Source organism: Taudactylus pleione, unplaced genomic scaffold, assembly GCF_031769625.1.
Source record: "Taudactylus pleione unplaced genomic scaffold, aTauple2 ptg000556l, whole genome shotgun sequence".
Classification (NCBI taxonomy): domain Eukaryota; kingdom Metazoa; phylum Chordata; class Amphibia; order Anura; family Myobatrachidae; genus Taudactylus; species Taudactylus pleione.
The window spans coordinates 24,891,189-25,002,803 of NW_028284958.1; the positions used below are offsets into that span (position 1 = coordinate 24,891,189).

General features: G+C 43.8%; 1 protein-coding gene across 1 annotated transcript; it reads left to right on the forward strand.

The window, feature by feature from the left end:
* Positions 1-30,978: 30,978 nt before the first annotated feature.
* On the forward strand, positions 30,979-89,209 carry NOX5 (NADPH oxidase 5). Its single transcript, XM_088452896.1, has 16 exons — positions 30,979-31,098; positions 54,817-54,967; positions 61,275-61,485; positions 61,607-61,841; positions 66,250-66,403; positions 67,246-67,421; positions 71,226-71,408; positions 71,527-71,659; positions 71,761-71,897; positions 72,265-72,408; positions 73,406-73,438; positions 74,429-74,553; positions 81,716-81,800; positions 84,436-84,535; positions 87,442-87,608; positions 87,727-89,209. Exons 1-16 carry the CDS (start codon positions 30,979-30,981, stop codon positions 87,856-87,858), a joined length of 2,286 nt encoding a protein of 761 aa, XP_088309022.1. The 3' UTR covers positions 87,859-89,209.
* Positions 89,210-111,615: the final 22,406 nt, after the last annotated feature.

The following is a 111,615-nucleotide window of genomic DNA, read 5'->3' on the forward strand; positions in this document are numbered from 1 at the left end:
CAAGCTGGCTGAAATAGTGCTTATTTTTAATTGAAATCACTCAGGCAGGAGTTGGGGAACAAATGTGCAGTCCCCATTTCCCTAGAGAGAACTAGGCTGTGGGTACCAGGGTAATTCTGCGTATACAAGAAAAAATGAGAGCGCTTGATCAAATACAGGTGATGAAAAGACAGTTTATTCACAATAAAATATATGAATCTATAAGCATAAAATTACAATTGTCAATCTTCATATGAATTCCTCTGATTCTACACTTCAATCAATAGGAAATCAAGAGTATCAAATTCACCCAGGTTAGAATATCCACTGTTGGCAACAATATTCTAAGTTCAAAATAGACACAATGTAGCTCCTGTCTAATTGAAGTGTGTAGAGCAGTGGTTCCCAAACTTTTTTTGAACCACGGAACCGTAGAGTATCAGCATTGTTTTCACGGCACCCCTAAGTTTAAGTTTGTTATTGAGAAATTCTGAAAAAACTGAAGTAAAGTAGTAAAGTGAAGTTATTGTGCTTACCTGTCATCCTTAGGTTCAGTTATGTGGTGGCGGACAGGTTTGTGCTTCTGTTTGGCCACATATTTACATTACATTGACCATAAATAATTTGATTTGGTGCTGGACCACCAACCTGAGGCACCCCTGCAAGTGTTCCGAGGAACCCCAAGGTGCCACGGCGCACCATTTGGGAACCACTGGTGTAGAGCCAGTCCGCAGCGTTTTTATCTTTTGACACACTGCCATAGATGGCTAATCAACTATCCTAGCTCAGGTCACAAAACAGTCTCCTAGATAGCGCCGTCCATTCAGGAAAATCTTTATAACCGACAATGCTGTAGTGTCAATGATAGGTATTGCATCAACTGTTTTGGTTATAAATTTTCCAGTGGAGTTAGGAATAAAAGGTCTTAAATGGCCCATGAGCCCACAATAATATACTCACAGTCGAATCACTAAAGTCCTGAATGTTCCTGTTAATATCACCCATTGGTGAACATAAGGGATGCATCCCTGAACCTCCGTGTGCACTTGGCTGGGGTCTCCCGCAGGGACCCTCTGGTATTGCCGATTAGGAGTATGGATATCAGTTGATGAGCACACAGGCTGGAACCACGTACCTCCATGGATTAACGGCTAGGATCTCCTACAGATGCCCGCTGGTGTTGCCGAAGGGGTACGGATGTCCACACCTTATGCAGCAATGTAACAGGGAAGCAAGACTGTGATATCTGGATTCAGAGCCAACATGTGACAGTGTCAGAAAGATGGTAATATAGCAGTAAAATCCATACAATGCCGCAGTGAGTATTAGGATTCTGGCACCTTGGAAATATATATTGAAGAAGCCAAATAGAAATGTCCAGCAAAACCTTGACGCGTTTCTCCGGGTGCACAGACTACCGGTTTCCTCAGAAGGTGAAGTGAATGACAGGTAGTAGAGGGTCTTTAAATAACAGGTTGATTCCTAATTATTCAAAGTTAATTATTATGCACCTGATTTCTACTATACCTGGTTTTATCACATGACTTGCTAGCGGTATACAGGTATCACAAAATACGATTAGTTGCCTCAATGGATAGAAACAACATTAAAAGAAAATATTATTTAACTAACTAAATATAGAACTGATGCACATGGGCATTGAATATTTGACAGAATAAAAACAAATGGATAAAATGACCCCTAATCTTACATTCAAAGTAAAAAACAATGCACATAACGTATTAAAAAATAAGTATAAACTCACTGTTGACGAAGAATGAGAAATATGGAATTTAATATCACAAATACTAACATACAGGCATAATACTAATAAATCAGTATACAGATATTTAAATAAAATTAAAAATCCAATTTCTCATTCAAACCTGGATATAATTCTGTGTGGATAATTTGATAATCTGACACAATTTTAAGCAATTAGTGGTGCCCTTGCAATATTATTTATAAGAAACCATTGCTTCCTTTAAAAACATTGATAAAATTAAAATGCTGCCCCCATTTTATTTTAATAAAATTTGACACCAGAAAAAAAAAATCCTAATTTAATATTTATCGTGGTTTGTTCCTATGTAGTCCAATGTGAACTGGAAAAGAAAATAGAGCCCAAGATGCTCAATGAGGACGAGTCGATTGTTTTTTTGTGTCTCAGTAATGGGCGCCCAATTTTGCAATTCATTTGTTTTGGGGCGCCCCTTATTTCGCTCTTAGCAGATAAATAGACCGGGTTTAGCCGTTTTACGTGGGTAAACCTGGTTATGTACCAGCGATGGGCAAAATAATAAAAACTACTAAACCCGTCTAAAGTCCAGGTTAGGTTTGGGCACCCATAACCAGGATTTATCGCACATTTCTGCTTCCCTCCTCAGAAGAGGGCAAGCAGAAATGCTGGCAGCTGTTCACTCCCTTTCAGAGCAACAATTGAATTGCTCTGTTCGGCTCCCGGCAGTACCAGGCCACCAACAAAAACAATTGGACCACCCTCAATAAGTTAAAATAAGGCTGCCTGGCTAGTTAATAGCTCTAAAGCCAATCACGAGCTATGGCTTCTCTTCATTCAGGAGGCCCTTATTTTAAATACAGGGTGTCACTAAAGTCTGGACACATAGGCAAAAAAGCATATTTAAAAAAAATGAAATGACGTGCATTAAATTCATCTGCTATCTTTCGATATGACCATGTTTCACGTCCACTGAGAAGTACCACTTCAATTCTTTCTTCTTTCGACAAAGCCATATTAAATGTGTGTTGGTAAAAAAAATATTGTTAATGAGATTTCCTATGTGTCCAGACTTTAGGGACACCCTGTATAATAAATACACTGCTACCCACAGCCTCTCTAATCTCAAATTAGGGTGGTGTTCATGTTTATTTGCCACTTCCCTATAGGACGTTAGCTGATGCTGAATAGCACAGGCTCACTGGAGGGTGGAAGTTTCAATGCTTATTAAAATATTGGGACTGCAATTTGTGTTGACTAGTGTTTGAAAACAGCGGTCTTTGTTTTCTAGCAATTCAGCTGTCTACATACAGCTAAGCTGCATCTAATGCAATTGTGGCAGGGTGCATGGAGGAGTAAGTAGTGTAATCTAATGTTGTGGTTTTTTGTTTTTTTTCTTACCATTCCAAGAATTGTGGATGCCTACATGGAACAATAACTACCTCCCCAGATCCATGGACTATATTTATATATATATACAGTCACACACACACACATACTGGAGACCCACCCCAGCTTCGCAAGGGAGCAATTTTGAATTTATGCGATAGTCTTTTTTTTTTTAACTGAGGTCTAATAAGATTGCCTTGTAGATGACAGTCGTTTTTCCAACTGACGTCAACATTAAAAGATTTTGTTTTGACGTGTCAAGCAAAAGGGCCATGTAAAGTTGTCCATGACAAAACCAGTCTCCACTTCGGTCATCTCAAACCACGTTAAGTGTCTGTCCCTGTGCTTTATTTATGGTCATGATAAAACAGACTCTTACCGGAATTGGACTCTTGAAATTAAAGAATCGTTTTTCACATAAATGAAATAGGAACGGTAAAAAAAGGGCTTACTTAAATTTTTCTGGAGATACTGGATAATAAATATCTCTACATGGTATAAAATAAAGTCCATCATTGTGATATATCTTTAACTGTTTAGGCAGTATAAGCCAGGAAAATGCTTGGATGTCTGTTTTCTCATTGACTTCACTAATATTGTCACTGCTCGCTCCCTTTTGTCTTACATTATTGTTTTATACACCTAAACCTTCCTCGACAAATGCTCTATAGCAGGGATGGGGAACCTCAGGCCCGGAGGCCGTATAAGGCCCCTGGAATCATTTGGTCTGGCCCTCAGAGCTCTTTTCTGCTAGCCTCATCTGGCTTAGAATGGTACCCTGTAGCCAGAATCTATGCAGCAGTGCCGCCTGGAGCATCCTTAGGACACTTCAGATGATCACACCGCTGACCTTACAGCTCCACGGAGCATCCTCAGGATACTCCCGGCATTACTGTAATCACTGGCGATTGTGGCCCCACCCCTATGTGACATCACACGGAGCGGGCATGGCCTACACCAGGCCCGCAAATAATATATATCAAAATGGGCCTCGGCAGAAAAAAGGTTCCTCACCCCTGCTGTATAGAATAGTGAAAACTCCATCAATATCCATCCAGTGGTTCTCGAGATTAGCCCGAACAAACAGATGCCTATCAGGGACTTTATTTTATACTATGTATAAATAAAGAGGTTTTCTCTGCAAAAAATCACGCCCAATTGTGGAATACCGCGGGTGTGCACGCTCCTGATACCCGCAGTAGTCAATTTAAACAATAAAATGCATGCAGGGTTTTCAGCACTGCTGCAGCTTTCCCTGCTATAGTGCCACCAGACCTGACTGGGAAAGCCTAGTTATGGTAGTGGCATATTCGGTGGGGACCCAATCTCTTTGTCCAGCCAATTTTATCAGGAAAGCAAGGCGGGTTTGTGATTTCTTTAACTCTGCATTGAGTGTAAGTACCGTTAACACACCCTTATGGTACTCCAGCTACAGCAGCACCCATGTCTAAAAGAGTCAAACATAACATTATAGAGAGACAGAAATCTGGGTAGGGATACATGATCATTGCAATAGCATTGGCCGTACTTTATAACTCAGCCTGATTCCAGAGGTGGACGCAATGCAGGGTTGAGCGATTTCTTTTGCACTGCGTATGGGTTGCGCTGCAGTGAGTGACATCATTTATGGCAGATAGCGGAGGGGCTAGACGAGCATAGGCATGTCTTGACTGTTTCGTGAGCATGTCTTTTCCAGTGACTGCGTGTGTCTACATAATTGCATTGGCTCCAGTGGCTTCTGCCATACATGTTTTCAGTAGCCATAAGGTTGCTAAGATGTTCTATGCTGCGTCTTTGTGGGCTGAATCAGAGACTCCATCGGCAGCTGCGGCGTTTGCATATTTTCGCAGTACCCCTGCGTCCTGATAAGCAGTGGCAACGGGATTAGCGTCTTCTGAATCAGGCCCACAGTGCAGTCTACAGAAATGGAAGAAGCATCAAACTACAGTTGTACCTCCCTGCTAACTGTGACACTGAGCAACTTACAGAGAAGTCAGTAATGTAGACATGTTAGCAATCTTCAAGGCATTCTATATATTGGGCTTTTATGGGAAGGTCCATGTAGAAATGTCTAGTTCTGCCATACTGCTCATGGGGAAGATCAGGGAGCCACCTGAGGCCCTCATTTCTGTTATTCATCTGTGAGAGGGTCAGGCCCTACCACCTTTGCTTTGTCAGACCAAATAGCAGAGTCAGAACCTCTGTTGTAGTACTTCAGAGGAGACTGACCTCCTTACCTGCCCAGCATCACATTTCTGTCTGGTGCACCTGGCCTCTCATGTAGGGACACTACTATTGCTCCTCCACAGTTGCTATCTCCAATAATCTATAGATTGTAAGCTTGCGAGCAGGGCCTTCCTACCTATATATCTGTTATTACCCAGTTTTGCTCTATTAATGTTGACAATTGTAAAGCGCAACGGAATATGCTGCACTATATAAGAAACTGTTAATAATATGGAGAACAGAGGAATAGGAAGCAGCAGTAGGGGGACAATACGGTTACATGCCAACTTGCCCAATCTCGCCCTATGGGGCTGCAAACAAAAATGATTGCGTCCGGAGCTACCGTAAGTGCGGCATACAGCCGCCCTTCTAATGGGGGAGAGTTAATTGAATCAACCTCTACGTGTCAGAAGGAGACCAATTCACTTGTCCTGGATGGACTAATGCAGTGTTGGCTAACCTTGACCCTCCAGCTGTTATGGAACTACATAACCCAGCATGCACCCTCTACAGTTTTGCTATTAGGGCATGCTAAAACTGTGGCAGGGCATGCTGGGATATATAGTTCCACAACAGCTGGAGTGTCAAGGTTAGCCAACACTGGACTAATGCATGATGTGGAAAATCCCCTGGCAGTTGCAAGTGGTTACATTTATGTTGAAGTGTTGTCCAAGGTTAGCAGAATCCGAACACGCAGCACTCTGTCCATTACCAGCAACTGTGCGTGTACTACCCTGACAAACCCCTCTGTGACAGTGCAGCATCTACTCGAGAGGCCTGAAATTTACAGCGTGGGGTTGAGCAAAATCGTTTGTATTGTGACCTGACATTTCTCATGGTGGCCCTGCAGCTTCGATGACATTAGCTTTTACGGGTTTATATGACTGTGGTGTGATAAAGCGTCATTATATTATAAATAATGTGCTAGAATAATTCATTTGAATTCAGTTATCTTTGTGTCAGCTTCTGTTTATTCCCCATAACATTTGGTTCTAACTACAGTAGTTTTAATATTTACACCAAATCAAATCAAGTTCTAGATTTACATGCTGCATAGATACTTAAACGTTTTTATTTGTGGTTTACTATTCATTTTCTATTTGGGAGGACCTGGTTAAGATGAATGTCTGTCTACAGAAATATAAAGTCCAGATTATTAAACACTATCAGACAATCATGCAGTCTGGACATTATAGAGCTCTATGCAAACATCGCGTCTGACTACAATGACTCACTGGAATATTTAATCCTCAACAGCATTGTGGGAGCCATTCTATGATGGGTGAGATTGTTACAGTGATAAATTGTTGCTCATGATTAAGCAGGGAGAAGTCCGGATTACAATGCATTCATTCTATGTCTGGGCAAAATAATATAGGCCCTGTGTATACAAGCAGTATTTCGCCGTCTTTCAAACACCAAATTCACCCATGTGTGAATGCAGCGCTAACTGGGCACAGGGCACATCTAAGGAATCATTGATGACAGAACATTAATGCATAATTGGTCTATTGTGCATTTTCTTAAAATCCCATCTGTTTCTGGGTAGGCATCAATAATTCCTAAGTTATACATGGGTGAATGTGCATCTTACACAACTGCTAAATTGCGCTTGTGTACAAATGGCCTTACAGTTCTTTTAGGGGTAATACACAGTGGGTCTACAATAGGCTTTTTACCCATGGTGCCTAAGGAAGTGATAAATATGTTAAAAGCCTTATAGCTTTACTAATTCTCAAAGGGAGGACTTACCTATACTTTGTGTATAACTTGCACTGCACTTACCCTATATTATGCTCCAGGCTTTTTAAAAAATGAATGCATGGCTAAGGCTTGGGTGTTAAGCTTGTAAAATAATGCTTCCAAATGAAGGTGGTTTGAGAAAAGGGAAATACCAAACAGGCTCACTGGTGGGGATGGGACAACATCAGAGGCTGCATGCAGGCAGAGACTATGGGGTGTTGCTTTGTTAACATTAGGCATTGCACATTAATATTATTATTATTGTTTATTTATATGGCACCACAAGTGTTCCGCAGTGCCTAACAAAGTATATAAACAAATAGGTTGATTTACAGTACAGTACAATACAATACAGGACATGGATAATATACATTGCTACATTCGCGACCATAACACCCAGATAAGCAACAGAGCAAAGCAACCAAGTGTTAGCTGCCCTGGTAGAGAGTAAGAAGTAGATGAAGGTAGAGTAAGGAGAAGCACAAGAGGGTAGAGGGCCCTCCTCATAGGAGCTTACATTCTAAAGGGGAGGGACAGACAAACGGGTGACACAGATGGGATAGGCAGGGAGGAAGGAATATGTAGCAGCAAGTTAAGATGAGAGCTGGAAGGCTTTGATGAAATAGTGGGTCTTGAGAGCCTGTTTGAAGGATTGAAGAGAGGTGGAGAGTCTGCTATATAATATATAGACACAGAATGATGGGCTCTATACATCACATACACTATATTATATATAGGCACAGAGAGATGGGCTCTATACATCACATACACTATATAATATATAGGCACAGAGTGATGGGCTCTATACATCACATACACTATAATATATATGCAGAGTGATGGGCTCTATACATCACATACACTATATAATATATAGACACAGAGTGATGGGCTCTATAGATTACATACACTATAATATATAGACACAGAGTGATGGGCTCTAAACATCACATACACTATATAATATATAGGCACAGAGTGATGGGCTCTATACATTACATATAAATGCAAACAAAATAGTGTATATGCGCTAAACAATGTTAGGATTCCATCCAAGTTCACCAATGGTGTCCACAGCCACAGGATGTATTCACCACTCCATACAAGACGACCATCTCTGCACATCTGATGGGGCTGAATCTAATTCACTTTGTTGATAGAGGAGTGCACTACTTTTCAGACTCCAGGCTTCCTACCCCTCCAGGAAGGCTTCATGACCTGTCCTAGATGTCCCTAGCGTGATAGCAATATATATATAGGTGTCAAGGGAACTCAGGCATATAGGTTAGCCAAGTTCCCTTGACACCTATATAGATATATATTGCTATAACGCTTTACCCCCTTAGTATTATATAAGCCTGTAATGATATTAGTACTTACTATATATGGCTAACATGGAAGTGATTAGATTAGTAAGTTGATATAAAGTGCCATTTTCTTTGATATATATATATTTGGAAGTAATACACATGGCTGTTGGTTGTCTTCAAGTAAGATTTTATTATAATGAACATTGTTGCAATCAAATATAATATACTGTAGATTATAAACCCTAGTGTGGATTTGAGGCTTAGCCATGATAATAAAGCAGTTTCAGGTATTCCAGCCTGTAAATTAATTTTGTACATGAATATATTATCTATCATATTTGTTACTATATTGCTTAGTATTTGCTATTTTGTATAAACCATTCAGTGTAAATTATTTAGTGTAAAGTGTTCTAAATGTTACTATGGTGATGGGATCTTGTAGATGACATTCTGAGAGCGATGTACTGGTCGCTTTTGCAATGACGTCACATATTCAGCGCCGCCGACCAGGTGGGAGGTCCCGTGTTTGGCTGATGGTGTCCACATGGTGTATTTAAGGTGAGATTTTGTTTTTGTGTATTAGATCTGATGAAAGTGCCACAAATTATAATAAAAAGGCACTGAAACGTTGTCTATCATGTTGATGAGTATGTGATTATTCTGAGCCAGGAGTGCCGCTACAACCGGTGTAGTATATATATATAAATACATAGTACCACAACTCCGCACTCTCAGACAATAAAAATAACTTTTTGGGTGCTTGATTAAACGGTTAACAATAATCTGAGGTCAAGGAAGACAATCCGCACTCCATAATTGTATATCAAAAAATTATTTTAGTGTACATCACACACTCCTAATAGCCATCAAATCAAAAGCAATTAAAATAAAGTGACTTAGTGCAAAAAAGTGCATAATGAGAGAACCAGAGTACTTATCATGGTAAGCAGATCTGTGGCAGAGGACCGGCAGCACAGAGCCCGACAGCCTTTTTAGTGCTAACAAGCACCTTCTTCCAGGGGCAGCGCCCGGGATTCAAATATCTGTCCAGTCACCTGTCACCACCCCTCTCAATCATCACCCACCAATCCGGTGCACTCGCCTGAACTAAATCACAATCCTGGCTCCAGCATTGTCTCCTACGTGCTTGCGGCTTCCCCAGCTCTCCACTAAGTGAAAGTGAAATATATATAAGATAACGGATAATAACCAAAACTGAAGTCCTTATTAATTTTAATGTTCCCTCAGTGATATTTTCACAGCTGAAAACAAATATATTATTAAGTTAAAACTATTAAATATCTAGGAGTTGCACTTCATAATATTTTTTTGACAATCCAGGACCTATATTAACTCAAATATGCCCCTACCTTTGTGCTCCAATCCTCATTTGACAAAAGGCACCTACATAAAACCTCAGGTCTATGGACACCATCTGTGATTAAAATGATAGCAAAAACAAACAGACTTAAGCTGCATACACACACAACGATTGAGTTAATGAACGATTTTAATAAACGATTTTCTACCATGAAAAAATAAACTAAAATCGTTTACTAAAGTTGTTCATTTGCTATGTTCATTTAAATGTAATGAACGATTTTTATGAACTACAAACGATTTTTGCATATTAACTTAATGAAAATTGTTGAGTTGACAAGTCTGACTGAACTACAAACGTGAACGCGCATGAACAATAATCGTTCATCGTTTGACTCAGAAAGTGAACGAGTTTTTCAAACGATTATCATTAAACGATATCGTTCAAAAAATCGTTGTGTGTGTATGCACCTTTATGCTTAGCTAAAACTTTCTCCGACATTGGAACATTATCTTATGCCTTTCATGAATATTTAAGACACTAATGGAATGCAGGAGAAAAGAGAACGGTGTGATCCATGTCAGATACAAATGTACAAATAAAATACTCCATGCATTACATATAGGTAACAAGAAAATGTGCATGTGTTGTAAGGCCTTTAGCTGCATTTGACAAATTACCCGTCAGACTAGAATCTTGTTAAACATATTGTAGAAATTATTGACACTATACCGACCAATGATGCAGAATATATAATGAATATGTGTGTATAGATATGTATAGATATGTTCAAGATAATGGGCCTGATTCAGATTTGGGAATATAGTATGACAGAGCAAATAACTATGTACCTGGACAAACCATGTTGCAATGCAAGGGGTGCAAATACATACATTTGTTTGCATGTGGGGTAAATACTGGCTGTGTTCGCCTGTAGCCCACAAATACTGGACAGATTTATTTTTACACTGCAATTTAGATTTCTGTTTGAATATACCCCTCCCAAACAAGGCCGGTGCTAGGGTGTTCCGCGCCTCCATGAACACTATAAATGTGTGCCCTCCTACAAATATGTCCTCTTGGAATGTCTCTTTACAATGTTTCATATTTTGAAATGTAATATGCAATATGTTGTTAAATAAGTGATTTGACTCCTGTATCTGTACTCACCTTGTTTATTGCTCCAATAAAAAGATGTTAAAAAAATTGCACCCCCCCTGTTATATTTTACCATTTTATACACTTTATGTTTGTATGCACGGTGTGCGCTCGTGGTGTGACATCGCATGTGTAACTGCTGGTCTACATTCTATTGCTGGCAGTGGCTCCGCTTATAACAACTTAACAAGGCAGGCTACTCTGGACTACCCATTAGCCAGATCGCCAATTCACCTGAATTTAAATGTAATTTATGTCCGCAGCTGCCTGGGCTACCCCTTAGTTTTGCTCTGACAGGCCGCCTATGATACTGCTGTACTGGCTATCTCAGCCTACCTGTCACATGTGCAGCAGCGCAGCTGTAAAGGCGCTCAAAAAACAACCATCGGAGGGAGCGCCTCTCCAGCCCAGCGCTCCCCTGCAATGCTTACCCCACGGACTGCATTGTGCCGGCTCTGCTCCCAAATCTAAATCTCTCTGCACATCTTGGGGTGAGTATTTGTATCAAATTAACTATTATATTCAGTGGCAAACGCAGGATTAGCTACAATCAGTTCTAGTTTTCAGCAGGAACAAGCAAGAACTCACTCAGTTCCTGAACCTCTCATTAACTATGATATAATACCCTGGGCCAAAATGTATTTTCCATAAGATAAGTATTATTTTAAAGTGCATTCTGGCAAAATTAGCCCTGGCTACAATATACTCTAGGCAGCGGTCTATACTGGTGGATATTTATTATGTGGTCCTGGAAATCATAGTTTTAGTAAGACCCCTTTCGCACTACCAGCAATAACCTGGGTTATTGCACGTGAACGCGCAGCAACCCTGGTTACTGTGCAGAGTGAACGGGCCAGGTTGAAATAACCCACCATTTCAGCTCTGGTAACTAGCAGGGTTGAACACAGGTTCAACCTGGCTAACTGTGCAGTGTGAACGGGTAACCCAGGTCGATGCAACCCGGGACCCGTTCACAGCAAAGGAAGAGCCAACACTTGTTGATAAGAGTCGGCACTTGGCGGCGGCCCTACCCAGCAATAAGTAGTCCAGTCTGGAGGGGATCTCAGCCGGATCGCACTCTGGATTGACGTGTAAACAAAATCCCGGGTGCGACCTGGCATTTGATGTGAAAGGGGTATAACATAAATATTGGCTGAGGGTTATTCTTGGCATTCTAGTTTCCATGATAACATGGGCTCTGGGTACATGATGATGCAGTCTTTAACCGATTAATTATTATTTTCAACTCCTTCATCAACTTGTCATCCTCATGATCAGTACATTATACACATAATGACACTGACAGAGCTGACTGCATTGGATGCCTCGAATAAAAAGAGACCAGACACCTTCCAGTTTGTTACCAAGACTCAGTCAGGCTTTTGGAACGAAGAAGGTACTACAGTACTTCACACTGTCATGTAAGTGGGCCTTACATTTTATTTTAATGTTATCTGTGCCATAAAGTGTAAAGTTTTTCATGTTGATTAACAATGGATAAAATCTATTATAGTGTTACTAAAGTACCATTGCTTTATACCTTCTATGAAGAAGAGTCTACTGTGTTGCGATTTCTTCATGCACAATATATACTTGTATACAAAACATCATTTTATTACTAATAAGGGAGTATTAAGTATGGCAATACTAAACCAAAACTATTGTTATATTTTCACAACATTATAGAACAATGATTTTAAAGTGAGTAACTATATTCTTACAGTCAGGTAAAGCCATGGCAGGTACGCATAAAGATAAATATTAATTCTTTAAAGTTGTCTTTCCGATACTTTAAAATCCATGCTGGTCAAATTATTAGGTTAGTGAGTGTCTCTTTATAGTTCTATTATTTTCATGTTCTTTTTGCTTAGCCAAATGATCCAGATTTCTACATTTATCATGATAGCTGCAATGAGAGGCAATTTAAATTCACGGTCTGGAAAATCAGCATTTCATTTACACTATAATGATGGGCACAGGGGAAAAATAAAAGTGGATTTTCCCTGGCAATCAGGTTGTACAGTTATTCTGATAAATATGACCATCTGATGAATTGCAGCAGCTTGTGTACTGCTAGGACCCCTGTAACTCAGCTTTCATCCCAGCTACCGAATGACCAGGATCTAGTTGTTAGACAAATAGGTCGAACATCAAGACCTGTCAGTAGTGTTGCCAGTATAAATGTTTTAAATAGGCTGTAAGAGCTCTGAGTCAGGCTTCTCAGATAATATACTGTAGGCTCCCCTTCCCATTCTCATATTCTCCCGGGGGCCACTCCTAACCTCTGGAATGCCCTCTCTTGCTCCATTAGACTTTCATTCAGCCTTCAAGCATGCCCATAATACTATTTTTTATCATTCCAGCTTACCACCTAACTCTGCAGTCTCTGCCCTCTATAGATTGTCAGCTCTTATGAGCAGAGCCTTCCTCCCTTTGTCAACTCTACATAATTATACTAACTGCTCAAAGTATTTAGGTATCTATGTAAATTTATATACTGTCTGTATTTGTCTCTACTGGTGTGTCCTGTTGTCAATTTTACTGCGCTACAGAACCCTTTTCACTCCTTATAAATAACAGATAATATGCAGCCAGCCTATGTTGTTACAGGCAATGTAAAGAGATCAGACTTGCAATTTACAGGGACCGGGGGTGGCGGGGGAAATAATCTCCCAAACGGCAGCAGATAACCAGCTATTAGTTACGGGAAGGGACTTTCTAACATTAAAATGTTATGCTTTGAACTCCACTGCATGTTTGCTATTGTAGGCAATTGTGCTCTAGATAACGCTCTCCTTTTGAACCAACTCCACTGTCCTTATTTTTTCCTAAATCAAAACTTTTGGTATTTTGATGCCTTCTGCTGAGTGAAAAGCTTCCACCATTAATACCCACTGCTTGGTTCCTAAATACTACAGTGTAATCCACTGTGTTCTTATTGTGGGGTTTAGTGCTTCTTGATGTTTGTGATTGTTTATACTGTGCCTTTTTTATGTTCATTTGTATGTGACTATCTGCAGTGGTTGAGATTGCCAGTAAGTGTGTCTAATTGAACAGATCCCTTAGAATGTAAGCTCTCATGAGCAGGGACCTCTTCCCTCATGTGCTTCTCTTTACATTTTCTTCTACTCCTTACTCCCCATAAGGGCACCTAACACGGGACTGCCAACTCCCGGCAGCTTATTGTGAGTGCTTTAATCACTATTTCAGCAATGTATATAAGTTGTGTCCTTGTCCTGCACTGTAATGTACTGTAAGTTACTTGTTTCTTGTTCACCTATTAGTTCTATGTGCTATGTAAGGCGCTGCGGAACACTTGTGGTGCCATATAAATAAAGGATAATAATAAAAACAGATGCCGAAGAGTCTCTGTTTGGCCATTTGAGGTGTCGGGAGGTATGGCTTACAAGTGGGATGGGATTGTACTCACACAGCCAAGCATGCTGTAAGTAACAGGGTGACCTCATTCTTTAGAGCAGCTGTCTCTATTAGGAGCACACATGACTGGCTGCTTTGTTCTCTGCTCATCTCCCTCTCCTGGGGAAGCAGGACTGTCACAACCAGAGGACACTTATTAGTCTGAGCTACTGGTGCATCTGATAGCTACAAACAAGAAACTGTCACAGAATCTCTTGGGTCCAGCATATGTTTCTTAACTGTGTACATGTCCTTCTATTGAAAATGTAATTCCATCTATATATACATGTGTCAGTTCTTTGTTACCTTTTAAATATTGTTACACAGCAGACATAACAGATGTTCTGTTCCTGGGGCTTTTCTCTGTCTCCTCAGTCAAACTTAAGGGGGTGGGAGGATTACTGTCACCGGGGTCTGGAAAAGGTTATAGTTACAGTACAACTAATCAAGCGGCTTAAAAACGGTGTAATCGTCGACAGATAATTTAGGGCTAGCAATTGTAACAATTGGTGACATAATAATAATAAACTGATAAGTGAGTGTCTGGGAAATAATTTTATTTTCATTGTTGCAGCCGTATTGTTAGTTGGTCATAGTAATTACCAATAACCTTACAGATATTAATGCACACGTTATTTAATTTCTATATTAAATTACTGTAGCTCCCTTTTCACAGGTTTTTTTTTTAATTATTGAAAGCTCGTAATGGTGCTCTTGAAACAGAAACATGTAGTCAAAAAAGTTCAAGGATTAAAAAACAAAAGCGCTCAAATGGTTTGGGGAGCGTCAAGCCCTCCTCAAAAGAGACCATAAGGTTCTTTATGGGGCAAAGGTTATCAAACTCCCCTTGAGTCAGGGTTCAACATCTTCGTCCTTCCTGGAGAAGATAGACTTCAGGAGTTTCAGGTGGGTGAGGAACCTGATGACCACACCATCCCCCTTAGCTCTTGGGAATTACTTATTTATTTATTACCAGTATTTATATAGCGCACACATATTCCGCAGCGCTTTACAGAGAATATTTGGCCATTCACATCAGTCCCTGCCCCAGTGGAGCTTACATTCTATGGGCACGATTCTATTCAACGCGATGTAAATAGCCCTGGGAGATAGCTTCCGGAGCTATTCAAGTCATCGCGATGTTAGGTCGGGGAAGGCTCGTTCTCGCGCCGGTGTTTAGGCGCGGTAACGGGCATTCCCCGACCTAACTTCCCGGCACATAGCTGTTTTCCAGGCGCGAAGGGCAGCAAACAGCCTCGCGCCGGGACTTTTGTCGGATTTCTTCTCTCATCCCCGGAGGGATGAGAGAAGAAATCAGTAGTCGGACTTGGCAGCGCGGTGTATTGAATAGCTCCGGGAGCTCACTCCCGGCGCTACTTACAACGCATTGAATAGAATCATGCCCTATGTTCCCTACCACAGACATACACACTGCGAAAGGGTCATTTGCCTATGCAAGCTTAAAAAAATATGTATAGTGGAACATTATAAGTGCATCAAACAGTTCACAGTGTGGTGTAATCATGAACTCCAGAACATCTCTCAATAAAATCCAGTGTTTATTGAGCATTCTTGCACAAGCTTGTCAGTTGTAATACATTTCAGTGTTGTTACCCAAGAGCTAACACTTCTTGTCTTGTGGGAAATCACCTTCACTTTTGTCCAGATATGCCACCTCAGTGTTCCCAGCTACTGCGGCAGCCATTGGCTGTTTGTGCAGGCGAAAGATTGTGGAACTACAAGCACCAGCATGCTTCCATTGGCTGTTGCGGGCCATGTAGTTACACAGTAGCTGTAATACAAAATAAATAGAAACACTCCCATGGCAGCAGGCTTATTGTGGCACACCTCTTTCCATCTCGCATACATGTGGCCTCATTCACCACATTCTTACATTTTGAAACTGGCATTAGATTCAAGAGTGGGCAATAAGCAGCCCTCCAGCTGTTGTTGAACCACAAATCCCAGCATGCCTTGCAACAGATTTAGCATGGCCAAATAACAAAACTGTGGCAGGGCATGCTGTGATGTGTAGTTCTACAACAGCTGGGGGGCCGCTTATTGCCCACCCCGCTTGGTGGGTCACCAGGAGATGGACAAGACAAATGCCCTGAAAGATGCTGCAGTGACTAGGGAACATTATACCCATTGTTTATGAGCCATAACCCCACTTTAAGGTGCTCACATACTCACATTGGGTAAATTATAGCCGTGCACAACAGGGCTCTTCAAGTTGAGGGTTCTTGCCTTATGTTGGGTGCCGCCGCCCCCATTTGTAGTGGAATAGGAATGGAGGCCAGCCAATCCTTCAGTTAGTTTCAGAGTGGAGAGAGGAATTTAATGTACTCATTGGAGTATTGGGTATGCTGAGGAAACAGAGATCCATGCTGATTGACAATGATCTAACTTCAAGTAGCATAACTATTGTGATAGGATCACTGGTAAAGTGGTCTGTGACAGGGACATTTATCCCAGATTCCTATCTTATGTGTTTTAAATCCCCAGGAGAAAGTCTGCAGTGCAGCAGGCTTGAGTCTCGGCTTTTTGAAAAGCCGGTTTGGGACCTGGGGGTTGTGGGTGAGAGGAGAGGGAGGGCTCCACCCACGGCCACTCCAGGTTTTGGTTCTCGCAGCCTGGTAACAGGCTTGATTGGGTTCCCACCTGAGGGTGGCCAATATAGCCTAGTGTGTTGAGGGCTGATTGTCTCACCTGGGAGAGCAGACAGGGAGTTTGCTCAGAGACACTTGAAAACCTATCTGTAAGTGTTGTGCTGTGCCTTGGTTGCTGGTGAGGGCATTAGGCCCTGCCAGGTTCTGGTTGTGAGGGAACTACCTGTGAAGTTAGTGCCCCGACAGGGCTAGGATTTATGTTTATGTTTTCTTTATGTTGTTTCTGACATTGTACAATAAAGACTGGCGCCGACCAGCTTGTACTTGCATCCAGACTGGTGTGCTGTTTCCCAGCTGCTGTGTGTGAAAGGAAGGAGTCCTCTACCCAGGAGAGGGACCCCCTAACCTAACTGTGTCACAATATGGTGGAGAATGCGGGCACCCACACAAACTGAAGTTGCAGCAAGAGGAAAACTTTCCATTTAAAAATTAAAGGGACAGACACCCAATTTGTGAGTGTGGAAATAACACTGTGTCCTTGGAGTTCCATAGAGGAGGCGTCAGCCAATGCTCAGAGAGGCAAGGTTCAGCTTCCAACCTACACCCCAGGACAAAATGGAGGAAATTATTAAGGCCTTGCTCCAAGCTACAGCAGCTCAGCAGGAGACTAACAAACTTCAACAGGTCTCCATCGAGGAAAACAGACAGGCTATAAGAGAGGTGTTACAGCACCTGGTCACCCGACCCAGAGATATTAATACTGGTCCTCCCACCACCACTCACTCCGTACGAGCCAGTCACTTCCTCCAAAAGATGACTTTGGGCGATGATGTGGAGGCCTAATTCGCCGCATTTGAAAGAACGGCCAAAAGGGAGAGTTGGCCCAAGGAGCAGTGGGCAAGTCTGGTGGCACCTTTTTTGTCTGGGGAGCCACAAAAAGCATATTTCGACTTATGCCTGGCTGATGCCAAGGACTATAAAAAACTAAAACAGGAGATCCTAACTCGCTTGGGAGTCACCACCTTTGTTCGTGCCCAACGGGTCCACCGCTGGGAGTTTCATATGGATAAGCCTCCACGTTCACAGATGCATGACCTCGTCCATCTGTCCTCAAAATGGCTACAGCCCGAGACGCTGACGGGACCACAGATCGTGGAAAGGGTCGTGATGGACCGGTACCTGCGATCGTTACCTGCGACTCTGCGCAAGTGGGTGAGCCATGCAGACCCTAAGTCCGCGGACCAGTTGGTCGAGCTGGTGGAGAGGTACGTGGCGGCTGAGGAGCTGATGAGTATGCCCCACCGAGCCCCGATGGCGCACCGGCGAACTCCCGCCGACACTGGTAAGACTGTTCCAGGGGAGAAGGGTGCTGGGCAGTGGAATGTACCTAAGACTGAGGGTTGGTACCTGGAGACAGGCCTGCCAGGCCAGGAAGGTTCTTGCCCCGTAAACGACTAGACATTAATATGATTCAGTGTTTCCGGTGTGGTGACTTCGGCCATATTTCCGCTAATTGTTCACTTACAACTGAACCTATGCAATGTGATACTGCTCATGTGTACCGCAGGGTGTCTTTCTTTGCACAGACAGCCTGTACGGCTGACCGGCAGGCTGAGACTGATAAGCACATGTGTGTACTCACTGTAGGTGGCAACCGAGTAGAGGCACTGTTAGACTCTGGTAGCTTGGTGACACTTATAAAAGCTGAGCTGGTGAACCCCTTGAGGCATACAGGGAAAACTGTTGGTGTGACCTGCATACATGGGGATACTCGATATTATGTTACTGCCGAGGTGAACATCGAGGCACCATGTGGTTCGGCTATAGTTTCTGTGGGTTTGGTGCATGGTCTGATGTACGATGCAATATTGGGGACAGACTTTGCTCACTTCTGGAAGTTGTGGGAAAGCCGTTTTGTTCCAGAAGTGAACAACCCCGATCCATTTGAGAAGGTTGTCAATGTAGTGGAGGAGGGAGTTTCTTCTGAGTCAGAGTTATTCCCTTTTTCTACTATGATTGGCGAACTAGAGAATGCGGAGCGTGACGGTGGCCCGCCAATTGATGTGCCTCCCATTGAGGTGGGAAGTATTGTTGGGCCAGTTGATCGTCTGCCTGATTTAGAGGTCAGAAGAGAGGTCTTTGCCGTGGAGCAGTTGAATGACCCTACTTTGGTAAAAGCCAGGGAGAATGTATAAGTAGTTGATGGTAAACCCGTAGACCCTGATAGCCCTTTGTCCTATCCCCACATGGTTATGTGTCAGGATTTGTTATATCAGGTGACTAAGAAGGGGGAAGATATTGTGGAACAACTAATTGTTCCCAAAGCCTACAGAAGAACAGTGTTGGATCTGGCCCATGGTCATATAACGGCAGGCCATCTAGGGGTAGAGAAAACCACTGAGCGAATAATGCAGAGGTTTTTCTGGCCCGGGCTTCATAAAGAGGTATCTGACTTTTGCGCATCCTGCCCTGAGTGTCAGTATCATGCTCCCAGACCACGTTTTAAGGGTCCACTAGTTCCATTGCCTATTATAGAGGTGCCGATAGTGAGAGAGCACCTGGAACAGGCTCAACAGGCACAACAGTGGGTATACAACCGCAAAGCTCGGTTACGCAGCTTTGCTCCTGGGGACAGAGTCTTAGTGTTGGTTCCCACTGTGGAAAATAAACTTTTGGCTAAATGGCAAGGCCCCTTTGAAATCTTAGAAAGAGTGGGACAGGTCAATTACAAAGTTTACCAGCCGGGGAAAAGAAAGCCGGAACAGATATACCATAAAAATCTGTTAAAGCCCTGGAAAAATAGAACGGTACTGTCGGCCGACTGAGGGCCTCGAGTAAATCTAAAGCCCTATAGGTTACCAGTAGCACAAGGAGAATCGGTGTCGAAAGAAATTAAAAATATGCTAGAGTTAGGGGTTATTGAAGAATCACATAGTGAATGGTTAAGTCCCATTGTGCTGATTCCAAAGCCCGACGGGAGTGTGCATTTCTGCAATGACTTCCGAAAGTTGAACAGTGTTTCAAAATTCGATGCCTACCCGATGCCACAGTGGAGAAGGAGGCGTTGACCATAAAGTGGGCGTTAGAGGCTCTCAGGTACTACTTGGTTGGAAGAAAGTTCAAATTGATCACTGACCATGCCTTTGAAGTGGATGTCCGGAAATAAGGACAGTAATGCGAGAATTACGAGATGGTTCTTGGCGTTACAAACTTTTAAATTTTCAGTGGAACACAGGCCAGGGGGCCTGTTGTTTAATGCAGACGCATTGTCACGCGTTCATTGTTTGGGGGCTTCAGTTGTTCCGCCCCATAGGTCGAAACAAATGGGGGGGGATATGTGACAGGATCACTGGTAAAGTGGTCTGTGACAGGGACATTTATCCCAGATTCCTGTCTTATGTGTTTTAAATCCCCAGGAGAAAGTCTGCAGTGAAAAGCCGGTTTGGGACCTGGGGGTTGTGGGTGAGAGGAGAGGGAGGGCTCCACCCACGGCCACTCCAGGTTTTGGTTCTCGCAGCCTGGTAACAGGCTTGATTGGGTTCCCACCTGAGGGTGGCCAATATAATCCTAGTGTGTTGAGCGCTGATTGTCTCACCTGGGAGAGCAGACAGGGAGTTTGCTCAGAGACACTTGAAAACCTATCTGTAAGTGTTGTGCTGTGCCTTGGTTGCTGGTGAGGGCATTAGGCCCTGCCAGGTTCTGGTAGTGAGGGAACTACCTGTGAAGTTAGTGCCCCGACAGGGCTAGGATTTATGTTTATGTTTTCTTTATGTTGTTTCTGACATTGTACAATAAAGACTGGCGCCGACCAGCTTGTACTTGCATCCAGACTGGTGTGCTGTTTCCCAGCTGCTGTGTGTGAAAGGAAGGAGTCCTCTACCCAGGAGAGGGACCCCCTAACCTAACTGTGTCACACTATGTAACCCAAACTGAGGTTTACCAGGTTGCCAGGAGAGTGAGCTGTGTCCAAGCCCAACACTGTGTGAAGAGCTGATACCCAATCCTCTCTCTGACATAGGTTAACAGTGTTTAGTCTAAAGTAAGTACCATCACTTATACAATTATGTGATTTATTTTTGATACACCCAGAAACAAACATCCTCAAAGTCATGTGGCCCTGACATGATGGGCCAATTGTAATAGGGCGAGAGATTAGAAAACGTGAGAGTTTAGCAGTAAGCTCTTACATTGGTCGAGTTTTTTCTTCAAAATGGGAAAACATCTGGATGAGAATTTAAATCATGAGAGTTTTTTGAGTTTATAAACATGTGAGTTTGTATGTTCTCAGACTCTGTTACATTGGCCAAGTTTAAAAAGTGTGAGAGCTTTCTGCTATACTCGTACATTTACTAATCTCTCACCCTATTACATTGGGCCCAATGAGTGTTGTTTATTACCATTGCTTGCTATTTACAATCAGCAACCAATCATTAATAAGATATTACCTGTCTGCTACTGTTTACATAATAAAAGCAAGTGTTTGATTGATTGCTGTGATTCTAGGGCAAATCAACAATGTTGATAAAGGGTTTATTTATTAATACCTGGAAAATTATGTAGAAGCAACAGTTTCTTTTTGAAATACCTATCACTGCTATATTACCAAAAGCAGAACTTAAGACACCAGAGATATCGCCTGCATTCATTTAAGCAATGTAGGAGACCACGGTCCCCATTTTTTTCAATGGGCGCTTTTATTTGTCCCTATTTCTCAAGGTCTTGAAAAGCAAGCTATTACAGACTAATCCCCCAAAAGCTAGCACCATATTAAGATGGCATTGACCATTGTAGCTTATGCAGGGGCATAACTAGGTATTTGAATGCCCCAAAGCAAAAGTGTGCAAGGGCCCCATGTACAACCCAATGGTAAAAAATTTATACAACACATGTAACTTGGACAAGGAAGATGGGCCCCCTCAGCTCTGGGCCACATAGCAGCTGCTCCCCTTGCACCTATGGTAGTTTTGCCCATGAGCCTATGGGCTATTTTTAGTTTCAGTCATCCTTACAATTATATGTAAAATTATGGCGAAGAAATTGTGGTTAACATTTATTAAACCACATTTTTTCTTTTTGAAGATACATGTAACTGCAAACACTGAGGGCCTGATTCAGAGCCGGACGCTCTGACCAGAGAGCTCGCTCTGAATCAGGGCCCTCCTACATGAAAATGGAGCGTCCTCCTGGACGCTCACATAGCTGTGGGTGACCACCCACAGCTTATGCGAGCGTCCATGATGATGGTCGCGATGGTCAAGACCATCGCGACCATCGGGCTTGCAACGGAGACCCATATTGAACTACAACATTTTGGGCAGTGTTCCACAATATTTATTAATTGTGCAAACAATAATTTTTGAATAAACGTAAATGTAAAAATGAAAAACAATTCACAAGAAAGGAGGGGGAAGTTTTGGCCAGAAAGGAATATGAGGCAAGCACAGAAGGAGTGTGGGAAAGGTAGCCAATGGTGTCACCGTTTTTTTGCCCGTTTGGCTGGGGGAGGGAGGGTGCCAGACCGGGTCCGGGATGTCATCGGGCTGGCCTGTCCAGAGGCAGATGTTGTGGCCTCTGGACTAGGCACAGGGCTAGGCACATTTGGAGGATTGGCTGATGTTCTGCCAGAGGTGGAGGATCCTGATGTTCCGGCAGGAAGGGAGGTCGGCTCCACCATGTGCTGGCGAACGAGCTGCTCCAGGGCAGTGGCGATGCGGATGTTAGCCCTGGTATTTTCCGCCAGGGCCTGACCAATGGTCACGTTGGCCGCAGCATTTTGCTCCAGGGCCTCAGCCACCCGTACCAGACTGGCGTCCATCCTCTGCAGAATCTCCGTATGGAAATCCGATTTTAAATTGAGTTCTGTCAGGAGGGACACTGCCTGCGAGCCGGATGTACTGGTTCCTCCCCTGCAGAGCCAGCAGAAATTCTGCGGCCAAGGCTCTCCTCTGGAGCAGACTCATCCGCCTGTGTCTCTGTTGGAAAAATGAGAAAAGACTCACATTAGAATCTACATATTGGCACAATAACATTTCACAGTTGGTGACATCACAACATTTACCTGGGACAACATGAGGAGCCGCAAAGTCTGGCATGTCCGTATCCATGTTGGACACGCCAAACACCTCCACAGGCTGCACACACCCCTGTGCCAGCTCTTCTAAATCTGTAAACTCCAATGACACAGGGGTGGGACCTCCACCTGTCCCCCTTGCATGCCTAGCCCTGTGTGCCATTTTTTGTTTCAGCCGATATTTGAAGTCTTGCCATCTGTGGGTTAAATTGTAACCATTAATTTTTATTTGATTGGGTTGTTGGTTTTAGGGTGGTCAAGTGTTTACTTACCGCCGTTTGACATCCCGGGCTAGACGGATATAATCACCCACCCTATTGACATCCACGGCTACCTCTTCCCACATTCTCCACTTCTGGCTTGCACTCATATTCCTGTCTGCCTGTGGCAGGATGTCCACACACTTCTGAATCAAAACCTCCATCTCCTTTCTTGTGAATTGTGGCTGCCTTTTCTTTTTGGCAGCTTTGCCCGGATTACTGGGCCCAGCAGCCTCTTCCATGTCATCCTCCTCACCTATTTGGGGTAATTTGAAGAAATGTCAACTTCCCAACTTGCACAATAATATGTTTAGAATTCATCATTGAGTCAAAATGCATGAAATACTTACCGCGGGACTGTTGTCCATTGTTTTCCTGGTCTGTATCCATGTGTGTTGTTCCAACTCGAAATACACCAGAATTGTGTTTTTGTCTTGTGACGTATTTATACATGCGTCCTTATTTTGCGGCCGCATCATTGATTGTGCGTTCCTCTGATCCTTCCTTAATTTGGGCGGGAAACTAAACACTATTTATGGGTTGAGGCGTTTCGACTCGAGGTGGCGTTTATTGAATGTTGGAGGTTACGTTGGTTGGAGTTGATTGTTGGCTGGTTTAGGAGATTGCGTTTATTGTTTTTTTTTTGTGTTAGCGGTTTTTCTTGGTTTTCAGTTCCTTTTTTTTCACTTTTGTTTTTTTGGATATTTTCCAGTTTTGGTAAGTTTGGGGAAGTATAACTTCGGGGCAATTTGTCTCTCATTGTGGTGTCTATTTTTCAAATTTTTTATTTTCACTCATTTCATCTCTCTTAGGTTTTTTTTTGGCTCTGCCCCAAAGACATTTTTGTCCGGTTTCTTACATATTAGCTCTTGGTAAGTTCATGTGTTAAATTGTTTAGGTAATGTTCTTGTTTGTGTGTACGCAACTTTGGTTGGCCTTCCACATGTGACGTTGTTTTTTGCCAAATCGAACTCTGTGTTTTTTGTTTACATTTTTGACTGCCGTTATTGTGCCCTGTATTTGCGATCTACTTAGCGCATTTTTACTACTTGCTATTGTGCCCTGTATTTGCGATCTACTTAGCGCATTTTTACTACTTGCTATTGTGCCCTGTATTTGCGATCTACTTAGCGCATTTTTACTACTTGCTATTGTGCCCTGTATTTGCGATCTACTTAGCGCATTTTTACTACTTGCTATTGTGCCCTGTATTTGCGATCTACTTAGCGCATTTTTACTACTTGCTATTGTGCCCTGTATTTGCGATCTACTTAGCGCATTTTTACTACTTGCTATTGTGCCCTGTATTTGCGAAGTAATTTGCGCATTTTGAAATGTGTATTCATCCCTTAATAAAGTTTTTTGTCGCCTGGAGCATTGGTTGATTACATTTGGCCTCTATTTGGCGTAGTGTGCGTAACGTCATTTTGCTTTTGGCCCAAATGTGTGTGTGTCCCCTTTTATGTTTTGTGTTGCTTAAATTTGTGATAATGACATGGCCAGTATAAAATGATGTATATTTTTGATGTTATTATTTGCAGTTACAACATATCATGACAATACCCCGGCATGTAAGCATCACTGGATGGTCTTTGAAAGCAAAGTTACATGTATTTTTATTGGGTGTTGTAAAAAGGCTGACCTTCCAATGTTGTCATTTCAGGTTGATTTGGGTCGGATTGTTCTGGTCCTGCTCCCGGAAGCCGACCAACCTCAATCTCGTCCCAGGCGTAGGCATCGTAGGCGTGCAAGGCCCCAGATATTTCGAACACATGTCACCCTTTTTGGAATGCCAGATGATGAGGTTTTAAGACGATACCGTCTTCCTCCAAAAATCATCATAGACACTCTCTCATTAATAGAGAGTGATCTTGAGCGGCAAATTGACAGTCCTACAGCAATTCCACCACTTACGCAATTAATGGCGGTGTTACATTTCTGTGCCTCAGGATCGTTCCAAACAACGGTGGGAATAGTGGCGGGCATCTCACAATCCTCCTTTTCCCGGATCCTGAGGGCAGTGATGGAGGCACTTTTCAAGCACCTCCATCATTTTATTCAAATGCCTTTGGATATGGGTGCCCTTAGTGTGGCCAAGGCCAATTTTTACCAAATAGCTGGCTTCCCACACATCATAGGGGTTGTGGATGGTACTCACATACCACTTCAGCCTCCAGCACGGCTGGAGGCAATATTTAGAAACTGTAAACACTATCACTCCCTCAATGTAATGGTGGTATGTGATGCCTCCCTCCAGATCCTGTCCCTGAATGCAAAATTACCAGGAAGTGCACATGACTCCTTCGTCATCCGGCAATCAGGGATATGGCACAAATTAACCAACCTACAAGCTGGTGATGCGTGGCTTCTGGGTAAGTGGAGACCTTTAGTACATAACAATGTTAAGCTTCATACAGAGTGAGCCTGATGTTGTCTTTTCGTTTTCACAGGACACAGTGGCTACCCTTGCACGCCCTGGCTGCTCATTCCTTATTTGGCTCCCACACCAGGGCCACAAAGTGAGTATAATTCCACACTTACTGCCACCAGGCAAGTGGTGGAGCGCTGTATCGGCCTTTTAAAAGGCCGATTCAGATGCCTCCACCGCTCTGGTGGCGAACTCATGTATTTGCCGGATATGGTTTCGAAAATTGTGGTCCTGTGTGGGATCTTTCACAACATCGCCATAAGGAGTGGTGTTCCAATGCAGCCAGAGGATGCCTTACCTGAGGATAGCCCCCCCGAGGTTGGTCGGAGGTCAGTATGTGGGGGGGCCATACGCGTTGATGTGGTGGCCAGATTTTTTAGGTAATTGTTTGCAAAAAACCAGTGTTGATACCTAATGTGGTTGGTTTTGTTTGAGAGCATCTAATTTTTTGCTAATTTGTTTCTCCCTCTTCTGTTTTTTGACATAATCTTTGGCACTCCAACGATGACTACTTCCTGCTACCCTTACAAAACCTGTATGTGGATATTTTGTGGCTATATTCGGGAACACGTCTTGCCACGCCATATATGTGGAATCATGTTGGCATGGTCCTTCGTCAACCAGTTCTTGATTGTTTTTTTTGGGTGTTTGTTTTTTGGTATGTGTTGTATTTGAGATTATCACTGTGTGTTTTGTTTGTGAGTGACCACTTTGCATTTTCTGTTTTGTTGGTAATAAATTATTTTAGAGTGAAATGTTGACCCTTTTTGGTAACGTTACCACCAAGTGTAACCAGGTTCACACATGTAACATTTGACTAAGGGGTAATCCAGTACTGACGCCATTTGTGCAAAAATGATTCCTTTATTCTGGCTCCAAACCAACACCAAAAGGAAGCCTGTACAATCCTTTTGCTTTGTAATATTGCCCTAAGCTGCTTGCACACCAACTAGGAACCTGGAAAATGGTTAAATATCTAATTGTGACTACACTAAAAAAGGGAAATCAGATTTGTACTGTTAGGTGTTTCTTGTGGCTGTTTGACCCAAAAATACAACACACACTCTTATTGGCCCAAATGTGAAATCCTTGCAGGAACACTATACTTATGTCAGGGTAAACAATATGTGTTGGGACCAAACGAATGAGCCAGAACGTAACTTCAAACAAAACAATTTATTTACAGAATGTAGAACAAAAAAAAAAACTACTCCCTAAGGAGGACCGACATACGGTCAAGGACCACCAGCACCCCGATGATTTGGCTGTGCATCTGGGCCACACATCCGGCTAAATTTGCCCGAAGCCTCTGTTCCTCTGTGGGTGAGAAAAAATTGGGGATTAATACAACAATAGTGAAACCACATAAAAAAACAATTTAAAACAAAAAACCCCCCCAAAAAATAGGCAATAAAAATCATCACACTAAAATGGTGTCGGGCAAAAATACAAGGCCTATGTCCAAATTCAGACAGGTGTGCTATGTGTATGTTGAAAACAGCAGTAACAGGTTACGGCAAATGACCAAAACCACTTATTTTTGTGTTAAACAAACAAAAAACCTAAAATTAAAAGCAAAAAAAAAACAGTTTGTGTCGAAATAAAACAGCACAAAAAAACATACCAGAAGACCCAACGCCAGCTACAGAAGGCCCTCCATCGTCCTCCTCGGAGGTGGGTCCATTCCCCAAAGATCGGGGCGGTGTAATGACCGACTCCGAGGAGGGGGTCATTCGAAGAGGGGTGGTTGGAGGAGAGGGGGAATTGGGACGGAGGGGAAGGAGACCAGAAAAATCTGGCTGAGGGTGTAGGAAGGTTGGGGAGGAGGGGGGAACAGGGGAAGGAGTGGAGTTGGAGTGTTGGCTGGGGGTGGGGGAGAGTGGCCGTGCTCGCCGTCTGGCGGGACGCTGATGGCGTAGTCTTCGCTGGGCCCCTAAAAGATGGTAAACAAATTGTGGTTAGATCCAACACAAATCCGCAAACAAAATCAATTTCAAATGCACCCCCAAACCCCCCCAAAAAAAAAAATGAATAAATATGAAAGACAGGGAAAACATGGCCATGCAGATATGAGGAGAATGAATAAAGATGAAAGACAGGGAAAACATGGCCATGCAGATATGAGGAGAATGAATAAAGATGAAAGACACGGAAAACATGGCCATGCAGATATGAGGAGAATGAATAAAGATGAAAGACACGGAAAACATGGCCATGCAGATATGAGGAGAATGAATAAAGATGAAAGACACGGAAAACATGGCCATGCAGATATGAGGAGAATGAATAAAGATGAAAGACACGGAAAAAATGGCCATGCAGATATGAGGAGAATGAATAAAGATGAAAGACAGGGAAAACATGGCCATGCAGATATGAGGAGAATGAATAAAGATGAAAGACAGGGAAAACATGGCCATGCAGATATGAGGAGAATGAATAAAGATGAAAGACAGGGAAAACATGGCCATGCAGATATGAGGAGAATGAATAAAGATGAAAGACAGGGAAAGCATGGCCATGCAGATATGAGGAGAATGAATAAAGATGAAAGACAGGGAAAACATGGCCATGCAGATATGAGGAGAATGAATAAAGATGAAAGACAGGGAAAACATGGCCATGCAGATATGAGGAGAATGAATAAAGATGAAAGACAGGGAAAACATGGCCATGCAGATATGAGGAGAATGAATAAAGATGAAAGACAGGGAAAACATGGCCATGCAGATATGAGGAGAATGAATAAAGATGAAAGACACGGAAAACATGGCCATGCAGATATGAGGAGAATGAATAAAGATGAAAGACAGGGAAAACATGGCCATGCAGATATGAGGAGAATGAATAAAGATGAAAGACAGGGAAAACATGGCCATGCAGATATGAGGAGAATGAATAAAGATGAAAGACACGGAAAACATGGCCATGCAGTTAGGGCCACAAAGACAAACATGAAAACCACAATCCATTAAACTTACTCGCAGCGATCTGCATGCGAAAGCATGCCAGCAAGCGGGGCGTCCGCCGTTGCAGGTCCGACCACCTGCGCTCCAGCTGCCCGATATGGCGGCGTGAGCCGAAGGAGCGCAGGCGGGCCCGAACCTCCGCATATGCGGATCGCTTCTCCCGGTTGGTGATGGGTGGAGGCTGGCTGGTTATCCGCCGATCCATCACCTCCGTAAGCACCAGCAGCTCGCACCTGGTGAATGCGGAGGCTCTCATGATGGCAATGGAGTTTTGGCAAAAAATCATTTTTGATAAAGTGCTCAAAAATTTTCTGATTGGCTAATGTATTTAGGATATTAACAGGAGCAATTCTATTGGTTAGTGTATGAGTCATGTGTTCGACAGGGCCAGAAATCTGAGGAGACTTATGATAGGCTTAATGCAGTGACATGCGTAAGCTAATTTACATTAAAAAATGAACTCCATGAAATATGCGGGGCTAAAAACAAATATACCAATTATTTAATAGGGGTTAACATGTATTTTGACAAATAAAAGCGAATGTTTAAGCCGTACGTATTCTGCGGGTAAACACAAACACGGAGATAAATAAAGTTTATTGCATTGTGTACAAAAAAAACCCCACCAATTAAGCTAATTGATATATTGATTGGCATGTTACGATTGAGGGAGGTAGGCAGAATAAACGAGCAGTTAATCGAAATGTCTCAGGCCAACTTCCGGGTACTACTAGTGCGTGCGTTCCCTTCAAGCCACTTCGGGGATGTACGCTCGCTATTTGGCACGCTCGTTAGTTAGAGGAGGGGTCTCCTGAGTTTGGGGAGGATGTTTTGATGCGAATGAAAATACGAGCGTGTGCCTGAATTTAAATATTTCTTTACGTTCGCCTAACGTACGAACGGCCACTTGCGTCCGGGTCTGAATCAGACCCATTGTCTCATAGAGCCTTCATGTTTAACTGTATTGGGTCTTCATATACCAGAGATAAACCTGTGTTTATTTAGCCTGCTTTGAATAATACATGTACAGTAATAAGTAATAATGCTGCCACTGTATCCATCTTGAGGTGAAAAACTTTGCACCTTCCCTTTTCATCTTCTCATGCCAGCAGCCACATTTACACAAGAATAGGTTTAAACTGTGCTGTGGGGGACACATGTAAATGACTGACAGAAATAGAGAATGTTTCAATTGATTACTTACAAAAGAAAACAAAGAACTTGGATGGGTATATTACTGCTCAGAAAACAATTACAATATTACATATGTCTGGCTACAAGCCTACAACATATAGAAAAATGTTTCTTTGGCCACCAAGAAGTTATATTGCTCTGAGCTTTTAAATCAAAGTGAGAAAAATAAAATTTCTCATTATTTTAATTTTAAGCTGAGACCTTCATTAAACTCTTACAAAAATAAATATGTATTTTATTGGATATCACCAGTCTATGGGACTGATTCAGAGATGTACGTTCATCCGAAGATGAACGTACATTTACAACGTTGAAGGGTCTGCGCTTGCGCAGGACCCATTCTACACACAGGCCTGCCAAGAGCCCTGGTACAAAGGGTGTGTGACCTAATTGCGCTGGCATGGCCACGCCCCTTTATGTTGGAAAAAAAAAAGTTTTGCAGCGCACGCGAGGGGGGTGCAGTGAGCCCACTCAGCCCGGCGCATAACCAGTGGGGGGCGCGATCAGCTTGATCGCTCCCTCCACAGGCATAGGAGACTGCTATGGCTGCTTCTTAGCAGCCGAGAGCAGTCTCCCAGTGCAGCCCAGCACACAGCAGCGTGCTGGACTGCTGTGATATAAGAGGCAAGCCTGGGCCCGGGTACTTAGTACCTGTCCCCCCCCCTCTCGGCGCCCCTGTCTGCACATGCTGTAGTGTTTGTGGGGCAGAGCCGGGGTGTGGCTGGTCACCGTTCCCGGGAAATGGGGGCGTTTTGCCCCCCGTTTTCCAAGAGAGACAAGGCCAGGATCTGCACGAGTGGACACAGATTCCTGGCCTCTTACGTGACCAGCACCTGGTCTGGCTGCGTATAGCTTCAGCTCCCGTAGCCTGACCAAAGGAGCAACCATCACGACCATGTGAGATGGGCGGATTTGCACAGCCACTTGTGTGCGGCTGTGTAAATCTGTCCATCTCTGAATCAGGCCCTATATGACAATGAGGGATATATTCCAACAAAATGTAATAGTACTGTAACCTATAGCAACCAATGAAACATTTGCTGTCATTGTATAAATGTCAGAAACGGTGGCTGGATTCTGATTGGCTGTTACCTATTATAGCACAGTTATGCTCTGCCTTGTACAAAAATGTGTAATGCTAAAAGCATTATTTCATGTTCTAGAACCATGAGTACAGATGAGGACTCCAAGTGGCTGGAATGGGTAACCAAGCAGTTTGAAAGCATTGCTGGAGAAGACAAAGAAATTGATCTAGAAGAATTTAAGACAGCACTGAAAGTCAAAGAGGTATACTGCTAAACTTTTAAAAAAGTCTATGGGGGTAATTCAATTGGGAGCGAGGTTTTCTCCGCAAAAAAATATGCGAATCTTGAGGCCAATTTTGGAATACCGTGGGTATGCACGCTCCCTATACCCAGGTTATTCAATTGAAAAAAAAAATGCACACAGGGTTTATAGCGCTAAAAACCCTGCAGTGCGTGAAAAAAAATATTTAAAAAAAATAAACGACTTACCTCTCTGTGATCTCCAAAGTTCCCGGTCATCTCCCCTTCATGTTTGCACTGGTGAGGGGGCTGCTGTGTGTCGAGAGGCTGCTTGGAGGCCAAGGGGCTACTGGGAGGGATGGTGGCTGCTGAGAGATGTATTTCTCCCTGCTGCTGCCTCGGGGGGGCTCATACACACACGAGGTTCACACCTACCTACACACACTCACACTCCTTTCTCAGTTTGAGGCACCCTTAGGGTCTTCATAATTGTTTCAAGTCACCCCTAAGCCCAAATAATTACCAAGCAGTCCCATTTTTTAAGTAGTTGGGTCAAAATAACTTAACAAGTATTTAGGTCAGCCCCCTCCATGTCTCTACCTTTGCTCCTCTCCATGTTTCTCCCTGTGCCCCCTCCATGTCTCTCCCTTGGCCCCCTTCCATGTCTCTCCCTTGGCCCCCTCCATGTATCTCATTGCAGCCCCCTCCATGTATCTCATTGCAGCCCCCTCCAGGTCTCTCCCTTTTGCCTTCCTCCATGTCTCTCCCTTTGCTCCCCTCCTCCTTATCTCTCATTGCAGGCCCATTTCCCTCTATAGTTTTCATTGTGCCCCCTAAAGTTCTCTATGTGGCCCCCTCCATGTAGTTATCTATACAACTTCCCTATAGTCATCTATACAGCTCCTCCCTTACCTTCAGTTCTGATAACCACCGTTTTGCAGCATCGCTCCTCGGATCACACAGGAAGTGAGCTCAACACGTGGTGTATTGTGGGATTCCATTCAGCCTCACGAATTGCCATTCACTGTCTGCCGCCTGGCCCTGTTACATGTCACTGACATGACCGCTCCCCACGCGTGACCCCCGTTTCGCTCAATGCACCAATCCCTCTCCCAAGAACCCCGGTGCACAAAAAAAGAAAAAAAAAAAAAAAAAATATATATATATATATATATATTGAACAAATAGGTTACTGATGGGGCGCTTTTAATGAAACACAACTTTTTCATATATTATAACATGCAATACACTCCCTCTTGGGACTTATATGTCTTCTATCCTTTTGAAGAGACAATTTCGCTGTAGTTCCTACTTGCTTTCAATTCAAATCAATTAGTCCAGATATTGAGCTTGCTTCAAATCCTCCTCGAGGTTCTAGAAAAGATACCCTCGCACCAAAACACCCAGACAATTGGCCCAAGGCCAATATTAATAAACAATTAAAAAAACAATTAAAATTATAAAATAATAATATTATTCCTTTATTAAAATTCAACAATATAGTAGATGAACATTTCTTACATAGTATTGATAATAAGCAACCAACCGATCTTTACAGAAGGATAATTTACACCTTCCAATCGGGAAAATGTTTAGATGTAGTGTCCACCTTTCTCTTAAAACCCAACGCATTTCGTCTCTTTATGAGACTTCCTCAGGGGTAAATCTAAAATATACAATTTACAATACATACATACTAGGTGTCTTTTGAAAAAAACAAGCTCAATAGAACAAACAAGATGGTAATCAAATGCTATGTATCTCTTTCATAGCTACGTACCTCAAAATAGGTGTACACACTTGTATTTAATGTGAGACCAAAAATTATTATACGGTTCTCTGAATCAGATGTTGTAGACCCTATTATAACATTAAAGAAATATACAAATTCTCAATGCCAGTTATTTTATCAAAGTCCTATTAAGAACATTGATCTAATTTTTTATATATAACCACATTACATACCTTGTAATTGAAATGCATAAACCTATGCCCGTGGTTTATGATTGACCATCTAATAGTTGATTCATAGAAACGTAAAAACCTTTTTGACATTAAAACAAATATTTCAATACCAAGCAGCAAACACCTGGATCATCCAAATATATTAACTTTGTTCCTAACCATGTATTTTGGAACATATAATCACTTTAATTTACATAATTTTACTTCCCACTTTTTTATATATAATATATTTGTTTAATCTCTTGCAATACAATTATAATTTTCCAACATTCCTCCACAAATTATTTATCATATGAAATGTAGGCAACAAGGTAACAAGAGATTATACATAAACTAATACAAAGTAAGCAAATTTTACAAACATTTCACAGAGATAACTGCAAAGATTCCTTTGGGAATTCACTTCCCTACTTACTGGATACGTGCTTATGCTTCTCAATCCAACTGCTACAAGGACCCTTCTAATTCTTTCCTCCCTTTTAACCACCTACAACTATGTCATCACTTCCTCTTACTTTTCATTGGAGGTTAATTTGAGGATACATAAAGTTACCTTAGTGTTTAAAAAACGCTAGGTTTAAATATGGAGTTTTATTTAAAACTAACTATAACTGATATCCGCTTGATTTATAGTAGCGTAATCCCTTTTGTTTATTTGGAATCACCTAATTGGCAAGCACTGATCAAAAATCCCCAGCATCCATTCTGTTTTTGTAGTCCCTTATCTTATTGGCTTAAAGTTGCCCATATATAAGGTGTAGTGCTGTTAAAGGTCACTGTCATCACTAACATAACGCCGCACTTTTAATCTACTGCATGTCTATTACTAAAAAACGGAAATCCCTATATTTATAAAGTTTTGTGTTTTATGTCTCTGTGTGTTTTATGTGTAAGGGGCACTACTACTGGGGGCACTGCATAAGGGGCACTACTGGGGGCACTGCATAAGGGGCACTGTATAAGGGGCACTACTGGGAGCACTGCATAAGGGGCACTGTATAAGGGGCACTACTAGGGGCACTGCATAAGGGGCACTACTACTGGGAGCACTGCATAAGGGGCACTACTGGGGGCACTGCATAAGGGGCACTGCATAAGGGGAACTACTGGGGGCACTGTATAAGGAGCACTGCATTTTTCAGTGACCACGCCCACTTTTTGGTACACACTGCTATGTCGTGCACACACATTTGGGGTGTGGGATCCCATTTTTCATCTTGCCCTGGGCACCAAATACCCTAGTTACCCCTCTGCTTGTCATTAATATGGAGCACACACCAAGGAAGTTATTCCCTAAACTTTTATAACCTTTGCACAATCGCAACATTTGGCAGAAGCTGTAGGTGGCACCAGGGCCGTAGCTAGGGTAGTGCGGCCGGTGCCATCGCACAGGGCACCACGGTTCAGGGGGTGCTGTTTGGGCCTGTCAAATTTCTGTTTGTTATCATTCTTGCTTGTAGCTTCCTCTTATTTCATCCCCAGCATCTCCTGGCCTCTTCTATCTCTTCCCTGGCCCTTCCCCATGAAGCCATGACCCTTTTTTGAGTGCATTATGTCCCTTTGAAAAATGAGGGGGGGGGGGCAATGCTTTCTCTGGCACAGGGCACCAAAAAGTCTAGTTACGGCTCTGGGTGGCACTATATAATAGTGTAAGATTAGGGAGTCTCCATTGCCTGGTAATAACTAATAAGATATCTTAAGGCAGTAGTTCCCAAACTGGGTGCCGTAGCACCCTGGGGTGCTGCAAGGCTCTTGCAGGGGTGCATCAGGTTGGTGATCCAGCAGCAAATCAAATTATTCATGGTCCATGTGATAGGCTGAACAAATACTGGTGGCTGCAAATCATAACGTCCAGACAGGGCCGGATTAAAGGGAGGGCGAAGGGGGCGGTCGTCCCGGGGCCCCCATACATAAGGGGCCCCCACACACTGCCCAGAGTCGCCGCTGCTACTAACAGCATTTAGCTGTCTCCGGCGCCGGCGCAGGTATTGTCTTGGTCGGCGGCTCAGCTGTTCCCTAACAGCAGCCGCCGAGGAGCTTCCTACAGTCATCATCTCGCGAGATTTGACATCATCATCTCGCGAGACTCTGACTGTAGGAAGCTCCTCCATGGCCGCAGTCAGTAACAGACAGAGGGAGCTGATGCTCCAACATAAAGAAGAGTTCCCTCTTGGCGCACCTCAGTGGTGCAGAGCGCTGATAGGCAGGTACTGTAGCCCTTAGTGTGCATGTATATATATGTATATATATTATATATATGTATATATATATATAGACACATACACACATACAGTATATATGGCTATGCATACATAATATATATCGCTATATATACTGTGTGCATATACTCACATAATGTGTGTGTGTATATATATATATATATATATATATATATTATATATACACATTATGTGTGCGTGTGTACATACACAGTATATATAGCTATATATAATATATATATAGCCATATATACTGTATGTGTGTGTATATATATATATATATATATATATATATATATTACATTTGCTTTAAAATTACTGGAATATCAAGGTAATTTTATATATATATATATATATATATATATATATATATATATATATGTATGTGTATATAATTATATATATAAATATATATACACACACAGTATATGTATATGTGTCTAAATACACACTACCACCTATATATGAGTGTGTGTGTATAGTTATATATACTATATGTACAGATATACTGTGTGTATATTATATATACACATATATATATATATATTTATATATATAGCTGTTACATAGAGGCCCCCACAAGTTTGTTGCCCAGGGGCCCCCACAGACCTTAATCCGGCCCTGCGTCCAGAGCACGAGCGTCGAGCGTCCCAGATATTCTCTCAAGGGTCTCTATCGGCGGATAACGGCATCCTCCCCACAGGTCTTGTCACCTGTCTCTGTGCTCCATGGTGTCCTTATAGTTAGGGCGTCTATTTTCAGGCAGGTAATTATGCAGTATACTGCCACTGCTGGATCCCGACTTGTCACCAGAGGCACTTATAATGACTCAGTGCCTCTGGTGACAAGTCGGGATCCTGCAGCGGCGGTATACTGCATAATTACCTGCCTGAAAATAGACGCCCTCAGTTAGTAGTATTGATATGTAATATTATGGTCTATAGCCACGTTTTGTGTCAGTTTGTTAATTGAGTTCATAAATATAATTCAATACTTGATCCACTGTGCTTATTTATGTTCCCACCATATATTGCTCTTGTCAAGATTGAGTAATGATTACCTAATAATTCTACAAATAATTATTGTATTATCATATTCCTGGCAGTGTATATCCAAAATATATCAGGTTCTCTTGGATTATACAATTCCCATTTGTATACATACAGTATACTATAAAAATCTCTCTGCTCACTTGCCACAATTGCTGGAGCCAAATGTATTAGGCAGTGTAATACATCTGTGTGTGTACTGGCTTTTACATTACAAGGTCAGTAGTAGACAAATTAATAAATACAGTTGATACTGACACATCTATAGCAAGTCACATGATCAGCCTATTGAGGTTATGAATCACATCCTACCTTCATTTCAACAATGTTATCTATCTATCTAACACTTGCAAAAGAAAAAATCCTGCACTTAAGTATTGTTTACTATGTATTAGACAAGTAGGAGATTTATTCTAAATTATTGGTATATATATAGATATATATATGGAAATATGTATTCCTTATTCATTTCCAATTTAGTGCTGGTGCTACTACTGATTCAATACAAATATTCAAAAAGAAAAAGAAAAAAGAAGTCTGTTGTAATGGTGCACTACAATCTCCAGAATTATAACATTAAAACCATTCTTTATTAGGGATGCCTTTATTATTAGGGATGCCTTTATTATTAGGCATACCTTTATTATTAGGGATGCCTTTATTATTAGGTATGCCTTTATTATTAGGGATGCCTTTATTATTAGGTATGCCTTTATTATTAGGTATGCCTTAAAATATATGAGACTGGTAACATCAAGGTTGATAGCAAAATCACAAATAAGTACTAAGGTTTTTTAAAACTTCAATAGTTAAAGCGAGCGAAATATAAAATATAGTAGAAAGAAATGTGTATAAAGGATGAAAAAAAGTGATTAAAACTGCTGAGCCCTGCTATTAGTGTCCTTATTAATGTATTCTATTTGTACAGTCTAGGGGCAGCTGGGGCTGTTTGCAGCTAGGGTTAAAAACACCAAGTGTTAAATGCACAAAGTGTGATTACATAACAGTTAATCAAACATTTATCCTGCATGAATATGGACTAATCATCTGTTTATTTAATTTCATCCCTCAGGTATGTGACTGTCTCATCTTGCTTATTGCACCGATATTCTGCATAGAACCTCATGCTTGCAATCGTGTGTGGATTCAAATGTATGTGACTGTCTCATCTTGCTTATTGCACCGATATTCTGCATAGAACCTCATGCTTGCAATCGTGTGTGGATTCAAATGTATGTGACTGTCTCATCTTGCTTATTGCACCGATATTCTGCATAGAACCTCATGCTTGCAATCGTGTGTGGATTCAAATGTATGTGACTGTCTCATCTTGCTTATTGCACCGATATTCTGCATAGAACCTCATGCTTGCAATCGTGTGTGGATTCAAATGTATGTGACTGTCTCATCTTGCTTATTGTACCGATATTCTGCATAGAACCTCATGCTTGCAATCGTGTGTGGATTCAAATGTATGTGACTGTCTCATCTTGCTTATTGCACCGATATTCTGCATAGAACCTCATGCTTGCAATCGTGTGTGGATTCAAATGTATGTGACTGTCTCATCTTGCTTATTGCACCGATATTCTGCATAGAACCTCATGCTTGCAATCGTGTGTGGATTCAAATGTATGTGACTGTATCTCTTGCATAGTTTTTTTTTTTTTTTTCTCTTCCTGTATAGTCTGTATTGGTCAGTGAAGCATAGTTTATGGTATATATCTGGCCTGGTTTTTGCTCCAACTCAGAGCAAGTTATCTCCTTTGATCAGCAAGCCAATTGAGTCAGTCGTAGCCTGTCTTAATCAAGGGTTACCACTCCTTATATTCAGTCTAGGGGCAGCTGGGGCTGTTTGCAGCTAGGGTTAAAAACACCAAGTGTTAAATGCACAAAGTGTGATTACATAACAGTTAATCAAACATTTATCCTGCATGAATATGGACTAATCATCTGTTTATTTAATTTCATCCCTCAGGTATGTGACTGTCTCATCTTGCTTATTGCACCGATATTCTGCATAGAACCTCATGCTTGCAATCGTGTGTGGATTCAAATGTATGTGACTGTCTCATCTTGCTTATTGCACCGATATTCTGCATAGAACCTCATGCTTGCAATCGTGTGTGGATTCAAATGTATGTGACTGTCTCATCTTGCTTATTGCACCGATATTCTGCATAGAACCTCATGCTTGCAATCGTGTGTGGATTCAAATGTATGTGACTGTCTCATCTTGCTTATTGCACCGATATTCTGCATAGAACCTCATGCTTGCAATCGTGTGTGGATTCAAATGTATGTGACTGTCTCATCTTGCTTATTGCACCGATATTCTGCATAGAACCTCATGCTTGCAATCGTGTGTGGATTCAAATGTATGTGACTGTATCTCTTGCATAGTTTTTTTTTTTTTTTTCTCTTCCTGTATAGTCTGTATTGGTCAGTGAAGCATAGTTTATGGTATATATCTGGCCTGGTTTTTGCTCCAACTCAGAGCAAGTTATCTCCTTTGATCAGCAAGCCAATTGAGTCAGTCGTAGCCTGTCTTAATCAAGGGTTACCACTCCTTATATTCAGTCTAGGGGCAGCTGGGGCTGTTTGCAGCTAGGGTTAAAAACACCAAGTGTTAAATGCACAAAGTGTGATTACATAACAGTTAATCAAACAGTTGAACAAATATTGACCAACATCTTAGGTAATTTCAGATTAAGATACCATTACTTAAAATTTGTCTAAAAAAAACAAACCTAAAACTCACCATGTACTACACATTTCTTTTTTTCAAATCCCTCCTTTGTATTTTCTCTAAGGATATAACATCCCTAACTCTCCCTGCATCTCACCTCTCTGGGCACACTGCCGCCCTATTGAGTCACTCACCTCCTCTAAAAACTAATGAGATTTCTTTTCATCAAAAATTGACAATTACAGCCTCATTGTGTCACTATAAAAATTTTTTACACACCTACAACTATATGTACTTCTCCATTCTTCTGCTTTTATTATCTGGTGACATATCACCAAATCCAGGCCCCACACACGGACAGCGGATATACTATGGAATAAATATCCTGCAAACCTCACATGTCTCCCATCACCCTCCAAATCAATAAATGTGCCTTATAGAATTCACACTTGATCACAACTTATTATTTTACATCTGAACATCTCTTTACAATAACTACTTTTACCAATTTCTACATTTACTTGAGACTGCTGGTTTATACGTTAACCAAACTCTCTAAATAGCTCTTCACGAAGTGGCTTCAGCTACCCGTCAGACTTCACGTAAACTGATATAACAGCCATGGCTTTCCACAGACACCTACAAAAACTGCCTCTTAAAGTAGAATGTCAGTGGCATAAATCTTAATTCAAATGACTTCCACACATACTGTAAAATAGGAATCCACCCATCTGTCATCCTAACCCTCTGTCCCATGCTCACTTTCTACCCCATCCGTGTCACCCCTGTCTATTTGCCCATCCCCTCTAGAATGTAAGCTCTCACGAGCAGGGCCCTCTTTCCTCTTGTGCTTATCCTTTCTTTACTTATATTATCTGCTCTATACTCAAAAGCACCTAACCCGTGACTTTTGCCATCCTGCTTCTGTTGCAGCAGTGTTTATATACCATGTACTTGTATTGCATTGTCTTAAACTGTATGACACTGTTTTCTTGTTCTGCTCAACTGTCTATGTACTATGTCTATGTACTATGTTTGTGCACTATGTTTATGTACTATGTAAGGCGCTGCGGAACCCTTGTGGCGCCATATAAATAAAGGATAATAATAATAATAATAATAATAGTATAAGCAATCAGGTATCAATGGTCACAACTTTCTTCATCTAAGTACAGATTTACAGTATATCTTGGTCTTCCATGAGTATTATCTTCCTTAATTGTGGTACTGCAGAACACAGAGCTATATATATATATATATATATATATATATATATATATATATATATATATGCCTCAAAATGAATATTTCCTTAAAGTGTGTTGATACATTACTAATATCCTTATCTCCATGTAAATACTAGATCACCTCCACACTCAATATTGTGATGTCAAAATATCAGTATATTTGGGTTGTATGTGCATAATCCTCTATTAACAGTGAGCTCTTTTATTATTGATTCAGCGAGGAATGCAGTTACATATACGCACGCAATCGTTCCATTAATTTACACTGCGCATCTGTGCGCAAACTATCAATTGCGATGAGAACTGCATCTGCAGAGGCTACGCAGACCCAGAGCCGTTTGTGGGTGGTGACGGGGGGTGTTCGGGCGAACGCAGGAGCGCCAGTGCATTTCGACACTGTTGCATGGGCGTGCATAAATTAGCCACTGCGTTAGCTGATGCCTCCTGAGGTCTCATAGTGTGCACAGAAGTTAGCAATTTCTGAGTGAAGTCTGAGCTTCCTTAACTGTGCGCATGAGTCCGATGCTACTCGATGTTACTGATTGTTTTGCTATGTTGCCCTAGTATACGATTGTGAGTAAGGGAAAGTGGGCGTCCTTATGTCAGGCTGCGTACGCAATGTGAATGCACACATTTAAATAGCACCGCTGATATTAGCAATGCAGTTGCATGTGTATAAGAAGAATAGCATCCCTTGCTGAATCAGGCCCTCTGTTCTGGGTCCTAAGTTATGTAGCAATCACTGGTTGTTAGCTGAAACACATATAGGGCAATATTCAATTAGGTGCAAAAAGTCAGTTTCTGCGGAAAAGTATTGCGAGTGACTTCATTTCGCCATGCGAAAAGTTTCCTTCGTATTCAATTCTGGAGACTTTTTGCCAGTGCGGAAACTCAATGCAATGGAACCGGCGAAAAAGTTCCACCTATGAATAAGGACAGTCCCCCAAAGATAAACTGCATCAAAAAAAGTTAACAAAATACTTTAGATCGGGGGCGTGGCTTGACAAGCAAGTGAAGCAGACGTGCTTGGCCGGAGCTCCCACTAAAACCCCCCTATTTTAGCGATACTTGACGCTAGTACAGCCCGTCTATGCAAGCTCCTTACCCCAACTTGCCTGCCACACCTCTGGGGGTTTGTGCCGTGGAATCGGGGGGTATGAGGTATCCCTGCGGATTGCAGCCTTCCCGCCCCATCCAAGCCGGGGACTCAATTTAGGCCCGCAAGCCGACGGAGGCGTCTCTGAATCGGGATTTTTCTCCGCCCCGCGGGTACATGTACAGCGGCTCTCCCCCGCCGGACTTACCTGGTTGCCTGCTCCTGCTGCCCAACGATCATCTCTCCTGGTGAGGCGAGACCTCCGGCTGCTACTCCCGAGGCGGCCATTGCTCCATCGGCTTCCCTATTACCAGAGGCATCTGGGCGGTCGGCTGGTCCACTCCTGGGGGCCTCTGCTTGGAGTACACTCTCTGCAGCCTGCTGAGTTCCTCCTGCTCTGCCTGGTTGGCAGTGGTGAGCACTTTGGGACACTGTTGTCTCTGCTTCATTCAGCATTTTTTTTTTCTCTCTTTTTTTTTCTTTTCTCTCATTGCCTGCCTCATAATAACAATGTATGGTTCCTGCACCAATACTGCTTGCTAATCCATTTGAACCCTATTACATAACACTCCTACCTGATAAGCCTGATCATCATATTAAACAAGCAATATCTGCATTTTATTCCCCTTATTAAAATATTTTATATCAGGTCGCTTATAGCGTTGAAAGTAATTACTTTTACTTTCTGGGCTTTGGCTCCCTCTAGTGGTTGCTTGACATAGTTCTCTATACTAAAGTGTATTGCTTTAGCAATTATTCTGTCCTTAAGAAGCCATAATCACATGGCTTACTGGTAAGCTAATATTGGCTGTCCTTCCGATACCATGACCAATCCTCATTTAACTGTATTTATTTGATATTTTACCGCCTACTATATGGTTCCCTAGTTACCTGGCCTTTTACCCTCTGGGAGTCAATTAACTGGCCCCTTTATTTTATCCTACCTTCTTGTTTATCTTATACCATTGGTGATTCTTCTATCAACCATGAGTAAAACCAACGCAAGAACCAAAAAATCAGTGGGTGGTGACATCGCTCAACATTTCTCAAGAAACGACAAAATGTCTCAATCTCAAAATCCCCCCTCTCCGTCACTACCACCATCAGACGAGAACGGCCCTTCCTCTCCTGCCCCTTCCACTAAGGATGACATACTAGCCCTGCGGTCACAAATTACTGACTTTAAGGAATCCCTGGAGACTAAACTCGACAAAGTCGTCACATCTATCAGGTCCGATATCTCCTCCCTAGCCTCTAGGACAACTAAACTTGAATCCCGTCAGGACATTCTCCACAAAGCTCAGACGGATACCCATAGAGATCTAGATCATATTGCTCAGGAACTCTCTGATCTCCACACGAAAAATGAAGATCTCAAAAATCGAGAGAGAAGAAATAACCTTCGAATTTGCAATGTTCCTGAATCCATTATGCCGGACTCTTTAGAACCCTATTTACACAGATTGTTTTCCTTTCTTCTCCCTGACCTGGGGTCTCGTCAACTGCCATTGGAACGGGCACATCGGGCTCTTCGACCTAAATCCTCTCAGAGATGTCATCATGAGATTCCTTAGCTTCAAAGATAGAGAAGCTGTCCTAGCTCCAACCCGTGGCAAGCCTCATATTCTCTACGAAAACACTAAGCTTCAATTTTATCAGGATCTAGCTCCCACGATGATTTTTAAACAAAGAGAACTTCGGGATTTGACAGAGGCCCTATGTGATCGTGGAATACGTTACCGATGGGGGTTTCCATTCAAGCTTATAGTTGATCTTCATGGCAAAACTATCGTTATACGGGACCCTAGAGAGGGGAAAGATCTCCTGATGCACTTAGAAGAATCAGGTCCCCCTGCCCACTCCCCTAGAGATAACCCTTGAATCTACCCACTCTTTATTGATAGAGTCCTTCTACCTACCCCAAGGGCCTTGTTACTTTTATTAATGCAAATACAATACCACCTATTATTGATTTTTCCTTGCAGGTTTTATTCATAGTATTGTACTACTACAGAAATTGTATATTTGTCATATTTTTCCTATATATGTTGAATGTTAACATCACTCGTGGAATTTATATATTTCACTGTTTCATGTTTGTAATCGGACAAGCGGGATGTAAACTAGGAATACAAATTAATATCTATCCTTAGGTAATACACCACTTGCTTATCTTTATTTCATGTTTCATTTATTAGGTTTATTCAATATCACTAATTGCAAGTACTGTGATATGTCTTATGTTGATATCATCATTTCTACTAGCATTTTTTATTCTTAAAATGTGTATTTTTCTACTATTATAGGCCTTGCAATGTTTAAAATGTTGGCACACACCCACAGGGTTTAAGACCTATTTTGCTCTACCTAGTTCTGATTTGTATTTTTTTTTAAGCTGTATCTATACAGCTATATTGATACACAATAACTTAACTATATATTTTTCTTTTTTTTTTACTACTTTTCCGTTTAACTATAAATACTATTTTCTATTTTCCCAGAGGTTAAGCAGACAAAGTCCTGTTTACCTCTTTGGACTCTTTAGTCCTAATTTCTGTATGTGTTAACCTACACTGGATTCGTGGATTCCGCATTCAGACTCCATTCATATTTTCCCTTTCCCTGATCTCCCCTCCCCCCCTTTTTTCTCTCTTTTTTTTTTTCTTTTTTCTTCTTTCTTTTTCTCTTATTTCTTTGCTCTCTCTTTTTCTTCTCCTCTTGAGCAAGTCGGGATTTTAGGTTATTTTTTTTTTCTCTTTCTTTTTTACTGTTTATTTTTATTCCATTCCCTTTTTATTTGGTTCATTGAAATTGTTAAGATGCCCTTCACTGTCGTTTCTATGAATGTTAAGGGTCTTAATACCCCTCAAAAACGCTCATTGCTTTTCCGCACTGTTCGTGGCCTTAAAGCCGGAATAGTACTACTACAAGAAACCCATTTCCGCGCTCCCTGCCACCCGACTCTTCGATCTAAGAACTTCTCCACTGTGTTATATTCTTCAAGCTCAAGCAAACATAATGGTGTTGCCATTCTAATTAATAATAAACTTCCTCTGTTTTCACAGACTCGTACAGTAGATTCGTTATTCTAACTGGAAAACTGGGGCACTTAGAGGTGACAATAGCTAATGTTTATGCTCCCAACACAGGTCAGATTTAGTTTTTTAACTCCTTTTTTTCGGTCTAAATAAACATAGAGCGGGATATCTCATAGTGGGTGGAGACTTCAATGCTGTTCTTAATCCAGACCTAGATAAGTCACATTCTTCAAATAGTACCCATATAAATCGGCTCGCTAAATCCCTTAATAAGCATATTCGGGACTCAGGACTCTTTGACGCCTGGCGTGCACTCAATCCATCTTCTCGAGACTATACCTTTTTCTCCTCCCCCCATCATACATATTCTAGGATCGATTTGTTTCTCTGTTGTACTCAAGCTTGCAAACATCGCCTAGACTCAACTATTACACCTAATTCATGGTCCATTCTATCCTCACAACCTCTTACGATCTTCTTGATACGCCTGCATCCAGGCCATCTTGGCGATTAAATGAAACCCTCCTGAAGATCCCACAATTTCAGACTAGGATTAGATCCGCATTAGCTGACTATTTCTCTACTAATTTGGCGGAATCTCCTTGCTCACCCTTGGTTTGGGAGGCCCACAAATCCGTAATCCGCGGACACATTATTAGCTATGCTTCTTTTAGGAATAAGGAGCGTAAAATTAAACTGTCTCTTCTGACTGACGAAGTCAAACAATTAGAAACCTCCCGTAAACAAAATCCATCCCCCCTTATCTATAAAAAACTCACATCTGCCAGAAATGACCTCAATGCCATTTTATCTGAAAAGACCGAACAATCTCTCCGCTGGCTCAATCAACGCTTTTATGAGAAAGATAATAAAGCAGACACGTTATTGGCCAATAGATTAAAATCCCGGAAGGCTAGAACAGCCATACAGGCCATACAAGATAGGAATGGCGTCCCTCAATATAACCCAGCTACCATAAATGGAATCTTTCAGACATACTATGATCAATTATATAATCTTGCAGATGCAACCAATGCGGATCCTAGCAATAATTCATGAACTATTGACTACCTTTCCTCCTGTGGTCTTCCTGGTATTGACGCGCAAATGGCAGAAATGCTGGGATTTCCTATTACCGAGGAAGAAACACGCCTTGCTCTTAAAACCCAAAAACCTTCAAAGGCACCTGGCCCTGATGGCTATCCCATATCCTACTATAAAACATTTCAAGACTCCTTAGTTCCACACTTGACTAAGATGTTTAATCAAATTTTAGACAGTAAAACCTTTCACCCATCTACTACTAAAGCTACCATCACAGTTATTCCCAAACCAAATAAGGATCCTCTCATTGCTTCTAATTACCGACCCATATCACTACTTAACGCCAACTTAAAATTTTTTGCAAAAATACTTGCAACTAGGCTTAACCCCATATTACCCGACCTTATTCACCCTTATCAGGTGGGCTTTGTCCCGTCCAGGCAAGCACTTGACAACACCAGACGAACAGTGGATATTATTCACTATATTAATACACACCAACTTCCCTTTCTTGTGCTTGCCCTGGATGCGGAGAAAGCCTTTGATAGGGTCGACTGGCCATTTATGATGCACACACTCTCCGCCTTTGGTTTTAGAGGTAAATTCTTACAAGCCATTAAAGCCCTATACTATAACTCTACTGCTTCTGTTCTTGCTGGGGGATTGCTTTCAGACCCATTCACCATAACCAATGGAACACGGCAAGAGTGCCCATTGTCGCCTCTTATTTTTGCACTGATTATAGAAGCATTTGCTAGAAGGATACGTATAAATCCCGATATTACTGGTGTGACTGTTGGGACCTCTCAATATACTCTCTCATTATTTGCAGACGATATCCTTCTTACCTTGACTAAACCACTTATCTCATTACCAAATTTGTTTCATGAACTATCTATCTATGGAGATTTATCAGGTTACAAAATTAACAATAGCAAATCGGAAGCTCTTCCGCTTCATCTCCCGAGAGATCTGAAGCAACTGCTGCAGCTGAATTTTGAATTCAATTGGAGAAAAGACTCCTTGTCATATCTTGGGGTTAATATTACCAAAACATATGATCGTTTGTATCAGGCTAATTATCCTCCACTGTTTAGGTCTATTGAACATAACTTACTACAGTGGAAGACCAACTTTATATCATGGATTGGCCGTATAAACGCTATTAAAATAAACGTTTTACCTAAGTTGTTGTATTTGTTTCAGACGCTCCCGGTCGCAGTACTGACCAGAGTTCTTTATCAGCTTCAATCTTTATACTGTAATTTTGTCTGGAATTATAAAAAGCCTCAAATAAGAAGGGAAGTCTTAGCTAGACGATCATCGAATGGGGGACTAGGATTACCGATGCTCCTACGGTACTATAATGCCTCTCGTTTGAGCCAAATGGTGGCTTGGCATGCCCCTATTTTCACTAAACGATGGGTAGATGTAGAGGGAGCTCTGGTGGGGGTGGACTTAATTACATACTTACCCTGGCTACCACGTAAACACCGACCTAGGTCCGTACTTTCAACCCCGGCAGTAGCTTTAACACTCTCTACATGGGACACTCTTAATAAAAAATTTGCTCTTTCCAAGTACACTTCTCTTCAGACCCCCCTGTGGCACAATCCTTCCTTTACACCAGGGCTCTCATCTGCTGTGGCATCTATCTGGTCTGCAGCAGGTATCACACGCATCCGTCATATTATAGGACAATTTGTTCCACAAAACTTTGGTGATTTTCAGCAGACATATAATATCCCTGACTCCTCTCACTACTCACAATATCTACAACTCCGACACTTTGTTACGTCAGCGTTTTCTACCACCCAGCCTCGTACACCATCCCCAATAGATGAACTGTGTATATTCCGACCCACTGATAGGGGCACTATATCCTTTCTCTACCATTCTGTTTTGGCATTGGAGTCCCCCTCACTTTCTATACATGAACTCGCATGGGAAGCAGACCTGGGACAACCACTGGGAGATGATACTTGGGAAATAATACGTCTCGCTATCTCCAAATGTTCTCTTAGTGTAGCTGTCAAAGAAAGTCCCGGAGCGCCTTCATCAAATGTTTCCTAACACTTCTGACCTGTGTTGGGGACAATGCGGCCACGTTGGTACATTTTATCATTCTTGGTGGACATGTCCAAAAATTATTCCATTCTGGAACATGGTCCGTACCCTTATATCATCAGTAGAAAATGTACCTTTCTCTCTATCACCTGCCAACCTGTTACTGTGTGCTCCAGTACTCCAGGTTTCTAAAAATACGAACAAATTGATTGTTCACATCTCATGTGCAGCTAAATATCAGATAGCACGTAACTGGAAAAAACCTGATATTCCAAATCGTCAAGAACTCTTGAATAGAATTTGGTTTATATCTAAAATGGAGTACACTACCAGTCTTTTGAATAACTCAGTGGAGAGGTTTCACTCTATTTGGTCCTCCTGGTACTCCCTTCAAGCGGTTACCCTTCCTGGCCTCACGTGAATTATGATTCATAATTTTCACCCGGTTTCATTATTTTTTTATTTTTATTTATTCATTATTTTTTATTTGATTTTTTTTTTTTTTTCGGTATTATTCTGTCCTCCCGGCTCGCTTATATTTATACTTATATTTATACTTATATTTTTTCACCCTTCCCCTTATTCTCCCTTTTTTTTAGTCACCTTATTTTTCTGCTTTATCTCTTTACCTTTTTCTTTTACTATATCACGGTTATTATACTATAGTTTTATTGCAATTTATGAGGATGTTATCTTCAATTATTATAACATGGAAGAACTTTTCTTTCTTTTTGTTGTCTATTATATTTTTTGATATGTACAATTGTTACATATTAGAGACTTATTGTTTATCTCTATATTCTATTGTCCATCGAGAAATAGACTCCAGGGGTCCCCAAGTATGCCCCAGGTGTTTTTAAGATTGCAGGTGCTTGCGGCAGGTGGATTTTTTTTGTTTTTTAAAAATTTACTTTAGCAACTTTAAAATATACTTCACCCATTTTCATGTATCCCAAATTTGCTGGTACTACTTACTGTATGTTTTGCAAAAAAACCTGCTAAATGCTATTCTTCACCACTTGTGCAAAGATGCTAATTAGCAGCTATTGAGAGCATTTAAATACCCCAAATACCTTCAGCAGGGCTATTCGGGGGGATCTATAGTGATCCCCAATGTCAGTGCATCTTTTTGGGAGTGTCTGGAACTGTACCATGCTGTTTTGAAAAGGATTTCCCTTGTTGGACTTCATTCCAAAAGGCAATGTTAGGTGGTGTGGAGTTTAAACTGCCTATTTCTGTGAGGACTTTCCATCGTCTGTTTACTCACACCACCAGACTTGAAGGGTATGCAATCAAAGGACTTTATGCTCATATTCTATTTTGCACTGATCAATCTGCACTAAATTGGCACTTTATAATGTTGTAATTATACATTGTATATGCACTGACCATTTTGCGTGGACTCATTTATGAATTGGATTTGATTTTAGTAGTGTGTTTTATTTCATTAAATTGTACTGTTTACTATCTACAATATCCATCCAATTAATTTCTATATATTCATATGAAGGAAGCGCTTGAAGTTACTTATCAAAGACCCATTTTTCTTTTCAAGTTAATTGGTGTACAACCTGTTATATTGTTAAGTTTTTGAGCTACATACCATCAGTCAATTGCGCATTGAATATACCCCGTCTTTCAGAGCTGTAACTAGATTTTTTGGTGCCCTGTGCCAGAAAGAGCATTGGCGCCCCCTTATTTTTTAAATTGAGAGATAACAGACCCAAAAAAGGCCATGGCCTCATTGGGAAGGGCCAGGGAAAAGATAAGGGAGGCCTGGAGATGCTGTGGCCAATATAAGAGGAAGCTAAAAGTGAGATTGATAATAAACAGAAAATTGACAGGCTGGAACAGCGCCCTCTGCCCTGCAGTGCCCTGTGCCATGGCACAGGTCGCACTACCCTAGCTACAGCACTGCCGTCTTTCCTAGTTCTGAGCTGATGGCACTGCTGGACTTCTAAGGGAAGTAAGCATGAAGTCTATCATCTGATGCACTAACCATTCTTGGCCGACCACTGCGACTACGGTCCTCAACGTTGCCCGTTTCTTTGTGCTTCTTCAAAAGAGCTTGAACAGCACATCTTGAAACCCCAGTCTGCTTTGAAATCTTTGCCTGGAAGAGACCTTGCTGGTGCAGCATAACTACCGTGTGTCTTGTTGCTGTGCTCAGTCTTGCCATGGTGTATGACCTGTGACATGAAATTGTCTTCCACAACATCACCTTTGTAGCAGAGTTTGGCTATTCTTCACCCTTGGCGCATCCATTTAATATAATTTATTTAGGGTTTATTTGTTGCTCCTACACAGCTGTTTCTGTTCCAATTAATGATTGTATTTCAACCTACATATTAAAATGATGATCATTGTCACCTGTTTGGTATGATGGTATGATACACCTGACTATAATCCTACAAAATACCTGACTTTGTGCAAGTGTACCGAGAAGAATTGATACTGTTTTGAAGGCAAAGGGTGGTCACACCAAATATTGATTTAGATTTTTTTTCTATTCATTTACTTTGCATTTTGTTAATTGCTAAAAATAAACAATATATTAACACTTCTATTTTCGATAGCAGTCTTACTTTATAGCATTTTTTCCACATCTTCCTAAAACTTTTGCACAGTATTGTATATCTTGTAGACAGAAGCTGATTAGCAGTCTTGATTGCCAGATCACCTCTGAGAGGCTGATAAGGGGTATGTCAGTCTCTGTAGTCAGTCTCTCACTGCCTGGGGAACAGGTCAGTGGTCTGTTGAGAGATACTATGATGACTGAATGTAAGTGCTGTGCTAAAGACTTCTGTTTTGTGAGAAGGACCAGAGATGCCAAGAGGGGGGGGGTACTAATTACTGTACTTGAGCCCAGGCTTATTGGTGGGGCCCAGGACTGCCGCCCCCCTCCTTTCCTCGTACCTGTCAGCACCCTGTGACTCTCCAGTGCAGTGTGCTGGCTACAGTGGACCAGGGAAGCCTGAGCAGCAGCAGCTGTCTCCTTTGCCTGTGGGGGGGGAGCGATCACACTGATCACGCCCCTCTGGATTTTGCCCCTGGCTAAAGGACTCACAGCGCCCACCTCCTCAGTACACAGCTCTGCTTCGCTGTGCTGCAAATAATGTTTTGTGTGGCCACACCTCCTGCGATTAGGCCACACACTCTGAAAGTTATGGGGCCTGGGCCGGCTCTCTACGGGCCTGAGAAGAACATTAGGTTCCTCCACTCTTAGAGAGGGAACCATTTGTTTACTTAGAGCCAAAAAGGACAGGATCTTATTTTATGTTTCATTTTTGTGCTGCTAATAAAACTAGCCACAGTGTACCAACGCTCTGGAATGGTGTTCTGCTACTTGGCTACTGCCTGACATGTGTAACTGTTTACCCCAGGAGATGGCACCCTTGCCCTGATCTTGCCTCTGTAAATTATGATTTTTCTAAAGGGATCACAGGGTCTTATCAATGTAAGTATTTTCTAAAAAAAAAAAAAATTCCATAAAATATAACATGCAAAAGAAATGATCCTAGACATTAGATAAGAATTCCACAAGATGGCAGTGTTGCACCACGTCGCCTTTATCTCAATAATCATTCTTTGATGTCACAATTATAAATTCACAGGGAAGACAAACTACTGTAATTACAGTAGGAAATAAGAATACTTAAAGTTTGAAATCTCTCCCAATTATTTTAGATTACTAAGAGCTGATACAATTTAGTAATATTTATGAAACAAAATAAGGCTCACAGTGCTTTGACAAATGACAGCAACCATGTCGCACTCCAAGGGGTACTCCTATTACTGAGAATGACCGGTTACCTAAACAATTCATGTAGATATATTTATTTTACATATTTTGAAGTTAGAAATAGAATTATCGCTGAGTTTTAATTTTATTATTTGTGAGTTAATTGCATCTATATTAGCTCATGCCTGGGTAATCTGGATTCTGAAGCTCTGTTATCAACTATTGTCCTGGCAATAAAGCATTTTTTCTTCAAATTTAATTTAAAATGAGCAATAAAATCAAAACACACAATATTGTCAGGCGATAGAGATATGTCAGAACGTCCATCTCAGGGGCGTTTTTATCATTTGTGCAAGGTATGCGGTGCACACAGGCCCCTGGGTCCAGGAGGGTGCCACACACCTCATACCCTGCACCCAATTAAATATACTTACCTCTCCGACGGCCTGGCACTGGCTGCAGAGCTGCAGAAATCACCGGGAAAATGGACACAGTGGCATTTTCCCGGTGATTTGCGCAGTAGAGATGTCCCGGGAAAGCGGCATGGGCGCAATGTTCCACAGACCTACACATTCGCAGTAGACTCTGGCACAATGCACCTCTGGTCCACCTAGTCTTTCCATTTTACTTAGAAGTCACTGGCACAGCACTGTACAGTTTAATAAATCTCTGGGCCTCATTCAGACCCATTCGCTATCTAAGTACGCTCGCTAGATGCGTATGCAAATTTGTCAAAGTGACGCCATGGGAAGCGATCGCTCGCTAAGGCATAAGCACGCCCACCATGTCTTACCGAGCGGCCACTTTGTGTATGTGTACGCCCAATCGCACAGGCAGAGCTGCTCACCAGCAACACGTCAATTCCAGGAAGTGTATTAAAACATTGGTACATCGAGCACCATCGGATGTGAATGCAGTGCTTAAGGTAGCTTTACTCTACAGCAAGCATTGCGAGGAAATCAGTTTTAAAAAAAGGTAAGTGACGTGTACTATGACACTGCCTGTTAATTATTCACGCCTCTTAAACGGCATTGAAACACTCAGGAACACCTGCGTTCGCATCTCCAACCCCCCTTTATTAGTGTCCTGCCCCTGCGGGTTGTGATCGCAGTGTGTAGTTTGCGCACGCGCAGAACGAAGCGTGTCCAGTGCATGCCCCCACTGGACACCACAACAGGGTAAAAACTGCTGGCATGGGTGGACTGGGAAAGCAGTGTGAAGTGGGAGATAGATCCCAACTCTCCCTGTGCTGTACAGGTCACCTATATCAGCACTGTCACATCATAATCAGATGGAAGATTGTGCTGCTCCCTCCTACCCGTCATTGTGCTGCTCCCTCCTACCCGTTATTGTGCTGCTCCCTCCTACCCGTTATTGTGCTGCTCCCTCCTACCCGTCATTGTGCTGCTCCCTCCTACCCTTCATTGTGCTGCTCCCTCCTACCCGTCATTGTGCTGCTCCCTCCTACCCGTCATTGTGCTGCTCCCTCCTACCCGTCATTGTGCTGCTCCCTCCTACCCGTTATTGTGCTGCTCCCTCCTACCCGTGCTGCTCCCTCCTACCCGTCATTGTGCTGCTCCCTCCTACCCGTCATTGTGCTGCTCCCTCCTACCCGTTATCGTGCTGCTGCTGGAGTCTTAGGCTTGGTTCCAAAACTTTTTAGAATTACGGCGCCCTAGAGTATCAGCATTTTTTCCACAGCACCCATGGGGCAAAAGTTTCTTATTGAGAAATTCAGCAAAACTTAAATGAAGTAAATTGTGCTTATATGTATGTCACCCTTCGGTTCAGTCACGTGGTGGTTGACAGGGCTCCACTTTTTCTTGTCCACATATTTTTTGATAGGCAAAACCAATGCTGGCTGCTGCCAATCACACTGACTAAAAATCATTTTATTTGTACTGGACCACCAACCCGAGGCACCCCTGCAAGTGCCCTGAGGAACCCCAGGGTGCCACAGTACCCAGTTAGGGAACCACTGTACTAGAGCAATATCGGCACAATATGTCATTTCCAGGCAAATTGGAAGGACATATCATGCGGGTCGCACAGTGTGTACGCCTGATTGCGTGATCCCTTGGGTCATATATGACAACTTCTGATCTGCCGCGCTGCATGGTCAATCAGAAGATATCGTGTACAATCCCATGCTTCTGGGTGCGACCACTGAACAATATATTGCACAGTCACACTCTGTTAACGTTCAGTGTGTATGGGTCACCGCAATGTCATTCCGTCAGTCGCCCCGTCGGCCGAGAAACACATTGTCCTGATGTTACCCTGCCTTAAACTCTGTTGCTAATTGTCCCCACCCCCTGCTCTGTCCCACCCCACCCCGTCTCTATCCAGTGATCCACCCCCACATACACACTCTCCACAGTTCTGTCCCTTCCCGCTCCCTCTTTACCTGCTGCTCTGTCCTGTCCCAACCCATCCCGCCATCCGATACCTACCCTGCTCTTAGCTGCCCAGAGGCTAGAATCTGTCCTGTCTCACCTAGCAGTGGGTGACAGTAGATGGGCATGCGCACACCCCTACACCCACTGCTGCGCATGCATGTTGCAGATGGAACAGACTTTAGCAGATTATTATATAGATGTTTTAGTCTCAAGAAACCACAGTTTATCCTAAGCAACATATGGGCATCCTAATGGTCAAAAAGAGGGGGTAGAGAACAGGAGGAGAAAGAGAAAAGAGAAAGAGAAGGGGTGGAGATGGAGAAAAAAGAGAGAGACAGAGGAAACAAAAGGAGAGAACAAATGAGGGAAAGACAAACGAGAGGGGGTAAGAACAAGGGAAGAGAGAAAAGAGGGGGTAGCAAGAGGGAGATGGATGGAGCAGAGAGGCAGGAGGAGGCAGGGGAGATGCACTAAGTCTTGTTTAGTGATAGTGGAGAGTGATAAAGCACCAACCAATCAGCTCCTGTCATTTTTACGGGCTGTGTTTGAAAAATTACAGTTAGGAGCTGATTGGTTGGCACTTTATCACTCTTCGCTTTATCACTATACAAGGCTTAGTGCATCTCCCCGGAGGGGGAGAGAGAAGGGGGAAGAGAGGCACAGAGAGAAGGAAATGAGAACAAATATAGAAGGGGAGAGAGAGACGGAATAAGAGAGAGGGACAGAGAGACGGAAATGAGAACAAATATAGAAGGGGAGAGAGAGACGGAATAAGAGAGAGGGACAGATGGGAGGAATAGGGGGCTAGGTAGGGAGACAGAAAAGAGAGACTGGCAATAACAGCTACAGGTACCCATGCACATCACATGTTGTATGCATTTTGTGTGTTTGTGACCCGGCGAATGACAAGCCGAAAATATTAGTAACATTACTCATTCTCTTTATTGTATTAAGGGGCAAATATATGGTTTCATTTTATTAAGAGAGCAATATTATTTCTTACTTAAATTGAATTATTAATATAGATTGTTATTTAATTTGCATATATATTGAAAATAATTTCATTGGAACTGCCCATGAGTATCCCAGGTAATCATATTCGCAAGCACACACAATTGTATATAAGATGATGTGACTCTCTTTGTTTCATGTGTAGAAGTTGCCCTAATGCCCCCTGCTTCACAGTCTTTTTTTGCAGAGCGTTTTTTTGCCTTGTTTGATTCAGATGGGAGCGGCTCCATCAGTCTGGACGAGTTGCTGAAGGCTCTCAGTCTCCTCATACATGGAAGTGAAACTGACAAACTGCGTTTCCTTTTCCAAGTCTATGATGTGGACGGTAATTGTGTGAGAACTTGGCGGCTCCATGCTACAGTATGGTGTAATAGACTGGCAATGAAATATATATATATATATGCAATGCTTATTTTACAGAGCTACATTGTACATTTCAAAATCTTATATGTATATAATTTGCTTAGTCCTTTTGTCCAGAATGCTCTTTGAATTTGAATATCTCAAAGACTAATTAAGATATTAATGTGATTCTTTTGCGACGGATTTCAATCAGCAATAAATTACAGAGTTTGGAATAAAACTGTATAAAATTTGATGGAAAAAAAAATAAAAACGCCAAAAACCATAATAAATGATTTGGTAAAGCTAACCTGAAAATATCAAGAAAACTACCAGAACACAGAGCCGGCACAGTGACCCGGGGGAAGCGGGATAGGGGTGAATGCCGCCTGCTGCTGTTCTCATACACTACTGGGGGTCTGTGCTCTCACACGGACCCTGATTGTCCGCCTGACTGCGTGACGTAGCTATTACATATTGAGGGAGGGCGTCGCGGAAACACAACATATGAGGCTGCTGCTGTAGGAGGCGCTCTTCTCTCACCTTGGTTTGGGCCTCGAAAGCAATGCCTCTTTTCTCTGCTTTCCACGAGAGTTGCCGGCAGCCGATTGGGAGATGGTGAGGTGGAATAACAGTGCACTATCATTTGCATCTATAGGGGCTCAGCGTGCAGTACCTCCTGGAAACGGTTCATTTTGCTTTAGAGTCCATGGCCAAATATATCATCGCACGTACAAATTGGCAAAATGTTACAATAAAAAATCCCCAAAAACCATAAAAGGACGTGGCTTAGCCGGTTACGTTTCACACACATCTGTTATTACCCGAATCCCTCATATTAACATAGGAGTTGGCCATTATCTAGCAAAGCAGTTCCATACGGTATGCAGTTGGGATGCTGACGGTCTAAATGCCGACCGTCGGCATCCCGACTGTCTAATCCCGGCAGGTGTCTAATGACAGGCATCGAAATCCCGACGCCTGTCATTAGACCTACATCGGGAGCCCGACACCCGGCTTACGGATTGAAGGTAAGCCGGGCGCCGGATACGGACAGCCCTTGTGGGGGGGGGGGTTAGGGGCTCCCGGGGGAGACTTAGGGTTAGGCACCCCCCCAGGAGGTTAGGGTTAGGCTAGGGGAAGGGGGGTTAGGGTTAGGCACCCCTGGGGGAGGTTAGGGTTAGGCACCCCCCGGGAGACTTAGGGTTAGGCTGTGGGGAAGGGGGGGTAGGTTTAGGCACTTAGAGGGGGATTAGGGTTAGGCACTTGGGGGGGGGGAGGTTAGGGTTAGGCACCACCAAGGGAGGGTTAGGGTTAGAGCGGGGGGAGGTTAGGTAAGTAAATAGAAAGAATACTTACCTGGCGGTATCTTCACTGTCGGGCTTCCGCTGTCGGGATTAGGCACTAGGTGGAGGATTAATGTTAGTCACTAAGGGGGGTGCAGTTAGGTTTTGGCACTAGTGGGGAGGTTAGGTTTAGGTACCAGGGAGGAGGGTTAGTGGTAGGGAGAGGGGAAGGGTTAGGAAACTGACCGACAGGTGTCGGTATCATAACCCTATCGGGATGATGGCGTCAGGATTCTGAGTGCCGAGATCCTGAGTGCCGCCATCCTGTACTAAACCCGTACAGTAAAGCCCTAAGCTAGTGATACTAATATCCCAGACCCGGACTTGTTGGAGGGGCCTGGGTTTGACGCCCTCGCAGCATCCTCTCTCACCCCAGTCCAGCATATGCTGCTGTGTGTTGTGCTACGGCTACGGTGGGTCCAGTGAGGCTGCTGCCGCGGAGCTCAGCTGTCTTCTCTGCCTGCACTTGATGTGCGTGGGGAAGGGGGGGGAGGCATTGCACTTATCACGCCCCCTGGTGGCATGCAGTATTTTGTTATACTTTTTTATTTTATGGGTTGTGGCCACGCCCAGCATGATTAGGCCATGCCCCCACAGTACCGAAGCCCAGTACCACTCACTATAGCCTGGGTTTACCTATCTGGCATGCAAATGCCCAGATGCCATCCAGTTATGCCCACTACGTTGCAAGTCGAGTTGCGGCTGAGAAGCATATGAATGCACAGTTGCTAAAGAATTGTGAGAATCAGCCCAATAGAATTTATGGAATGCTGTATGATTTATGGTCACCTGATCAGTCTTTAACTCATTGATATCAAGTGTAAGTCTTTCATATGACCATATTCTAATACCTGACTTTGCTTATTGTGAAGCTTACATTTGTTATTCAACCTTCAGGTTAGTTTAATCAGGGTCGGCTCTTGAGGTGTTCGACCAGTGTGGTCGAAAAGAGACACCACGTTATAGGGGGCGCAGTCCTCCCAACTTCCCGTTTCCAGCAGGACAGTCCTGTTTTTCGGGCACTATCCTGCAGTTACACCCGCGGATCGAAGTGTCCCACGGGTCGTCGGGAGGTTGGGGACATGCACCACCGCAGCTCTTCTTTGCTAAGCAGAGAGCAGCAGTGCCGGTGAAGCTGAATGGATGCTGCGTGCATGCACATGGTGTCCATTCAGTGCAGGGAGATGGCTGGGGGCAGCCCCCAAATATCGTCATCTAGGGGGCATGGCCTAGTTAGGCCATGACCCCTTTTCAGACATAAAGGACAACGCCCGATTCTGACCCTGAGTTTAATGTACTGCTCTGTGTGAGCCCAAATGCAATTTTACCAAGTACATTATACTGTATATATAAACTAGAGCAATCAAGAGATAGATAGATAGATAGATAGATAGATAGATAGATAGATAGATAGATAGATAGATAGATAGTCTGTATAGATATATATAATGGAATAGATAATATATATGTCTTGGTGTAAAGCACAGAACCAAGTCAGATAATAAAGATACATTTAAGATACATTATTTAGTGAAATTTGCAGATGTGTAAACTAATTCATGAAACATTTGGCAGTTTTAACTAGATATATTCCCAGGTTTATCTTTCTTTGAAAATATTAATAGTTACAATATTTTTCTACCCGGTAATTACATCCAGAGGAAACAGCAGCATCTTTGGCATATAATTAAAAAGTCCTTTCATTCACCACAGTAACACAACAAGGCGATATTTCCTTTTACTGTGGTGAAGAAAAGGTCTTTTTATCTGAATGCTGATGTTTCTTCTGGATGGAATTTCTAGGCAGGCTGCAAAGTTTGCATGTCCTCCCCCACACATCAGCTACCACTCATGTGTTCCCAGGGGAATGGGCTGGGTGCACTATACAGTATAATAACAAGCGCTACTGTCATTGATATTTAACACTATGCTTACTTCTCCTTCGCTGTACACAATCAGTCAGAATTCACTGTGGAGCTTGTTCTTCATCAAAGTGAATGGGTCCATTATGTATATGGAAACTGTAGTAAGTACTACACTTATTCACCATTCCTGCAATGTGCGTACAGCACAGACACAATGCGCTATGTGACCACATACAATAGTATGAGGACGACTATTCGTCAAGCTCCGAAAACTAAACATTTTTGGAGCTTGATTGTGGGTACTAATGTCATCTTCAGGCTATGTTAGCCCACTGAGCCCCACTCCTTCCTATTACGAAGAGGGATTCACTCAGATTCCTCCAGCCTTTGCAGTCTGCATGCATGAACGAAGTCACACATATGCAGTAAAACTGCTGGGAGAAACCCTGACTAAACATGGATACACACTATACATTATGTCTACCCAGCCACGATGAGATTTAACGATACAGCACACACACCGTACATAGGGCCTGATTCAGACATGCTTGCAAATGCTATGCACTCCGCGAGCGGGTCGATGTTTGGCCACTGCGCATGCGCACACCGAAGCCGGCTCCGACGTGAGCATGCGCAAGACCCTTCAAGCGACGGGCGCTCCGTCGCTCCGGGTCTCGCACCAAAAGGGGGCGGCTGTCGATTTTGATCGACAGCTCGCACCGTTTTGGAGGCGGGCAGGGGGGGTGGCTGGCCAAATGGAGGCGTTCCAGACGGAACGCCTGCCGTTTGGGGGCGGCCCCACTGACATCACTCGTGATGTCAGTGGTGAGCTTCCGGCTCTATTAAGAGCCAGAAGCTCACTGGGGCTTGCGGGAACGAGACCCAACCGCAAGGGTCTCGTCGCAAGCCCCGATGGTCGAGACCATCGCGACCATCACCTGGCCACTCGCAATAGCTGTGGGTGGCCCGGAGGCCGCACCAAAAAAAAATAAACGCCCTGATTAAGAGCGAGCGCTCTTTCAGAGTGTCCGGCTCTGAATCAGGCCCATAATAAACAATCCGGTGTATGACGGTGTGATGTGTTGTTACATGCTGCATGTAACTACACAGCATTTTATTGTATCATCCCATCCGCAGTGTACAGTAGCAGCAGATTGGACGACGCAAAGAAAAAACTTTGTTAATGACGAATCGGATGTACACACTATACGATGTTTTTGATATTTCGTTCTGATCTGCGTAGAAACAATATATCGTATAGAGGTCCTGATTCAGAGCTGGACGCTCTGACAGAGCGCTCGCTCTGAATCAGGGCCGGCCCTCATACTTTTTGGAGCTGCCCCCTGGCTGCTCGCATAGCTGTGGGTGACCACCCACAGCTATAGCGAGCGGCCAAAATGATGGTCGCGATGGTCAAGACCATCACGACCATCGGGCTTGCGACGAGACCCTAAGGTAGGGTCTCGTCTGCCGCAAGCCCTGGAGTGCTTTTGGCTCTATCAGAGAAAAAAGCACTCCCACTGACATCACTAGTGATGTCAGTGGGGCCGGCCCCAGACGGTAGGCGTTCCCATGGGAACGCCTCCGTCTGGGCAGCCACGCCCCCAGCATGCCCACCAAAGGGGGCGTGCTGTCAATCACCATCGACAGCACGCCCCCTTTGGTGCGAGACCCAAAACGACGGCTTGGCCGTCGTTATTCGGGTCTCGCGCATGCGCACGACGGAGACGCCTCCATCGTGCGCATGTGCACTTGGGCAACATCGACCCACTTGCGAGTGCTCAGCGCTCGCGAGCGGGTCTGAATCAGGCCCAGTGTGTACCCAGCTTCAGTGTGGATGTTATGGATTGTGGGACAACGGCTTTTACTGCTTTGCTGCTGTTGATGTGGATCTGTCACCGCAAATCGCAGCGAGTCAGATCCATGCTGGGTCACCACATTTAAATAGGCCCCGGTATGGAAGCCACCAAATCAGCAATACGTAATGACAGAAGTCGTTTGCGGCTTTTTACTTGCTTTGATCAAACTTGACCCTGTTCCCGGGCTGCTGCTGAGCTAATGAAATAAGCGACTTTGAGTTGGGCAATGAGGGCCCAGTCACCTGTATTATATGCTGCTGTTTTAAAGCTTTATCATTTATATAACACATTGCTGTATAGAACATATCTTAGGGTGAGGGTACTGGCTGTGATTAGTGGATTCCTCACAGTGGCAAATGCAGGATTTCTAGAGGGGGGTTTCCAAATGCTTGAGTTTAGAGCGAGTGTGGCCAGTCCATGAAGAGAGTAGAATTAGCACTTATCCAGCTTTAATATGCGTCATACAAAGTATATTGTGTGTCATAATTCCAGCATATAGAGGACCGGCAATCACAGTAAGCCATTACATGCAGCAGTAGGGCCATCCTGCCTGAGCTGAATGTTTTTATTTTAGATGTGGGCACCATTCCAGAGTATTTAAGTAAGTCCGGGAGTCTGGGGGAGCAGCAGAATAACCTAGCACTGCCCTGGACATATATGTACATATTGGGCTCTATAGCAGTGCATCCCTAATAGTGCATGTTTTCCAGATATCCTAGTTGGTGCACAGGTTATTTATTACTGTCTGATACATGTTAAAAGATCCACAGGTGGTGATAATTATTTCATTTGTGATACTGAGAAGAACATTCAGCACTAGTAAAATTCTATTACATTACTATTTCTATTGTCTTGGCTGTGGAGGGGGGTTTCCAGGCAGACGGAACCCCCCCTGCATTTTCCTATGCCTCAGTTGAAAATTTACATATGAGCCTAAAGATTTTAGTTCTACTACTGGTCATGGGTTACGACAAAGCTTTTTGAGACCCACAAATAAAGTTTGATTAAGTTGTCTATATTTAAAGATTTAAAAAGGACAGCAAAGATTGCAGCATGTAAAATGTATATAATAAATATATAAATGCTCTGAGCATGTTCAGTAAAAAAAAAAAATCAAACAGAAAAAAAAAACATGAAACCAGTTTGGGCAAAAGTCTCTGTGACTCCCTGTAATCTTGGTTCCCTGCTAACAGCGTTGATTTGGGTTGTTGTTAATTCAGGCAGTGGGTCTATTGATCCAGACGAGCTGCGTACAGTTCTGAAGTCTTGTCTGCTGGAGAACGCCATCTCACTGCCGGAGGAGAAGCTAGATGACTTGACCCTCATACTTTTCCAGTCTGCTGACCAGGACAACAGTGGGTCCATCACGTTCCAGGAATTAAAGGAGCAACTGGAACGTTTCCCAGAAGTCATGGAGAACCTGACAATCAGGTGAACTTTCTAAATGAACCAACAAGCCCAAATTCACTACAATAATTCATGTATTTCCATTAAAGCCCCACAAGAATTAGCATACCATGTATTTTAAACTTTATTCTCATTTTCTACTCAGTGCTGCCAATTGGTTGAAGCCTCCAACCACAGAAAAGAAGAATCACACCCCTCGCTACCTGACTCCAACCTACTGGCACAACAATCGCAGCAAGCTTCTGTTCATGTGCTCCTACTGCTGTGTCAGTGTATTGCTCTTTACCCTGGCAGCTGTCAATCATTCCAGTCTTGGGGGCTGGATCATGGTGGCCAAGGGGTGTGGCCAGTGCCTGAATTTCAACTGCATGTTTATTGTGGTAGGTGGCTGATTCGCTGGCTGCATCCACTGCTGGCCTCAACTTAAAATATATTCCTGTTTATAAATGTGTTTTTCTTTTAAATTATTAGCTCTTTAAAAAAAAAAAATCAGTTACATGTTTTATAGCAAGCAAGTAGATATAAGTGTACAAAATAAGCCAAGTTAGTGTCACTCATAGGTTTCAGCTCCCCGTCACCCAACTCGTGAAGGGAAGGTAATAAATAGTAGATGCCTTGTCATAATGGGGGAGCGATAGGTTTTGTGAAGATATACTTAGTAGAGTTGCTCAATCTTGAGCTAAAGTTAAACAGTATATTTAGAAAGCAGTCACTAAATTCATTCAAGATGTATAGCAAACAAGGCACCCCCAACTTACATTAAGTAGTATATAACTCTCTGGAGGCTTAATGATAATGCCTACACCTTACATTTAGTGGTATATAAAGCTCTGGAGGCTTAGTGATTGCGCCTCCACCTTACATATTGGGCGGTATTCTATTAACCCCAAAAAAACTTTCCATGTTTGCCCAAAAACACATAGGTCCATGAACTTATCACGGATTCTATGTGTTTTCGCGATCATGGTGGCGAAAACAGGGCACTTATCAGGCATTTTTTTGGGGACCTCGGAGGCCCCGAAATAAAAATCCATGATAGGTGCCGGCATCGCGGGGCTAATTGGATAGCCTCGGGGGATCTATTAGAGCCTGAATAATTTTCGGGGCTAATAGAGTATCGGGTATATAACTCTGTGGAGGCTTAGTGATGTGCCACCACCTTACATTATGTGGTATATAACTCTGTGGAGGCTTAGTGATGACATCTACACCTTATATTAAGTGGTGTATAACTCTCTGGAGGCTTAGTGATGTGCCCCCACCTTACATTAAGTGGTATATAACTCTCTGGAGGCTTAGTGATGGCGTCCCCATCTTACATTTAGTGGTATATAACTCTGTGAATGCTTAGTGATAGTGCCCCCACCTTAAAGTAAGTGGTGTATAACTCTCTGGAGGCTTAGTGATGGCGCCCCCACCTTACATTAAGTGGTATATAACTCTGTGAATGCTTAGTGATGGCACCCCCACCTTAAAGTAAGTGGTTTATAACTCTTTGGAGGCTTAGGGGCATATTCAATTACCCGCGGGACCTCTCCCGCGAGTAATTGATGGGTGAAAGTCCTGCGGCGCGGGGTAGAGCTATTCAATAGAATAGCTTTTTCCCCGCGTCCAAAAAACAGGACTTCCACGCGAGAACACACTGATTCCGCGAGAACTGCGGAATCAGTGTGTTAATATTGCTCGCGCGAGGCCGAATAGGGTGGCCTCACGCTGATTTTACCTTGCACCTACATGAGGTGCGAGGTAAAATCAAACAGCAGGGACTCGCGCGCAGGGTCTCAGGGACACCCGCGCGTGGAATCCCCGCTAATTGAATCCCGTCAAGCGCGTCAATTGGCCGCAGGGTAAACCCCGCAGCTAATTGAATATGCCCCATAGTGATGGCGCCTCCCCCTTACATTAAGTGGTGTATAACTCTTTGGAGGCTTAGTGATGGCGCCCCCACCTTACATTAAGTGGCATATAACTCTCTGGAGGCTTAGTGATGGCGCCCCCACCTTACATTAAGTGGTGTATAACTCACTGGAGGCTTAGTGATGATGCCTACACCTTACATTTAGTGGTATATAACTCTATGGAGGCTTAGTGATAATGCCTCCACCTTACATATAGGGTAGTATTCTATTAGCCCCCCCAAAAAATTTCCAAGTTCTTCCGAAAACACATCCGTGATAAGTTCATAGATTTGTGTTTTCACGATCATGGTGGCGAAAACAAGGCACTTATCATGCATTTTTTGGGGTATCCATTAGCGCCTGAATAATTTTTGGGCCTAATAGAGTATCAGCCATATAACTCTGTTGAGACTTAGTGATGGCATCCCCACCTTACATTATGTGGTATATAACTGTGGAGGCTTAGTGATGGCTCCTACATCTTACATTAAGTGGTATATAACTGTGGAGTCTTGGTGAGGCTTAGTAATGGTGCCTACATCTTACATTAATTGGTGTATAACTCTGTGGAGGCTTGGTGATGGCGCCTACATCTTACATTAAGTGGTATATAATTATATGGACACTCCACCAAAAAGCATGAATTCTCAGAAAAGATTCTGAAGGTGTGAGGTATTTTACAGCAAAAGACATGTTATGAGTGGCCTCAATTTTTGTTGTCACTGAATTCCTTGAAATCAGTCTGGGAGGACCAGTGGTGTTAATGTCAGTGTCTCCCAAAGGTCCTCTGGGAGCCCTGGAAAAGCTGTGCACCCTGTGTGCAGAATTCAGGGGTAACCGGAGCCATAGATGATCGTATATAACCTATAGGAGATGTTGGAGAGCTCTGGTATGATGGAGTGTAACCTGGGGAGATCCTAGAAAACACAGTTATTATGCTCTTAGTATTAAGAAAAATAAATATGTAAGTAGGTGGCATATCTACTGGTCCTCTGGCCCTAAAAGCCTTTTGATACAGTGAATTATCTGCCAAGCCTGGCATTTCATTATAGTTATGAGGATCAGGATTAGTGTATTTTATTATATTAGTGTAAACATAAACAAGTAAGTAGGTGGCATATCTACTGGTCCTCTGGCCCTAAAGGCCTTTTGATACAGTGAATTATCTGCCAAGCCTGGCATTTCATTATAGTTATGAGAATCAGGATTAGTGTATTTTATGTGAGCAACTCCAGAAGGCCTGATATCCACAGACTTGATCATGTATTTCTTTAATGTGTCTAGGAAGAGCCACTTATTGCTCATATTGCCGGCAAGCCTGGGACACCATCTCATAAGACATTGTGTTCTTCAAGTATATTGAAAAACTTTGAGGGATCCATTTTTCTTTACAGTTTTGGGTACATTGTGAGGCTTCCCCTCCCGAGTTCCTCTATTTTTGCAAAGCTTCTCACTTCTCCATTTGTCTGAAATACAAGACATGTCTCCACTATTGGCCTTTTTTTAATGTAGTATTCCATAATTTTTCAATAGCATTGAAGTTTTCTAATGGCACAAGGAGGTGACACAATGGGCCAAATGTAAGAGAGATTAGAAAATGTGAGAGTTTAGCAGTAATCTGTCACATTGGACGAGTTTTATCTTCAAAATGGGAAAACATCTGGATGAGAGTTTAATCATGAGTTTTTTAGGTTAAAAATACACAAGTTTGAATGTTCTCAGACTCTATTACATTGGGCGAGTTTTCATGTTCTCAGACTCTGTTACATTGGGTGAGTTTTCATGTTCTCAGACTCTATTACATTGGGCGAGTTTTCATGTTCTCAGACTCTGTTACATTGGGCGAGTTTTCATGTTCTCAGACTGTTACATTGGGCAAGTTTTCATGTTCTCAGACTCTGTTACATTGGGCGAGTTTAAAACATATGAGAGTTTACTGCTTACTGCTAAACTCTCACCCTATTACATTTGGCCCAATATATTTTACACTTGCTCATATACTGTATTGCAACAATTCCTGCTGCTTCTTTGCTTCATTCCTCTCTTCTTCCATTTTAATTATTCAATTAGATATTACACAGCTCACAATATACAACACCTTTAAACTCAGCCACCCCTCTCACATACAGCGTGTGTCACATTGATTCCAATCACTAAGCACAGCTATATGAGGGCTTTGTTTTATTTAAAGGGGTTGGGTACGGCATCCCAATGGTCAAAATCCCGACAGTGCCAGCGAATTTCAGTATTCTAAGGCTAACCCTAATCCACCCTCCCACAGCCTAACCCTAATATCCCCACTTTCCCCCACCCCCTGTAGCCTAACCCTTCCCTTCTGCACCCTAACCCTCCCCTCCCGCAGCCTAACCCTATCCCTAATACTTGCCGTTTGAAGTTGTCTCCATTTTGACCCGGCATTCAGTCTAGTGTGCGGCAGTCGGTCTAGTGTGCGGCAGGATTCGGACTGTCAGGATGCCGACTACTTCCCATTTAGAGAACTAAAATAAAATACATAAAACAGCAACTACACCAAAACATATTTTAGTAACGTAGTAAAAGAAATGCTGAAATGTTTCATTTCTTTGTCAAAAACTGCTGTTCATGTATTAAAAGGAATAATGCACCGCCTGCCATGAACAAGGTTTTGTGACATGTATAAGAGCAGTCAACCTCCAACCTCTTGTTAGTAAAAGTATTGGAACTCCTCTGCGAGATCTAATATCCTTTTACTTCAGAGTCTGGTCTGCATTATGCCATATTTTGTTACTCATGGATTAGACAAAATAACATGATTAATGATTAATATGTTGTGCTAGAAAATCTTCTTCTGGCCACTGATAACTACTCCTGGTATGAGGTTCTCTTGTTTTATGTTCTGTTATGTCTTCAGGTCTTGATGCTTCGACGCTGTCTCACCTGGCTGCGCACTACATTTGTTGTGCATTTCCTTCCACTGGATCACAACATTATCCTACATGAGCTGGTTGGATACGCCGTGTTTGTTCTTACTGTCGTTCATACAGCCGCCCATGTGATCAATTTCAGTAAGTCAATGTGGAAAATGGAGGAAAATATACTATAGAGATAAACAAAATAACTGTTATCTGGGAATATTTGCCTCATTTTGCATTTAGGTGTAGAACTGTGCATGGTTCTCCAGGGGTATTTGGCCTTAAGTGTTTGGCGTGGAATTTCCAGGGTTGCCAAGAGATCTATAAGGTTCTGGTACCAGGGGGTGTGAACAAGCTTGTGGTAGTACTGCCACATCCAATGAGAATGCGGGGCCCTGCGCAGAGACTGTGAGCCATCCTGCGAGGCTCAGGTTTTTAGTAACGCTTTGCTCTATGCACCCCTGGAAAATTCCTCTAGCATCTTTATACCCTCGGTGTTGGAGTACTCGGAACAGCGCCACATTGTGACCACAACATCTTACAGTTTGCCTCACACCACCAGAGAATTTAATTGACCCCATAGACTGTAAGCGCTCCAATGGCATATCGCTTACAATTGACCACAACTGACTTCATAGTTGAAAATAAATAGATTTGGGACAGCAACTGTCTATTCATTTAGCTTAGTTGTGTGTTGTGGTAGAAGGTACAGTATATGTTTGAAGTGAAAGTAGAACATGACTAAGGTCCTGGAACTTTGCTCCTCTGTGAAATAGCCCATTCAGCCAGAAGATTTGATTCAGTCGCGTTTCCCACCCAACATCCACTCATGTCTACTCCATGTATATGTTATCCCACATATTTAAATTATGAAGCGGTATTGTATAGAAATAATTGACATCACAGCATATTCCGAGTTGCGCATGCATTAGAAGGAGCGGCCATATTGGTGCATCCCTTTATTGGCACAATTAACACCTGTTATGTCATTCTAGTAAACAAGGCCATAAATCCAGGTTCTTATACTTTCTGGGAATACCTCCTCACACTGGAGCCTGGCATTGGCTGGGTCTATGGGAGTGCCTCCATCACAGGAATACTGCTGCAGATTCTCATTTGCCTGGTGCTTGTGGGCTCCAGCACCTTTGTCAGAAAGGGAGGACATTTTGAGGTAGGTGTATAGCAGTTCTGCAAACATGAATACAGCTTTGCAAATAATTTAACAGGATTAAATGGTGATGTAGGAATACAATGGACCTTACATTGGACCCATATGGAAAAAATATGTGTACTATTGGTTTGTATTGAAGACTGCTAAAGGTCCCAATGAGCTATTATCTTAGTTATGCTGTATACAGGACACATGTTAACACTAAATTCACTTGATACAATATAGATTTATAATATTGTCTGCTGGCTTTGTGTTCCATGTTATTATCCATGTGAATGAATGATTTACTCCTCATGCAGTCCCATGTCCCTCTGCATGCTGGAGATGAAATGTTGCTGTGCCATCATCACACCTAGTACAGCTCCCAGCACTCTGATTGGTGGATAGTTCCATTCTTTTACCACTCAGCATTTGTTGACCTCTCAACATTCTCATTGATGAATAGCTATATTGCCATTCACCACATCAGTGTGTTTGTAACCATTTGCTAGGTTAAGCAGAAGCCATTACACTCAATATCTGTGCAGCAGATGCTCCTGGGCCTTGGCTGTTCTGATTACAATCACAAATAAACCACTACTGGAACAGCTGGGGTGCATCCACTCCCTGCCTCTGTCACCAGACATGGCCATGTACTGTGTGACTGGGTGTGGCTCAGCCAGGGGTGTAGCTTGTAGCCATCGCACCTGGAGCATGTGTGTGCCATCACGCCCCCCCAAGTTTGCCAGGTAGGGGGCGTGTCCAGCATGTAGGGGCAAAGTAAAGGGAAATAAAAATAAACATTAGGGGCAGTATCAAACTGGGACATTGAGGGCTAGATATTTTCCAACCCACTAAAGTAATTCGACCAATTGAAAATAAACCACACAGTAGTGCCCACAATTCATGTTTTGCCACACAGTAGTGCCTCTTATTCATATTATGCCACACAGTAGTGTATTTTATTGAGTAGTGCCCCTTATTCACATTCATTTACAAAATAATGGCCACAATGCATGTTATGCCACACATTAGTGCCCATTAATTCGCGTTATGCCACAGTTTTGGCTATGTCTTCAGTTTATGCTACACAGTAGACCCCACAGTTCATATTATGCTACAGTTATGTCCATAGCTCACATTTTGCCACAGTAGTGCCCCTTATTCACACTATGCCTAACAATATTTGTTATGCCACAGTAGTGTCCCTTTTACACATTATGCCACAGTAGTGCCCCTTATACACATGCCATAGCAGTGCCCCTTATTGGCATTTGGTGTCAGAGCAGTCAGGTGTGACCTCACCAGACTTACCACTCAGGCTTCTCCCAAGCATGGGCGCCGCGACCCAGGCAGCAGCATCTGGCTCAGGCCTCCCCTCAGCAGCAGGGACACAGCCGCCATGTTCTTTCCTCCGTGCAAACCGGTCCGGCTGATGTCAGGACCAGGGTGGTAGGTAGGACCCACTTCAAAAGAGGAGAAGCCAGGGGTGATGATAGGAGGGGACTGCCTCCTCCTCCCTCTTTGTTATTGCCTGTGGCTCTACCCTTCCTCCTTTCTGAGACGGATTAAGATCTCACAGGGCCCTTTTCAAAGTACTTCCTCGGGGCTCCATATTAATGTATTTATGAATACATACAGTACAGTGTATAAATTTCTCACACACCTCTACCCACTCACTCAGATCTTCCCCCTTCTCACACGCATCTCCTCTCCTCAAACACACACAATGATCCTCCCTCATTCAGACTCCGCCACAGCTCTCCCCCATACACAGCTTTCCCCCCTCACCCAGCCTCTCCTCACACACAGCTCTCTCACCCACTAATCTTCCCCTCACACACACAGCTCCCCCCCCACTCAGCCTCCCCTCACACACACAGCGCTCCCCCTCTCATATCTTCTCCTCACTCAGATCCCCCCTTCACACACAAACACAGTTCTCTCCCTCACAAAGATCTCCCCTCCTCACATAGACCAACCCCCGCACACACTCATACACACACAGCTCTTCCACTTAACAAAGCTCCTCTCTCTTCACACACACACAGATATTCCCCCTTAATAAGAGCTCCTTCCCCCCTCCTTACTGCTGCAGGGCACTGGAGATCAGCGATTCAACTGGGGGAGATCAGTGCGTCCATACTGGGGGCAGGGTGTGGGCGGAGCCACAAGCGTCGCTCCGTCCACACTATGCCCCCTGTCTGGAGGCAGGTGTTCTAACCTTCGTCGGATGGCTGCTCTCCAGTGCCCTGGACGGAGCAGGCGCCTGGAGCAGGTGCTCCACTGGAGCCACCCTTGCTACTCCCTTGAGCTCAGCCCAAGGCAATCCAAAATGTACTTGCTCGGCCCAGCTATGGCTTCGTATTTTGCTTTTATGTAAGCATTAATTAGAGTGATACCTTTGTAAATGGACATTTTATTGTCAGTAATTAATATACTATATATGTATGTTTGCTAACTTACTTTTTACATGTACAGTAAGTATACAGATTCCAATTCTCCAAGTACAGCCCTCAACAGCGATCACCTAGTTATATGCATCCTACTGCTATGATACAGGCAAACTAATGCTTATTTGTACCACATGCGCTGAGAAACTCAGATATCTTACTGACAATTGTGGATATTGTCATACTGAAGTCACACTATAAGCCTCTGCCTCAGGTATCTTACTGACAACTGTGGATATTGTCATACTGAAGTCACACTGTAAAGGTCCCCATACAAGGTGCGATATAGCGGCCGATCCAATGGATTGGTACGATATCGCTGCTATATCGTACCGTGTATGGGCATGATATCGGCCAGTGTGCGCTCCCGTGGGATCGTACATCGCACCTCCAGATCTTTCTGCATGTTCACTTGGTGTGGAGATGCAATGTACAATCCTATGCAGCGTTATGCGGGTGGGGAGGGAGGTGCCGGCATATCGGGTGGTCGGCCACCCATCCGCTCCATATGTGGGAACTGCCAGATATGTCGGCTGTCGGATCGCAAGTCGCATCACAAGGTCCATATCGAACCGTGTATGGGGGCCTTTAGCCTCTGCCTCAGGTATCTTACTGACAACTGTGGATATTGCCATTCTGAAGTCACTCTATAAGTCTCTACCTCAGGTATCTTACTGACAACTGTGGATATTGTCATACTATAAGCCTCTGCCTCAGGTATCTACTGACAACTGTGGATATTGTCATACAGAAGTCACACTATAAGCCTCTGCCTCAGGTATCTCACTGACAACTGTGGATATTGTCATACTGAAGTCACACTATTCGCCTCTGCCTCAGGTATCTTACTGACAACTGTAGATATTGTCATACTGAAGTCACACTATAAGCCTCTGCCTCAGCTATCTTACTGACAGCTGTGGATATTGTCACACTACTTGCCTCTGCCTCAGGTATCTTACTGACAGCTGTGGATATTGTCACACTACTTGCCTCTGCCTCAGGTATCTTACTGACAACTGTGGATATTGTCATACTGAAGTCAAACTATACGCCTCTGCCTCAGGTATCTTACACCTGTGGATATTGTCATACTGAAGTCACACTATTCGCCTCTGCCTCAGGTATCTTACTGACAACTGTAGATATTGTCATACTGATGTCACACTATTTGCCTCTTCTTCAGGTATCTTACTAACAACTGTAGATATTGTCACACTGAACTTACACTATACTCCTCTGCCTCAGGTATTTTACTGACAAATGTGGATATTGTCATACTGAAGTCACACTATACGCCTCTGCCTCAGGTATCTTACTGACAAATGTGGATATTGTCATACTGAAGTCACACTATACGCCTCTGCCTCAGGTATTTTACTGGACGCACTTGTCTTACATCTGGATCTGGATTCTGTTGTTTCTCCACACTCCTAAATTCTGGAAGTGGTTTCTGGCTCCAGGACTCCTATTCCTGCTGGAGAAAGTGTTCGGAGTGGCAGCATCACGTATGGGTGGACTGTACATTATAGAAGTCAACCTGTTACCCTCAAAGGTGCAGTCACCCTGCTCATGTATCTCTTTCACACTTTGACATATTATCATTGATTACAAATATATTACTACTGTTTAGTCGCTTATGTGATTAATTATTTTCATCCCTTTACATGAAGGTGACTCATCTTGTTATTAAGAGGCCGCCATCCTTTCAGTACAAGCCTGGAGACTATGTGTATCTCAACATACCGGTTATTGCCAAGTATGAATGGCACCCATTTACCATCAGTAGCGCCCCTGAGCAAGCAGGTGAGGGAGCTGATCATGTCTGCTGCTTAATGTCATGCACTAATTATCCCAACCAAGGCTCTGGCCTGCTGCACACCCTCATACAGCTGTCTCCCCTGCAGACACCCTATGGCTACACATCCGTTCACTGGGACAATGGACAAACAGATTGTATGAATACTTCCGTCTTCTGGAGACTGCTGAGAGGCACAGGACAATGAGACTGACTCAGAATCTGAAGAAGAGGCACCAAAGCCAGGTGTGAACAATGATATAGATATACATGTAGCTTCGACTACATTATATGGTGGCTCCATATTTGCTTGTCTGTTTATAACAGCTGGTTTGAAAGGTAAAACTCCACATAAAACACATAAGGGGGAGTTGTATCAAGACTTGGAGAGAGTGGAGAAGTTGCCCAAAGCAACCAATGAGCTTCTAATTGTCATTTCATAGACTCTGCTGGATTCATCTCCCCCAAACCCCCCCCCCCACACACACACACACACGCACACACACACACCCATAGGCAAAGTTACTATCACAATACTTTGGTAAACTATGGATTAGATATTTAAACATGAAGCACTTATTGACAGTTTACATTTCCAATTTACTCTGTTTAGGAACCTATCTTCATCTCCAATACAGCTATTGCCCATAACATGGATAACCAGGTTGAACTGACCTCATACAGACCACATAGAAGCCAGACAGCAGAAGACGTCTGTGTCAGCTTGGAGGGAGGCCGGAGCACAGATGGTCAAGGCGTAAGAACATTAGTCATTAATGTAACAATCTGATACTTTTCCAGCCCTGCCAGCTTTGTGCAGGAAGTAACAATAGGGGAAAATAATGATGATTGAAACTCAAGGAACAGCCACTTAAATTATATTTTTGGGCTACATTAACTCAATACATTTGGTGCAGAAGTGATCTATGTTCCCAGTTATTGCTGCAAAGACGTTACTGAAACTCACCAGCTGCCTTCAATACACATTATTACCTTATTACTGATAACATACTGTAGAGTGAGTGCAGTTGATGGTAGATTTAACAGATTAAATTTCAGATTCCAAAATTGTACCTCAGCTTTCTAAATAGTAAACCAGTGACTCAGGGCATGCCCCCATTGTTTATGTTTTCTGTGTATATATAATATAGAATGTTTTAAACCAGCAAGGCAACATTAATGAACTTGAGCGTGTAGGTTGTAGGGTGTTAATAATATAGGTCACCTTGGCTTCCATTGATTGGGTTCTTGCAAGAACTGTCTTGATAACCTTGGTGTCTCTGTCCTTCTTGTGTTTAGATATTGTGCAGACCATGGTCTTGCATAGTAACATGATATACTAGTAGGCTGTACTCCATGTATATATATATATATATATTTTGGAAGGAGCTCCATGAGTAATCGCTTCTGTCACAATACCAGATACATTCATGCAGCTAAAATAGTATTCCTAAGATAGTTATAGTAATTGACCTCCTATGGTTGTGTTGTCATATTTTCCAGGTAACATGATACCTACCGTCCCATTTATGGTATGTTTCTCCCATATAAATAAGATTTGTGCCGCAATGTGTTTTACTGCGCAAGTCAGTAAGATGGCAGCATGGTAGCACCCATAGCACTGGTCTTTAGGGTATGTTTAATACAGGCTTCTGCTTGTACAAAACAGAACAATGATTTAATTTTAAACTGCTACTTAGTTGGCTTTCATGTATTGATAATTTATTTATTTAATTTATTTTTGCAACCTTCAGGTTAAAGAAAACCACCGGTTGTGTAATATAAAGGTAGGCATCCTTATGTTACAGCCAAACACATTTTTACATAGAGTACTGGGAATGTTAATATATTTATTAACCAAGTTGTTCAGTAATTTCTATTGCATAATAAAACAGTAATTAATTACTAGTAAAGAGATCCGGCATATGCCGGCTCTCCTATGTGTCTGCCCGCGACTCCGCCCCTCCCCTTTATCTGCTGCTCCACACACACCCCCCCACGCCTGATCTGTCCCGCATCTTCTGCGTGCTGTTCTATTCCGACCCGCCCTTCCCTCTGTCTCCTCTATACCCCGCTCAATCCAGCTCATCCCTGCCCCCCCCTTTGACCCATCTCGCCCACCAACCTACTAACCTCCCACCTAAGCTTACTATACTATCCCTTTAAACTGGGACACTCATGAAGTTCTGTGGCTGATGAAAACAAGGTGAAATGCAGGCTTGACGTCAGCCAGCCGCAGGACCTGTGTAATCATGATTGTCACGGTTTAAAGGGATAGTATGGTAAGCCTACCCCCACCCCTCATTCTATCCCACCCTCATGTTTTTGGTGGTGCGTTCCTTGGTTTCTTCTCCTCTCTTGCTAGGCTCTGTCCCATCTCCCCGGAAGGTATTGGGGTGAGCTCCCTGGCTCCCACTGCACATGTATGTTGGAGATGGGACAGACTAACAGATCATTGTATAGATTAGTTCAGCAATACCGCTGCATTTGGGTGAAGTGTTTGCACAAAACTTGAGAAAAGTGTATATTTATCTGATTTAATTGATCCTTGTCATAAAGACCGTTTATGTATATGGGCCTGAGACTGCATCTGCTATGCAGTAAATGTTTTGTACTAACTATACAGTAGTACAGTACAGTTTTGTCTCTCCAATTACTATTGTTATTTTCAAACAAAATCTGTGACTGCTGTACCTGATCCACTATTTGTACACATTGGTTATATAGGTGCAGTGTATACAGAATGTTTCTGTTACTTGTTTCATTCCTGATCGCAGTGTTATATTGATGGACCATTTGGAACCCCAACTCGGCGGATCTTCACCTCAGACCACGCGGTGCTGATCGGAGCAGGGATAGGAATCACCCCGTTTGCCTCAATTCTGCAGAGCATCATGTACAGGTTCATATGTATCATTATTCATTGAGTCTGTGTGAGGGGGCTTCCAGTATGAATATAATAATAGCAGGCATCTATAGGGTATGCATAACAGAATGATGGAGCAGAGAAGGACACAGAAACATTTATTTTCTATTTCATTGTGCTTACAATGGCGGCTTTTTCTAAGACTTATAGGGATGTACTGGAGACTGAATTAATGGTGGGGATCAATGGGTTTTCCATGCATAATGATTTACTTGTAAAAGCACAGAAGGTGATTCATATTAGGGGTGTGCACCGGCCACTTTTCGTGTTTTGTGTTTTGGTTTTGGATCTGGATCTTTCTTCGTGTTTTGGATCTGGATTGGTTTTGCCAAAACCACCCTTCCGTGTTTTGGGTTCTGGGTTTTGTGTTTTGGATCTGTATTTTTTTTTAAAAAAGCATAAAAACAGCTAAAATCACAGAATTTGTAGGTTTTTCTGCTCCTATGCTATTATTAACCTCAATAACCTTAATTTCCACTCATTTCCAGTCTATTCTGAACACCTCACACCTCACAATAGTGTTTTTATGTCCAAAACGTTGCACCGAGGTAGCTGGATGACTATGCTAAGCGACACGAGTGGGCGGCACAAACACGTGACCCATCTAGGCGTGAAACTGCAGTGGCAGACAGGATGGCAGTTTGAAAAACTAGGCCCCAAACTGTACATAATGCAAAGAAAAAAAAGAGGTGCAAGATGGAATTGTCCTTGGGCCCTCCCACCCACCCTTATGTTGTATAAACAGGACATGCACACTTTAACAAACCAATCATTTCAGCGCCAGGGTCTGCCACACAACTGTGGCTGAAATGATTGGTTCGTTTGGGCCCCCACAAAACAAGCTGGCAATTAATGTGTCCCTGCACAAACTGGCTCTATGGAGGCAAGATGTCATCCTCATCCTCCTCATCCACCGATTCCTCACCCTCTTCAGTGTGTACATCCTCATCCTCACAAAGTATTAACTCGTCCCCACTTGAATCCACCACCACAGGTCCCTCTGTACCTTCTGGAGGCTGGTCTCCCTGGAAGAGCTGATAATTCATTTTGATGAACATCATCTTCTCCACATTCTGTGGAAGCAACCTCCTACGCCTTTCGCTGACAAGGTTCCCGGCTGCACTAAACACTCTTTCGGAGTACACACTGGAGGGGGGGCAACTCAGGTAAAATAGAGCCAGTTTGTACAGGGGCCTCCAAATTGCCTCTTTTTCCTGCCAGTACAGGTATGGACTGTCTGCCATGCCTACTTGGATGCTGTCACCGATGTAATCCTCCACCATTCTGTCAATGGTGACAGTATCATATGCAGTGACAGTAGACATGTCAGAAATTGTTGCCAGGTCCTTCAGTCCGGACCAGATGTCCAAACTTGGTCCTGCCTGCCCTGCATCACCGCCAGCGGGTTGCTTAGGATACCTAAGTTTTTTCCTGGCAGCCCCAGTTGCAGGAGAAAATGAAGAAGGAGCCGTTGACGTGTCACGTTCCGCTTCAGCTGACAGTGTGTTCACCAGCAGGTCTTTGCACCTCTGCAGGCTTGTGTCGGCCGGAAAGAGAGACACCACATAGGCTTTAAACCTAGGATCGAGCACGGTGGCCAAAACGTAGTGGTCTGATTTCAACAGATTGACCACCCTGGAATCCTGGCAAAGCGAATGAAGGGCTTCATCCACAAGTCCCACATGCCGAGCGGAATCGCTCCGTCTTAGCTCCTCCTTCACTTTCTCCAGCTGCTTCTGCAAAAGCCTGATGAGGGGAATGACCTGACTCAAGCTGGCAGTGTCTGAACTGACTTCACGTGTGGCAAGTTCGAAGGGCTGGAGAACCTTGCACAACACGGAAATCATTCTCCACTGCGCTTGAGTCAGGTGCATACCCCCTCCTTTGCCTATGTCATAGGTGGATGTATAGGCTTGTATGGCCTTTTGCTGCTCCTCCATCCTCTGAAGCATATAGAGGGTTGAGTTCCACCGTGTCACAACCTCTTGCTTCAGGTGATGGCGGGGCAGGTTCAAGAGTGTTTGCTGGCGCTCCAGTCTTCGGCACGCAGTCGCTGAATGGCGAAAGTGGCCAGAAATTTTTCGGGCCACCCAAAGCGTCTCCTGCACGCCCCTGTCGCTTTTCAGAAAATTCTGCACCACCAAGTTTATTGTGTGAGCAAAACATGGGACGTGCTGGAATTTGCCCAGATGTAATGCCCGCACAATATTGGTGGCGTTGTCAGATATCACAAATCCCCAGGAGAGTCTAAGTGGGGTAAGCCACTGGGCGATGATTTCCCTCAGTTTCTCTAAGAGGTTGTCGGCGGTGTGCCTCTTACTGAAACCGGTGATACACAGCGTAGCCTGCCTTGTAACGAGCTGGCATTTCTGAGATGCTGCTACTGGTGACGCTGCTGCTGTTGCTGCGTAAGGTGATACATCTACCCAGTGGGCTGTCACAGTCATATAGTCCTTAGTCTGCCCTGTTCCACTTGTCCACATGTCCGTGGTTAAGTGGACATTGTGTACAACGGCATTTTTCAGGACACTGAGGACACTTTTTCTGACGTTTCTGTACAGTCTCGGTATCGCCTGCCTAGTGAAGTGGAATCTAGACGGGATTTGGAACCGGGGACACACTACCTCCATCAATTGTCTAAATCCCACTGCACTAATGGCGGATACCGGACGCACGTCTAACACCAACATAGCAGTCAAGGCCTCAGTTATACGTTTTGCTTCAGGATGACTGCTGTCGTACTTCATCCTCCTCGCTAAGGACTGTTGGAGGGTCAATTGTTTAGTAAAAGTAGTGGTGTTCCTACTTCCTCTCTGGGATGATGAACGACTCCCAGCAGCAGCAACAGCAGCAGCGGCAGCAGTAGGCGTAGCAATGCAGGATCCTCCAGAGGAATCCCGGATAGGAGAGTCAGTCATGCCAGTGACATGGCCTGCAGGACTACTTCCGATCCTGACTAAGGAGGAAATTGACGAGGAGGGAGTTGACGGTGTGGTTTGCAGGCGCTTGGATACAACAGGACAACGGGATTTAGGTGTCCCTGGACTGCTTACGGTCTTAGCCAAAGTTTCTGAACTTGACAGTAACTTTTTATGAACGCGCTGCAGGTGCCGTATAAGGGAGGATGTTCCTAGGTGGTTGACGTCCCTACCCCTACTTATTTCACCTTTACATATGGTACATATGGCAAGACAGTTGTTGTCCGGATTTGGATAGAAATATTGCCAGACCAAAGAGGTGGAATGTTTGGTCTTCTGCCCAGGCATGACCGTGATGGGCTTTTTCATCCCACGGACAACAACTGTCTCCCCCGGAGCCTGATTTAAACAAACCACATCACCATCAGAATCCTCCTCGCCAACTTCCTCCTCAGCGCCAGCTACACCAGTATCCTCATCCTGTTGTACTTCAACAGTGACATCTTCAATTTGCATATCAGCAAGTGGACTGTGGGTGCTCCTTTCAGCACTTGCAGGGGGCGTGCAAATGGTGGAAAGAGCCACCTCTTCCCGTCCAGTGCTGGGAAGGTCAGGCATCGCAACCACCACCACACTTGGACTCTCCTTGGGGATTTGTGATATCTTCTTAGAAAGCACAGTTCTTCGCTGTGCTTTTGCCAGCTTAACTCTTTTGATTTTTTTAGTGGGAGGAGGGCTTCCATCGTCATGTGAAGCTGAACCACTAGTCATGAACATACTAGGGATCGACCTTAGCCGTTCCTTGCCACTCCGTGTCGTAAATGGCATATTGGCAAGTTTACGTTTCTCTTCAGCTGATTTAAATGTCTTTTTCAAGGTCATTTTCCTGAACTTTGCCATTTGGGATTGTATGTGCCCTCTACTATGACATTGGGCATCGGCCTTGGCAGACGACGTTGATGGCATGTTATCGTCTATGTCATGACTAGTGGCAGCAGCTTCAGCACTAGGAGGAAGTGGTTCTTGATCTTTCTCTATTTTATTTTTATCGGAGAAAGTTTGGTCCTCCATTTATGTTATATCGATTTGATATATACGTGCGGCTAAACACAGAAAATAATTTTTTTTTTGGTTTGGACTGGAGTGTACTTTGTGGGTTACAGCACCCTTTAACGGTCAAGCCAGCCGGCCCTTTACTTATGACACAGGCGCACGCTTGGCACTACTTTGTTGATGCACGTGCGGCTACTGCGCACACAATTCACAAACACAGAAAATAATTTTTTTTTTGGTTTGGACTGGAGTGTACTTTGGGGGTTACAGCACCCTTTAACGGTCAAGCCAGCCGGCCCTTTACTTATGACACAGGCGCACGCTTGGCACTACTTTGTTGATGCACGTGCGGCTACTGCGCACACAATTCACAAACACAGAAAATAATTTTTTTTTTGGTTTGGACTGGAGTGTACTTTCGGGGGTTACAGCACCCTTAACGGTCAAGCCAGCCGGCCCTTTACTTATGACACAGGTGCACGCTTGGCACTACTTTGTTGATGCACGTGCGGCTACTGCGCACTCAATTCACAAACACAGAAAATAATTTTTTTTTGGTTTGGACTGGAGTGTACTTTCGGGGGTTACAGCACCCTTTAACGGTCAAGCCAGCCGGCCCTTTACTTATGACACAGGCGCACGCTTGGCACTACTTTGTTGATGCACGTGCGGCTACTGCGCACACAATTCACAAACACAGAAAATAATTTTTTTTTTGGTTTGGACTGTAGTGTACTTTGGGGGTTACAGCACCCTTTAACGGTCAAGCCAGCCGGCCCTTTACTTATGACACAGGCGCACGCTTGGCACTACTTTGTTGATGCACGTGCGGCTACTGCGCACACAATTCACAAACACAGAAAATAATTTTTTTTTTGGTTTGGACTGGAGTGTACTTTCGGGGGTTACAGCACCCTTAACGGTCAAGCCAGCCGGCCCTTTACTTATGACACAGGTGCACGCTTGGCACTACTTTGTTGATGCACGTGCGGCTACTGCGCACACAATTCACAAACACAGAAAATAATTTTTTTTTTGGTTTGGACTGGAGTGTACTTTCGGGGGTTACAGCACCCTTAACGGTCAAGCCAGCCGGCCCTTTACTTATGACACAGGCGCACGCTTGGCACTACTTTGTTGATGCACGTGCGGCTACTGCGCACACAATTCACAAACACAGAAAATAATTTTTTTTTTGGTTTGGACTGGAGTGTACTTTCGGGGGTTACAGCACCCTTTAACGGTCAAGCCAGCCGGCCCTTTACTTATGACACAGGCGCACGCTTGGCACTACTTTGTTGATGCACGTGCGGCTACTGCGCACACAATTCACAAACACAGAAAATAATTTTTTTTTTGGTTTGGACTGGAGTGTACTTTCGGGGGTTACAGCACCCTTTAACGGTCAAGCCAGCCGGCCCTTTACTTATGACACAGGCGCACGCTTGGCACTACTTTGTTGATGCACGTGCGGCTACTGCGCACACAATTCACAAACACAGAAAATATATTATTTTTTTAGCACTTGGGGGGAGCACCCCTGATGGACAGAGCACCCCCTGGACAACACTACAGCACTCCTTTAGGACTGGGACACTGCACAGGACTTTGGAGTGGACACAGCCCCTATGGAGAACTGACTGCACAACACAGTCCAGCCAGCCCCTATGGACTTTGAAGTAGTGGACACAGCCCCTATTAACAACAGCAGCACAGCACAACACAGCCCCTATGGACTTTGAAGTAGTGGACAACAGCAGCACTACACTACACTACACTACACTACACAGCCCTAACTCCCACCCTCCCTCTTCACTGTCCACAGCCGAGTGAGAAAATGGCGCCGACGCGGGTACCTTATATAGGATCCAAAACCCGCGAGACTCGGAAGGCGGGATGATGACGTTTTGCCTCGATTTCAGATCCGAGTCAGGCGGGAAAAGTCGAGCCTGACTCGGATCGGACTCGGATCGGGGGGGCTCGGGGGGGTTCAGATTTCAGAAATCCGAACCCGCTCACCCCTAATTCATATATTCACAAAATTCACTTTATCTATGTGCATTACATTACAAGTGACAGGATGTTAGCAAAAGCTTGGTATTTGGTACAGCACAAATAAAGCTATGCATTTAAGAATCCACAAAATTAAATAAAGACAGTTGTTTGAACTCTTTCTTTCCCATGAACTAAGGGAATCGGTATGTATGACCGCCGGACGGTTGAAATCCTGACGCCAGCAGCCCGATGGGTGAAGATCCCAACAGCGGAGGTAAGTATGCTATCCCTACCCCTTTCCCCCCACTAACCCATCCTTAGGGGTGCCTAGCCCTAACCTCCCTCCTAGTGCCTAACCCTCACCTCCTCCCAGGGGTGCCTAAACCTAACCCCCCCTACCCGCACCCTAAACCTATCCCTCCCGGGGTGGTGCCTACCCCTAACCTCCCCCCGGGGGTGCCTAACCCTAACCCTTCCCCTCACCTAGCCTAACCCTCACGTGGGGGCCTAACCCTAAGTCCCCTCGGGAGTCCCTAAACCTAACCTCCCCTACCGCGGCTAAGAGGTCCCGACGCCCGGCTTACATTCGTTCGGTATGCCGGGCGTCAGAATTTTGGCAGATGGATAATGATAGGCGTCGGGATTTCGACGCCTATCATTAGTCCCATGCCGGGATTTGACAGACGGGAAGCTGGCAGTCGGCATTTTGACCGCCGGCTTCCTGACTACATACCGGTCATACAATAGGTTCATAATGAGGAAGATCTCAATGTAAGGAACGATGAGTCAAAGCCTGAGGAGCTGTGCTTTAACCTGATCATTGCAGTCTTGTGCCCTTATAGTGTGCCCAAGCGTCCAGGCAAAAGCACATTCCTATGCATAGTGGAAGCATCTTCCTAAGTGCATGCTGGGTGCAGAAGGTAGCACAATGAAGATTCACCAACATTATATTCCAACATCTATAGCAAGTGACACACAAAGAATATAAAACTTGGATATTTGTCTCAGAGATAGTGCCACACAAGAACATTATTAATACATTGCAGAACAGCAGTTTCATGGTAAGGATGACATTCCTGGTGGTCTTTGTAGACGTTATATATGTGACAGATTTACAGTATATATGATATATCTGTGTCTGTACTGCACTGTAATTTATTGTGTGTTACTAGATATCGGATGAGAAAACAGAACTGTCCCAACTGCAATTATTCCTGGTGTGAGACACTGAAAGACAACGAGATGAAGCTTAGAAAGGTGGGATCTTCAGAAAGGGGGGGGTGTCCCCCAGATGTCCCCCAGCACACTAAATAGTACCTGCAACAATATTGTAATAGAAATGCAGAGATATTTGTTGCCTGCATTTGCAAATACATGGTAAGCCACCATGTCAACTTCACGGCTTCTCTGACAACTGGTGGTCCCTACACTGCATTATAACAGTACCAGTGGCAAACGCAGGATTTTGAAAGGGGGGTTTCCAAATCCTTGGTTACCGAACCAATGAAAAAACATCTAGCCACAAATAAATAGATAGACAGACAAATAGAAACAGCTTACACAGGATTTAGGACCACTACAGTAAAATATACCACTCAGCCTATGACGGGGTACACACACACTGACTGACACAGACACAAACAGACAGACACACACACACACACACTTCTATCACCAAAAATCATGAATGTAGCAGGCAAATAAATAAAGCCAGCATGATTTATTAAAGACCCCCCTCCCCCCAATGGTCCCAGCAGTAGTCCCCCTTATGCAGTGACCCCAGTAGTACCCCTTATATAGTGCCCCCCTATGCAGTACCCCCAGTAGTGCCCCCAATAGTAGCCCCCCTTTGCAGTGCCCCCAGTAGTAGTCCCTCCTTTGCAGTGCCCCCAGTAGTGCTCCTTATATAGAGCCTCCATTAGTAGTCCCCCCTTTTGCAGTGCCCCTTATATAGTGCCCCCAGTAGTAGTCCTTCCTTTGCAGTGCCCCCAGTAGTAGTCCCCTTTGCAGTGCCCCTTATATAGTGCCCCCAGTAGTAGTCCCCCCTTTGCAGTGCCCCAGTAAGTGCCCATTATATAGTGCCCCCAGTAGTAGTCCCCCTATGCAGTGCCCCCAGTAGTAGTCCCCCCATGCAGTGCCCCCAGTAGTGCCCCTTATATAGTGCCCCCAGTAGTAGTCCCCCCAGTAGTGTCCCTCATGTAGTGCCCCCAGTAGTAGTCCCCCCAGTAGTGCTCCTTATATAGTCCACCAAGTAGTGCCCCTTATATAGTGTACCAAGTAGTAGTCCCCCTATTCCGTGCCCCAGCATGGGCCACCCCCCTATTCATTGCCTTCAGTAGCGACACCCCCCTATGTAGTGCTCCCAGTAGCGGTCATTCCCTCTACAGTGCCCCCAGTAGCGACGCCCCCTATGCAGTGCTCCCAGTAGTGGCCACCCCCTCTATACAGTGCCCCCAGTAGCACCCCCCTATACAGTGCCCCCTATAGCGCCCACCCCCCCTATGCAGTGCCAGTGTCCATGCCCCTTACGTACACACACCAAAAAAAAACACAACTTACCTGAATCCTCACTCCTGCTGCAACCGCCGCTGTCCGCTCCTCCCGGCCCGCTCTGCACTATCGGAGAGACGTCTCTCCATCATCCCCCGTCGGGGGGAACCAGAAGGCGGAGCTCATGAGTGAGCTTCAGCCGGCTCCCTCCGTGGACGCAGCAGCCAATGAGAGTCTGTCTGACTCTCATTGACTGCTAAAATAAACACAGCACCACCGCGTAGTACGAGCGTACTATCCGGTGCCGGCGGCGGTGTGTTTGTTAGTGTGTAGTGCAGACCGCACTCACTGCGGTCCACACTACACTTAGTTATCGGCGGGCAGGGGGGGTTTCTGGGTACTCAGAAAAAACCCCTCCATGCGCTTCTGAGTACCCACTCTGGGCCATGTAATTGTCTATTGTAAGGCCTCATGATAAAGGCACATACAGAAACACATATAATTTGAGAGCCAGCTTACCTGGGAGTCACCCCTGGGGCCTCCAATTAGCACTACAAGAACCAGCATGCCTTCCAAATGCTGGTTCCATCTTTGCCTCTTAAAAAACATCAAACATAACAAAGTGGAAGCTGCTCAAATCAATTTGGCAATACTCTTCAGGTGCATGAAAGGGAGGAGTTATACTAAGCAAAAAAAACAGAAAGGGGGGAGTGTCCTCCAGATGTCCCCCAGCACACAAAATTGTACCTGCAACAATAGTTGAAAACTTTATGGTAATAGAAATTCAGAGATATTTGTTGCATGCATTTGATAATACATGGTAAGCCACCATGTGTGTTTACGTGACTTTATGCACGCAACAAATATCTCTGAATTTCTATCACCTTATAGTTTTCAAGTATTGTTGTTGGTACAATTTAGTGTGCTGGGTGACATCTGGGGAACCTCCCCCTCTGTTTTTTTGCTTAGTATAACTCCTCCCTTTCATGCACCTGAAGAGTATTGCCAAATTGATTTGAGCAGGTTCCACTTTGTTATGTTTGCTGTTTTGAGAGGCATACTGTAGATGGAACCAGCATTTGGAGGGCATGCTGGTTCTTGTAGTGCTAATTTGAGGTCCCAGGGGTCACTGTAACAGTATGCTACATGAAAAGTGACATATACTAACAAGGGAAACAACAGGGAAAGTTGGATCCATATATTGCAATACACAATAAGTTCAGCAATTTGTGCCAGTCTTCCCCATCTGGGAAGTTCCTAACATAAACATGAATGAAATCATAATCCACACACATATAGATGTACACTTATGAATACTCTAAGCAGATATTGACATTAATTAGAGGTAAGAACACGGCAATTTCCCTGCATATTGCTAATGGTCATACATCATGTGTGGTAGGTGGACTTCATCTGGATAAACCGAGACCAGAAGTTTTTTGAGTGGTTTGTCAGTCTGTTAACCAAGCTGGAGATGGACCAAGCTGATGGGGAACCAGAGGGTACGTGACTATCGCTGCAGCCTCTGTCTGTACTTATTATACCTTTCCACTTATACAAACTGAGCATCTTTATAATATACTGGTAGCTGATTTGCAAAGGTCTATACTTTCTGTCATTGTTTCTTACAAACATTGCAGTAAGGACTGTGCACTGCAGAATAAGAGGTGCGTTATCATCAATCTGCTTTTACATGTAGCCCACAAATGCTGGACGGCTTTATTATTACACTGCAATTTAGGTTTGTGTTTGGACACACCCCTCTCATATCTAAATATCTCTACACTTATTACATCTGCCCCACCTGCAGTGCTGCATGGTTTTGCCAAAGTGTAAAGGTACTTGCTCTTTTTGCTTTGCTCCCAACTCAGAATCAGCCCCCTAGTGCATACATATATTGATGTATGCATACTTAAGTTCTTCCATACAAGCTTTAGCAGCTTTGTAAATGAAACTTAGGGGTAAATTTACTAAGATAGGAGTTCTATTTAAGAAGTGATGTTGCCCATAGCAACCAGTCAGATTCGACTTCTCATTTATCTAGCACCTTCTAGAAGATAATACCTGGAATCTGATTGGTTGCTATGGGCAACATCACTTCTTAATAGAACCCCATCTTAGTAAATTTACCCTTTAGTGTCAAGTCAGAATCACACCCATTCCATACCTGCCTACCCTCTCGATTCGGCCGGGAGCCTCCCGAAAATCGGATGCCGCTTCCGGCCCTCCAGAAAGGCAGGCAAGCCTCCCCGGAGGTTTTAAGAAAAACCCCCGCAGCGGGGGAGGCCGATGATGCGATTCACGCTGAATCGTGTCATTTTGGCCCCGCCCCCTGCTTCACAATGCCGCTAATCTTGGCATTGTGTAGCAGGGGTGGTGCCAAAATGACATGATTTCATGGCCACGCCCCCGCTCTGCCCACAAACTGTCCGGCCACGCCCCCCCTGCATTGCTGATCTGGCTGCTCCCTCCCGGACGGGGCAACCAGAATGTCGGCAACCCTGACCCATTTCCTACAGTCTCAACAGCACCAGCATCAGCCCCAAATGAATTAAGCCAGCATTGCCAAGCCTCTTGCATGTTCTGTGTGACACTTGTTTGTTCTATACCTTATATATCATGTTTTATGTACAGTAATGCAACTCTTGCACAAATACCAGTTGGTCCTCTACATACCAGATGGTCCTCTACACCTTTGTGCTTTAAATCCCCACTGAAAGATTTTGTAGAGCCATATAAATAGACAACAATAATAATTATAAATTAATCGACATACAAAAATGGTTTGTAGCTGTGTAACCAGATAATGACCGTAACAATGGGGCTGATTCATCAGTGAATGAAATTACAAAGCCGCACACAAGCGGCTTTGCAATTCTGTCCTGCTAAAATTCAAATGCCGCGGGAGGCATCTGAAGTGAAGAGACGCCTCCTGTCAGCATCTGCGATCCCAGCACTGCGACCAAGGTAGCTGCCTGGGATCACCATTGTGACCAACGGTTGCGATGTTGTGCGGCACCAGCCAGCTGAGTAAGCCTTAGCTTACGCAGGCTGGCAGGCTTGCAAGGCCAGGAAGTCTGCATCCATGGAAACAGATCCTGGCCTCGTCTCTCCAGGAAAACAGAGGTGACACGCCTACATTTCCGGGGACACAGGCCTAACAGCCCAGGAATTGTCAATCAGGCAGAGGCACGGGTTCTGTGCAGGCTAAGATTCCCGATAATCGGGAATCTGTGTGGTCACCATCTGCGCCCTCTGCTGAATCAGCCCCAATGTCCCCAAACTTTCTTGCAACACTGCCAACCCAAGCTTATAACAAAAACGTTACCGCAACAATTATGAAAGCATAATATAGTAAACAAAACTAATAAGAGGATAAAACTGACATTAGCTTTCAGCTTTGAAAGTAGTCAGAACTGTGGCCAGACCAGATAATTACTAGGGATTCCCCCCATGGCACTATTCCATGTGATCTGATAAGATGCTGCTCGTATCTATCAGCAATAATGAGATGGAATCAGGTACGGGTGACTTCATAATATAGACACCATAATGTCCACAGGGACAACATCCTGACCTATTCAGCATTTCTAGAATGTCGATACTGACAAAATATAGACATGTTCAATATGTTGACAGCCAACATGATGACAGGAACATGTCGACACTCAATTTTAAGACTAACGCTAACCCTAAAATTTCTATTACCGAAATTTTGACTTTGTCAACATTTCATATGCCAACAATTTAAATGTGTCCACATTTTACCCATGTCGATATTATGACATTACACACTCCACTTTTGACTGTCAACATTGTTATTGTCAACATGCTGCCTACATCCCCCTGTCAGGGCTTCTCTCATTTGCTTGATTATTCTCAAGTCAGTAGGAGAGTAGACAGTCCCCTCTAGTCCCAATTGGAGGATTATCCAGCAAATGAGAGCAGATCTTACAAGCGATATGGCTGACTATCTACTTCTGATGCATGTGTTGTGCATCCAACCAGAACTGAGAATGCAAACAGACTGCCAAGCCTCTTCCCCAATCAACAAATTTAAATTAAGGCAGGGTGGATGGGATTTATAATGAACAAATGAAAACATTACATACCAATTGAAGAAAATACAATACATAAGTAGCTCTCCTATTCTCCTGCCATCCCAGACAGGTACCCATCCATGATTAAATAAAAATGAATACCCTGGTTTGGGTATTTAACAAAAATAGAAGATTGGTGACCCAGCACACACAGAGATGCATGGCGTCACCAAAGATAACTCTTCTCTTCGTACATGAGGCCCAATAATGTCAAACACATTCTGGGAACTTGGAATACAATAACTAGATTTCTAATATGTTACACCTCAATTTTCATTTGGAAACCAACCTCACTTTCTCTGTCACAGGCAGGTTTCTGGAGATGCATATGTACATGACGTCGGCTCTCAGCAAGAATGACATGAAGGCCATTGGCTTACAGATGGCCCTGGACCTTCTGGCCAAGAAGGAGGAAAGAGACTCTATTACAGGTCTGAGGACCCGTACACAGCCTGGGCGACCTGACTGGAATAAGGTATTATTAATCCCATACAACCCAGATGACACAACCTATAACACACAACTCCCATGTTTTGTTTTGGGGTATTTTTTTGGTGTTTCGGAAAATGAAATTATATTTTGTTTTTGTTTAGGTTTTCCAGAAAATAGAAGGAGAGAACAAAGGCAAGGTGCAGGTGTTCTTCTGTGGGGCTCCGGCCTTGGCTAAAACTATCAAGGCTCATTGTGAACAGTTCAACTTCAAGTTTTTTAAGGAAAATTTCTAGTGATGGGTCTCTACTAGAAGAGTGATTTGTGGTCCCTTAGACTATGTCTGATACAGTTACAACATCATTGTCATTAAACACATAAATCAACAATAATTTAGATTACTATGTATTTATGGAATTAAAAGTTTAGGATGCATAAAGAGTAGGCCATTGTAACTGAAAGTACTGGTAAGCCCTGAAGTCAGTGCTACTATGTTAACATTATTAAGAAGGATAACTTTGTATAACTATATACATTGTAGGGATTGAGACTACACGGGTGTGACTGTAAATCTTATCACTAATTTGAACAAATGTGGTTGAATATTGATTAACAAATACCTTGTAAATGTCTGAATAGGGAATTTGCTATATGAATTATTAGATCGAGGACCGTAAAGATGATTTGCTAGGAACAAAGTAAGGAGAGGTGAAATCCATTCTTGGTAGGGAGATTGTGTGGTCTGACTAAGACGTGTAGTACTGTGAGTAATATAGTGGTGTGTGCAACAGGCAGGTAAAATCAATGTATATCAGAGTGACATGAACTAAGGAGATGTAATGATGGGGAATGATGTACGTGGAGACGTGTATGAAAGATGTGTGAGAAATGAATGAGGCTATTTAAGAGTCCGCTGTTAGTGGTATAAGTGAAGTAATATGAATGATGTTGTAAAAGTGTGGGAATCTAATTAACAGACAGTAGTGTGCAGACACAGGGAAGGCAGATGGATGGATAGATCGTGAATTTACGAGCAGTGGTGGAGTCAAAGTGCAATGAGACGTAAAGAATGCTCATATTCTAGCTTAGGGCCCCAATCATTTTTAAATGAAAAAATCCCACACATTTTAGGTTTTCTTAAACCATAAATTTACCCCAAAGATCAATTAGTTGGTAAAATAAAGTAAAACTGTTATAGGAAACAAATGGGTTTTCCGCCTTATATATGACTTTTTCCATATTCCCTCCATTACCAATAAGTACTTTATTGGGGATCCCTCCCCCCAATGAGCTCCATGCCACTTATTGCACATAGGGTCCTCATACTAACATACAGCACCAGTTGTTTAGCTTCGGTGCCAGGGTTGTCCATCAAAAAGGCTTCCATCAATGGTCTCCATCTATGATGCTAATGTTATATAATAACTATTGGTGGGAAACATCAAGGGTTTTTGAACATCGATGATCGAAGCTGGGTTGCTTATGTCACAGCCCCAAGAGCAAATCACAGTGGAGTATCTGAATACATAACACTGATTCTCTCTGCTACTATTACTGAAAATCACTTTAAAGTGATGGTGGGAAAGCATTGGCTCCTGTTTTTCAAACATCGATGTCCAATGGGCAACCCAATTTGGTGGTGCTTTGCTTTTCCCAGAGATGAACAGACTGAAAACAGCATCTGTTAGTGAAGTAAAGTTAAAATTAAAGTTCATTTGTTACCTACTCCGAGTCCCAACCAATTTTTACGCTGATACAGTATTCGTTCTAATATAGCAATGAAACTAGTGACATCCTGAGGAATGTAGCACTTTGTAACTTGGCAACTTGTTCCCAAGGAATTGGCAAGCTGAATATTTTTTTTCACTCCACAAAATGACTGCGCCCACTGTGTGCTGAGAACAGGTGAACCTAATACTCATTTTGTTGTCAGTTGTCTCCGGTTTATTTATATGCAACACTTCAGCCGCTGATCTGTTTTAACAGCTGGGTTTATTGCTGCGAGATTTCTGAATTATTCTAAGTAGTGTTCTGTCTTGGAATTCCCTTGGCTCACTCACAGCTTATCTCCTGCTCGCTGGCAGATGAGCCAATATCCTATCTTGTGATTGAGCAGGGAAACAGCTGAGTACCCCGACAAGTGCTTATGTCCTCCACTCTTGTCCTCCCAGTGGCCCCCTTCAATGTCTTCATTTAGACAGAAGAATAACAAGCTAGTGCTAACAATCCAAATAACAAAGTGCCCCTCCTCACTGAGTCAGTTTCTTATCTGATCACACAGGCTCACAGGATTGACAATCTGTCTCTGAGGGGTGTTCACAGCCAAAGCATCTTTGTTTATAGCAAACAACGGAAGAGGGAAGCCATTTATGAAGACATTTACATGCCGATAAAGTGGAACAGTTTATTTATTTATTCTTTTTTTTTATGTTCAAACAAAAAACTGTTCTTCCACTTCCACCAGGTATTCCGCATAATCACATGCAAATAAGAACCCAGAATAATAGTCTTTTTCGGGAACTACCTGTATCTACTTGAAATTAATATACCAGTGCATTTTTCAAAGCAGCAGTATCTTCTCCCTAGAAATAAAAGCTGTGATTATACATATATTTTCTACAGTGCTTAACTTGTTCTCAGTGCTTAAGAGCAAGCAGTGTAGCCCCTTACCATACATTTGATGGATTAAGGTTGTGCAGACAAGCCCTGTTGTTTCTGGGCCAGCTATCACACAGTCATGCTTACTAACGTGGGCATGAACTGAGTATGTACTGAAGATGGCATCTACACAGAAGCTTTAGTGATTGGGTTTTCTGCACCCTCCACTTTCCTGTGGTGCAAGACAGCTCTCTGTGCTATTGTGGGGCATAAGAATATGTATTTGTACACCTAGGATGGGATGGGATGTAGTTGACATCCCACCGCGCAAAAAGCCAGTGCTCACAAGCTCGGCACTGAATCCCGGCATCTGCGATAACGAAGGTACGTATTAGGGGTTAGGTTTAGGGTTAAGGGTTAGGCTTAAGCACTAGGGCGAGGGTTAGGGTTAGGCTGCAGTGGGGGAAGGTTAGGGATAAGCTGGGTATACATTTGACTACCTGTGTACCCAGCAGACGGCAGATTATTATTATTATTATTATTATTATTTTATTATTACATTTTATTTATAGGGTGCCACAAGTGGTCCGCAGGACCATACATACAGTAAAGGGTACACAGAACATTACATTACAATACAGTAACCAAAATATAAACAGAACACAAGTAACAGTTAGCAACACAATTCTCCATACACAGTACAGCTCTGAAGGTGAAGGCTGTCATAGAAGTGCTATAGAAGAGGGCTGTGAGACAGTGGGGAGGAGGACCCTGCTCCTAGGAGCTTACAATCTAGGGGAGAGGGGAGATGCGATGGACGTCATATCGTGCGGTCGTTTGACACCGCGCAATGTGGTGATCAACCGCACAATATGTCATTCACTAGCCGCATCCACAAGCATGGGGTCGTTCATCAAATTGACGGACTGGGCATCACGTATTTTTTTGCAAAAAAATACAGTGAGAAGGTGTCCGCCCAGGCTCACAAACCCCCCCCCCCCCCCCCGTGACCCCGGATAGCTGCTGTATGCTGTAAACTGAAATGCTGGCATGGTACAGCTCACCGTGCAGGAGCCCAGAAACCAGCTGACCGGAACCCCAGAAAACATCACCGGAACACCGATCACCGGTCCATGGATGCAGGGAAGTGTGTTTTTGGGGGGTTTTTTGTACTCTCTTTATTTAGATTTTAATAGAAAATACAGCACAAAAATTATCATACACAAAAAATTATTTGAACAATCTACAATTCAAATATATCAAATATTATTTTCCAAAAAACTAAAACTACACCAAAAATACACAACAATCAAATTTTTGATTTGTAACAAAAATACAAAAAACAAAATAAATAAAATATATATATATATAGAAAAAGAAGAGAAAAGAAAAAAAAAAAGAGATGGGGGAAAGGGAATTAAAGAAAGGCAAGCTACGGTATAGTAAATCATTTACGGAAAACCAAGATCACTCCATACCGGGACACTGTCTATGAAATGCACAATACCAAGGTTCCCATGTAGCATGAAACTTAGTCACTGAATCATGAAGGAGTGCAGTGATGTATTAGATAGAAGCCAAATACCATATTTTTTTCATCAGTGAGGCTATTGCCGGGCCTTCAGTTTGTTTCCAGTTTGTGGCGATCAACAATTAAGCAGCATTATAGATATGGCCACAAAGTTTGTTTTGGGGTTTAGATAGGGAGCCAGTGGGTTTACACAAAAGCATGTGTAGAGGGTCTCTAGGCGGAGAAACACTGAGCACCTTGGACACCAAAGACATGACTTCATCCCAGTATTTGGATATCGTAGGGCAGTCCCACCACACATGAAAATAGGAACCTATTTGGCCACATTGTCTCCAACATAGGTCCGAAGACCCTGGGAAAATCTGATGTAGTTTTGCAGGAGCCATGTACCAACGGGAACAAACTTTTAAAGGAATTTTCCTTAATATTAGTGTTAATGGAGGACTTAGCCACCCATTGCCAGGGCCGGCTCCAGGGGTCGGAGCACCCTGTGCCAGCCCTTGAGAAGGCGCCCTTACATCCTTGCGCCTGAATTTGGGGGTGTGGCCTAATTACCATAGGCCATGCCCCCTACGTGACGTTATTTGTAGGCGTGCTCGCATGGCACGCCTCCAAATAACATCAGGCTGGGGGTAAAGCCCAGCATTCCGTCACTGGCTGGGCTTCCCCCAGCCTTCTTCCATCAGTGAATGGTTGCCGCACGCATGCGCGCGGCATCCATTCACACTCCTGAGGTCCGGCACCGCAGCAGTGTTGGGGGTCCCCAGTCCCCCATTTGACCACCCACGGGCCACTTCGGCCTGCGGGTGGAACAGCGGGACAGTACTGACCCGCTGAAATCGTGATGCTGGGGAGGGATGCGCACTCTACGGGTGGCGCCCCTGTGCGACCGCACTGGTCGAACACCCCTAGAGCCGGCCCTGCCCATTCCCTGATATCTGCCCAGCCATTGTCCTCCAAGATAATCCCTAGGTCTCGTTCCCAGGTCTGTTCAAATGGTTCCCTAAATTCAAGGGAAGAGGGAGCTAACATCAAATACAGATTAGATATCGATCCCTTGCTGCCAGGGTTGTAAACACATTTACGCTCGAATATGGTAGGTTCTCGCAATTTGTGAGGTTTACTGAGTGAACGGATGAAGCTATAAATCTGTAAGTGCGCAAATTGAAAAGTAGGGGATAAACCATATTTTTCGCTCAGGTCTGCAAAATTTTGGGGTGCAAAATCACCTAGAATGTGCATAACTCTAGTAGAGCTTGAAACATAAAAGGCCAGGATAACCTATCAAAGGCCTTCTCTGCATCAAGTGACAACACTACAGCTGGTATCTTACATTTACTTATGTAGGAGATCAAATTGATTACCCGTCTGGTCTTGTCCAGAGCCTGTCTCTTGGGAACAAAACCGACTTGGTCAGCTTCAATCAACTGTAACAAGTACAAGTTCAGCCTATTAGCCAGGATCTTTGCGAACAGCTTAATATCAGCGTTTAACAAAGATATTGGCCTGTAGTTAGTCCGGCAAGTGGGATCTTTCTGAGGTTTGGGGAGTACTATGATAATGGATTTGAGAGTATCGGGATGAAAATGTTCTCCCTTCAGTATCCTATTATAATCTGCAAGCAGGTGGGGAGAAAGCAATGCAGAGAATGACTTATAGTACACTGAAGGTAAGCCTTCAGGGCCAGGGGCCTTGGAGGCTTTCTGTGATTTCAGAGCCAATTCCAGCTCCTCCCCGGTGACAGGTGAGTTCAAGTCTGCCTTAGCGGCGTCAGAAAGTTTAGGAAGTCTACATGAATCAAGATACTCCTGTGCAACCGAAGGAGGGAGCATTGCCCAATGGGGACCATGAAGGTTGAATAATACCTTATACTAATCATAAAAAGAGCGGTTGATATCTACAGGATCGTAGGTAATAGCTCCTTGATGATTTCGAATAGCTGCTATAGTTTGAGAAGCTCTTATGGTCTTCAACTGTGATGCCAACAGAGTATCAGATTTGTTGCTTTTTTCATAAAATTTCTGACTTGCCCACCTCAAGTACTTCTCTGTCTGCTCAACCAATATTGACTGCAGCTCACCTCTGACACTTTGTAGTTGCCTGAGCACTGAGGGGGAGTGGGAACGTTTGTGAGAGCATTCCAGTTGTAAAGTTGTCATCAATTTTTTTAGTTTGTTGTTTTTTCCTGTGTGAAGCTTATTTAATTATCGTCCCACTGATTACAGCCTTATATGCTTCCCACACCATGGTATAGGGGACTTCTTGGCTGACATTAAGATCAATATAATCTTTAATATGGGTAAGGAGATAGTCTTTAAACTTAGGGATACAGAGGAGGGTCTCATTTAATCTCCATGAAGGGTGACCTCGACCAGAGAGTAATGTCTATAGTAGCTACAACAGCTGACCACACAATAGGTACAATCTCAACTCTGACTAACATTTTTAATATCTCGCTACAAATCATATCTATCCGAGAATAGAAATCATGCGGGGGCAAATAAAATGTATAATCCCTTGAAATCAGGCCCACCAAGTATTGAAAAGACCAGCCTCGGTTATTGCCCTGCAAAGAGTGCCATATGGTAAACGAGGAGGGTGGGCATGTTTTGGGGTGCTTTCATCCAAATCAGGAGACAATATTGCATTGAAATCCCCTCCTGTTAATAGCAGGCCTCTGTGGGCTTTGGAAATGTCTGCTAACAGAGTGCGGAAAAACCGGGCTTGACCTGCATTGGGAGCGTACAAATTCACAATAGTTATAATGTGATGGCCTAATTGCGCAACCAAAATAAGATATCTCCCATCCGAGTCATTCTTAGAGGAAAGAAGCTGGAAAGGGACCAATGAACGGACCAGAATAGTCACCCCCGTTTTTTAGAGCTGTGGGTAAAATGGAAAACATTGGGGTAGCGTTTGGATAGGTGTGTTTTTTTTAAGTGATCAGCTTGTGGTCTAATTAAACCAAAAAGCTGACCACAGGGGGCCGGCTTCCGGCTCTGCGTGGTAGAGCGGAGCAGGAGTCGGGGGACCTGATAATGTCATTCTGAAGATGGCATTATTATCAGTGGGCTTTCCCACTTATTTTTTTTTTGTTCCCACAGTATTATTAACCTCAATAACATTCATTTACACTCGTTTCCAGTCTATTTTGACCACCTCACAGCTCACAATATTGTTTTCATCCGGTTTAGGTCCAAAATTTGCACCAAGCTAGCTGGCTGACTAAGCTAAGTGGCACAAACACGTGGAAGTTCAACTTCCAACATGGCACATGAGGAAACATATGTTTTCATTAATCAAGAGGCCTGAGGGAGTTGGAGTATGTATGTAGTTGAAGGCAGGGACAGGAAGGGTTGATTGCAAATTTAATTCAATTTTTTGATTCTGAAGCAAGTTTATGAGGGAGGAGGGGAGAGCAAGGGTGAACAATATGTCCCATGTTTTGCCCACAAAATCAACTTGGTGGTTCAGAATATTTTTTTAAATTAAAGGGGCATGCAGGAGATGCTGTTAGTGGCCATAAACATTTCTGGACATTTTTGGCATTCAGCAACCGCATTTCACAGATTGCAGCAGCAGTGGCAGTTCAACTTCCAAAATGGCACATCAGGCACATTATTTAAGAGGCCTGAGGGAGTTGGAGTATGTATGTAGTTGAAGGCAGGGAAAGGAAGCTTTGATTAGTAGTAAATTTAATTTAAAAAATGTATTCCGAAGCAAATTTATGAGGGAGGAGGGAAGGCATTTACAAAAAATATTTAAATCATTCACATCAGTCCTTGCCCCAGAAGAATCTTTGAGCGCTATACCTGTTAAACAATCCTTTACAAGGGGGAGCAAGTATGATAGCAGTCACCCAGTTGATAGCGGATCACTGATGGCATAACATCTATGCTGGTATTAGATGTGTGTCTAATATCCACCAATAATGCAGTGAGTTTTAGACAGTTAATTGAGGCCCTGTGTCCCCCGCTACCAAATCCCATCAAGATTCCACTTCGCTAGAAAAGCAATTCCCAACCTGTACAAGGACATAAAAAAAAAATTTAATTAGTGGCCTCCAAAATGCCATTGTACCCACTGTCCATTTAACCACAGATATGTGGACAAGCTGAACAGAGTAAACGCAAGATTTAAGATATATGGTTTAAGTCATGTCTTTCTTCCCAACGGAAACAGATCTGAAGAGATGTTGATAAGCATATCGTCAGCTCAAGTGGCACGTGATGTAGCGATGACTTCTCCAGCAAGTGCATCTGTCGAGAAAAAATTAAACTTTCCCAAAAGACCCACTGATGATTCAGATGAGTCAACACAAAACACAAAAACTTTTTGGATGGTTGCGCTGCAGATGATGTAACAGGGAGGAGATTCCTAGATGGTTAAGGTTCCTACCTCTACTTACTCTGGCTTTACAAAGGGTACAGATGACTTGACAATTGTTGTCCGGATTTGGGAAGAAATAATTTCACATATAACAAGTGGAATTTTTTGTGCCCAGGTATGACAATGGACTTTTCCTTATCATGGGCAATAATTGTTTCTGCCACTGGTGCTTGATTTACACAAACAACATCCTCTTCAATAACATCCTTATTAGCGTCAACTACACAAATATCCTGCTCATCCTGGTGCACTCCTCGATTTCTATGTCAGCATGTTCACTTGTGCTTACATCATCATAAGAGGCAGAACCATCAGTCATAAATAAAGGCCTATCCTATGGTGAAAGGCATATTGCCAATTTTATGTCTTTCTGCAGCTAACATTCCCTTTGATGTTTTTTCTTTACTACTGTAAAAGATTGGTTCTTGATTTTAGATGCCCTGTCTTAAGCCCTGTATGCCCTTGGGCATCGGCTTTAGTAGATGATGTAGATGGACTAGTATCATCATGGCTGCCGGCACTGGCAGCAGCTCCAGCACTAATATGTAGTTCCTGCGCTCCTCTCAACTGATAGTTCTCCATATCAACAAACACGAATGAAGTGGGTGGGGTACAGCACACACGTCAATTTGTACCAATTTTAAATATTACACTGCGGTATCAATGACCTACAGTGTCACAAGATGTTTTATGAATAAGAAAAGAATAACACACTGCACTGCCCCTTAGTGTCACAAGATTATTTATGAATAAGAATAACACACTGCGATACCACTTACAGTGATGTCATTATGTTTTATATATAATGCATGTTATTTAGCACTTTGTTGTGGTCTTGTAGTTGGCGTGTCAGGATTGAGGAAAGAAGTAAAAAGTTGAATATTAGACTGCACTACCACTTACAGTGTCACAAGATTTTTATGAGTAAAACACTGAGCTACACTTACAGTGTCACAATATTTTTTATGAATAAGAATAAAACACTGCGCTACGACTTATAGTGTCACAATACATGGACAATAAACTGCGGTCTGGCCGGCAGTGTCACCAAGCAATAATAGCGCAGCTAAATTGCTAACGCACACACACAAAATTTTTTTTATTTTTTTGACACTGGGGAAGAGCACCCCTGAATGAGGCAGCAGCCCCTTGATGAACAACACAGACAGTACCCCTTCTTTATGGACAACAAAGCAACCCTGCCGAGTGCGGACAGACCACCTGCAGAGTCACAAATATGTGGACGATAAACTGCGGCAATGTCACCGTACAATAATAGCACAGCTAACGCACACACACACAAAAAAAAGGACTTTTTTTTTTTTTACACTAGGGAAGAGCACCCCTAATTGACAGAGTACCCCCCCCCTGGACAACACAGCACCCCTTTATGGACTGCAGCCCTAGCCTGATGGACAGGACAACACAGCAGCAGCCACAGTTAATTGACAGGACAAGTGACACAGCAGCTGCAGCACACACTAAAGGAAGCCCCCCTTTATATAAAGCGGTCTAAGCCACTTTATGGACAACACAGCGAGAAGCCTTCAGCCCAAGACCCCGACTGGACACACACATTGAGTGACTGACTACACGTCTCCTAGCTTCTCTGTCTACAGCCGGAGTGAAAATGGCGCCGATCGCGGGGACCTCTATATAATCCAAAACCTGCGAGAATCCGACAGCGGGAGGATGACGCATTGTGCCTCGTTTTTGGATCTGAGTCAGGCAGGAAAACCCGAGCCGGACTCGGATCTCGCCTCGGAACATAGAGGCCCTGATTCAGAGCCAGACGCTCTGAAAGAGCGCTCGCTCTGAATCAGGGCATTTTTTTTTTTCAGAATGGCCTCCTGGCCGCTCGCATAGCTGTGGGCGACCACCCACAGCTATAGCGAGTGGCCATGATGATGGTGGCGATGGTCAAGACCATCGCGACCATCGCCGCCCCCAAATGACAGTCGTTCTCATGGGAACGCCTCCGTTTGGGCAGCCACCCCCCCGGCCCGCCCACCAAAGGGGGCGAGCTGTTACTCAGCATCGACAGCTCGTCCCCTTTGGTGCGAGACCCGGAGCGACAGAGTGCCCGTCGCTATCCGGGTCTCGCGCATGTGCACAACGGAGCATTCGCACTGGCCCACCATCGACCCGGTTGCGAGCGCACAGCGCTTGCGACCGGGTCTGAATCAGGCCCAGAGTTCGGGTGGGTCCGGTTCTTGGAGAACCGGACCCGCTCATCTCTAATTACAAGGGATTGGAGTTGTTTTTAAATTTTTTGGGGGCCCTATGTGAGCCCCATTGGGGTAAATTTATATGATGAGAATTTTTAGAAGTGGAGATGTTGCCCATAGCAACCATCAGATTCTAGCTATTATGTGCTAATTAAGGCCCTGATTCAGAGCCGGTCGCTATTTGCGCTCGCTCGTCCAGAAAATAGGGGTGGCTATTCAAATGAACCGTTCGCTGTTTGCAGTCTGTTCACGCCTCTAGGTCTGAACGAGCGAACAAAACTTGCGGTCGTTTTTTGGGAAACTACGCCCCCTGGCCGCTCGCATCCGACGTCATGTCCGCTATTTATTAGATTAATCGAGTACATCGAACAGGGAATGAACTGCTCGCTATTCTTGTGGTTGGTTTTTGCTACCACAATTTTTCGAGCAGTTCTGGCTAAAAAAAACCCAGTGACGTGGTCAATGACGCTGCTGTTTTAAATATGCACACCCATAAAACGCCCATTTTGACCTTTAAGCACGCCTGCGTTCTGATTTCCACTCCCCGTTTTCAAGCACCTTCCCCTGTTACCACCCACATACGCCTCATCCTGTCACTCAAATTAGCAGGCATTCGCTATTTTGCGAGCACATGAATTTCAGGCCACACTGACTGGTTCGCGCATGCGTATAACGATCTGTACGCATGCGCAGTTTGGCAAACATCGCTCGGAGCGAACGAGCTGCTGCTTACGAGTGGCTCTGAATGAGGGCCTAAATGTTAAGTAGAATCTGATTGGTTGCTATGGTCAACATCTCCATTTCAGAATCACCACACACAAATCCTTGCGCTGAACTATGAGGTCTGTATACTAATGGTGCATACACACTGGGCAATAAAGTGGACGACTGAACGATAACGATATCGTTATCGTTCAGTCGTCCACTTTATCGTCCATTTTTAACCCCAAAAAGATGAACGATAATGACGATGCGCGTTCCCGTGGGTCGTTCGTCATTATCGTTCATCGGGCTGACATGCAGGCCAACCTGACGATCTCGTCAGGTTGCTGCATGTCAGGGAATGGGGGAGAGAGCCTGGCGCTGAAGGATATCGTAAATGATATCGTTCAGCGGCTGTGCTCAATGTCATGAATGACATTGAGCACAGCCTGCCGGGGACAACACTACACGATATCGCTCAGGGAGCATATCGTGTAGTGTGTACCCACCATTAAGGGGGGCATCCACTACACGATTTTAGCAGACGATTGAACGATAACGACATTGTTATCGTTCAATCGTTTAAAAATCGTTTAGAAATCGTGCATTGTTTGGTCGTTAACGGTCAACGATGCGCGCTCCCGCTGGTCGTTTGATCGTCTCGTCAGTCGACCGAACATGCAGGTCAATTTCACTTGATCTATTAAAGATAGTTTGCAAATCGTTCAGACTGAAAGATAAAATTTCAAGGGAAAAAATCAAGGGAAAATCGTTTAGAGATTGGACAGGGAGTAGATCATCTAGTGGATGTGCCCCTTTAGACTTGGATGGAGATAAAGTGAACAGAGATAAAGTTCCAGACAATCAGCTCGTAACTGCCATGTCACAGGCTGTGTTTGAAAAATGACAGAAGCTGGTTAGTTGGTACTTTATCTCCTTTCACTCCATCTAAGGCTTAGTAAATAGACCCCTATATATCTATGCACATGGTTGGTATACGGTATGCTGTGTTATTATGTCAAAACTGCATACACAAGTCCAGTATAATAATATAATGCATGTTGTCTATGACTTTGAAATGGGGCCATAAAATGAGGGGGGATGAGACATGAAGAGCTGTGCAATTTAAAATATCAGGCTTACCGAGTCCATTGGGCTGTAATTATGTTATTTCTGGCCTTTTACCCCAACCCCTCCTTCCCATCCCCATCCCCTCCCCAGACTTAATCAGATCTTTTTTTTTATTATTATTATTATTATTATTATTATTATTATCATTTATTTATATGGCGCCACAAGTGTTCCGCAGCGCCTTACAAAGTACATAAATAGGTGACCACTGACTTACAGAACAATACAATACACTACAGGACAAGGACATGGATAATATAAAAGATACATTAGCGACCATAACACCCACATAAGCAACCAAGTGTTAGGTGCCCTAGTGGTGAGTAAAAAGTAGATGAAAGTAAATTAGGGTGAAGCAAAAGAGGGTAGAGGGCTCAATGTTTAATTAAGCCTAATCTCCTAATCTTGACACTGTCTATAAATATGTCATTCACATGTGATGGTATCTGTAAACAAGCTTTGTAAAATTTATTTAAAAAAATAAATTATTGGCAACTAAATAGCGGCAAAGCTAATGATGAAACAATAGAGAATTACAACAGAAAAATGTATTGTAAATAAAGCTCAGATCACAGTAACATTACGCTGCATTGTTGTGACAAAGGACAAGAATCAGTGTGACAGGTAGCAACAGCAAGACATCAACGTTGAAACCGCACATAATTGTACAGCTATATCAATAATAAACCACTGGTTCTGAGCTCCAGTCCTCAACCCCCCCCCCCCCTCCAATATCTCTTCAAACAGTCCAGGTTTTCTGGATATCCAGATTTATGCACACGTGATTGAATAAAAATGAGGCTACTGCTCTGCCTCTGACCAACATCCTGCAGATGGAGCTGATCCAGCGGTCACTAGAACCCAGCACAGCTCAGTCAGGAGCACTCTGAACTCTGACTTGCCCTACTGAGCATGCGCGGCGCCTCAGTGCGTTTTTACTCCACATCGTCCATGCCACAGCGGGCCGCCGGCACTCCCGCTGGACCACCAGGGAATTAAAATAAATGTTAAAAAAATGATCATAAAAAAAGAACTGCATTACGATTGGCTGGCTTTTGGCTGAGAGGAGCAGACGGCAGAGAAGAGACAGGTAAGCAGAAAAACCCTGCTCTTGTCTGAAAGGGGTCTACCTGGGAATTTCCCAGGTAGACACTGCAGTGTGAAAGGGGGGTCTCGAACAAATACCCGGGAATTTGCACAGGAGAAATTCCCGGGTCTGAGCAGGAAATTTCCCGGGTTGTATGTCTGAAAGGGGTATTAGTGAAGCCAGTGATACACAGTGTAGCCTGCCTCTGAATGAGCTGTCGTTGTTTGTTAAGAACTGCTTCTGATGAAGGTGATTAACCCACCCAGTGGGCTGTCACAGTCATGTAATCTTTAGTTTGCCCACTACTGCTTGTCCGCATATCTGTGATTAAGTGGACAGTGGGTACAATGGCATTGTGTAGGCAAATAATTAGGTTTTTTTTAACGCCCTGGTACAGCTGAGGAATGACTTTTCGGGTAAGATGGAACCGAGATGGAATTTGGTACCAGGGACATTAGACCTCAATTACCTGTGTAAAACCCACTGCATTAATGGTGGATATTGGATGCAGATCTAATACTATCATAGCCGTTATGGCGTCAGTGATCCGCTGTGAGACTGGGTGAGAGCTGTAATACTTGGTTGCTCTTTCAAAGGATTGTTTAACAATCAATTGTTTTGTTAAACTGTTACTAGTAGTCTTCTTGGTACACTTCTGGGATGAAAATCCACCCCCAGCAGCAGCAGCAGGCCTAGTGCTCAAGGATTCTTCTGAACAATCCTGGAAAGGGGAGGAGTTACCTAGCCTTAACAAATTGGATGCAGAGCTACCTCCGATCATTACTGAGGATATTGAGGATGAAGGTGTTGGCAATGGAGATTGCAAGTGCTGGGATCTAGTTGAGAAAGGGAGCTAGCTGATGCTGGACTGCTTGTTGTTATTTTTTTAGCACCAGTTTCTGATGTTATTGAAAACTTGTCAGGATCTTGCTGCAAATTATGTAATGGGATGAAGGTTCTTAGATGCTTAACGTCCCTAATGCTACTTACTGTGCTTCCACAAAGGCTACAGATGGCTTGGCAAATGTTGTCAGGATTTGGGTAAAAATAAGTGTACACATAAGAGGTGGATTTGATGGTCCTATGCCTAGGCATGACAATGGCCTTCTTATCATGGCCAAAAGGTGCTACCACTGGTGCCTGACTTACACAAACAATATACTCATCCTCAACATCCTCATTAGCGCTGGCGTCAGCTATACAAATATCCCCCTCATTTTCTTGCACTTCATTGGTGGAATCTTCAATTTCTATGTCATCAGCTATACCTGTACTGCTCATCCCCACATTTGCAGAGGGAGCCGATTTGGTGGACGGCAGCTTCTCTGCGAGTACAACAGTATCAGAAAAGTCAGGCTCACACATAAAACTTGTGGACACACTTAGACTCTCCTCAGGGATTTGTGAAATTTCTGTTTCTGAATGCACAGTTTGTTCTACTGCCTTAGTGGTTTTAATTTTTTTACACCTTTTCTAGACTCTGAGTGAAAAGGTCTTGCATTGTCATGAGAGGTAAAAGAGGATGCTTCACTGACAGTTGCAGAACCACCACTCAAAAATAAAGGCCAAGGCCCAGGAACGTATCTATAATGGGAGCAGGGTGTGCGGTGCACACCGCACACCCTGGTGACATGCGTCATCATGACTGATAGCAGTAACTGTAGCACTAGTATTTGCTTGCTCTTCTCTAAACTGATCATTATACATTTTTCAACTCACAGACCACTGTGTGAAGTCAAACCGCTTTTATGCACACCCTCTGGGGTCATACAGCGTACAGCCTCAGCAGCACAGCCCCTTAGAGATGGACACAGTCCCATCAGCCCAGCCCCTTAGAGATAAGACACAGCCCCAGCAGCACAGCCCCTTAGAGATGGACGCAGCCCAAGGAGCACAGACCCTTACAGATGGACACTGCCCCAGCAGCACAGACCCTTAAAAATGGACAAAGCCCCACTTGAACAACGCAGAGCACAGCATGCAGAAGTGTGACTGAACTGGAGTGAATGGCGCCGAGTCCCGGCTGCGGCTCCTTATATGGAATCCAAAACCCGCGAGAATCCGACTCCAGGAGGATGATGTTCGGCCTCGATCTGACAACTGAGCCTGATGGAAAACCTTGAGCCAGGACTCTGATGCTGCTCAGATTAAGAAGTTTGGAGCGGCCCGGATTCAAGGTAATCCGGACCACTCATCTCTACTATGAATAGACCCCATGGTCACTGTATGGGATGTAGCTATGCGACCGACGGCCGCAAGGCACATGTTAGGGTTAGGCACCACTAAGGGAGAGTTGGGGTTGGGGGGGGTGACAGGGACGGTTAGCATACTTACCTCCCTCTGTCGGGATTTTCATCCTGCCGAGCCACCGCTGTCGGGATTGGAACTGGCTAAACAGCCGCCGGCCATTCCCACTCTACACAGCTGATTCTCATCTCCAGTCCTCAAGTACCCCTAACTGGTCATGTTTTCAGGAAGTCTTTATGTGGAAACAGGTGGGACAATTAATGACTCAGCAAAATAGATTAACTTACATGTGCATGATTAAAGAAATCCAGAAGACATGACCTTTTGGTTGCACTTGAGGACTGGAGTTGAGAACCACTGCCTTAGTAAGAGTTATTACAGGAGTTAGAGGACAGAATTTGGGAAACACTGATTTACAAATTCTCCACACAATGACCTCCCCGAGCTCCCTGTCGAATTCTGTTGTTTTCTTTTAAATGATCCACAGGGAACACTTGTTAAAAGATAATTTTACCCTGCCGGTCCTCTTTCTGGTTTGATTTATAAGAGTTTAACTGCTAATGCTGTAGAGTTCATTTGTAATTGACCCTTCTCATTCATAGACATTATGATATAATGACCCCCACCAATGCCTTTGTATATCTATGAGGGAGAATCAGCAGTGCATTACACTTACCGAAGGATTGCAGTTAATTACACCAATAGATGTTCCCTAACAAATGCAATTCAAGTTAATAGATCTTAAAATGTTATGTTCCTATACTACTATTATCTGTGATATTGACTGACTCCACTTTGCTTCTGTAAATCCATCCAATAAAAATATAAATTTCAAAAGGATGGCTTAGAGCAGATATGTCCGTTTGGTGCTTACAGTTTCTGAGCTCCTGTTGTGCGTGATGTACCCTGCCTATAAGCATAGAATGTATAAAACATGGACAGTGTTGTTTGGGCCTGTCAATTTTCTGTTTATTATCATTCTCACTTGTAGCTTCCTCTTATTTTATCCCCAGCATCTCCTGGCCTCCCCTATATCTTCCCTGGTCCGTCTCCATGAGGCCATGGCTCTTTTCCCGGTGTGTTATCTCCCTATTTAAAAAATAGAGGGGGGGCACCAATACTCATTCTGGCACAGGGCACCAAAAAGTCTAGTTACGGCTCTGGTTGGGCGCACTGCCACTTGTAGCTGAACGAGCATAACTGGGTGGCATTATGGCTTTCACATGTAGGCTAAGTTTAGTGGGGTGCCTTGAGAGTGTGTGGACAGAACTACAGGCTATGTACAGTTTTGCGTACACTGAGATCCATCGTTTTTCAAATGGATATCTCTCACCAAAGATAGAGCTGGTGTAAGTGCACACTGATAATGACGAGGCTTATGTAACCAAGTGCATGAGGGGCGGTGCAGTCGCATACAGCTTGACATGCGCACAATGCAGGCCACCTTGACTTCAACTCTGGCTCAGGGCCTAATTCAGAGCCGCTCGTAAGCGGCCGCTCGTTCGCTCCGAGCGATGTTCGCACAACTGCGCATGTGTATGGGTTGTAATACGCATGCGCGAACCAGTCATTGCGGTCGGAAATTGTGTGCTCGCAAAATAGCGAATGCCTGCTAATTTGAGTGACAGAATGAGGTGTTTGTGGGTGGTAACAGGGGAAGGTGCTTGAAAACGGGGAGTGGAGATCCGAACGCAGGCGTGCCAAACGGTCAAAACGGGCGTTTTAAGGGTGTGCATAATTAACAAAGCAGCGTCATCGACCACGTCACTTGGTTGTCTTTTAGCCTGAACTGCTCACATGATTGCGGTAGGAAAATCCTACCACAAGCACTGCGAGCAGTTCATACGCCTTTCGATGTACTCGATTAATCTAATAAATAGCGGAGATGACGTAGGATGCGAGCGGCCAGGGGGCGTTTTTTTAAAAATAGCGAACGCATGTTTTGTTCGCTCGTTCAGACATAGAGGCGTCAACAGACCGCAAAGAGCGAGCGCTCTATTTAAATATCCGGCCCCTTTTTCTGAATGAGCGAGCGCAAATAGCGTCCGGCTCTGAATCAGGCCCTCAGTTCCATTATCACTGAAAGTGTTTGTATTTGTGTTATGTGTATGGTATGCTGACAGACAGAGAGACATGGGGGGCTCAGACATATACACATACATAGTTACATACATATCAGGACAGCACAGATAGAGGTGTCACACCTATAAATTTGCCACATGTTATAAAGACGTTCCCTCATGCACTGATTAATGATTAATGAGCGGTTCAGTTTTACATGATTATGTTCAGATCTCAGAAACAGCATGTTTTGGATAGCCAATAAAATAAATACAAATTAATCCGAACTTGCGCTAATTTGGTGAAAAGAAATAAGTCAAAACCGAACTGCTCATCTCTACTGATTAATCTGAACCATGAATTTGGCAAAAATGAGCTGCATTTAATTTTACAGTAGATGTTATAGAAAAAGATGGTGCTAAAGAGATATCCACCTCTCTGTACATTGGTGCATGTCTAGGGTGCAGAGACATCTTCCTAGAGCCGCAGATTGGCATGCATCCTACAGTACATTGGGTGAATCCTCTGCTTCAAAACTACATAAATGGCTCCACATGTACATGTGTAGCTGACATGTACACTTCACCTCATCTCCTATCAATTCTGAGCTGTGCACATGGAGTCAGTTAGGATTGCCGTTTTTGCTTCCCATTCTATTCAGTCATAATCATTTTCAAGCTGTAACCCATAGCAACCAATCACATAGGAGCTGCAATCGCTGAAGTGTAAAGTAGACAAGTACAAGCTAATATATGATTAGTTGCCCTAGATTACAGAATGGAAATGATAGATAACTCATTTGCTGCAGATTTAAATTATGTAAACCCAAACAGTTGTCATAAATAGAGCTTTTATCTCATTTTGTTATATTCGTAGTATAGCAGTGCAGAGAGCATATGCTGCTCCCAGGACCTTTGCAGCGATACACTAAGGCAGCTGTGCAGGTGGATGATCCTGATGACTCTCAATCAGATCTCAAAGGGTTGGGAAGCTGCCACCTGCAGTGCAGCCAGACATTGTAATTATAACTCATGTGCTGGAGCAGAAGGTCTGCCTATTAAGCTGTCAGATCTCAAAGCAAAGGAAAGCAGAGGTTTCCATGATGACAAGACCCGCACATCTAGTAGGCATGCTGCCTCCATGCAGCTTAAGTGCACAGAGAGATGATGTGAAACATTAATAATGACTTGTACACACAGGCGTTAATTTAAGTGTTCTGAAAGCCTATAAATAATGTTTTGATAGTAATAGTTCAACAGATAATATAAGGGAGCTCTAACATATAATGGACTATGGGCCTGATTCAGAGCCGCTTGCAAGCGCACAACTCACTACAAGACGGGGCGGCTGTCGATGGTGAGTGACAGCTCGCCACGTTTTGTAGGCGGGGAGGGGGGGTGGCAACACAAACGCAGGCGTTCCCTTGGCGTTTGTGGGAGGCCCTACTGACATCATTACTGATGTCAGTAGTGGACTTCCTGCTCTATTAGAGCAGCACTTGGGAAGTCCACTTGGCCTTGCGGTAGCCGAGACCCTACCACAGGGTCTCGTCGCAAGGCCGATGGTCGCGATAACCGCGACGGCCTCCCTGCCGGTCGCACAAGCTGTGGGATATCTCCAGCTTAGCGAGCAGCCAGAGTGAAAAAAATAACAAAACCGTCAGCGAGCGGGTCTGAATCAGGCCCTATGTACCGATTATTATGTTCATCGTACATGCCTAGTCTCTTGATTTGGCCGGGAGCCTCCTGAAAATCTAGATAGTAGGCATGCCTCCCAGCCCCTCCAGTCCCCCCCGCAATGCAGCTACAAACACCTGCAGCGGGGGGCTAATGGCGCGATTTGCACTGAATCGCGTAATCATGACCCCCCACCCCCTGCTTCACAATGGCGAAAATCTCAGCATTGTGTAGCGGGGCGGGGCCACAATGACACAATCACGTGGCCACGCCCCCAGTTCTGCCCCTAAGTGACATGTAATGCGCCCCTCTATGCCGGCCCCGTCCCCCTGCTAAGCCGACCTGGCTGCTCCCTCCCGGAGGGGGCAGCCGGTATGTCGGCATGTATGAAGTACATGGGGCCCTATTTATCATTGGTGGCAGTAGAGAACCCCTGAAAATTATCATTATTCAATGCCTCATATCAAGGCAATAAAGAATGAATTTTCAAACGCTATGAATCTATGAATCTGCTCTTGCCAGCACGGTGACTTCGAAAAGAGCTTGTCCCAGCAAAGAGTACTGATGTCCATCCACTAGGCCAGGCCTGGCCAACCTGTGGCTCTCCAGCTGTTGTGAAACTACAAGTCCTAGCATGCATTGCAACAGTTTTAGCATTCCCTAGTAGCAAAACTGTAGCAGGGCATGCTAGGACTTGTAGTTTCACAACAGCTGGAGAGCCACAAGTTGGCCAGGCCTGCACTAAGGGATTAAACCTAGCGATAACGACCGTCGTTATGGTTCAATTGCTTGGTAATCGCCCGCAAATCATGCAGTTTAATGTCTAATACGAACAGCGATGCACGCTCCCGCTGGTCGTATTGGACATTTATCATCGGGCAAACATGCTGGTCAACCTGACGATAACGTCAGGTTCAGCATGTTACCAGATGATCGATGAACCTGCACTGAACGACTGCTTGTTCAGTGTAGGCACATCACAGACATAGAAACGACAGCATGATTACAATGTCGTAATCGTGCTGTCGTTTCTATGTCGTGTAGTGAATGGGTAGCATAAATGGTAAAATGATAGCATAAGACTAGGCTGATCGCACTCCTGCATGTATTAGCTACCACCGAGAGATCCAAAGATCAATCCCCATAAAATAAATATATTGTAGACAGACTATAACGCCTGATAAATTGGTAATAACAAAATAAATTTGCACAGAAATATGAGCGCTCAGAAATACAGCTAAGCACCAATGTCTATATAGAAACAACACCAGTGTGTGCCACTCAGTATAAGCTGATAACAATAATCACCATATATAGGGCCTGATTCACTACAGTACGCAAAATTGCGTACACACGCAGTTCAACTGCGATAGTATGCTAATCCATTGCGATCGCAATGCAAACTCAGCACTACATAAGGACGCCCCCTTTACATTGCAAACATTCGTAATACTTAGCAGTGCGTCTGCATGCCGTTTCAGGGGCGTGCATAAATTAGGCCTCATAGCGTGCGTGGCTGTTCGCAATTTCTGAGTAAGGTCAGGGCTTGTGCAAGTGTGCGTATGGGTCCGATGGTACTCCATTGTACTGATGGTTTCGCTATTCTGCTAAGTATTACGGAATGTATGTAAGGTAAAGTGGGCGTCCTTATGTAGTGCTGAGTTTGCATCGGGATGGCAATGGATTAGCATACTATCGCGGTTGAACTGCATGCGTACGCAGTATTTCGTGATCCCTAGTGAACCAGGCCCACAGTGTTATGTTGTCCTATGAAGTAGCTCTTTATTGTAAAGAACGGTTCTCCTTTGGATTTGCCAGGTCCTAAAAACAAGTGTTTCCTCTCCCAAATGCACTTGATAGTAGCAGAGGTAGAGGAAGACACTCAGGAAACATAGAACATAGGGCCTGATTCACTACAGATCGCTATTCTGCATATACGCACGGAACTGTGTTGCTAATATCAGCGGTGTTATGTATATGTTTGCATTTGCATTGCGATCGCAACATGACATAAAGACGCCCACTTCCTCTTACATCCGTATACTTTGACAACATAGCGAAACAATCGGTAACATCGACTAACATCGGACCCATACGCACAGTTATGGCAGGTCAGACCTCACTCAAGAATTGCTAACTTCTGTGCACGCTATGAGACCACAGGTGGCGTCCGATTTTGCAGTGGATAATTTATTCACGCCCATGCAACGGCATTGAAATGCACAGGCACGTCTCCGTTTGCCTGACCACCCCCCGTCACCATCCACAAACGGCACTTCCTATCTGCGTAGTCTCTGCTTACGCAGTTCTGAATGCAGTGTCTGGCTTGCGCACGCGCACTGCGTTGCATACGCAGTACAAATTAATCGCCCAATTAGTGTGTATAAGCCACTGCGTTCCTTAATGAACCAGGAGAAGACAGGGAGGAGGGTGCATGTAGCAGCAAGTTAGGATGAGAGCTGAAAAGCATTGATGAAGAGTCCATTTGAAGGATTGTAGAGAGGTGGAGTGTGATGGGGTGTCTTGAGAGTCCGTTTGAAGGATTGTAGAGAGGTGGAGTGTGATGGGGAGAGGGAGAGAGTTCCAAAGTTGGGGAGCAGCACGGGCAAAGTCTTGGAGAGGGGAGTGGGAGGAAGTAATCAGATGGCAGGAGAGGCGGCGTGCATTTGTTGAACGAAGAGGGCAAACAGGAGAGTGAAGGGAGATGAGGTCAGAGATGTAAATGGGAGAGGAGTGTGTGAGGGCTTTGTAAGCGAGTATGAGAACCTTGAATTGGGTTCTGAAGGGGAAGGGGAGTCAGTGGAGGGCTTGTAAGAGAGGGGAGGCAAATGTAGAGCGTTTGGAGAGAAAGATGAGTCGAGCGGCAGCATTGAGGACAGACTGGAGAGGAGAGAGATGGGAGTTGGGGAGGCCAGATAGGAGGAGGTTATAGTAATCCAATCTGGAGATGACCAGTGAGTGTATTAGAGTCTTAGTAGCATCCTGGGTGAGATAGGGTCTGATCCTGGAAATATTTTTGAGATGGAAATGGGAGGACTGTGACAGGTTCTGGATATGTGGTTTGAAGGAGAGGGATGAGTCCAGGGTAACTCCAAGATAGCACACTTTAGAGCTAGAGGAGATAGTTGTGCCATCAATTGATAAAGAAATAGTGGGAAGTGAGGTTATGTGGGAGGGTGGGAAAATGATAATTTCAGTCTTAGACATATTAAGTTTAAGAAATTGCTGGGACATCCAGGAAGAGTTAGCAGAGAGACAGTTGGAGATACAAGTGAGGAGAGAAGGAGATATTTCAGGGGAGGAAAGGTAGATCTGAGTATCATCAGTTAAAGATGATAATGGAGGTCAAAGCAGCTGATGAATTCACCTAGAGAGGTCGTATAGAGGGAGAAAAGGATTGGTCCAAGAACAGAACCTTGGGGAACACCTACTGTGAGAGGATGTGGGGGGGGAGGAAGATAAGCCATGAGAGGAGACAGCGAAGGATCAGTCAGAGAGGTAGGAGGACAGCCAGGTGAGAGAGGTGTCACGTAGACCAAGGGAGTGAAGGATTTGCAGCAGAAGAGGGTGGTCCACAGTGTTAAAAGCAGCAGAAAGGTCAAGGAGAATGAGCAGAGAGTAGTGGCCTTTGGCAGCAAGGAGGTTGTTGCTGACTTTAGTGAGAGCAGTTTCAGTGGAGTGGAGAGAACGGAAGCCAGACTGAAAGGGTCAAGAAAGAAAGGTGGTAAGGCGGTTGTAAACAATACGCTCAAGGAGCTTGGATGTATAAGGGAGGAGAGAGATGGGTCGGTAGTTAGCGAGAGTGTTAGGAATCGGATCAAGGGTATGTTTTTTGAGAATGTGGGAGACAAGGGCATGTTTGAATGAAGAAGGAACAATGCCAGAAGAGACGGAGAGATTGAGGAGGTGGGCAAGATGGGAACAGGCACAAGGAGAGAGGTAGCGGAGGAGACGTGAAGGGATAGGGTCAAGGGGGGAGGTTTAAGGTGACGTATGGAGTAAGTTTTAGATGTAAAGTAGATAGCAAAGACAAGGGCAGAGAGCAAGGCGGGAAGGCGAGGAGGGGTGGGCAGAAGAGGGAGTTTAGGGTGGTGAAAAGACACTGGGGATTTGAGGACTGGAAGGAGATGAGGTGCTTGAAATATGACTGTTTAGAGAGGGAAAAGGCAGCACTGTATGATGAGAGCATAAATTTGAAATGGAGAAAATCCTGCCTTAGAGCATGATCTTCTCTACTGTCGCTCAGCTGTTCGTGAACACTTTTGCAGGTATCTGATGCATTTGGAATGCCAGGGTTGTGGTGTGGATCTGTGAGGGTGAGTAGTGCTCGCCGGAGCAACAGATTCCAGAGCAAAAGTAAGGGAAGCAGCTTGTTCAGGGCAACAGAGAGAGAGAGAGAGCAA

What these genes read in the sequence shown, in the direction of transcription:
- NOX5 (XM_088452896.1), top strand. Translation starts at nt 30,979, where the DNA reads ATGAGTACAGATGAGGACTCCAAGTGGCTGGAATGGGTAACCAAGCAG. An exon ending in AGAAGAGGCACCAAAGCCAG is followed by an intron (nt 71,898 to 72,264) that starts GTGTGAACAATG and finishes TACTCTGTTTAG; the next exon opens with GAACCTATCTTCATCTCCAA. An exon ending in CTGCAGAGCATCATGTACAG is followed by an intron (nt 74,554 to 81,715) that starts GTTCATATGTAT and finishes GTGTGTTACTAG; the next exon opens with ATATCGGATGAGAAAACAGA.